We start from the raw sequence: 144,179 nt of genomic DNA, 5'->3' as shown, positions 1-144,179 counted from the left end.
CAGTATCTCATGGTCCCTAATGCAGAAATATGCAAGACAGAAAAGACAGACAAGTGGGGTGTGAAGAGTGACCTAAAAAACTGGGTCACATTTTTCATCCAAAATGTTTTTCATTGAAAAATGCAGATTCATGTCAACTGAAACATTGCATGAATTTGTGTAAAATTTGCTGAATTGTTCTAGTCACAAAACAAAACAAAAAACCTTCACAAATTTAAAAAAAAAATTTTTTTTTGAATTTTACCTCAACTTTGTTTTTTAAAAAGGTTAAAAACTCAAACAAACTAAACAAAACATTTCATTGCAGGTTGAACAAAATGTTTTGTTTGCCTCTCTCCACACCCCAACTATTTGTTTTCAGCAAAAACAATTCATTTTGAATCAACCCAAAATTAAATCTTTTGTTTTTCGGTTCATCCTGTGAGTTTTTGCATAGTTCTATGACTTACATTTTGCTAAGTGGACAACAGCTTGCACTGGCTTTGAAGTGCAATGTGCTCTAAGGAGCTGATCCAAAACCTGCTGAAGAGAGAGAGTCTTTTCATTGATCTCAGTGGGTTTTATATCAGGCCCTAGATGCTAAAATTCTATCCTGTTGTGTGAGAATACCCATGAGAGGCAAGCAGGAGCAAAGCAGGCAACAGGTCTAGTGTTCCCTTAAGTCTTAGTCAGGGATCGTATTGCTAATCCCCTGACAGCTCTCAGTAACCCCAAAGCAGCCAGTATGGGACCAATTCAGACCTTATACCCCAAGGGCTATAATCAGCTTTATATGCTGGCAGCAGGTCTGTCCTACTGCTTTTTTGGAGTAACAGTGAAAAGCACATTGCTTTCCCAGCTCCCTAAGCTGTCCTGACCTGCCCAGGCAGGATGTCTCATCACCTTCTGCCCATTCACTATTTTCCCCCATCACACCACATGCTCCTAGAGGCATGAGTTTGCCCTATGTATATTATTAATTGTCCCAAGCATAAGATGTTATCGCTGTGTAGCCAGGCCTGGTAGACTTGAAGAAGAAGCATCTTTAAATTAGTCTCAGCACTGAAAGGAAGTGAAAAGAAGTCCCAAGTCACTGTTACGTTCTTTGGTAATGACATGGGATTCATGTGAGGCCCTGGGCAGTAGCCTGGTCCCTTATCTGCTTCCAGGGGAGTTCTGTACTGCCACCTGGGTGTGGTCTTCCTATGCCAGCTGAGTGGCTGATGTATAGCACACCACTAGCTCACTCAGCTCTGCCCCCATGAGATAGTCAGCTTCATATAACTATACATTTATAGCTGCCTAAGTACCTGTGTAGGCAGTTCTAAATGGATACTGTTTGCCTGGTTAAATGCATATTTTGGTTCACATGAAGACTGAACACACAGTAATGTATAGCCATTTTAGACTTTATTCTGATGGACAGGGAGGGATTGGTTGTGAATCTGAAGGTGGAAGGCAATTTGAGTGTAAGTGACATGTAACGATAGATTTCATAGTTCTAAGAAAAAAGGAGTGAGAGCAGCAGAATGAAGACAATGGACTTCACAAAAAGCAGACCATAACAAACTCAGAGAAGTGGTAGGTAAAGTCCTATGGGAAGAAAATCTAAGGGAAAAGAGTACAGGAGAGCTGGCAATATTAAAGACACAACTGCAACTGTTCCCAGTCTGAAGGAAAGTAAGAAGAATAGTAAGAGGCCAATAGGACTCAAGAATAGGTCTTAAATGACATGAAAATCAAAAAGAAATCCTACAAAAAGTGGAAACATGGATGAATTGCAAAAGAATAGCACAAGAATATAGGGAAAAATCAGAAAGGCTAAGATACAAAATGAGTTACACTTAACAAAGGACATAGAAGGCAATAAAAAGAGGTTCTTTAAATATATTAGGAGCAAGAGAAAGATGAAGAAAAATATAGGCCCTCTACTTAGCAGGGCAGTAGAGCTAATAACTGTTGACATCAGAAAGCTGAGGTGTTCAATATCTGTTTGGCTTCAGTCTTCACTAAAAAAGCTTAATGGTGATCAGATACTTAACACAATTAATATTAACAAGGGTGAAGGTCCACGAGCCACAATAGGGAAAGAACAGGTTAATGAATATTTAGATAAGTTAGATTATTCAAGCCAGCAGGGCCCAATAAAATTCCTCATAGGGTATGTAAGGAACTCAGTGAAGCAATCTTGGAACCATTAGCAATTATCTTTAAGAAATCATGGAGCACATGTGAGGTTCCAGAGGACTGGAGAAGGGCAAACAAATACTAATCTTTAAAAAGGGAAACAAAGAGGATCTGGGACATTATAGTCCAGTCATCCTGACTTTTATACCTGGAAAATACTGGAACAAATAATTATCAATCTGTAAGCACCTAGAGGATAATAGGTAGAGCCCTGCAAATCTGCAGTTATCCACTTTATATCTGCAAACTCTGTTTGCAGGTCACAGATCGGATGCAGGTACAAATTTTGTATCCGTGCAGGGATCTAATAATAGGGTTATAAATAATAGCCAACATGGATTTGTCAAGAACAAATCATGCCAAACCAACATAATTTTCTTCTTTGATGGGTTACTTGTCTAATGGATAGAAGGGAAGGAGTAGATATGATATAGAGAGAGAGAGAGAGAGAGAGAGAGAGAGAGAGAGATTGATTTTAGTAAGACTCTTGACAGAGTCTCATCTGGTATTCTCATAAACAAACTAGGGAAATGTGGTTTAGATGAAATTATATAAAGTGGATTCACAACTGATTGGAAGATTGTACTCAGAGTAGTTATCAATGTCTTGCTGTCAAACTGGGATGGCATATCTACTGGAGTCCTGCAGGGGCCAGCGTAGGTCTGGCACTGTTCAATATTTTCATTAATGGTTTGGATAATAGAGGGGAAAGTATGCTTATTAGATTTGCAAAGGATGCCAAGCTAGGAGAGGTTGCAAACACTTTGGAGGACTGGATTAGAATTCAAAACAACCTTGACAAATTGGAGAATTGGTCTGAAATCAACAAGATGAAATTCAATAAGACAAGTGCAAAGTACTTCACTTAGGAAAGAAAAATCAAACGCACAACTACAAAATGGGGAATAACTGGCTAGGTGGCACTGCTGCTGAAAAGGATCTGGGGGTTATGAATATGAGTCAACAATGCGATGCAATTGTGAAAAAGACTTATGTCATTCTGGGGTGTATTAACTGGAGTATCATATGTAAATCTATGTCTGCACTACTATAGTAAGTTGACCAGCGCTACACAACTCCAGCTAAGTGAATAATGTAGCTGGAGTCGATGTATCTTAGGTTGAGTTACCATGGGGTCTACCCCGCGAGGGGTCAACGGCAGAAACTCTCCCATCAACTTATTCTTCTTGTCGGTGGGTAGGGTACAGGGGTCGACTAGAGAGTGATCTGCTGTCCATTTGGCAGGTCTTCGCTAGACCCGCTAAATCAACCACCGGTGGATCAATCTCAGAGCATCGATCCCAGTTGTAGTGTAAACATAGCCTTAGACACAGGAGGTAATTGTCCCACTGTACTTGGCACTGGTGAGGTCTCAGCTGGCATATTGTGTCTAGATCTGCACGCCACTCTTTAGGAAAGATGTGGACAAATTGGAAAGAGTCCGGAGGAGAGCAACAAAAATGATAAAAGGGTTAGAAAAGCTGATCTATGAGGAAAGGTTAAAAAAAAATCGGGCATGATTATATATGAGAAAAGGAGACTGATGGGAGACCTGATAATGATCTTTAAATATGTTAAGGGCTGTTACATAAGAACAGCTATACTGGGTCAGACCAAAGGTCCATCTAACCTGGTATCCTGTCGGCCAACAGTGGCCAATGCCAGATGCCTAAGAGGGAGTGAAATTTTGTCTCTGCATTTTCTTTCACATACAGTTCCCTGCCCCTCTCTGCATGACCTGTTCTGTCCTTCTGATATATTTTGATTGTCCTCAGTCCACCAGGTTTCTGTGATGCCTATTATATCAATATCCTCCTTTGTCATGAGGCACTCTAGTTCACCCATCTTATTATTTAGACATCTAACATTTGTATACAAGCACTTTAAAAACTTGTCACTGTTTATTTGTCTGCCCTTTTCTGATGTGTCCGATTCTTTATGTGAATGTTTCTCATCTGATCTGGCCCTTACATTATCCTCTTCCATCCTCTGCTCCTGACTATAACCTAGAGAATCTCTATCAATAGACTCTCCTCTAAAAGAAGTCTCTGTCTGATCCACGTGCTCCTCTGCGGCAATTTGCTTTCCCCTATCTCCTAGTTTAAAAACTGCTCTGCAATCTTTTTAATGTTAAGTGCCAGCAGTCTGGTACCACTTTGGTTTAGTTGGAGCCCATCTCTCCTGTATAGGCTCCTCCCATCCCAAGTTTCCCCAGTTCCTAATGAATCTAAACCCCTTCTCTCCACACCATCGTCTCATCCACGCATTGAGACTCTGAAGTTCTGCCTGCCTACCTGGCCTTGCACATGGATCTGGGAGCATTTCTGAGAATGCCACCATAGAGGTCCTGGATTTCAGTCTCTTCCCTAGGATCCTAAATTTGGCCTCCAGGACGTCTCTCCTACCCTTCCCTATGTCATTGGTACCTACATGTACCAGAACCACCGGCTTCTCCCTAGCACTACACTTAAGTCTATCCAGATGCCTCGAGAGATCTGCAACCTTCGCACCAGGCCGGCAAGTCACCATATGGTTCTCCCAGTCATCACAAACCCAGCTATCTATGTTTCTAATGATCGAATCTCCCATTACTAACACCTGCCTTTTCCTAGTAACTGGAGTTCCCTCCCCGGGAGAGGTAACCTCAGTGCGAGAGGATACCCTAACGCCATCTGGAAGGAGAGTCCCAACTATGGGAAGGTTTCCCTCTGCTCCTGTTGACTGCTGTGCTTCCCTGGGCCTTTCATCCTCCTCAACAGTGCAGGGGCGGTCTGAGCGGAGGTGGGACAATTATACAGTGTCCCAGAAAGCCTCATCAACATACCTCTCTGCATCTCTTAGCTCCTCTAGTTCCGCCACCCTGGCCTCCAAAGCCCGTACGCGGTCTCTGAGCGCCAGGAGCTCCTTGCACTGAATGCACACATACACCACCTGCCCATAGGGCAGGTAATTGTGCATGCTACACTCAGTGCAATAAACTGGATAGCCCTCACTCTGCTGTTAGGCTTCTGTCTGCGTAGTCTCCTGCAGCTACCTACTTAATGAAAGGATTTGGTTTAAATCAAGAAGTTTTGAATGTAGTTTAGTTTACAGATTTTAAAGAACAGCACATGAACCTTTCCCCCTTCCCATTCCCCTTCCAAACTCCCTTGCGAAACACCCTGTTAGCAGCCCCTGGTTGCTGACTCACTGCTTTAGAAGGCCCTGGCCTTCTTGATAGCTCTGCCTACTGACTAAGACTCAGCCAATTAACAGAGGTTTCTAGATTTCAAACCTTACTTTGAAGCTCACAGCTTCCAACTGCTGGCCACAGCACATGGTCCTTCAGACAACCAAACAGACAGACAAACACAAGCTCAGCACATAGCAAGTAACCCCCAAACACAAACACACACTACAATCAGCCACTTACACCAAGGGTGCTGTATTTGCCCCTCCTTCACCTGGAGAACTCCCTTGCTAAACTCCCTATTAACAGCCCCTGTTATAAGAGTACTGTGATCAGTTGTTCTCCATGTCCATTGAAGATACGACAAGAAACAATGGGCTTAATCTGCTGCAAGGGAGATTTAGGTTAGATGTTAAGAAAAACTTTCTAACTATCTGGGTAGTTAAGCTCTGGAATAGGCTTCCGAGGGAGGTTGTGGAATTCCCATCACTGGAAGTTTTTGAGACCAGAGTGGACAAACACCTGTCAGGATTGGCCTAGGTTGATTTGATCCTGCCTTAGCACAGGGGGATGAACCTGATGACTTCTTGACTATACCAGCTCTATGGGGATTGTGATAATTTACTGACAGACATGTCAGTAGGCACCTCATTAATTATTTATTTCCATTCACCATTGGCACAAGAATCTCCTTAGAGTTCTATGTTATTCAAGAGCCACATCTTGTCCAAGTGAGAGATTTCTGGACTAAATGTTTAGTGAATTTTTGCAGCATGGTTACAACTCCACAGACGCAGAGTGTTCTGTACTGGTTAGTTCCAGCAACACCCGATTTCCACAGTTGTACAACCATGGAATGGCTCCTCAGGTATAGTATGTACTTTCCCTGTCCCATGTGTCCAGATGTGAGACACCATGCCAAGGGCCTACCAGAAAAGGGAAATGCCACAAAAGATCAGGCGGTTTTATCCAGTTGCACAAGGCTGTGGTTTCTCCACGGAAGTGGTTACAAAGCCTGCCAGTTCTGCACAAAATAGAGTCAGCACTTTAACCCAGGGACACTTTGATTTTTTTCCTCGGTGCCTATTTAGGACCGCACGAGGGATGTAAAAGGTTAAACGGGCGGGCCGGACACCAGACCTGGCGGATCCTTAGACATGCAGCCCAGGCGAGACCCTAGCCCTGGCCAGGCTGGTGGGACCCTAATCAGTTAAATGATATAATTTTAATAGTTTAACTGATTAACTTTTTTTAACCAATATTTACATCCCTAGCCTGCCCTTAGCCAAAATGTAACAAATTATTTCACCAAGCTCATTAAATATGGTTACGCTGCAACTTGGAGCCAAACAAAACAAAGAGATAATAATTGCTTTCCAAGGGAGCCTGAAGTGAAACATGTATAGAGAAAAGATTCTTCAAATAATGTTACTAAGAGCTTGTCTACATGGGGATGCTATTGTGAAATAAACTAGGGTGTGAATTTAAAGCGCAGTAGCTATTCCACACTTACTCCCTGCTGAATGCTCTTATTTCGCACTGAATGTGCTTTTTAGCAGTTTATCTTCATTCACCACTACACTAGGGCACTCCACATGTAGAATATGAAAGTCCACATGGGATGCTATTACATAATAGCTATTGCAGGCTATTTCCCTGCATAGACAAGCCCTGAGACGAAGCAAAGCCTCTTTAAACCACTAAGCTAGCAGGAAAGTCCGATGGTGGTTCTGCATGGCAGAGCTGTTCCTAATAATTGGTATCTGACTGATCTTTAAAAATTCTTTGAAAATGGAAGAACATTCACTTCCAATTGCATTAGAGATGAGTGGATAGCCCTCTTCCACCAAATTGAAATTGCCTGCATTTTTGGTAAAGACTTGAAAGGGCTACATAGCTCTGCCCCTGAATCTCTGCATTTTGTGGCACTAACATCGTGGAGTTTTCTTGGGGGGGCGCAGTTGATACCAAGAGCCATGCTGGATGATGGAAATGGGGCGATTTCAACCCTGAGCACATTTGCAAACACTCAGGACCACGTCTTGAAATATCAGTTTTACCATGTGAAATTGCTTAGTTCCTGATTCCGGGATTCCCTGTGGCTGATGTACAGAGGCAATAAAGCCAGCAGCTCGCCCCACAGGGGAATATTCCCCGTATAAGCGGAATTCTCCCTGCAGGGTTAAGCTGGTAGAACAGCGTTATGGTGCCTATCATCTCCCAGTGTAGGGGCATGACAAATCTATGGCTTAGGGAGGGAGCTGGGGAGGGATGTGGCTGGACCACAGTACACTTTTAACTCTTCTAAATTGGCTGTGGCAGGGAGCTATAAATCACAGCAACCCTTAGGGCTAATCTAATTTATGCCAGGGACCAGAACAATCCAGCAACTGGGAGGACACAAAGATGTCATGATAAAACTACATGGCCCCCCCTTACTCCTCACATACATACATACTCCTGAGCTACACTGAGCTCAGCATCATGGCCAATATCGTGGGATTATTGTCAGACTTGGAATGGCAACACTGGAAGATGTGCTATGGACTGGAGGGACTGAAAAGAAGAGGCTGCATCTATGGGGGGATTACATTCTATGGCAGTGGTCCCAAAACTTTTGAGGGTTGTGACCCGTCTTAGCCCTGCCCACACACACCCTTCCCCCGACCCGTGAGCCAGGGCCAGGCCATGGCTTGGGTTGGAGGGGATGAGGATGGGGTAAGAGGGCTGAGGATGTGCTGCAGCTTGGGGTGGGTCTGGGGCAGGAAGCAATGCTGTGGCCAGGGGTTGAGGCTGGGGGCAGGGCTGCAACTGGACTCCTGACCAGATGTGAAGCTGCGCTGAGGCTGGTGAAGGGATTAGCTGTGGGGCTGGGGCTGGGTGGTGCTCCCTCCCTGCCCTCTGTGGGGGCTGATCCAGGCCCACTGTGCCCACGGAATGTTCCTCCATGGCCCCTTAGAGGGGTGTGCCCACAGTTTGGGGACCTTTCTATGGATATGCCTACACTGCAATCATGGAGTATGACTACGGCTTGAATAACCATACTTGAGCTAGCTCGGGTACTGGTATGAGTAAAGCTGCAGTAGCACATGTGAGTGGAGAATTCTGAGCATGCTGTTGTGTTACAGTGACTATGCATAGATGTAAATGACTATCTGAGGTCAAGGCAGAACCAGCCCCCAGTATCCATAAAGAGATGGTGAAGGGACACCTGGTAAAATCAGTAGGGCTGGAGGAGATGAACCCAAGAGTCTCTAAAGAACTGAGACAAAAACTGAAGAAAAGCTCACAGTCTTGCTGAATATAACTTGGAAACAGCCAAGGCACCCAATGAAACTACATTAGCATTTCTTCTTGCAATTATTTATTTTTTTTAAAAGATGATCCACTGACCAGCTACTCTGTTTTAATAGCAGGTAAAATCTTTAAACCAAGGGAAAAGGAATGTGCATGTATATATGAAAGCATTTAGGAGAATATCCTGCTGAGGGATAAATATCATGGATCCATAAAATATAGACCCTGTCAGTGACTTCTATGTAACTGTGAGCTTGTAGATGTGATTCAGCTTGTTTTCGGTAAAGCTTTTATATGTTGCCACATTAAAAACTGAAGTTGGCAAAATAAATATCCTGTGGGTAAAAAAATAGCTGACAAGTTGTGAATAATTATTAATGATGTAACCTCGAACAGGGTGGAGCTGTCTCGTGGTCTCCTACAGGGAGTGGGCTTCAATTCTTCAATAGATACATTGCAGGAGGTCAGACTAAGTGATCAGAATGGTCCCTTCAGTCCTTAAAATCAATGAATATTAGTAATCTGGAGGACACCCTAAAATCACACCAGCTGCATTCAGAGGGTGTGGCTATACACAATCTTTTGCCCTCTGTAAATGGGCTAGTAACTTCCCAAGACAGCTGCAACAGCCCTGCTTTCATTTCCCTACATCTCAGGGCTTTCCTCAACAAAACTACCAAGCAGCTCTTCTCTGGTTCATCAGTGCCCCTCTTTGGGGCTGGTTTTATTCATATAACCAAATCGTTCCCAAAATAACGTTCTCAAATGTCCATTAAGTCTATCCACCCCATTTTTCCTGCTGTGGGTCTCCCAGGCCTTCCTCTTCCTGGAGTGTTTTCCTTCAAGACTCAGCATTCTCTGCTGGAGCCTATTTGCTCCCAGTAACCATTTCCTGCCTTGGCAAGCCTCTGATAAAATCTCTCAATCCAGCTTCACCCTCGTTGTCTCTGGGTACATCTAGACTGCAATGAAAAATCCCTACCACCAAGTCTCAGAGCCTGAGTCAGCTGATTTAGCTCACAGGCTATAAAAATGCACTGCAGACATTCAGGTTCAGGCTGGAGCCTGGGCTCTGAGACCCTCCTACTTCATGAGGTCTTGAAGCACAAGCTCTAGCCTGAACTAAAACATCTACACTGTAATTGTATTGCCCTACAGCCCCATTCAACTAATCTGGGCAGACTAGCAACCTTTTATTACTATACCCTTTCTCCTTACACATTCCCCTCAGTCTATAGCTTCCTGTAGCTCTTTATAGGGGAATCAGTTCCGCTGGACCCAGTTGGTTCGATTAAGTAAACCCCACACCCTACTCCAGGAGTGATGGGCAGAGCTAATTGGATGGGACTGCTGGGCTTCAGGCCTCTGGCCCTTAAAGGGCAGGCCACCGCATTATATAGCCCTGCCTTTAGTTAAACTGGTGCAAACCCTTGTGGGGGACATACATATCAGTTTAAAACTAGTTTTATCACTTTAGCTTGACTATGTACATTCATAGGTTTAAATTGATTTAAGAGTATCCACATTGCTCTGATTTAACTAATCTGGTTCAATATTATGCTTTCACTTAAACCAGTGCAACTTTGTGTGTATAGGAGGACCTCAGAAAATACCACTCTGGGATTGATGATAAACTCCAGAGAAGACTGCTCAGAGCTACAGAATGACTCACCAATAATCTAGAAGTGGGGGGATATAAATGAGGGGAGACTTAGTATAAACAAATATGACATCATAAACTTTGGGAGATTTAACCAGCAGAAATACTAAGAGCAGGCTTTCAATATTACTCAAGCTAGTACCACATTACTGCTGAGGTCTGTCATGGAGTCCCCAGGCAATGCTCTGGAACTGCTCCTTATGAAGCCAGTCAGGACTCTGGTGAAGTCTCCTCTCTATGAGCAGACTGTCTTCACGGCAAAAGGGGATCTGACCTTGGAGCATTCAGCATCCTCTGCCCCTCTGTGCACTTCCCACAGCGAGCCCGCACAGGCGGGGTCTTGGGGAAGTCAGAGGGTCCTGCATCCCCACTTCGCAGTCAGACGTGACTCTTAGCCAGCCAGTAAAACAGAGATTTATTAGATGACAGGAACACAGTGTAAAACAGAGCTTGTAGGTACAGAGAACGGGACCCCTTAGCCGGGACCCTTTTAGGGGGCAGCGAGTCAGACAACCATGTATGCCGTTCACTCCTCGTCCCCAGCCAGCTCCAAACTGTCTCAACCTCCACCCTTCCTCTTCTGGGCTTTGTCCCTTTCCAGGGCCAGGAGGTCACCTGATTCCTTTGTTCTCCAACATCTTTAGCTATCACCTTGCAGGGGGGAAGGGTCCAGGCCATTAGTTGTCAGGACACAGAGTGTCAGCCATTTATGTACACTGGCCCTTTGCTCTGCAACAATCACACCCCCTTATCCCACCACCTAGAGACTTAAGAAATGCATAGAGGAAACTGAGGCACCCCTACAGTATTCAGAGGAAACATTAAGGACAGTCCCACTTTGTCACAAGGTCACAGGGGGCACCAGCTCATAATGTTATACTGCTGCTAAACAGGCAAATGCTTTCCTTGGGGATGTGGAATCCCTCATATGGCAAAGCTACTTTATTCAGTCATGCCAGAATTGCATTTGACTGTCTGCAATTTTAAAAAGCACCAATATTTGGAGACCTTAAAAAGGAAAAATAAAATAACGGGGGAGCTAGGAGCTCTAACTCATTAGAAGGAAATCATAGAACTTGGGCTATGTCTATACTGCAATAAAACACCAGCCACTGGCCAGGTGAGCTATCTCAGGCTGCGGAGCTATAAAATTGCAGTGTAGATGTTTGGGCTCAGGCTGAAGCCTGGGCTCTGGGACCCTCTCCCCTTGATGAGTTCTTATCATAACCTAGTCCCAGATTTGGACCTTAGCGTCCAAAATATGGGGGTTAGCATGAAAACCTCCAAGCTTAGTTACCAGCTTGGACCTGGTAAAGCTGCCACCACCCAAAAAATTAGAGTGTTTTGGGGCACTCTGGTCCCCCCGAACCTTCCCTGGGGACCCCCAAGACCCAAATCCCTTGAGTCTCACAACAAAGGGAAATAAACCTTTTCCCTACCCCCCTCCAGGTGTTCCTGGAGAGATACACAGACACAAGCTCCGTGAATCTAAACAGAGGGATATCACCCTCCCCATTTCCAGCCTTGGAAAACAGAAGTACCGAGAGTGAATCTCTCTTTCCCGCTCACGCAAAGGGAATGCAAAGTCAGGCTAGTAATCTAACACACACAGATTTCCCCCTGACTTCTTCCTCCCACCAATTCCCTGGTGAGTACAGACTCAATTCCCTGGAGTTCCCCACTAAAGAAAAACTCCAACAGGTCTTAAAAAGAAAGCTTTATATAAAAAGAAAGAAAAATACATAAAAATGGTCTCTCTGTATTAAAGTGACAAATACAGGGTCATTTGCTTAAAAGAATATTGAATAAACAGCCTTATTCAAAAAGAATACAATTCAAAGCACTCCAGCAACTATAGACATGTAAATACAAAAAAAACCATATAAATCACTATCTGATCTTTTGTACTTACAACTGGGAAACAGAAGATTAGAAAGCAGGAAACAGAAATAATCACTTCTCATAGCCGAGAGAGTACAGGCAGAAGACCAAAGAACAAAGGACTCACACACAAACTTCCCTCCACCCAGATTTGAAAAAGTCTGGTTTCTTGATTGGTCCTCTGGTCAGGTGTTTCAGATTACTTCTTTCCAGGTGAAAGAGACGTTAACCCTTAGCTATCTGTTTATGACAGTTCTGAAGTAAGATATCTGCCAATCTGGCATCCTATATTGGCTTCACCAACTTCTGTGTGTGTGTTGGCAGAGTAAGGGCTGTAGGAACAAGTAATCTAAAGGGGATTCGTTTAGAGGAGGGTCTCACTTGAGTTAACCTGAGACGTCCTCTTTGATCCCTTCATCTCTGATTCTGGGATTAATTCACCCATTAACTGTATGAATCTTTTTGTTTCTTCTTTTCCTTCTCCCTTGGCTCCCATATTAGTTTCTTCTCCTTTATTCCTTTACATTTATTACATGTCCTTCTTATTTATCAAAGACAAGAAAATGAAATAAAAGCGCACTGCCACGATGAGGTCACTCTGTACGTTATTAGAGCACTCTGCTTTAGACGCAAATTGTGAACAACAATAAGATTTTCTTCCACGACTGCATCTCTTATCAATGTAGTAAATGAAATAAGAGGAAAATGATGCTCTTTCCCTGCCAGATGGTCAGTGGGTTGTCATATACTTTGGAATCGCTTTGACAGTCCTGTTTGTGAGTGTTACAGAGTGACTTTTCATAGTCAAAGGCTTTGTCTAGATGAGGATAAAAAGGGGTGATAGAATGTGCTAACTAGCATGTTACAACTAATGTGTGAAAAGTCTAGTTTAGAATATAGCACATGATAAGACAGGAGCCTAGGTACATGCTACTGTACAACATGTCTTGTCTTGACTAGAGTTTTAGGACTGTAAGGTCCGGCTAGCTAACATGTCCTAACATCATGCCTGCAGATCCTATTCTAGGCCAGGCCTTCAGGGCAAAACCAAAAACAGGTGCAGGGAAGGCCTTGAACACAGCAGCAAAGCTATGCAATTGTAGCTGGGGCTGGGGTAGGATGCAGGGACTGCATGTCCTGCTCCGTGAAGAATTGTGCCTGCGCTAGCCTGTCTCCCTGCCCCTCAGCCACTGTTACTGCCACCAGTGCAGCTCCACTAGAGATAGCAACACAGCAGCCACGGGCAAAAGATCGAAATGACTTGGCGGTTAAAGGCCCCTAGCACCCTGTCTACACAAACACTCCTACTGTTTCTACCCACGGTGGGAAATGTTCGTGGAAAAAAGCTTTCAATAGGCAAAGGTTAATGGGTCCCTATTTAAGCCACCATGGAGGATGGGGCTGGATTGATGGCTCCCTGGCTACGGATGAGAGGTGGTTAGGAATTTTTGATCAGAATGATTTTCTGACAGAAAATGCAGTTTCTGCCAAACCAAACTTTTCCACCAGGAAAAATAAAAGTTAAATATTTCAGCTTTTTACCCTGATTTGGGATTAAAATAAATGTTGCAATATTAGAATTTTCCATAGCTCTTCTATAGATTTTTCTATGGCACTTGTCACAGGTAGTGTCTGAGCACCTCCTCTACACTAATGAAATTATTCTTGCAATACCCCTCCAACTCCTTTAGCAGTGGGCGGACTTGTGCCCGCCCACTTCCTGGAACCCAATAGGACCCCTCCAATGCAGATCACTACTATTATTCCCATTTTACAGATAGGAACTGAGATACAAGGAGATTTTGTGGCACACTCAAGGTCACACAGGAAATGCAGGGTAAAGCTAGGAACTGAACTCATGGTTAAGTCAATGGGACTCATGAGACAAAACCTTGCTGTCTTCACTAGCTAAACCCCACCCTCTCAACAAGTGGGAGTTACAAAATGTCAAAGGTAGCTCTCTCTCTGAACACACATAGCAGCAAGTATCTGGGGAGGTGGATCCCATTCCTCCCTGATCAAGCTTGTTTATTCAGGTTCTGTACAGGGACCAGGATTTGGGCCTTCACCGAGTTACTGGACAACCACAGGAAAAAATGACATTGATTCTGTTTCATTTATATCGCTGTAATGCCATAAAAGAGTCTGTGTTGCGGCTCACAGCGAGCTCTCCCCACCCCTTTCTGCTTATTCTATTGCCATGGTCCAGAGTGGTGGCTACTGCCTATGGCTGGCAATGCCGTCACTGCACTTTCTGGGTCTCATCCAGCAATTCTCCACTGCTGGTGTCACTTACAGGCTTTCCCTTTCTCAGACGACCCTTTATTCTAAATATCAATCTTCCCACTGAGAACACTTGTGACTTAGTATTTGCAATTGTAATACCTGATATGATCAGCAATGCTCTGAATGCAACAGCCAGATGTTTTCTAGAGAGGAAGCAAAGCCCTCTAGTGTCTGTTAGCTTCATACACACTTATCCTTTTGAACTTTGTACCATTACATGGCGTACAGCACTTGTTTACCTTATCTAGAAATGTCAAAGTACATAGTTTAATGATGGATTTCAGAGCTCATCAAAAATCAGATATAAACTACTGGGATCTACATTCTGCCTGTCAAAGGGCAAAAAATGTAGCAGCAAATTGGAATTTATGACACTGCTTCATCAAAATATATCAGTGCAAACTCCTTTGCAAACAAAGATTTTTCTCTCTCTTGTATTCTGGTAATTCAGATGCAGTTTATTTATCACTAAAACCAACAATTGTTTAATTTGAGGATGGAGGTTACAGACCAGGTGCTGGACCTGATCCTGTATTTGTTAATTTAAGTGGGAATCTGATTTAGCTGTGAACTGCAGAACCTGAGCCTGAGCCATTAAATGTAACTAATTTAAATGACTAATGCACTAGCGTCTAATCCACTGGATTGGCCATTATCCAAAAATTCATCAGGCTAATCTACTGGCATGTAGATACCTAACCCAAATTACAGAGAACAGTTATCACAGCTTGAGATGATAGGATTATTTTCGAGTCTAACCAATTTAAAATCCACATTTATGGTAACAATTGCTAAAAATCTCTTTTTCTGTAATCCATTCAAAAGCAATTTTTTACATATGCCAATTATACTGTGCCATCTCGTGCAGTGAAGTATATTTCATTAAATGTTATTTAATGTTTATAAGTAAAACAATTGCTTTAAAATAACTATTAGGAGTTACCAGTGAGCTGCAGAAATCATCTGAGCTTCATTTCAGGGATTTAGATAAAAGCTGGTATCTGAGAGAGTGCAAGGAACAAGCATGTGACACAGGCACATGGGAACTGCCATACAGTATGGCCCATACTGGACTAGACCTATGGTCCGTCTAGTCTAATATCCTGTTTCTGACAGTGGCCAGCACCAGATCGCTATGTTGCCATGTTATCATGACCATGATCATCCTTTTCTGCTATGGCTGCTTTCCTTCATTTGGCCATTTCATTTTATTCCTCTGTCAAAAGGCCTGTTAATCCTGGACCTCCCTGCAGATCAGTGCCGACTGATCAGACTGAGACCCGGCAACACTAAATGGAGCAAACTGAAAGGCATTTCAGACAAACCTGGTGGAGCAAAGAGATGCATGCTCATTTTCACTACTCACTCTCACTGCTTTTCATCAAACCTTCTTCCCCATCCCTTTTTCGTACTCTATCTACTTAGTTCTTGTCTACATTGGGGATTTCTCCTCATTTCAGCCCTCAGTGGTCTCCACCAACGTAGTTGCACAGATTCAAACCCTTAGGGTGAAATCCTGTCCCCACTGAAGTCAATGGCAAAACTCCCGTAGGCTTCAGTGGGGCCAGGATTCACCCCTACTGTAGACAGACCCAGCTCTGTTTGTATCTTAGCCCTGCTTGAAATCAGGGGAAACTTCACCTTGGGGATTTCACATGTGCAGATTCATTGGTGGTGACCACTGATGACTGAAATGAGAACAAATCCCACTGTCCATAAGGTCTTTTGGACCAGGACCTTGTTCAACAGGGATATATGTCCATAAGCACCTAATACACTTCTGACATTATACAAATAAATTTTAAAAACTGTGATTGACCAAATGTGTTAACATTAAATAGCAGAACATTACTGAGAGCATGGGAACACTTTGGGCCAGATCTTGTCCCTGGCACTCAGATACACTGGCAGGAGTGAGGGAGGGGCTCAGATGCTCCCTGCTTTGTGGGCCAGTGAGGGAGCAGATACTATGCCCCCTGCCTGGGATTCTGGACAGACCCTGTGCAGGGATGTAAAAGGGGAGGGGAGAGGCTCCTCTTGCCCTGCTCTACCATACAAATGCACAGAGGCTGGCAGAAACTAGCCCTTCATCTGAAAAGCCAAATATCACCCAGATAGTAAGAATACCTGCACTGAGTATAGTCGAAGGGGCAATGAATATCTTTGATGTATTATGGAGAAAAAAAATAAAGCCATCTCCAGATGATTCAGTGTCATCTCGCTTGGTTTGAACAGAAACTCACTCTTTGTCTGTTGATCTGTTGGTTAAAAGGGGAAATAGACACACGCTGCATTCTCAAACCACTTCGACTGCATCTCCTATGATGTCTGGCTGCTGTAAAATGTAGTTTCAGTTTCTTGCCAGCATTCCTTAGCTTTATTACTGCACTGGGCCTTGGACAAGACAGTCTCACTCAGGGCAAGTTACAAGTTTTCCAAACATCCTGATGTATTATCTCCTTTGTGTCTTATTCCTTTAATTTATATTAGTAGTTCAGTATTTCCTGAGTGTCTTCCTCATACTGTGGACATAGCATACCCTGCCTGGTAACCCGGTCTAAGATATTTTAAATGCACAATCACAACTGAACTTCTAGGATAGTTTTGAACCTAGTGTATTTGAAAACTGATTCCAAGTATGATGATAGGGCAAACACCTATAATTTCCTTAGATGTTTCATGTTTAATTCCCTCAATAATCTATATGGTTTTATGCAGCATGCACAGGTAGCCACTGCGTTAGGTAAGAATATATTTGCTTTCAGTAACTAAACAGAAGATCCATTTTTCCGAAGTATGGATTTATACTGAAAAATTCCTAAGGTACATTCCGCTTCTTAAAAATGGATCCTCAGCAACGGTTAGTGCCTAGTTACTAGTGTTATGGGCACACTATAAATAGCTAAGGGTCTGCTCCTGCTTGAAAGACTGTGAAACATACTATGTATTGAGTGTACATTACAATATTTGTATTATGAAAGGTGGCATTTAAGAATTCAACAGAGCATTTGCTAGTGCTTGGTTTTTTACCTGTTTTTTGGAGAGTGTTTATGACCATTTCATGTGTGTACTGTGCCCAAAGATGTGTTAAGCATTAATGTATTCCTCTTGCAGCTTCAGCAGATCAGAAGTTTTCAATTTACAGAAAAATCCCATAAGATGGAGATGGAGTTTGTAGGCTGCAGCTGTTCAAATGTCAATACACAAACCTGTTTGGCAGGACTGAGTGGCATATGTTTAAAGATATTTAAGTGCCTAAAGGTGGAGATAGGGGCCTAGTGGGATTTTCAGAAGTGCCTAGGCATCTAACTCCCATTGATTTTAATAGGAGCTGGGGCTTAGGCACTGTTGAAAATCCCAGTTGCATCTTTAAGCACCTAATGACCTTTAAACATCAGGCCCAGAGCGCTTAGCATTCTTCCTTAGCAGAATTCAGGCTCCCAAATTACTGAAATGGCATGTTTAAAAAAAAATAAAAATAAAAGCTCAATGCTCTTTCACTCGGAGAAGATGATTATGCAAAATTGAAAGGAATGAAAAGGGGAAATAAAAGGAATAGACCCAGTCAGAAGAGAAGAAACAGCTAAACTATGCTCCTTCTTGCACTCCCACTCAGCCCCTCTGTACTGCTGCCAGCTCAGAGCAGTTCTAAAGCATTTCCCCACTTTGAGCAAAGGCGCAGATATGGTATCAAAACCAGTTTATCTTTAATCACTAGCATGCATAATACCAGAAATAAGCTGTCGCTGTTCCATGTATTGCAGGCTTCAATGCATGCTGCCCTTCAGTGGTGGATCTTGGATTAGCTGCTAGGCAAACTATAGTACAGACCACATTTGTCTTTAAAAAACATATGTTGATTTGTAACCTTTATACACACACACAATGCTCAAAGGTCAGGAAATGAAGATGTTAAGGGTCTCATCCATAGCAACATTAACTTGGTGATGCTGCAAATTCTGTGTATTTTATTGTCTGCCTTAGCAATAAGTTCCCTCCAGGTTGTGCAGGAGGGAAAGTACCTGCAACCCATTTCTCCTTTGCCTCCCAGTACAGGACTAGCTATAATCAGTCTTTATTCTCACTGAGCACAAGGACTGCTCCAGGCTCTGTCTCTCCAGGCTCTAGCCTCTCCAAAGGAGGAGGGGTGAGTGAAGTGAAGGCCCCCTCTCTTCCTCTGCCCCTCCAATGTGCCCAATTACTTAGGGACAATTTGGATCTAGTAGATCATTACACAAATTAGCAACAACATAGAAATACAGCATAAGAACAGCATGGCTGAGTTACTGAGAGTCTTAACTCCCTCCTCCCCCAGTATCTACACTGAGTGGCAACTGGAACTCTCCCCAGGGTAATATAAAGTGGTGTAACAGCAAGGCATGCAGCTTGTCCTTTCTAAACTGGCAGTGCTCCATACATCGTAGTAAACAGCAACCAGCATCATAGTCCTCTTCTTACTTTTACTGTTGTCAATAGATTACCATATCAACTACCTGAGCCACTTTTTAATTCTGGAGAAAGATGTGTAATCGAAGGCCTTTATGAAATGGGGGAAGAGAAAAGAATGAAATACTTGGCTAATGACTGATGCATGAATACTCCAGAGGCCTGAATTATGCATTTGGGAATATTGTACTTGTGATGGAAAACTACATGAAAGGCGTATCCCTGCAGGCATAATTGCCTCCTTTGGTTAACCCCATTTTTTGTATACATGATTCCATTCTATGGGTGTATCGTACATTTTTCTCCGCAAATCTTCCCAGAGTCAAAATCGTAATAGACAGAGGATTCAGAGAGAAGAATGATTACTTCATTTCCCTCAATTTGTAGATTTTTATTTTTTTTAATATCATCTGATTTTAATTCCTAGGCTCCCCAGGTCTTAATCTAGATCTCAGAAAGGGGGATCTATTCCCTCATAGCCAGCCCCACTGTTCAGTCAAATTTAAATCCAGAATACCATAGGGCAGAGTGAGGTTCATTTAAAAGGTATTTAATTTTACCAGCATCTCATCTTTCCTCATTGCCTTCTGGTTCTTTCTTGTCACAACAGAAATGCGCTCGTCCTGGAAATAGCAGCAACTGCATTCTGAGATGCAACATTGATAGAACACAGGGTACTTTGATGCTTCTGATTAACCTTAAAGCAGTGTCTAAAACGATAACCTCAGAGCGTGTCACTGCAAAGAAAAATCTGTACAGCTGCCTCAGAAAAATAGACCAAGAACACACAATAGGGCAAGCAGGAAGTTCCAGCATTATGTCCCAGCAGTTTTCTCTCAGGTAAACACTCTAAAAGCTGTAAAATGATTCTCAGTAATCCAAGATGTGCTGGGAGAAAAATACATCAGCACAACAGATTTGCAGAATCCCTGTGGCAGAGATTAAAAAAAGCATCTTGCTATGTTATTGTCATTCCATAAATCTGTAGTATGTGAGTCTATACAGAATACTTTAATACCTGATTTAAGAAATGGGTAAATTCATGACTTCTGGGAATACCAATATTTTAATGTCAGAACTGTTATCCTTTTAGATGCTGCTTTAAGGTTAATCAGAAGCATCAGAGCCAAATTTGCAAATGACCCTGCAAGTTTTGTATAGGCACTGTGAAGGGTATACCTGCCCGCATTGGACAGGAAGGGGTTTAACCCTATACTGCAGACTGAGGAAGTCACACCCCCTCACCCCTACTGGGCATGCTTCAGCTGGGATCACAGTATAAAAGGGAGCAGCCCAGCTAAGTCTGGGCTGATTGCAGAGGAGAGAGGACATGTGTTGTGGGCTCCTACCTGGGGTTATCAGAGCCTGAGACCATGGACACCAGGTGTGCCGAGAGCGAGGTGAATACCCGGCTGCTCGTAGAAGCCCACAAGGGAAAGGAGTTGTCGGGAACTTCGCCAGCCAATGACTCCAAGGATCCAGAGGACCTGTGGACTACAGCACAGGATGAATGGGTAGGAAGTAGCCCGGGGAACTAGACATTGATCCAGTTGTGGAACTGGGAATAGAGTCTGGGTTTCGGAAGGATCCGTGCTGACCCAGTGACAACTCACTGCTTATAGAGCCCTGGGCTGGGACCCGGTACAGTAGGGAGGACCTGGGTCCCCCTACTCCAGCCACCAACCCATCCCTGGGTGATGCCCCCTGCCTGGTCACTAGGCCATACTGCCCAGCTTAGAAGGGAAGTCCTATTGACTTCAGCCCCTAGGCCATACCACCCTGCCCTGTGTCAAAGTGAAGACCCATTGGCTCTGGCCATGGGGCTATGCTGCCCTGTGCTGAAGGGTGGCCCAACATCCAAGGACAGTCCCCCTGATGGGATATACCTGCCCTGCAACAGCACCTACTGCATACCCTGCACTTGTGTGCATGAACTATGGAGTTGAGCATGGAAATACATGACAACAGTTACTCTGTTTATGTACCCTGTTTATATAAATGAGTGCAAGATTAATGGGCACAAAATATTCAGGTACAATTTTTATTTTATAAATGAGTTTTATTCAGCAAATAAATGCAGCTGAAATAAACATGCAGAGGATAATAACATTCCTAGCAGTCAGCGTCAATGTTCTTTATGTGCACAGGTTTGGGCCTGATCCTGCCAACAGTTACTGTTGGATATAGTGCTTCCTACCATGAGTAATTCTCATGGAAATTTTGTTCTGGGACTGGGATTAAAGGATAGTATTTTCTGAAGCTGGCTTTTCCCTCTTTCAAACTTCCCCAAGCCCTGACACATGGATTTCTGCTCCCCCTTACTCACTGGCGTAGAGGGCACGGGCAATACAGGGCCAAGGCCCAGACCTTAAAAGATATTTAGGTGCCTAACTCCCATTCAAATCAGTGTGAGTTAAATGTCTAAATATCTTTGTGGAACTGAGCCCAAAATCCTACTGCCAAAATAAAACAAACCAAAGCTTGTTGTCGTTCTCTTGTCCGAAAGGCTTGTTATTTCTAGTGCTGTTTGTTGTCCTGTTGGGGAAACTTTAACGAATAAAGAAATCTCTTCTATGCATGAAATGAAACCTACTTTAAAAACAAATCTAAAAATGTGGTAGATTCCCAGCTGGGCTCTGGGAACAGGGCTCTGGGGCATGGGAGAGAGCTAGCTGCCATAGCTCTGGGGAGCTCACTTTTGGCCTGTGAAGTGCTGATCCCCTGCTTTGGGAAGTGGAGGGTGCTCAGCAAGCTGCAGGAGGTGATCAGCACCTTGCGTGATTAGGCAGTGGGATGGAGAAAGCAGATCTTAGTTTGTCTTTGGAAGGTTTTTTATGGACCACTGCCAAGATATAAAACAGAGAAAAAGTTGTAGGGCCAGATCCTCATCTGGTGATGTCAATAGAGCTATATCAATTTATAACAGCCCAGTATCTGACCCAAGAAGCTTTTGTGCAGTTAGAAAGAAGATGCATATCAGAAACATGATGCCCTCAGGTACCAGCAGGGCTCACCTCAGAGCAGCACAGAACATTGGTATGTATTGTATGGCATGCACTGCTCTCTCTGATTCATTAATTTAAATTGGCATTGTGGAAGAAGCACATTTTAAGGAAGGATTTGAATGAAGGGAGGGTAGCTGTTTAATGCACAAGAAGAGGAATGTAATTACAAGAGAAATGGTGGAGATACAGGGCTGAGGGGATAAAGACCGTAGTAGGAGAAGAATACATAAGGGGAATTTAGAATGAGTGTGGGCAGGAATGTAAGATTTGCTGGAGTGGATTAGACCATCTAGTTCAGTGTCTTGGCTCTGACAGTGACCCAGCATCAGATGTTCCAGAGAAAGGTGTAAAAGCCCTCACTGGGCAGATGTGGAGTAATCTTCCCCCTATATGAGATGAGAAGAAGGGACCGAGAGCTGAGGTGCAAGTGAGGTACAGTTGTTCAGAGCTTTGCAGCTGAGGATTGGAAACGCTGGGGAAGAAATCAAGAAAAAATGTAGCTCTGAGTCTCCCCTGTATTGTGCCTACACAAAAAAGACATTTGGTAGGTGGGCTAATGTCAAAAGTTACTGAATAATGAGGAATAAGAGGAGATGGTCTGATCCAGGAGGCTAATTTCAAACATGTATGGGATACTGCTCTACTGCAGGGAGTGTGGGGAGTGGGAGGGGGAAATTTGAACTCCAAATATATGGTGGTGGGATGACCTGATGGGCAAAAATTTCACAAATGAACATTGCAGTTAGATTTAGGACAGAACAGCACAGTCCTACACTTGCAATGGGCTCACAAGATATTATTACAAGATAATCTAGTGAAATTTTACTCTTGCTGATTCAAGAAAGTACATGAAAATCACTCAGATCTGTATAAAAAAGGGTTCCTTTAAACACATCTAGAGCTGGCACCCACTTACAACAACTTTGAGGTGATCCAATCAAAATAAAGGCTATTGCAGGGAGAAGTTATTACCAGTGGAAGGGATTTTTCGGGCAACATATGCTAAATTAGTAGTTGTAAAATGTGAGATAGCAACTCACAGGAGAAAGAGATATGCAAAGAGTACTTGATAGCACAATAGGCCGTAATACCTTTTCATTGTAGAGAAACTGATGTATGCAAGAAACCAAAACCAGTGAAACTACTGCAAAACTCACTCATTAAGTAAAATAACAGATTTTATAATGATTCCATCTAACACTTTGATTTTCAGATGATGGTTCTTAAGATGCAATCTGAAACCTGAAATCACTGAAAGTACCCTTGAATTGGTAGAGTCCACACCCTATTCTCATTACAACATGGCTGTGTGCATGTATGCACGCACGCATGCACGCACATGCGTGTGCAGAACTCACACAGAGACCCCCTTTCAGGGGTTCCTGTTGTAATCTAAGATTTTAGTAGTGTGGATGGGGAGGAGTGGCCAGACCATGGAGATGTGCTGGAGGAAGAAATGACAAGTTTTGGCCATTGACTGGATGTCTGTTGTAGATGGCCCAGGAGGGAAAGGGGAAAGAGGAGATTAGTGTCAAGGTGAGTTGTTGGATTTTCTTAGGGTGGAGAGAGACTACAGTGTGATAGACTGTTAAGGGAAGAAACCTGGTGAGAGTGAGAGGTTAAGAAGTGTGGTGATGGAGGGAGTGGGACTGGGAACAAGGGAACTCATGAGGCAGGAGGAGTTGGAGTTACTGGGCCAGCTGGAAAGGTAAGAGGAGAAAAGCAGGTGAGAAATGTTCTCAGCAAAGAAGGAGTAGGGAAGAGCGCAGGGGAAGGCAAGCTCATGTCTGGTCTTCTCAGTCTCCGTGAAGAATCTGGCAATATTTTGCATGGAGATGGAGTTAGAGGGGGTGTAAGGTGTGGGGAAGGAGAATGAGAGAAATGGGAAGGGATGACTGGAAGTGAGGATGGAGAGGGAAGGAACACAGATGATGATAGGGAAGGATGCAGCAGGTGGAAATGTTGGGGTTGGGGATGGAGAGTTGATGATGGAGGAAATTGTTCCAGTGGCTAATTGCTTTCACAGTTTAAAAATTAAATGTTATTTCCAGTCTAAATTTGTGTAGCTTTAGCTTTCAGCCATTGGATCATGTTTATATCCTTCTCTGCTAGATTGAAGATCCCATTATTCAATATTTATTCCCATGTAGATATTTATAGTAACTCCATTCTCTTCATGTGCCAGTATATGTATGTCTGTATCTGTAATTTTCACTCCATGCATCTGAAGAAGTGGGTTTTTTACCCAGGAAAGCTTATGCACAAATAAATCTGTTAGTCTTTAAGGTGCCACCAGATGCTTCGTTGTACTTATAGACTGTAATCAAGTCATCCTTTAACCTTTTCTTTGTTAAGCTAAATAGCTCTTTGAGTGTATCAAGATCCGGCATGTCTTCTAATCTTTTAATTATTCTCATGGCTCTTCTCTGAACCCCTTCCAATTATCAACATTCTTCTTGAACAGCATTGGACACAGTTTTCCAGCAGTGGTCGCACCAGTGCCAACTACAGAGGTAAAGTAGCCTCCCTGCTCCTACTCAAGATTCCCTTGGTTATGCATCTCAGGATCACATAGCTCTTTTGGCCACGGCATCACACTGGGAGTGCATGTTCAGCTGATAATGGGAGAGAGAGAGAAAGAGGTAGAGTTGGCAGGAGCAGAAGTTGTAGGAAGATAGAAGGGGTTGGAGATGGAAATCTTGCCAGGAAAGGAGGTAGAGAGAAAGGAAATGGAGTCGGTTGGGCATGGTGAAGAAGGAAGGCTGAGGTCTGGTCTACATTGGGGGAGGGGGGAAAGATCTAAGTTGTGCAACTTCAGCTACGTGAATAACGTTGCTGAAGTCAAGTATCAGAGGGGTAGCCATGTTAGTCTGGATCTGTAAAAGCAGCAAAGAATCCTGTGGGACCTTATAGACTAAAACAGACGTTTTGGAGCATGAGCTTTCATGGGTGAATACCCACTTCGTCAGATGCATGTAGTGGAAATGTCCAGGGGCAGGTGTATATATGCAAGCAAGCTAGAGATAATGAGGTTAGTTCAATCAGGGAGGATGAGGCCCTCTTCTAGCAGTTGAGGTGTGAAAACCAAGGGAGGAGAAACTGGTTCTGTAGTTGGCAAGCCATTCACAGTCTTTGTTTAATCCTGAGCTGATGGTGTCAAATTTGCAGATGAACTGAAGCTCAGCAGTTTCTCTTTGAAGTCTGGTCCCGAAGTTTTTTTTGCTGCAGGATGACCACCTTAAGGTCTGCTATAGTGTGGCCAGGGAGGTTGAAGTGTTCTCCTACAAGTTTTTGTATATTGCCATTCCTAATATCTGATTTGTGTCTGTTTATCCTTTTCCGTAGAGATTGTCCAGTCTGGCCGATGTACATAGCAGAGGGGAATTGCTGGCATATGATGGCATATATTACATTGGTGGACGTGCAGGTGAATGAACCAGTGATGGTGTGGCTGATCTGGTTAGGTCCTGTGATGGTGTCACTGGTGTAGATATTTGGGCAGAGTTGGCATCGAGGTTTGTTGCATGGATTGGTTCCTGAGTTACAGTTACTATAGTGCGGTGTGCAGTTACGGGTGAGGATATGTTTCAGGTTGGCAGGTTGTCTGTGGGCAAGGACTGGTCTGCCACCCAAGGCCTGTGAAAGTGTGGGATCATTGTCCAGGATGGGTTGTAGATCCCTGATGATGCATTGGCGGGGTTTTAGCTGGGGACTGTATGTGATGGCCGGTGGAGTCCTGTTGTTTTCTTTCTTGGGTTTGTCTTGCAGTAGGAGGCTTTTGGGTACACGTCTGGCTCCGTTGATCTGTTTCCTTATTTCCTCGTGCGGGTATTGTAGTTTTGAGAATGCTTAGTGGAGATTTTGTAGGTGTTGGTCTCTGTCTGAGGGGTTAGAGCAGAAGCGGTTGTACCTCAGTGCTTGGCTGTAGACAATGGATCATGTGGTGTGCCCGGATGGAAGGTGGAGGCATGAAGGTAGGCATAGTGGTCGGTAGGTTTTCGGTATAGGGTGGTGTTAATGTGACCATCACTTATTTGCACTGTGGTGTCTAGGAAGTGGACCTCCTGTGTAGATTGGTCCAGGCTGAGGTTGATGGTGAGGTGGAAGCTGTTGAAATAGTGGTGCAATTTTTCCAGAGTCTCCTTCTCATGGGTCCAGATGATGAAGATGTCATCAATGTAGCGTAAGTAGAGAAGGGGCGTGAGTGGACGAGAGCTGAGGAAGCGTTGTTCCAGGTCAGCCATAAAAATATTGGCATATTGTGGGGCCATGCGGGTGCCCATAGCGGTGCCACTGATCTGGAGATATATATTGTCATCAAATTTGAAATAGTTGTGTGTGAGGATCAAGGCACAGAGCTCAGCAGCCAGTTGTGCTGTGGCATCATCAGGGATACTGTTCCTGACAGCTTGTATTCCATCTGTGTGTGGGATGTTTGTGTAAAGAGCCTCTATATCCATGGTGGCTAGGATGGTGTTTTCTGGAAGGTCACCAATGCATTGTAGTTTCCTCAGGAAATCAGTGGTGTCATGGAGATAGCTGGGAGTGCTGGTGGCATAGGGTCTGAGTAGAGAGTCCAGATATCCAGACAGTCCTTCAGTGAGAGTGCCAATGCCCGAGATGATGGGGCGTCCAGGATTTCCGGGTTTGTGGATCTTGCTGAAGTCAACGTAATTAGATCTTACCGCGGTGTCTTACTGCAGTAAGTCAATGGCTGACGCTCTCCTGTCGACTCCACCTGCGCCTCTCGCCCTGGTGGAGTGCTGGAGTCGACAGGAGAGCGCTCGGCGGTTGATTTATCACATCTAGACCAGATGTGATAAATCAACTCCCACTGGATCAATCGCTGCCCATCGATCCAGCGGGTAATGAAGACAAGCCCTGAGTGTGTGGTGCACTACCTGAGAAATTAATTAGCAAATAATCACTCATGCAATAAATGAAAAGCTAAAATAATAATTAGCCAATAGGGAGTTAGTGAGCAAGTCATAGGTTGTTGAGACAGACTTGGTTTGGTCAGGCAGAGTCAGCAAGAGCCCCAAGGGAGCAGGTGGGCCTCGAAGCCAACTTGGCGGGAGCATCAGAGTTGCATGGGAGCAGGTGAAAAGCAGATGTTGAGGCTGTGGTTACTATGGCAATGACAGGAGAGCCAATCAACAAGTGTCTGAATGTGGCAATGGTATCCAAAGCGGGGATATTCTTGAAGGTTTTCATCACCATGATATCGGAGCAGCCATGTGATTCCTGAACTACCCTGCTATAGTCTAATCCTGCTCATTAAAACTAATACAAGTTGCTTTTGTGGCTAGAGGAAATTTAGCGTAAAGAGTTTGATTTAAAAAAAAAATCTTCTGCAGTGTTTTATAGAATAAAATCCCAGTACAATGAAATACAGTGAGGCCATCAACAGAAGTAAGGCCTTTGGGTGCTGCTCAGTGTATAGACAGATTTGTAATTTATCACGTCTGGATGCAATGGCTTAATGGTCTAATCTTCAGGTTTGAAATACTTATGCTCCCTGGAACTGTAGTTTAAATCTCAGCAGCTTTGACTCAGCCTTTCATCCTTCAGAGACCAACACACTGAGTTTTGGACAGTTTACACTGTGTTGGTGTCTTGAAATGAGGCTGTATGAATATTGGTCCTGTTTGGTCAGCATGGACAGAGAATCCATGATCCTGTTCATGGGATTGGGATTTGCCACCCTCCATATGCACCCCAGTGTGCTAGTCCAAAATTACCTTCCCTTTCTCTTAATGATTTCTGAGCGAATTAATCAGGGCTTTGAATATGTAAGTACTATGTAACATTGTTTTAATAGCCTACTATTAAAAGCAGAAGACAGAGATGAATACCCAGTTCTTTTCTCCAAAGAAGTGGAAATAAAGCTGCATTGCACTAAGTGCTGCCTTTTCCAGGGTAATTCTTAACCAATTAGAAGGATAGGGAGTTTTAAGGCCTCATTTGCAAGGTGCTGAGCACTCCTTGTGAGGTGCCAAGTGCCCTCTGCTCTTGTTGACTTCAAACACCTCACAGGTGTTTAAACAGCTAATGTATCTGTGCTACTTGATACTAACGTGACTACTGGACCAGTATGTGCTTGTGACAATATTTTTCACCATAGTGTTATTTCCATGCATGATGTAGCACCCCTCAAATGAAATGTTTTTGCTATTTGAAGATTAGCAGCGTCCAGCAGCAGAGGGAGCTCTATGAGAGGAAGAAGGAAAGAAAAGCTGACAGTCTGGCAAAGGTTTATTGAAGACCAGGCCTGGCAGATGAAGAGAGAGCCCAGGGAAGTGGGTTAGTGCGGGTGAGTATGAAAAGCAGTGAAGATGCAGCTAAATGAGTTTTTAAAACCTTGAACAGACAAAAGAGAGAGAGGTTAGGGAGAGGACAGGGAAATGAAAGAGAAGCAGCCAAAATATAACCTAGATGCCAAAGAGGTACTTTATAAAGACAAGAAAGAGGCTGAGAAGAAAAGTGCTGGGACATTATCAGTCTAATGTGGTAGAAGAGATGTCTGATAGTAACTAGTTCAGAGAGAGACATTTTCGGGTTCAGAGAAGCTGTTCCATCGCTTTTTGTTCATTTTAATGAGAGAAAATATTGTTATATTGTTACAAACTCACTTCTTGTCAGCATCACTAAGAAGCAGGGGTGGCTCCAGGCTCCGGCACACCAATCGTGTGCTTGGGGCGGCAAGCCACGGGGAGCGCTCTGCCGGTCGCCGTGAGGGCGGCAGGCAGGCAGGCTGCCTTCGGCGGCTTGCCAGCGGAGGGTATCATAACCTTATTCCCAGATCTGGACCTTAGCGTCCAAAATATGGGGGTTAGCATGAAAACCTCCAAGCTTAGTTACCAGCTTGGACCTGGTACCGGCTGCCACCACCCAAAAAATTAGAGTGTTTTGGGGCACTCTGGTCCCCCTGAAAAACCTTCCCTGGGGACCCCAAGACCCAAATCCCTTGAGTCTCACAACAAAGGTAAATAATCCTGATTCCCTTCCCCCCTCCAGGTGCTCCTGGAGAGATACACAGACACAAGCTCTGTGAAACTACACAGAGAGATTCCCCCTCTCCGTTCCCAATCCGGGAACAAAAGCACTTTCCTCTTCACCCAGAGGAAATGCAAAATCAGGCTAGCAATCCAACACACAGCTCTCCCCTTGATTTCTTCCTCCCACCAATTCCCTGGTGAGTACAGACTCAATTTCCCTGAAGTAAAGAAACTCCAACAGGTCTTAAAAGAAAGCTTTATATAAAAAAGAAAGAAAAAATACAAATGTTCTCTCTGTATTAAGATGATACAACACAGGGTCAATTGCTTAAAAGAATATTGAATAAACAGCCTTATTCAAAAAGAATACAAATCAAAGCACTTCAGCACTTATATTCATGCAAATACCAAAGAAAACAAACCATAGAACTTACTATCTGATCTCTTTGTCCTTACTCTTAGAAACAGAAGACTAGAAAATAGAACTACTTCTCCAAAGCTCAGAGACAGCAGGCAGACAGACAAAAGACTCAGACACACACTTCCCTCCCCCCAAAGTTGAAAAAATCCGGTTTCCTGATTGGTTTTCTGGTCAGGTGTTTCAGGTGAAAGAGACATTAACCCTTAGCTATCTGTTTATGACACGCCCCCCAAATTGCAGACAGTGGGGAAGCTCACTGGCGGCAATTTCCTTCTAGAACTTGAAAATAAACAGATTAATACAACACATGCACCTTTACATATACTACTAAGTATATAACTAACAGACTTTTACATTTTAAGAACACTTTTTAACTACTGGATTCTGGGAAACTCTCACGGGAGAGTGCATCAGCAACTTTGTTAGAAGCTCCTGTGATGTGTTGAATTTCAAAATCAAAATCTTGGAGAGCTAAACTCCAACGAAGAAGTTTCTTGTTGTTCCCCTTGGCAGTATGAAGCCACTTTAGTGCAGCATGGTCAGTTTGTAGTTGGAACCGCCGTCCCCAAACATATGGGCGTAGCTTTTCCAGGGCGTACACAATGGCATAGCATTCCTTTTCACTGACTGACCAGTGACTTTCCCTTTCAGACAGTTTTTTGCTGAGAAACACGACAGGATGGAAGTTGTGATCTGTTGCTTCCTGCATGAGCACTGCTCCTATACCACGCTCAGATGCATCTGTGGTTACTAGGAATGGTTTGTCAAAATCCGGGGCCCTGAGTACAGGGTCAGACATGAGCGTTGCCTTAAGCTGGGTAAAGGCTTTTTGACACTCATTAGTCCACTTAACGGCATTTGGCTGGGTCTTTTTGGTTAGGTCAGTCAATGGGGCAGCGATTTGGCTGTAGTGTGGTACAAATCGCCTGTAGTATCCGGCCAAGCCTAAGAAGGATTGGACCTGTTTCTTTGACCTTGGGACAGGCCACTTTTGGATAGCATCCACCTTGGCCTGTAGGGGGTTTATGGTTCCTCGACCCACCTGGTGCCCCAGGTAAGTCACTCTGTTTTGGCCTATTTGACACTTTTTGGCCTTAACAGTTAGTCCTGCCTGCCTGATGCGCTCAAAGACCTTTTCCAGGTGGAGTAGGTGTTCGGGCCAGGAGTCTGAAAAAATGGCCACATCATCGAGGTAGGCAACTGCAAATTCTCCCAGTCCAGCTAGTAGACCGTCTACCAGCCTCTGGAAGGTGGCGGGTGCATTTCGAAGGCCGAAAGGAAGGACATTGAATTCATACACCCCCGCATGGGTGACGAATGCTGACCTCTCCTTGGCAGGTTCATCTAGTGGTACTTGCCAGTACCCCTTGGTTAAGTCTATTGTAGAGATGAACTGGGCACGTCCCAACTTTTCCAATAGCTCATCGGTACGTGGCATTGGATAGTTGTCCGGACGAGTTACAGCATTTAGCTTACGATAGTCCACGCAGAAGCGTATTTCCCCATCTGGTTTGGGTACCAGAACCACTGGAGATGCCCATGCACTGGTAGATGGGCGGATTATACCCATCTGTAGCATGTTCTGGATCTCCCGTTCTATAGCAGCTTGGGCATGAGGAGACACCCGGTAGGGTGGGGTTCTGATTGGGTGAGCATTACCTGTATCAATGGAGTGGTATGCCCGTTCAGTCCGTCCTGGGGTGGCTGAGAACAATGGGGCGAAGCTAGTGCACAGCTCCTTGATTTGTTGCCGCTGCAGACGTTCCAGGGTGGTTGAGAGGTTCACCTCTTCCACGCCACCGTCTTTTTTCCCGTCGTAGTAGACACCGTCAGGCCACTCAGCATCATCTCCCTGGACTGTAAACTGACAAACCTGTAAGTCTCTGGAATAGAAAGGCTTGAGAGAATTAACATGGTACACTTTAGGCTTTAGTGAGGAATTGGGAAATGCTATGAGGTAGTTTACAGCTCCCAGGCGCTCTTGGACCGTGAATGGCCCTTCCCATGATGCTTCCATCTTATGGGCCTGTTGCGCCTTCAAGACCATAACCTGGTCTCCTACCTTGAAGGAACGTTCTCTGGCATGTCTGTCATACCAGGCCTTTTGCTCTTCTTGAGCATCCTTTAGGTTCTCTCTAGCAAGGGCTAAAGAGTGTCGGAGGGTGCTTTGTAGGTTGCTTACAAAGTCCAGAATGTTAGTTCCTGGAGAAGGCGTAAACCCCTCCCATTGCTGCTTCACCAACTGTAATGGCCCCTTAACCTCGTGACCATACACAAGTTCAAATGGTGAAAACCCTAAACTGGGATGTGGTACAGCCCTGTAGGCAAACAGCAACTGCTGCAACACTAGGTCCCAATTATTGGAGAATTCGTTGATGAATTTTCTTATCATGGCCCCCAAAGTTCCACTGAACCTTTCCACCAGGCCATTGGTTTGATGGTGGTACGGGGTGGCAACCAAGTGATTCACCCCATGAGTTTCCCACAGTTTTTCCATGGTCCCTGCCAGGAAATTAGACCCTGAATCTGTAAGGATGTCAGAGGGCCAACCTACCCTGGCAAAGATGTCTGTTAGGGCCAGGCACACAGTGTTAGCCCTGGTGTTGCCTAGAGCTACTGCTTCTGGCCATCGGGTAGCAAAGTCCACTAAAGTCAGTACGTACTGCTTTCCTCTGGGCGTCTTTTTTGGGAAAGGGCCCAGAATATCCACAGCTACTCGCTGAAATGGGACCTCAATTATGGGGAGTGGCTGGAGAGGGGCCTTGACCTGGTCTTGAGGCTTACCCACTCTTTGGCATACCTCACAAGACCGGACATACTTGGCAACATCCTTGCCCATCCCCTCCCAGTGGAAGGACTTCCCCAACCGGTCCTTGGTTCTGTTCACCCCAGCATGGCCACTGGGATGATCATGGGCTAAGCTTAAGAGCTTCCCCCGGTACTTAGTTGGAACCACCAACTGTTTTTGCGGCTGCCATTCTTCCCGGTGTCCACCAGAAAGAATTTCCTTGTATAAAAGTCCTTGGTCTATAACAAACCGGGATCGATTAGAAGAGCTGAGAGGCGGTGGGGTGCTCCGTGCCGCCGCCCACGCTTTCTGAAGGCTGTCATCTGCTTCCTGCTCAGCCTGGAACTGTTCCCTTGAGGCTGGGGTCACCAGTTCTTCCTCAGACTGTGGACTTGGGCTTGGTCCCTCTGGAAGCGATGTAGGTGATGGGGTTGTTTCCGTTGCTGGTGAACCGCTCTCCGCTGGTGCACCTGAGGGTATTTCAGGCTCTGGCTGAGCCTTTTGGGTATGGCTGTCGTGTGCTTCTGCCAGTTCTGGCTCGCTGGCGCCCTCTGGCGTTGAGTTTGAAGATGTGGTTGCACTTGCTGGTGCTGGTTGCTGTTCCAGTTCCGGGCCTGGGACTGGAGATGCTGTGGCTGTTTCAGTGGTAGGCATGGAATCCGGGTCCACTACCTCTGTCTGGGTCTCTGGTAACACAGACGGGGCCTCTGTGGACGGCTCAGGAACAGGAATGGGTCTGGAAGCTTGCCTGGTTTGGCTACGGGTAACCATTCCCACTCTCTTGGCCCGCCTCACCTGGTTGGCCAAGTCTTCCCCCAGTAGCATGGGGATAGGATAATTGTCATAGACTGCAAAAGTCCACATTCCTGACCAGCCTTTGTACTGGACAGGCAGTTGAGCTGTAGGCAAGTCTACAGCTTGTGACATGAAGGGGTAAATGGTAACTTTGGCCTTTGGGTTGATGAATTTGGGGTCAACGAAGGATTGGTGGATAGCTGACACTTGTGCCCCCGTGTCTCTCCACGCAGTAACCTTCTTTCCGCCCACTCTCAAATTTTCCCTTCGCTCCAAGGGTATTTGAGAGGCATCTGGGCCTGGGGATCTTTGGGGTGATGGTGGTGTAATGAATTGCACTCGCATGGTGTTCTTGGGACAGTTGGCCTTGATATGTCCCAGTTCATTACACTTAAAGCATCTTCCATCTGATGGGTCACTGGGCCGAGGTGAGTTACTGGAGACTGGCGAGGTTGAAGAGTAGGGTATCTGTGGCTTTACTTGGGTGGTATGTAGGGTCTTTGGCTGTCCTCGGTTGTAGGGTTTATGGTCTGTGTGCCCCCTGGGGTAATCGTTCCCCTTGACAGTAGCTTTTTTGCTTTCTGCCAGTTCCATCCATTTGGCTCCAATCTCCCCCGCCTCAGCGATAGTTTTGGGATTTCTATCTTGTATGTACCGTGTGATGTCTTCAGGAACACCATCCAAGAACTGCTCCATTTGTATGAGGAGGTTCACTTCTTCCAAGGTTTGAATGTTGTTTCCTGTTAACCAGGCCTCATAGTTTTTTGCAATGTAGTAGGCGTGTTTGGGAAATGACACCTCTGGTTTCCACTTTTGGGTTCTGAAGCGCCGACGGGCATGATCTGGGGTTATCCCCATTCTGTATCTGGCCTTGGTTTGAAAAAGTTTATAGTCATTCATTTGCCGCTTAGGCATTTCAGCTGCCACCTCTGCTAAAGGACCACTGAGGTGTGGCCTTAATTCTACCATGTACTGGTCTTCGGGGATGCTGTACCCAAGACAGGCTCTTTCAAAATTTTCCAAGAAGGCCTCGGTGTCATCACCTGCCTTGTAGGTGGGAAATTTCCTGTGCTGTGGAGCAATAATGGGCGCCGGGTTGTTAGGGTTGGCTGGCACATGCAGCCCAGCTTTTGCCAAGTCCAGTTCATGTTTTCTCTGTTTTTCCTTTTCTTCATTCTCTTTTTGTTGTTTTTCCATTTCTCGGCGGTGGGCCAACTCTTCTTCTTCTTGCTTCCTTCTGTGGGCCAACTCATCTTCTGCTTGTTTCCTTCGGTAGGCTACCTCTTCTTCTTCTAGTTTTCTTTTGTGTGCTGCCTCTTGGGCTGCCTGTTTGATGCTTTCTTCCTTTTCTTTCATCTCCATCTGTCGCCTGTGTTCAGCTTCTTTGATTTGTTCTTCGGCGTCAATCTTTGCCTTAGAAGTCATGGTTCCTGTTTTCTTGTGTTGGGGTGCCCTCCGGTGTTTATCTTCTGAACTGCAGGCTCTCTGTTGCCTCCTGAAGTCTGCCTAGCAACAGTGCTTTTTTCCTTTTCTCTCTCTAGCTAATGTTCAATGAAGGGAAACCAGAAAAACCACTTTATTTGCATGCATATAAGTGCTGGTACTTGCCCCCTAATGGGAGGGCTATTGCATGACAAAAGACCCTCAACAGTCTTCTCCCTTAACATGCAAACCACAAACTGCTAGAGAGAGCAGAAAAAAAAATTCTCTCTGGTTCCCTTTTAAAACCAAACTGTTTCTCTCTGCTAAAAAGCCCTTAGCAGAGAAAAGAAAAATATAATATTCCTACTGGCTTCTGGATTCTGTCTAGATCCCACCACTGCCACCATATCATAACCTTATTCCCAGATCTGGACCTTAGCGTCCAAAATATGGGGGTTAGCATGAAAACCTCCAAGCTTAGTTACCAGCTTGGACCTGGTACCGGCTGCCACCACCCAAAAAATTAGAGTGTTTTGGGGCACTCTGGTCCCCCTGAAAAACCTTCCCTGGGGACCCCAAGACCCAAATCCCTTGAGTCTCACAACAAAGGTAAATAATCCTGATTCCCTTCCCCCCTCCAGGTGCTCCTGGAGAGATACACAGACACAAGCTCTGTGAAACTACACAGAGAGATTCCCCCTCTCCGTTCCCAATCCGGGAACAAAAGCACTTTCCTCTTCACCCAGAGGAAATGCAAAATCAGGCTAGCAATCCAACACACAGCTCTCCCCTTGATTTCTTCCTCCCACCAATTCCCTGGTGAGTACAGACTCAATTTCCCTGAAGTAAAGAAACTCCAACAGGTCTTAAAAGAAAGCTTTATATAAAAAAGAAAGAAAAAATACAAATGTTCTCTCTGTATTAAGATGATACAACACAGGGTCAATTGCTTAAAAGAATATTGAATAAACAGCCTTATTCAAAAAGAATACAAATCAAAGCACTTCAGCACTTATATTCATGCAAATACCAAAGAAAACAAACCATAGAACTTACTATCTGATCTCTTTGTCCTTACACTTAGAAACAGAAGACTAGAAAATAGAACTACTTCTCCAAAGCTCAGAGACAGCAGGCAGACAGACAAAAGACTCAGACACACACTTCCCTCCCCCCAAAGTTGAAAAAATCCGGTTTCCTGATTGGTTTTCTGGTCAGGTGTTTCAGGTGAAAGAGACATTAACCCTTAGCTATCTGTTTATGACAGAGGGTCCGCTGGTACCCTGGCTTCGGCGGACCTCCCGCAGGCGGCCGCCGAATCCGCGGGACCGGGGACCTCCTGCAGGCAAGCCGCCGAAGGCAGCCTGCCTGCCATGCTTGGGGCAGCAAAATGCCTAGAGCCACCCCTGCTAAGAAGGTAGCTTGTTAGTGTTTTGAATGGAGAGACTATGGTGGCTTGGCAAACTAGGAAAGGGAATCAGGAATTACCTGGGGTCTTTACAGTATGTAGCATTAGGGAAGACCGAGTTATGAACGCTAATTTATCAGGGGGTGTCTAGTCAGAGTGGCTTGAAGAATTTGAGTACTTTGATTTGTTGACATGGTTTTTCAACAAGTACCAGGAAGATGATTTCACTAGAGTAATTATTTCGTCTTGTGGATTCATTTTGCCTTGAGTAGAGACTCTAGAGTCAAGTCGGTGATTCTGTTTGATATATATTCTGTGTACCCATAAATAGCAGAATGAAATGAAAGTGAAATATTAGTCTAGCAGGTCCAGATGAAATTGACTCATCTCTGCACCACAGATTTTTAGGTCAGAAATGGCAGGATTCGGAATCTGCAGACTCACAAGTATAGAGTCAATGGCAGGAGTGATGGGGGTGTAGCAGCATCCCCAGGCTTGAAGTGGTTTCCGTCATATAGCGTTTACAGTTTTGTTCAGTGGCTCTCAGCCCTATTATAAAATTGTTCCAATGCCACTGATCAATGGGCCCAGTATCAATTATCAAGGTAAGGAGGATGCTGTAATTGTAGTTCCCCAAACTCCCTAGCTAACCCTCTGTGTTTTAATGAGATTTCTTTGCTCTCTGTTCACAGAATAACTTGTGGTCCTTTTGGTCTCGCCTACGCTGTTTATACAAGGCCAAATAGCAAGAGAGTCAGGTGCATATAAAAACTAAATGAAACCCTTTTTCTGATGCTCTGCCTACTCCCAACCCTTGCAGGACCTTGCCTTGCAAGCCTAACCTGACAAGGCATTGTGTGTCTTCATTCACTTTAGTGGGAGATGCACTCAGCATCTTGCAGGCTCAGGGTTGTGGTATTTTTCATCCACATCTATCCTTTTTGGCTCTCCCTCCTACCCCACCTTTTCTCCTCTTGCTCTGAACGTGCTGCCCAGTTGTGCCTCTCCTTATGTACATGTGACTTGGCTATTTTTAAACTTTCTTCCTCTTTAAAAATATTAACTCAAGAGACTTTAATGATTATAATTTAGCTCCTTAAAGCAGGAGTTGTGGGGGGCAGTAAAGGTTCAAAGCTAGCACAACACTAGTTAAGTGCTTTGGAAAGCTACAGCTGACTGGCCATTTTTTTAAAAACCACTGTCTCCCCCTTAATGATGCAATGCAATTTATTTTTGTGTCATGCACATCCTGCACAGTGCCACAGATCCTTTGCAGAGAAACTCCGTCACAGACTGAAGGGGAATGAGGGTATCAGGCAAGAACTGAAGTAGGAAACAACTGACTCAAATGTCCCAGAGGCCGAGGAGGCAGGAAGACAGCTCCAGCTAGTTGGGCAGCCTGTGTTCTGACAGCCGAAAGCCTCTTGAGGTCACCACTTATTGTGGTCAGACAGTCTTTAACTTTCATTTTCTATTCAGTCATTTTAACGCATGTAGCAGGTGAGCGAGGAGGAAGGATATAGGCCTTTCTAAGTTCAATGCAATGCAAAGTTTATGAGTGTGTGAAAGCTATGACTGAAACAGGGCCTAATTCAGACCTGTTCCTGTGAGGTGCTCAGCACTCTCATCTCCCTTTGACTTCAGGGAGTTGAGGGTACTCAGCACACCACTAGATCAGGCACATGGGAAACAGAGTGAGTATGCTTGGGGGACGTGGACATATACCAGATCCTACACAATAGGAGCAGCTGCCATTTTAGATGTCAAAAAACAACCCAAAACTTTAGCCCTCCTTCTGAGTAGGAGTCATGCCCCGCTGAGTTCACAGTGCTGCAAATAACAGGCTCAGCAGTGGGGGATGGGATATATAGACAGGAAACTACATTTTCACAAGCATAACTCTTGCTCCCCTGCCGCACCAACCTCTCATTGTGGATTTTGTGGGGTTTAAAACCCTTTAATCAATGAGTACTAGCTATAGATGGTAAGCAAGCTGGGGCAGCCTGTTTGCTAGGTGTGTGCAGCGCCTTGCACAGCAGGCTTCTGATCCCTTCCGGAGGCCTTTAGTACAAATAATCACCATCATCACCTTCAATGTACAGCAAGATGGCTGTGCCAGGCACTCATGAAAGTCATATCTGGGGTAGGTTACTGGTGTAAAATTCATTACATGCGAGAGGAATGTTTTATAACCCTACCTATTGCCTGCCTGCGCTCATCCCACACTCAGACTCTCAGGAGTAACTGGCGATTTGTTACATCTTAGAAGTAAGGTAGAACTTATACTGTCAGCAGGATTTTCCTTTTTACAGCAGTAATCCCTGACTACTTTTCCGAGTTCAGGATGAGGGCCTACATATCCCTTTGACCTTCTGTCAGTATAAATTGTGTTCTGGATTTGGTTGGGTTTTTTAACATCATGTTTGTGTTCTTTTACTTTCATTTTGCATTTTCTCTGCACCCAATAGTATAGTACAGTACAGTAAGATGGCCATACACAAAGCTCTTGCTGTCTTATTAAGCAGTCAGTTAATCGCTAATCCATTGTAATTTATTCTTTAGTGTTCTGCTGCTTAAATGTGCTGTGTAAGGTATAAATTTGGAACTTTGGAGCTGTTATTTCATAGCTTGTAATTGCTTGCTAACATTACCTAGCTTTCAAATGTACTCAGTTCACATTTCTTAAAGGAGATTGACCAACTGGTTATATCTTCCATAGAAATTCATTTAAAAAAAGTGAAAATATCAGAAAAAAAACTAAGTATTCAATGTAACCAAGAACAGCAGACACAAACTACTTCTGGCATCTTTACCTTCACTTGAAGAAATTTACTGAACTGCTATTTGCTAATCCACCCAAGTTATTAACAGATAAAATATTACAGTTTCTTCTTATTTCAGCAAAGATTTAAAAGCTGAATTTTCATAGCAGTGATGTCTCATTGCGCAAACTTCATTACTTTCACAAAATACTGTATAGCAGGCTGAGTAGATTCTTTAAGTATATCAGAAGTAGTAAGAATTGGTGGGTGCAACGAAGAGATAAAGGAGAAATTAAGGAGGGTAAAGATATTACAGATTGTAATTGATTTCTCTGAAAGTCTTTGCACCATTTCAAGTACAAAGAAGATATATTGTCAGGTTGATTTCCCTCCCCCTCTCCCCCAAGAAGAGGCACTGGAATGAATAAATCAAGAGCCACAGGTCACAAGGATTGTGCAGTAATATCTCCAAGTGTTCTGAAGGAACTTTGGTGTGCCTGACCATCTAACAAATATATGCAATCTGTCATTGAAATTGGCTGCTATACCCTATATTTACAAAAGGTGCTAGTGTGAGCCTGGACATTTCAGAACAGTGAGTCCTACTTCAGTGTAAAAAAAATTGTTTGAAACAAAGATTAAAAAGAGTATTATAAAACACCAGCATGAACATGATAGGATAAACCAGCAATGGTTCCACAGAGCAAAACTGTGCTTCTCTAATATACTAGAATTCTTTGAGCATGGTTTAGAGCTGGCTGACATAATTTATTTGGACTTTCAAAAAGCTTTGCCAGTGTTCTGGTTACAGGGCCAGCTGCACTTTAGACTCCCGTCAGTCCCTCTTGAGTGCACCTTCACCTCAGGTGACAGATTGGCCTCCTGCCCTTCTCTCAAAGAATGGAATCCTTTAGTCCAAGCAGTCTTTCTCTGGGCTGCAACCTCCCTGTTGTCCAACTGTGTCTGGCATGGGCAACGGGTATCAAAAGCTGGGGGAGACTGAACCTCCCCGAACAGCCCTGCATAGCCCCACCCACACTCCACCCCCAGACCTCCTTACTTCCTGGGCATTTTGTGGCCAGGGCAGTGGGCTGGGGGTTGTGGGGGCAGGGTTGTGGCTAGGGACTCCAGGTGGCTGGAGCAGGTGCTTGTTCTGCCCACCCACTCAGCGCTCTGGGGCAGTTGTTGTTGTTGGGGCTCCAGTGTGAAAGGGTGCAGGAAGGGGCCGGGATCTGGCCTCCCCAGGCCTGCCGTTCACCCACCAGGCACCACACATGGTGTCTGGCAACTGTTAAGTCCTTTTCCTCCAGGGGCTTTTGACCAACAAGCTGATTAAAGTAAAAAGGGCTGCTTCAAAACAAAGCATTGTTTAGTCCCCCAAAGGTACATAGCACACAAAGCAAAGGGTCTATATGCATCTTTCCCCCTACCTAAACCTTAATCTTTCCCTGCAAGCATTGGTAAATTCCATTCAGCCCAGTTATTTCCATCTCTAGGCTGAGAGAAGCAGACTGACCTGCATTCTCTCCCTCCTTTGGTGTGTTTCTGCCAGCATTTCCCTCCTGGGCAGCTGCTGACAGCCCATTCACCACCCCCTGCTTCCCTCAGCCAGTATCTTCAAGGTTTTTAAATCCCCTTTGATCCTAGGTTCTGCCTGGGAAGAATAAATTTAGCAAGCCAGGGATATTCCCCAATCATTAGCTTTCCTATTCTTTCTTTAAAGACCATTGGTATTCTCTGGGACTCTATCTTATCTTTACCATTGTTTGTTTCTTGTTGGTTTCCCCCTTGCAGCCTCCTTTGATTTAACTCTACGCAGCCAGGCAGGACAATATCACACAGGCAAACTGAGATACATATGATATTTAAAAACAAATAAAATAGCTATTTTACTCATTCTCCACACAGTGTCTCTCACAAGAGGAAATATATTGTCTTTGGGAGAGAGGTAGAATGCTGTTCTCTATTAGAAATTATCTAGGAATAAATGGGCAATTTCTCAACCTGGCAAAATGCAGAGAAGGTACTCCAGAGTTCCCTGGTATGGCTGATATTCTCTAATGTATTTATTAATGATTTGAGAAAGCAGGGACTGGTGAGGTGGCAAAGTTTGCGAGTGGCACAAAACGATTTAAGTTAATTAGGAATAGAAAATTAGCCTAATTAAAACTAAACTGCAGTTGTAAAATTAAATGAATAAATTACATTCTGTGATGTACTATCACTGTATTTTTGCTTGCTAATGTAGTCACTAATTCACAAAATTCAGCAATCTCTAAAACCTACCACAGCTACTAGTGCAAATTAGCAAGGCTCACTCATTTTAATCATAAAGGGTCAGATTCATTCCTACCCAGGGACTGAGCTGCAGTTTGTGCCTCCTGTTCATGGGCTTTTCAGGTTCAGGGAACCCCCTTCTGTTTCTCCTATATCTTTTTTTAGATAGCATAACTTGAGGGCGACTTTACTCCTGTAGCAATGGCCAGCTGTGGACCGCTGCAGGAAAGCAGAGAAGCTGGGGGACAGGTTTGCCCTGGTCAGGCCGTTTCCTTGAGCCAGAACCACCACCTCCTTCCTCCATCACACCTCGGAATGCCTCACATCTTGTGGAGAGGACACACAGCCATCCATGTGCCAGGCATATGGGCCCCTATCTGGTAAAAGGGGCCACAGGGCAATAAGGAATTGGGCCTAAGGGAGACCATTCTGAAGAAGGCAAACATCACAGTCAAATCCGGGGAAATGTTAAGAGTTTGTGTGACAGGAAAGTTTTAAAATAAGGGAGGCATAGAGCTTAAAAAGAGTTATAGTTACCTCTGAGACATGTAACTAAAAGAGATAACATGTTCTGTAGGAGGTGAGCCTTTTACACGCTATTACAAAATCTACCACGTTTGTATCAGAACTGGGCTCTAATGGTATCTAGAGCTCTCTGGTTCTAGGTTACTGCTCCTGGATAAAAGAATTTCTTGCTAGTATGTCTGGATTTAGCAAGATTCCTTTAATTTGACACTAAACTTATGTGGATCCAGCTAGTTTTGGCAAGTTCTGAGTTGGTAAAAATCTTTTTATGCTTGACTGTAGACAGCTGGCAGAAAATTCAGGATTTCCCAATCACTGACTCTTTTTATTATCTGTCTTCACCTCTCTTGATGATTACCACCATGGACTGCTTTTATCTCTGTTCATCCTTCACTGCATGGAGCCCCAGTAGCAGAGACCCCCACATAAGCATGGCCTTTATGTCAGTTTAAAACCAAACATATTACCCTACCAAGGTTAAACTTGTGAGACTTTTCAAAGCTGGCCAAAAATAATATAAGTGATGATCTAAGAGAGAAAAATCACCAAAAGCCAGACTGAGCTTCCTAAAAAACAGCTTAAAATAAATTACAACTAATTATTCTAAACAGGAGCTGAGCTAAAGACAGAACTGAAGTAAATTAAAATAAATTGATGAAAACAGTGCTAAAAGATGAAAGCTGTATAGAGATGACCTAATTTTCCTTTGGTCTCTGAAGCTGATGCTGCTGAAGAGGTCCTTCTTCTATAACTTTAAAGAGCTTTAAATGGAGAAGAGCAGGTTACAAATAATCAGATTTTTAAAAAGCAAAGGGTTAACTGGGCCATAAAGTGTCCCCAACCAGGCAGCTGAAGATCCCTAACTGGATAGCACCCCATTCCAACTTCCCAAGTGAAGGGGTATTGCTGGAGAGCAGTGTACATGTTTGGGAACCCCTGTGAGCGTAACAGCTTCTAAAAGGCTGTCACAAATGAATGTAGATTATTGCAGACCCTGGAGTCCCATGGAAGGAGGGAGGGCAAAGCTGATACAAACCTACCTTTTGATCCCTCTCCCCACTTTCCAGGACCTGTAATAAGCACCACATGGATGAACCAAAAGGGAGTTACCAAAAGATCCTGTTTGCAAATAATTATTTAGATTATAAAAACTGAACGGATTTTAAAATTCAAATGTACTTTATGCCATTTGTGGTGTTAGTTTCTTATTGCATTTCACTTATCCTGGACAATGAAACAAACTGTTTGGTTTTATTTTGTTTATAGGTGTTTTGCTGTTGTTTCTGGTACTCAAGCACTAGCACAGTACGACAATGTTTGGGTTGCAAACACTGCAAGAAACATTTAACTCCAAACCAACATTATGTTTCCACTGAAATTATTTGTTTTTAAAGGTTATAGTCTATTAAAGCTTTCAGAGTAGCAGCCGTGTTAGTCTGTATCCACAAAAAGAACAGGAGCCCTTGTGGCACATTAGAGACTAACAAATTTATTTCAGCATGAGCTTTCGTGGGCTACAGCCCACAAAGCTTTCTTTCCAAATCCTAAACATGCAGTGATGTTATAGCTGTCTGTCCAAGGATATTAGAGGGACAATGTGGGTGAGGTAATATCTTCTACTGGACTAACTTCTGTGTTTTTGTCTTTTATCATTATCCTGTGTGAGCTCATTCCAGACCTGAGTGAGTCTCATTTCAGCCACATTTAGTGCACTGGCTAATGTACACTACATCCCTGATGGGGGAACACTTTTCACAAGCAATCACTCTCTCTCTGATCTATAAATCCTCATCCTTAAAGGAAACCCACACCCCACCTTCAAAAATGAGCCTGGGATCTTAAATTCATAACCTTGCTAGACACTAAAAATCATGGTCCTAATAAAGACACTAGATTTATGGCTTAGTACAACAATCTGTAACTCATTAACCCCTCTTTATGTCCTATGACTACAGGGGAGTTAATAGGCCACTTCACCGTGAATAATCCCTTAGATATGTGCTTATGCTAAATTCTGTTTGACCTTGTATTTAGCTGTGACCCTCTGAAGGGCTTGTCTACACTGCAAAGTTGTCAACAAAACTTTTGTCTTCCATGGGTATTTAAAAAAGACAAAAGTTTTGCCCGAAACAAGTGGCAGTGTGAACAAGGCTCCTGCCCACAAAGCTAACACTGCTTGCCGGGCTGGAAGTATTTTGTCGGTGCTGACAAAGTATGGAAAAAGAGTGTTTACAGACACTAATTTTTAGTGACGAGAAGCCCTGAGTATCTTTCCCAGACCTGAGGAAGAGCTCCATTAAGTTCAAACACTTGCCTCCCATAATGGACACTGATCCTCTAGCCGATATTACCTAAAGCACCTTGTCTCTCCACAATCTGAATAGTAAGTTTAAATTGCCTTCAGCTATCTCTTTATAACGAAAGAACCTTAAAGTTCTAAATGTGTTAAAGGTAAAGATATGATTGACTTATAGAAAGAACATTAAAAGAGCTAATAAGAATTATAGGCCTCCATCCTGCAAACATTTATGAACATATTTAATTTTAGGCATATGAGTCAATGATATTGTTTTCAATGGGACTAGTCATGTGCCCAGAGTTAATAACCTTCAGGACTTGGGACATAGTTCTCAGAGCACTGAGATTCTTGCCATGTTCTTATAATAAAACTAAAATGAATTTTGTGTGTGTGGGGGTGTGTGTGTACACATATTCCACTGCCTGTGTAGAGTCCAGAGTGGTTGGCTGTGTGTCCTATGCCCCATACAGCCAAAAAACATTCTCCTGTAGGGAAAGCTGTGCCTGTGGTTTTGGAACAGAGGATCTGAAATCCATTCTCGGTATTGCCAGGCAGCCCCACATGGCCAAGATGTTTAACACAATGACATTTACGAAGTCCTAAGTGGCCGTGGAGTTGCTGACCACTAAGACTTTGCCCTTCCCTTTGGGGTGCTCGAGGGTCCCTGTGTCGCTCTTCCCGTGTCAGAGACAGCCAACTAGACACAGCGGTATTAGGTAACTTGCCCAAAGTCCCAGTGCCCCGCACCCTGGGGAAGCTGGGCTCGGAAGGGGGCCCTGGAACGTGGGCCGGGCCGTCGGGGCGCGGTGAGGTGGGCGCGGCAGCAGCTGTGGCGATCCTGCAAGCAGCGGACCTAGAAGCAGGGGAAAACACCCCGGGGGGGGGAACCTATTGCACTCTTCCCTCCACCCCCATGCGGGGCGCCCCGGGTCCTGCAGCGAGGGAGGGTCGCAGGCACCTGTAGCGAGCGGCCCTGGAGCACCTGAGCCCTGGCAGCGCAGAGGTGCCGCGCAGCGCAGCGGGGAGGGAAGGGGAGGGGACTGGCGATCACATGGGCGCTGCCGCGGGAGCCATTGGCTGGTGCCCCAGCGGCCGGGCCGGAGCTGCTCCGAGCAGAGCCATGTGCTGCAGCGTGGCGTGTGGCTGCGCGGCGCGGGCTGCAGGGTGCTGCTAGCCGCCGGGAGCCCCCGCCCCGCCCCTATGGCCGCCCCGCCGGAGTGATTCGCCGTGCGGCTGCGCCCAGCTACCTGCCGCGCCCTCCGCCAAGGTTTGTTACTGCAGCCCGGGGGGCCCCGGGCAGGGAGGCTGCTGCAGCCTGGTACGGGGGGGATCGGTGCCAGCAGGGATCCCCCCCACCCTAGAGCTTTTCGGGGTTAGGGGGAGAATCCGGCTGCTTGGGGGAGCGTCACAGTTCCCGGACAGCGGCGCTGCCCCTCGCCTTCCTCCTTCGCCCCTCCCGCTGCGTCTGCAAGTGCATCGGTCTTACCCGGCGGCTGTAGCTCCGCTAAGGTGAAACGCAGCTCAGCGGCTCTTCCTTATGCAACAGACCGCCGGTTACAGGAAATGCTAAGAATAAAAATGATGTAGCTGTCTCCCAGTGAGGGATCATGTCTGCTCTGACTGACCGGGCAGCCCCAGAGCCTGGCCCGGGCGTGTTAAATACAGAGCCCATGTCCGGTTGCCAGATCAATACCGCTGCAGGAAAACTGAGCGTACCTTGCCACCCTGGTGTTTTCAGATAATTGCAAAAGTCCATATTTATGTTGGCTAGGAGACCCTTTTAGATAAGGAGAGCTTAGAATTAGTCCAGTACTAGCAAAGTGAACTGAAGCAGGCAGGAATAGTGTCCCCAGATTAATAGTTATAAATATCCACCCTCATAAAAGTAGCTCTGCCTTCCCCTGGCAACAGAGGTATCCATAAACACTTGGAATACCGGCTAGTGGAAACTGAAAGGGTAACTAGCTTTGCAGTGACAGGAAGAATATTATAATTCATCCAGAGATATTTTCCTTTTTAAAATCTGTTTAATATTTTTACTCTGTTTATGTGCGTGTGTGCGTGCACACATGCATGAAGCATTGCATGCCAGAGTATGATACTGAAGCAAGCCTTGGGTATGGAAGTTTACTCCAGCTAAAAAATCCGTCTCTTTCTGCACCCTCTCTTTTGCCATATTGCATTATGAAATCAGCGTTGCAACCACTGATTATTTGTGTTTTTTCTGTGGTGTCAAATATTTTCTTGATGTTGCACTAGGCACAGATAAAGGGCCTTAACCTATGCAATGGTTGTTACGTAAATTTATTACAACATTTCCTACATCAGCACAGACAGACTTTTGGTCAATGAACCATCTTTATTCCACTGCTTTTTTAGGTATCCTTGCTGGTAAATGGCAGTACAATAACACTTCTATAGTGTCTGTTGTATGGGAATCTCAGAGCATTTTCTATTAATCCTTGAAACCCCTCTCCAAGTTAAAGAAGTTTTATTATCCCTGGTCTACAAATATGTGAACTGAAGTCCAAGGTCACACAGTAAGCCTATGACAGCCAGTAATTGACTCTTCAGTCTGGTCCTCTCTAGGTGATTGACCTATCCCTTGATAAACCAAGTCTCAGAAATGCTTTTTATAATGACGTTGAAAATGTTTTTTCCTGTCTCTAGCATCAGCTAAATTATCTTCAGCACTGGTTTGTGGTACATGTTGCTACTCGTTGTTAATGGTGGTGGTCTCTCTCTCGCTCTTAAAATATATTTAGGGAAGGCTTAATTTCTGTGCCATACAAACAGGGTTATGACCATCAGCTCTGGTAGCATTAAAGATAGAAAAGAAATTATCTATGAAGCTGAACGATAAGCAACTGCTAAGTGGACAGGGGATGTTGTGCTTCTAAAAAGTAAAATCTGATGGGTTGCTACCAACATCCTGGTCCCCCAGTGTAACCTATGAAATACATTTTAGCCCTCTTTACTTCACAAGCTAAAGGTGCCGTAGTTTCAAATCTGTTAACTGTGTTTCTGCTTTTCCAGTGGGTCTACATTCATTTTCTTCATGACTAAATTAAGGGCTTCAGCAGTGAACAGCAATTCATGTTATATTGTTTATTCACCACTGATCTTGGATCAGTATACCAGGCTTCACTCTGAGGCCAGCAGTGAGGTGCTGTGAATTAGATCTATTCTCAGGGATTTATAACTTGGCTGTAAACCTTGTATTGTCTGATTAAACTTGACTTACAAGGTCTTGTCCTGAGAGTAAGTTATTTTGATGCTATTTTATGTGCCTTTATGATGTCTGCCAATTCTCAGCAGAGTCCACTGTCCAGAAAATTAAAGTGTTAATATTAAAATAATACAGTATTTGTTCTAGAACTTGGCATGTAACAAACAAGGAATGTCTGAACAGATACTCTTCTCTGCTGTCAAAATTGCTTTGATAAGGAGACAAAAATTACATTGACTATACAAGGTGGGATGGAGGATGGCACAGTATAAAACAGATTCATAATCTCCAGAACATGATGCTGTGTATATGATGGAAGTTCTAAAATCCATTTGGAAGTGGGACAACTGTCTGTGTAATGTTTACAGACCCAGAGGAGGTGTAGTAAAGCAACAACACTAATAATAACATAAACATTGTATGCTACTACCACATGAAGGTAATATTGATGGGAACAAGCCTGTTCCTGTAATGACCACGTTAAGAGCTGGGTAAGTTAAAGCAGTCAGACACGCATATAAAAAAATTAAATATCAAACATAGGACTACTGTAACTCATTGGAACCTGCAAAATCTGGTTCCTCCATGGTATTGCATTGTTTAGCCTTGCTAAACATTTTACTTCTGTGTGACACATGCCACTTTGGTGGAGGCACCAGCTTTACTGAGAGCACGTCCAGCTCACTTTCCTCTGACTTCAGAAAAGTGTTTTTCTTTCCACTAGAAGTGGGTAACAACCTGGAGATATGCCAATTATACATCTTCTTTCTGGGCATCTTTCCTAATTCCATTTCTGGTGAGTCACAAAAAACTAATGGTATTGTGGGAAGTGCTTCCAAATGCAGGAGATTAAGAAATGGAATGCATGGCAGCAGTCAGAGAAAACGAGCCAGAGCTCGCGCTCGGCATAAGTAGGCTAAGCAATTGCTTAGGACCCCAAGCAGCTCAAGTTCCCCACCCCCATGTTATTATTATTTGTTGTGTGTGTGCGTGGGGGAAGATTCCTGTTTAGGCTCCCTCTGGGCCAGCACTGGCTCTGAAACTAGACATAGGTTCTAGGAGCACTTGTAACCATGAACAAATATGATAGATGTTGCATGCTTTAATCCAATAGTGTGATTGTCCTGAAAATTCTCAGCTGAAGATTGTTCTCTCTCTAGCCCCATTCCTCGAAGCCTTTTCATTGGTTCCCTGCTCTGTATTATGGTGCTGATTCAAAGCCTACTCTGAATGTAGTGGTAGGTGACTTCAGAGGGCTTTGGATCAGGCTCTGTGTCACTAGCTGGTTCTTCCCCCTCTCCTGATCCCATCTGTTGCTGTGTCATTTCCTCCTCTTGCAGTCTGGCAGTGGGTGGGGGGTGACCAAGAATCCTGAGTCAGTGCCTCATCCCAAGTGGCTGCAAATGGTCCCTCTTCCTGTTGTACCTCTCTCAACCACAGTGGAATTGGCTGGTCTTAATCCAAGGGACCCTGGCTAATCTCTAAGGATTAAAAGTTCTTAATTAGAGCCTAGTGCTGGAGACAGACATCTTGCTGAAATGTGGCATGCTTTGTCATGCAAGCAGTGTGGGAGCTCAGAGAAATAAACTATAAACCAGTTCCCAAGATACATACTAACAAAAGGGAACACCTGATTATTTAATCAAAATGTTTCTTTTGTAAAATACAAAGAATATAAGGTTTTCTTCTGCCTGTTAAAGGGATAATTCACAATTACAAATGTTCTGTAAGTTCCTTGTTTTCTTGCAGTTTCTTCTTGTTTTCACATAGTTTTACAAACAATTTGTAGCATTACTAATAATGCACTTGAGTAGTAATATTTTTTTAAATGATCTTTTCGCAATTTAGGCTGTTTGTTTTTTGTATTTCTTTCAACTGTGAAACTAGACTATTCAGTTATGTTTTTGTTTCTGTTCAGTTCCGTTTCCCTGATTCTGCTATATTACCACAATGCCAAACATTGCAGGGGGAGGCTTGCATCAAAACAATTCCCCCCCCCAGTGAAGTGTTTAGAAAATACAAAAACTAACCAAACACAAACCCTCCACCCCTACAAAGTCTTGGTTTCTGTTAAGACTTGTAGACTCTTTTTTATAAATTTTAAACTATGTGAAAGTGTTTCTTTGACAAAGCAGACTAAAAACTATGTTACACGCTTTGAACCAAATCCTGCAAAAACATTTGGAGTTCTGTAATTTTTCACACATGTAGTCTCATGGGTCTGCTTCCCTGTAAAAGTCTTTGGCATCATAGTCTTAGGAATGGATCTGCAAAAATTTACTATTGGCCATACTGGTTGGCATCCGCAGGCTCATGTTTTTAGTGAGTGTTTGCAGGAGTGGGCCTTTAAATCATGTTTGAACACTGGACTGACATTTTTTAGCATCTAGCGGCCTCCAGCACTAGGCTCAGAAAAGCCAATTGTAATTAGTTGTTTTAAATAAATATATCACAGTTTATTCACGGTGACAAGTGCTTCTTACCTCACTCACCTGTCTCTCTCAAGGTAACACCTACTATTGTACCAGCTTCTACCTTGAGAACATTTTAGGCCCCGTTTTTCAATGGTGCAACTCCTTTGACTCTATCAGAATTACACCAGGGATAGAGTTGGCTCAAAATCTCTTGGGCTGAGTAAAATGGGTGCAGTTTTCTCTTCTCCACTTAGCAAGAATAGGCACTGATTGCCAAACAAAACTTTTTCAGAGACTCCAGACAAATTTACTAAAGAACAAAGCCAGCATTCTCCACTTTCAACTAGCTGAGAATCATCTTGTTGTTTTTTGACCTGTTCAAGAGCAAAGTGCGTCACAAGTCAGATTGGCACTTTTGTAACACAGTCAACAAGTAACACTCATTTCCACGTCGGTAATTTTAACAGCCTATTGCTGAAACTTTCTTTCATGAAAGGAATCAAAGCTCTTTTGCAATTTCTTTGTATTCTTCCAGTCTTGCAGATTGGTTTCCCATCTCTTTCCTGAAACAAAAAAGACTATTTTATAGGACCCTGATTTAGCACCTCCAGAAATGCCCTGGGGCCTAAAAATATATTCCTTCTGTGGGAGTAGATTTATCTTTTGGAATCTAACAAGCAAAGTATCTATTTCACTCATCTTTAAGGAAGAAAAGCAGTGGTATCACTGCATCAAGCACCTGCTTGTTGCCACTGTACAAAGAGAAATAGTTTCATTTCTGTCCTTTTCATTTTATCTGTGTGAATGAAGCTATGAAAATATTGTGCTGATACATTCTTTAATGCTGTTACTGTCTACAACTTTCTGCTCGTGCTCCCCTCTTAGCCACCAAAGTGATGTTCCATATAAGGGGACAATTTGTGCTACTCCACTTTTAAGGGACAACTGTGGTACAAAGCACTACTATATTAGAGGAGGATGGTGAACATTTGCCATCCTCGTCTTGAACAAAATGCCCTTTTTGGAAACAATATTCGAGAGGGGAATGAGGAAATTAGCAGGCTGAATGCGGTAGGACAACTAGCAGTAGGAAAGATGAGCAGAGCAGACACGTGGTTCTGCGTAGTCCAGCATTTTGTATTACAGGTGAGACAGTAGAGCCTGTGACCTCTTTTACTGCTTGAAAAGTGTAAGGCTGGTTCCCCCCCCCCATCTTAGAAGTATCAGGCCTGGTCATTCCTTGTTTTGTTGGGGGACTCTTTGGAGGACCAGAGAAGTGAAGTGGGAGTTTTCTCAGCCCTCAGCTGAGGAGGAGGAGATGTTTCACACTTTAACAAAGAGTTTCTCTTCCAACTGTCTTTTTTTCTGACATTTGAATTAAAAAGGGTAAAAACAACCCCAATAAACAAGAGTTTGAAACAATCTGAATAAAAATCTGTTTCCATCTCAATTGCTCAGGTTTTGCTGTCTTCATGTTATCTTCCTACTGGTTCTCAAGACTAGTGAGACCTAGACTTCCGATGTAAAGAAAGAAGTAAAGTTAAAATCTTAGGCCTTCTTTAGGTACCATAAAGAAACAAACAAAAAGAACACAAAGTCTGATTTTCGTTTTTTTCAGATTGCCTTTAAAGGTATACCTTCACTGCACAGTTACCTGGATGCTTGGCACCCAAGTTAGCTTAGCCCAGGTAGGAGCATTTTCACAGCAAAGCCCTACCCATGTTACTGGATCCTTGTTTTCTGCATATCCATGGGGTGTATCCTGTTGTTCTTTGTGCTGGGGCTTCCACAACTAGGGGTATAGCTACACTTGCAGCTGTACAGGGCTGCCGCGGGAGCGCTCCCGTGGCAGCGCTTTGAAGTGCGAGTGTGGTCGCGCCGCCAGCGCTGGGAGAGAGTTCTCCCAGCGCTGCAGGTACTCCACCTCCCTGTGGGGCTTAGCTTACAGCGCTGGGCTGGGGCACTGTTTACACTGGTGCTTTACAGCTCTGTAACTTGCTGCGCTCAGGGATGTTTTTTCACACCCCTCAGCGAGAAAGTGGCAGTGCTGTAAAGCGCCAGTGTAGCCAAGGTCCAATTGTGGGAAGACACTGGAAGACTTTCAGCATTTGAGTGGCTTTTGCCTGTGTCTGCACTTCAACGAGGGCATGTTGCAGTCCTAGGGCTTGGCTACACTGGAGAGTTGCAGCGCTGGTGGTGGGTTTACAGCACTGCCCCTTCCTCACTGTCCACACTTGCAAGGCACATACTGCACTGCATCTCCCTGGCTGCAGCGTTGGCTGTACTCCTGCTCTGCCTGGGGTATAATGATTGCAGTGCTGGTGATGCAGCGCTGCTCCGCCAGTGTGACCACCAAAAGCGCTGTAATTGGCCTCCAGTGGTATTCGGAGGTATCCCAGAATGCCTGTTCAGCCACTCCCAACAGTGCTGCAAATGCTGCAAATGTGGCCACACTGCAGCGCTGATAGCTGTCAGTGTGGCCACACTGCAGCGCTTTCCCTACAGTGCTGTACGAAGACAGCTGTAACTCCCAGTGCTGTACAGCTGCAAGTGTAGCCATACCCCTAGTTAAAATGGAATTTGAGCTCTGACCCACCCCGATAGTCATGTAAATTAGCCAAGGCTTAAAGAACCTCCAAATGCAGCTTGAGGTTTTTGTGTGTGGCAGGAAGGGGGAGAGTTTGGGCTAAAACTCAGGCAAGAGCCTGGGTTAACGCTGAAGTAAAGACGTACTTTCAGTGGGTTTCTCCATTAAAAGGTGGCTTTTGTTTTCTACAGGAACCTTGGCTTAGAACTTCCTCTAGTGTTGTAAAACCCGAATGGTGCTAGGCCAGATTTCACATTTATTAAAAGCAGTGCTGAGTCAGTGTTGTTTTAAGAACTTAGTGTTCTGCAAGATGATCTCTGCAGTCATAGGAAAGTTATACAGTATTGTGACATTTTGGGGTTCACTGCAGACCAGCAAGGAGTTGTCATTGCCTGTTCTGTAACTCTGGGTGCCTTCAGTGCTATACTGCTGTGGCTAAAAGCCCTGATGCCAACTGCCAATAATATTACAAGTATGCAGGTCCCACCCTGGCTTCACCACCTAGTTACGTTTTGCAGAGTGACCCCAACATCCCCCTAGTCCTGAATTTCCCCCAAATTGTCTACCTCTCTAGTGTCCAGCTCTCTCCTGGACTGCTCACAGAAGTTTAGTCAATATGCTGCAGCTTATTAATTTAACTGGTGTTTGACAAGCACTCTTATTTCAATCACACAACTGAATTGGTTTACAGTAAAAGTGAAACAAGTTTATTAAACAAAAAGTCATAGATTTAAGTGATACCAAATATAATGAATAAGGAAAGAGTTATAAGCAAACAAAAGTAAAAATATGCTTTTAAGACTAAAACTTAATTTCAGCAAGTTACAGTCTTTGCCTAAGTAGGTTTCTTATATAAACTTAGTTCCCAGAAACATCAACCCCCTTGGTTGAAGGACCCAGTGTCCTTTGATTTCAAGAGTTCAAGCCCCTTGAATCCCTCAAGTGGTAACTCAGACATCTTTTTGCCCCCCCCCCCTTGTATCACCCAAAATTCATTGTCTGTTTCAAAAGCCTGGAAGGCTTCCTGCTGTTCTTCCCTTCTTGTGGACTTCCCCTCCCTCTGCTGATCTGTATGTAAATAGGGCTTCCGTTGGTTTTATTCCACATTGCTTAACTTACAGTAGAGAAATGTAGATAGTTACCTTCCCTCCTGTCTGGGAGAAAATCATTTTCTCCCTGTGTTTAGTCACAGATTTTAAAGCATAACATCATGGAGTATCATAATTCTTCACATTGTGTAAATACATACATTTCACAATGACATTGATCACAAGTGTGTCTCAGGCTGGTCAGAAGAGACCTTACTCGATATGCTTTTATAATACAGTACTGTTGTATACAATCAGTGAATTCAATTGCTTATCATTTAAGGTACAGATCCCCTCTTTATAGACCAGTAAACCTTTGAAATGCATATTCAGAATAAGTTCCTTTTCTCCTGCTGGGAAGAAACACCATGTGGTCTGGAGAAGACTTAATGCTGGTTCCTTCCCATGTTAGGTTGATGGCTTTGTTTACCATTTATGTAAATGCATATCCAAGGACTCTCAATTACCCTGAAGACACATGCAAGCAGGCAGAACCACATTCTGGCTGGGTGTGTTTTAAAAACATAGGGTCAGCATGTTTTCCCATGTTACCTATTCGTACACCACATAATATTATTACTGGTCAGTAAGTTGTGTGTTTTTCAATGGTACATTACATGCCACCTTTTGATGACAACTGTGTTAGATATATTGAGTATGTCAGGCCTGACAAGTTGCTGACACAGAGTAGTGAACCACTAGTGGGCCTCTGGGCAACAAGTATAAAGCCATGGTTATAAGTAGAAAGTAATCCACTACACCACACTCTTTCTTTTTTTTTTATGCTTGTTCTTTAAGGCCGGCTGTAGACACAGACCTCAAGATGGGGAAGAAGGGAAACTTTTCAACTAGTAGCAATTGGTAAGAGGTAGACCCCAGGGTAAAGCACCTGAATAATTGGATGATCTCTTGTGCAGAATTACTGAAGTGAGGTGTGAGAGAGAGAATGCAATGCTTTAAAGTTAGAAGAGGGCTGATAACTTAATGGAGATCTTTAATGTAACGTTTGTGTGTATATTTCAAGTTGTATTTCTTAAATGTTTGTTATGCTAATAAACTGTCCATAGCCTGATTGTTTCTGTCTACATCCAGTATGCTGATCAGCAAATAATGCATAAACGGATTGTAAATTAAGCTTTCAGATCAAAGGTTTCATCTGTGGGTATCAGTATTATATGTGCAAAAATATTGTTTATACAATACTTATCTGATTCTCATTACAGTGCCTTGCATTGATGCAACTTTTGACACTTATTATTCATTAATAAATCTCTCTGTACTGTACTAATGCAAACCTCCACAAAGAATTCAAACATGTCCACCAACTTACACATTATAGCTAGTGCTTTTTGCACAAATTGCCAAAAGGAAGTCAACAATCCTTTTAGTCTGACAGTTTGTATATTAAAAGTTGACTTGTTGGTCCAGACCAGTGAAAAGTATTACATTCTCTCGCCTGTCTACTTCCCCTCCCGCCCCCACAAGCACCAATATGGCTACATTTTCCACATAAATTAGCAATTGCCTTAATCAAAGATGCAGAGAAGAACCAGACGTCACTCTTAATCTTAACTGAGGTTTAAAAATAAAAAGCAGAAGCCTATACACAGAGTTCCTCACAATGACTGCTATCCAGAAACTTGTATATGCATGCTCCTTTTCCTTTTTTAAAATAAAGCCCAAGCCTTCTCAAACTGGAAAACCGATAAAGAAAGAAACATGAAACCTTTGAGGCATTTTTTTCTCTTTAAAAGTTTCATTTTAGGTACTTGTTCTATAATCTATACCAGGCCTATTCAATATTTTATCTTGCCTGCATATATGATAGTGGAAGATAGAGAATAGGTTTGATAATGCTGGTCCTTCAAAAATACCCAAATCTCTTGTAGTACAAACACATCTTCGTGTCTCATACTTATTTCTCTGCTTCAAAAGATGTGATTCTAGTCATTTACTCTGTCTGAACTACAAAGTGAAAACGGAGTAAGGATGAGTTGTACAATACAAGAACAGAAAAAAGTAACACCTGAAATGGGGGAATGGATGTAAAAAGCATTAGAAGTCTGTTGGACTAGCACATCTTTGGGAGAGTGGGTCATGGAGTCAGGGAGATCTGAAACTGGCCTTCTCTAACAAGAGTTTTAAATCTTTATTATTTAAAATTTTGTGGACACATGTAAATTGTTTTTGTTAATTTGGTAAGGGATTAATTGTTGCTGACTTGAGATAGATCAGTCCAAGGCACTCAAAGCAATTTAAGATTGTCCACAACAGAGATTTACACCACTGTAATAAAATCTATTTTAAAATAAGACTTGAAATCAGTACAAATTCTATTTGTAGACTAGTCTTGAGTTACAGGAAAATAAGGATTGTTAGTAAATGAAGACAAAAAAGATTGGAAACAGTATGAAGTATGGCAGGTAGAGGAGATAACAGGCACCAATCTGACGAGAAACACGAGTAAATCTAAAAGGCTAGATCATACCATTCTGCAAGTGAAAGGTGTGGGGATTCTGTTTTTTAGACTGAACATAATCTCATAATTGGAAATAAGGTCTTTGTGCCTAAGGCACTATCCAAATACACAAGTTGCACCAGTTTAACTAAAATCCATTTAAAAACTGATGTAATTAAGCTGGTGCAAATGAATGGTGTAGATGCAAACGCATCAGTTTCAGACTTATTATATTGATATAGAATGTGCCTGTAAATTTCCTGATGCAAGCTAAATCAATATAAACCAGGTTTAAATCAAATGTAGTGTCCCCACAGAGCTTTGCACCATTTAATTACATCAATTTAAAATTGCTTGTTCAGTTAAACTGGCACTATGGGTACAGAGACCAGGCCAGAGTTGAAATGCCATTGGGGCAGTATTCAGGGCTGATATCTCTCTGTATTTTTTCTGTGGATAAAGAGAGGATTGCAGGTTTCACAGCTTACATTTACCACCTCTCCCAAGCATTCCATTCATTTCCCTCCCACCCTCATTTTAAGGGCTTCTTTAAAGGCAATTATATTTATCTGAAAATATTTTTACCTGCCACTTGACCAAGTCTGCATAGCCTTGCACTGAACTTTTCAGTTTGGGGTGTAATGTGATGATAAACCAAAAGGGGGTGGGGACATAGAACCATTGGCATCTGGTTAGCAGCTTCCGTAATTGCCTATAGTTTAAAGAACTGGCTGATGGCAGCCGCTAAAGCCTTCCAAACAATCCTCCCAATGCAGTTTAAAATAGTAGGTGACACTCTGAATGACTTATCTCCCAGGGAGAGAAAGAATAAATAAGAATGATGGATGACAGGGACCCTGTATGGGGAATAGATGAATCCACAAAATGCCTGGCAGAGGAAGACTAGGGAACCCCGGCCTGGGCAGAAGGAGACATAAGCACCCAGAGTCCTTGGCGTCAGAGGAAAGAGGTGGAATGCAGAACTCCTGGCATGGGGTCAGGTTTATAGGGAGTCTTTTGAAATAGAGTGGGATGGGCAGGTGGCAACAGAGAGAGCTTGAAGGGGAATGAAAAATTACAAGGAACCCATGTTGTGTGCCAACAGAAGAAACAAACTGTGACCCTCTAGTGTTACAAGTAACACCTAAGATTCTTTCAACTCAGCATATGTCTACACTGCCATTAAACACTCATTGTAGACCCCAGTCAGCTGACTCAGGCTGAGGCTGTAAAATTGTGGTGTAGACATTTGGGCTTGGTCTGGAAAATGTCTACACCCCAATTCTATAACCCCACGAGCCTGAGTCAGCTGACGGGGGTCAGTCGTGGGCATTTAATTGCAGTGTAGACATACCTTGTGAGACTAGAGAGGGACAAAAGTCCTTTCCAGTTTGGTTACTTTGTGTATTTGACAACACTGTGTATATAGTCACTTTCATTGTTTCCTCCTGTATATCCAGTGAGTTTTCCCTGTCTGTGTGGATCTCTCCAGTTTCTGTATGAAAGGAAACCAGCATTTTTTGAAGTGATTGAAAAATAACAAGCATTGGTGGGTGACTCAGACAGATGGAAGACCTATTGAAATTTGCTTTCAAATTGTTACCTTTAATTTTTAAAGTGTTTTTGGAAGCTTCACACCTTCCCTACAAAAATGAACTGTTCTCTCCCTGCTCTCTCCTAAAATGGCCTCATCGGTGTTTGAAAAATCAGTTAATACACCTGGTACAGGGATTGTTAGTAATGATTATTTACATAGCAAACATAACAAATACAAGGATTTGATGACTAATGAAAGAATGAGAACAGGTGTATGTATTCCATATATAGGCAGTGTTATATAGGAAATGGCCATTTGGAGGTCATATGACATGCCAGAAGCACTGAAGGCCTGGCTATGCTGTAGAGATGTAAGTACACCAGTGTACATTTTTAAAAACTTTCCCAGTGTTGAGGGGGCCTGAGAGAACAGAGAAGGAATGACAGGGAGAGAAATGGATATCATACAAACTTAAAACATACACTTATTTTATAGTGGCCTGCATACTGACCATCCACAATACTAGTGTGTTTTGTTTCCTATATTACAGCAGATGGTTATATAACTAAGACATGGCTTTGCTGGACTACATTTAAGACAGTGGTCCATAAGACTCAGCCCGTGTCTGTGCTATGCACGCTACAGCAGCACAGCTAGAGCGCTGTAGCTATGCCACTGGTGCTGTAGATGCTTCCTACAGCAACAGAAGAGATCTCTCCCCCTTCTCCGTAGATAATCCACCTCCAGTGGCAGCACCTAGAGTGATAGAAGTATTACACCGGAGGTTAAATTGTCAGAGCATGGCACTAAGGCATGTGAATTTTTCACATTGCTGAGCAACATAGTTATGTCAATTTAAATTTGAAGTTTAGACAGGTGCAAGGGGAAGAACAAAAAGGGTATAAACAGAGGAGAAAAGTCTTCAAATAGGGTTTGAAATAAAATGGAGAGGCTGAGGTTTACAGGTTCAGGAAGGTACTTCTTAGGGGTGTCTGTACTACAAGCACTACAGCAGCACAGCTGCAACTGATGCTGCTGCAGTGTGGACACTTCCTACAGCAATGAACAGGATTTGTATCTTTGCTGTAAATCTATCCGAGTGGTGGAAGCTAGATTGATGGAAAAATTCTTCCATTGACTTTGCTGCATGTAGATTGGGGTTAGTTTGACCTAACTGTGTCACAGGGCATGAAATTTTTCACAGCCCTGAGCGAAGTAGCTAGGTCAATGTAAGTTTTAGGTACAGATCAGATCTTAATCTACAGTACGGGGTTGTGCCGGTGTAGCTACATCAGCATACCTAGCCAGTGTAGATGTACCTTTAGTGGCAGGAACTTCAGAGAAGGCTGTTGCATCTATCTTGACAATATGGGAAAAGGAATTTGATATTTTTTATCACCAGATTTTTAGTATTTTTTCTAAAGTCTCAGGTCCTGCTTACATGAGACTTTCACCTTTCATTTTAAAATAAAAATATGTTTCTAGCTATCATGGTTGCACCCTAAAGCCTCAAACATGTGATGACAAATAACCCAAAATGTGTTTATATTTAAAAAAAACCCTCATATTTTGGGGGCCTGCCTTTGTGGTTTTTGAATGCTTGGGATTGACAATACTGGGGGAGGTTCTAGAGAAGGCTGGGATTAAGACTAGAGCCAATTCATCACTTTTTAAAAAATAAGGCACTTTTGAACTGGCACCCAAGATTCATGGGATTATTTGCAGATGGCGATGTTGTGATCAGGCTTCTTGCTGTACTCTTGAAGCAGCAAGGGTGAGGATGCTTCCATACTTGGAAAGGTATCAAAGTAGCTATTCCAGAATGTATATTTAATGGCCCTGTATGGAGACTTATTCTGGAATAGCTATTTTTGGGATATTTCCAACTGCATTGTAGTTTCCTCAGGAAATCAATGGTGTCATGGAGATAGTTGGGAGTGCTTGTGGCATAGGGTCTGAGTAGAGAGTCCAGATATCCAGACAGTCCTTCAGTGAGAGTGCCAATGCCCGAGATGATGGGGCGTACAGGATTTCCGGGTTTGTGGATCTTGGGTAGTAGACAGAATAACCCTGGTTGGTGCTCTAAGGGTATGCTGATTTGTTCCGGAGTTAGTGTAGGGAGTGTCTTGAGTAGATGGTGCAGTTTCTTAGTGTATTCCTCAATGGGATCTGAGGGAAGTGGCCTGTAGAATTTTTGGTATTGGAGAGTAGTCTGGCGGCCTCCTTTTGGTAGTCAGACCTGTTCATGATGACAGCAGCACCTCCTTTATCAGCCTCTTTGATGATAATGTCAGGGTGGTTTCTGAGGCTGTGGATGACATTGCGTTCTGCACGACTTAGGTTATGAGGCAAGCGATGTTGTTTTTCCACAATTTCTGCCTGTGCATGTCGGCGGAAACATTCAATGTATAGGTCCAGACTGCCATTTCGACCCTCAGGAGGAGTCCATGTGGACCACTGATTTCCTGAGGAAACTACAATGCATTGGTGACCTTCCAGAAAACACCATCCTAGCCACCATGGATGTAGAGGCTCTCTACACAAACATCCCACACGCAGATGGAATACAAGCTGTCAGGAACAGTATCACTGATGATGCCACAGCACAACTGGCTGCTGAGCTCTTTGCCTTTATCCTCACACACAACTATTTCAAATTTGATGACAATATATATCTCCAGATCAATGGCACCACTATGGGCACCCGCATGGCCCCACAATATGCCAATATTTTTATGGCCGACCTGGAACAACGCTTCCTCAGCTCTCGTCCACTCACGCCCCTTCTCTGCTTATGCTACATTGATGACATCTTCATCATCTGGACCCATGGGAAGGAGACTCTGGAAAAGTTGCACCACGATTTCAACAGCTTCCACACCACCATCAACCTCAGCCTGGACCAATCTACACGGGAGGTCCACTTCCTAGATACCACGGTGCAAATAAGTGATGGTCACAGTGACACCACCCTATACTGAAAACCTGCTGACCGCTATGCCTACCTTCATGCCTCCAGCTTCCATCCCAGGCACATCACACAATCCATTGTCTACAGGCAAATACTGAGGTACAACCACATCTGCTCTAACCCCTCAGACAGAGACCAACACGTACAAAATCTCCACCAAGCATTCTCAAAACTACAATACCCGCACAAGGAAATAAGGAAACAGATCAACAGAGCCAGACGTGTACCCAGAAGCCTACTACTGCAAGACAAACCCAAGAAAGAAACCAACAGGACTCCACTGGCCATCACATACAGTCCCCAGCTAAAACCCCTCCAACGCATCATCAGGGATCTACAACCCATCCTGGACAATGATCCCACACTTTCACAGGCCTTGGGTAGCAGGCCAGTCCTTGCCCACAGACAACCTGGCAGCCTGAAACATATTCTTACCCGTAACTGCACACGGCACCATAGTAACTGTAGCTCAGGAACCAATCCATGCAACAAACCTCGATGTCAACTCTGCCCAAATATCTACACCAGCGACACCATCACAGGACCTAACCAGATCAGCCACACCACCACTGGTTCATTCACCTGCACGTCCACCAATATAATATATGCCATCATATGCCAGCAATGCCCCTCTGCTATGTACATCAGACAAACTGGACAGTCTCTACGGAAAAGGATAAATGGACACAAATCAGATATTAGGAATGGCAATATACAAAAACTTGTAGGAGAACACTTCAACCTCCCTGGCCACACTATAGCAGACCTTAAGGTGGCCACCCTGCAGCAAAAAAACTTCAGGACCAGACTTTAAAGAGAAACTGCTGAGCTTCAGTTCATCTGCAAATTTGACACCATCAGCTCAGGATTAAACAAAGACTGTGAATGGCTTGCCAATTACAAAACCAGTTTCTCCTCCTTTGGTTCTCACACCTCGACGGCTAGAAGAGGGCCTCATCCTCCCTGATTGAACTAACCTCATTATCTCTAGCTTGCCTGCATATATACCTGCCCCTGGAAATTTCCACTACATGCATCTGACAAAGTGGGTATTCACCCACGAAAGCTCATGCTTCAAAACGTCTGTTAGTCTATAAGGTGCCACAGGACTCTTTGCTGCTTTTCCAAATGTTGACAAATGTTTGGGGTGTGGGGGAAATGCTGCTTATGAAAGCACAAAGGTGGATTTATGCAGAAGGAGAAGAGAGGCACTAAGGTACATGCACTTAGGTTGCATTTTCATCACAGCTGCACTCTCACGGGGGTGGGAGAACACAGGATACCTTATCTACCTCTGAACTGAGACTGCTTCCTGCATTGAGCAGTCAATGCAGCATAATAGGATATAAAGGTTAATTATCAGAAAAGACTATTAGCCTTGTCACAGCATTCCCAAAGGATCTGGGCAGGCCATAAACATACATCTGCTTGAATCATCAGGGAGTCTTGGTTACTGATTTTTTTCATTCTTCAGATTTCGCTGATTTCAGAAAGGAGTTAACCTAAGGGTCAGACTAGCCTGGCTATCCCTCTGGACCTGCTGGACCCCGGCATTAAGTACACACGCTTTAATCTTGCCATACGCTAGCGAAGGCTCTATTAGGAGCTGCAATATGCCCCACTCCACGCACGGCGCATGCTTGGGCTAGCCCCGTAATGGTTTTTTAAGAGCTGTGGCGATGGGTATGGGCTTGTTATGTGTGAGTGAGCATGACTGATGGGAAGGGGAATCAGTGAGCAGGAGCCGTTATCAGCCAGCATGCAGTAAATATGCATGGTTGGCTAGTGCATCCTTCGGGCAGCAGCGAAAGTTCGCATTTTATAGCCTACCTTTGTTTCAGCAAAGCAATTAACTGTAGCCATCCCCATCCCCTATCAGCGCCCAGAGGCCGCGACACCAGCAGCCAGAGGCCACTGGGAGCGGTACGCTTTGAGCTCCCCCTGCGCGGCGATCAGCCTGTCTCTGCAGCCAGCCGGCGCGGTGCAGACGTAAACAATTCCTACCCCCCTCCCGCTCCGTCTGGGCAGCTTTGCAGCCGAAGCGGCTGCAAACTTTATGGGCAGCGCGCGAGGCGCAGCCAGCGGAGCGGGGCTGGTTCCCCGGGGGAGTGGGGTGCGGGATCCCGGCCGCTGGCGGAACGAGCACGCGCGGCGCAGCCGGCTGCGGGCGGAGGTTGGCGGGTTCCGCGCGAGCTCCCGCGGGGCGCGGGCGGGCTGCCCGCGGCTGGGGCGGGTCTGCGGGCAGCGGCTGACAATGGCAGGGGCGCTCGTGCCGCCGGCGGAACCTCCTGGCCGCACGCCGCCAGCCGCGGGCTTTCTCTCGCTCTCTTGTCGCGCAGGAAGTGCCCGGTGGTGTGCAAGGCTGGCCGACATGAGGGCGTGACTCGCCGCTGCTGGATTCCCGGCCCCCCGCGCCCGGAGCCCCCGCAGCCCGAGCTGGGTCCAGCTGAAGCAGGACAGGCGAAGGAAGGAGGAGCGCAGCCGGTCAGGTACAAAGACGGGGCTGGAGGGAGGGAGAAGCAGCCGCTGCTGGTCCCCCCACACCCCAGGCAGCCCCCTTTGCTGCCATTCATGTATTGCTCGGCAGCGGGGGTGGGGGGGTCCGTAACCTAGACCATAGCGTCTGCCCTGTACAACTCCTCCGGCGCGCGGTGGAAATGGGCATCTTGTTCTCCCGGCTCAGGACTTCGCACTGAGCATGCTTCTTCCTGCCTGTGATCGCCGCCTGCTGCTGCAGCTTCCAGCCCTTTGTCCCTGCAGCCTCCTCAATGATCTTATCACGGCCAGGGAAGCGGCTAGGGAGCCTTCGAGACAATGGGGGTGTCGGCGAGTTCCCCGAGCGTGAGAGAGTCGCTCTGCTCCGGAGGGAAGAGATACTTAAATGTTACTTTGTTCAGTTTTCAGATGAATAAGCACGGAGTGAGCACGGGGCTGTCGTTTTTCTCAGGCAGCGATCTGAGATAGGGCCGAGCTAGCTGACCTCAGCTGCTGGTGTGGAAGCAGTAAGTTACCTTTAGTCTTACCTAGGCAGACCTGAGTGTATTTGCTTTTATCGGCTGACAATTGGAATTACTGTACCTGAGAGTCAAAGGTGCTGATCCAGACTTCTCTGGATTAAGCCCTTGGGTGATTGATGCTCCTTGAACATGCCCTATTGTGAGCTGTTCTTGTGACGGGCAAGATGCATAGGAAGCAGCACAGGCCTTTAGGCTTTGCTGTCATCTCCCTTACACCTGCAGACTCCCAAACAGACCTGAGATTCTTTCAGCTGCAAGAGATGGGGCCCTGCTTCTCCATCTACATTTTGCCAAAGACAAAAGTGAGCACCTTCTCTCAAGAAATAAATTGGAAACAATGGTACTTGACAAGTTTGTTGTGCAGACCTTTGCTCTCCATTTTGAGGTTTAAAATTCAGCATCAGAATAATGGTGATAATGAGTGTGAATTTCTTTCTTCCTTGTTTTGGAACGGAGTTATTCTGAGTGGTGGGAATACATCAGTAGAATTGTACTTAATCTCTCTATATAACAAGCACTGCTTAGAGTATAAACAAGACTGTTATTGCACAGAATAACCAATAAAAGGGCATGTCAAATGTATGGAATCACTCTTTCTTCTTTATGAAAAGCGCTATTTAGCATTTGATTGTTATACAGCAATGTAAATACACATGGCAGCATGCCATGTGCTTGTTGGAGGCTATTGCAGTAAATAAAGATGCTTGATTTATAATTGAATACATTTAATACATTTAGTAGAGCAAACAAATATAAGTACAAGGAAAGTCACATAACTGTGTGTATGTATTCTTTTTGCTGACCCATCACTCTTCCATAATACTGCTTGCTCTGTTTCCTAAATGATACTGAAGGAAATGTAACTAGCCAGGGGCATGGCCAGTGGCAATGCTAGGAAGTAGCTTTGATGGACATAGGCTTGGTGTACGCTACCGATTTATGCTGGTATAATTACATTGCTCGGGAGTGTGGAAAATCCACACCTGAGCGATGTAGTTATACCAACCTTACTCCTGGTATAGGCAGCACTATGGCAATGGGAGGGCTTCTCCCATCTACAAAGTTTACTGCCTCTTGGGGAGGTAGAATATCTATGCTGTAGTATCTTCACTAAGCACTACAGCATCCCTGTAAGTGTAGACAAGCCCGTAGTACCTTTTTGTCTTTTGTCATACCTTTTGTTTGATAGGAGTTGTAAACTTTTCACTAAACTGACTCCTTGACTCCTGGGTGTCCACGCACTAAATGTTCTATCAGGGCACCTCATGATCATGTCAGCCATATAAAGTGTACAATGATTTAGATATGATCTTAATACTCGTGGGGCGTGTAAGGGAGATGAGAATTTGATTGGCATGAAGATGCAATTTGTTGCTGGTGTAACCATGCTCTACAGCTGAGATACAAGTGGAATGCTATAGTGCAGGAAAAGAAGGGCACTTTTGGGGTAGGTGTGGATGAATGAGTTGGCATATAAAAGAAGACAGGGAGTAGGTAGGGGACGTGTATTAAAGATTACATCGCAGGCTTTTGGTACTGATGTAAGGGCAATTCAGTAATATTGTAGGATCTTAAATGTTTGAATATAGGAGGAGCCTAGAGTATTAAAGAGCATTATTAAAATAAATAGAGGTATGTCCTCCCTTCCTTGCCCCCACCTTAATTCTGCCATCAAGTTGCTTTCTGGATAATATGCACTGTTTGCAGCATCTTAGACATCCAGGCTTGCAGCACAGCTTAGACACCCAGGTGTACCTGAGATTATGTTGGAACACTTGTCTCGGTAGCTTTTAAAACCAAAGAACATGATACCGGCCTGACTTTCAGAACTACTGAAAACCTTCAATTCCTGTTGACTTTAGGTGGAGTTGTAAGTGCTCAGCAGTCTTGAAAATGAGTTGCATAGTATCTGATTTTTCTTTTTTCTTTTTTTTTTTTTAAGCAAGATAACTACATGCTTGAGATACCTACAGCAGACATAACTATGACTCCCTGGGTGTGCTAGCTGTTCATGGTAGTGACTAGTGACATGGTCATGTATCCTTTAGTTGCAGAAAGTCCTTTTTCCTGCTGTCATTGGTGTGTGTGATGTCAAAAGGGCCCTTCCCCCAACTCACAGCATACACAAGTTCTGTATCTAGTGTATGTCTAGACTACCTGCCGTATTGGCGGGTAGCTATCGATTTCTCGGGGATCAATATATGGCGTCTCATCTAGATGTGATATATCGATTCCCGAACGCTCTCCCGTCGACGCCGGAACTCCACCAGCACGAACGGCGGTAGCGGAGTCGACAGGGGGAGCTGCGGACATCAATCCCGCGCCATGAGGATGAGAGGTAAATCAATCTAAGATACTTCGACTTCAGCTACGCTATTCATGTAGCTGAAGTTGCGTATCTTAGATCGACCTTCCCTGCTCCCTTGTGTCGACCAGCCTCTAGACTTAAACATCAGGGAATGGGACTTATACTTGACACGTTCATGCATGTCTAATTGACACATGGATAATGGTAGTGCAGTTCAGTGGCAGTTTGGATGCCAAAATCTGAATCAAGGCTCTATTGTCAAATTTATAAGTACAAGTTATAACTCTTAGTACACTTTCATTTGAAAGCTGTTTAAATATTGAAGAGTGACTTTATATTTATTCTTTGTGCTAACAGGGAAAATTTACAGCACAACCTTCCAGGAACATAATGTTACTGGGAGGCTAAGGAAAATTGAATGTATTAGCTGCGTGGTGCCTGGCAGTTACAGATTTTCTAATTTTAATGAAAACGGTTTAGAACAGGAATTAATTTGCTGTGACTGTTTTTGTAAACTAAGAATTTTTACTTGCAAACAAAAGTTTTACATTGCCAGAAAACATTGTTAGATTTATCTACGTAGTTGTGCAATAATGACAAACTGGCAGGATGATCCAACTTCTGAAGGAAAAAAAAAATTACAAAATAGCTGGATGTTCTCAATTATTTTTGACAGTTGTTGTCTCTCTAATTTAAAAAATCAGTTAGAAAGCTGGCGGGCTGTGGTGCTTTGATTTAGTAGGGACTAGTAGGCTTAGGTCCCAATCCTGCAAAGGCTGAGCCATGTACTTGATTTTATGCCCATGAAGAGACCCATGGACATCAATGGGGCTACTACCATATTTAAAGTTAAATATGTGCATAAGTCTTGGCAGATCACGGCCTTAGTTTACAGCTAGGATTGGTACTTTCCTGTAGATTTTTAAGGCAAAATGTTTACTGTGTATATACTGTGGGGCCTGTTCTCAATCACATTTTCTGGCCAGATGTCCTGCAGCACTTTATCTGTTTACCTGATTTGAATTTATTTCAGACTAATTTGGATCCTACTTTATTTCAAAATTAAAATGACTTAATAATATTTGTTACCAGGCTAGTCTACAATAGAAGCGCTATAACAGGGCAGCTGCACCACTGTGGCATGTCTGGTGAAGGTGCTGTATGCTGATGGGAAAGAGCTCTGCCACCTCCACAAGAGGTGGTAGCTATGTTGGCGGGAGATGCTTTCCTGATGACATAGCGCTGTCCACGCCGGCGCTTAGGTCAGTGTATCTTATGTTACTCAGGAGGTGGCTTATTCACACCCCTGAGCGACACAAGTTTAACCAACATAAGTGGTAGTGTGTACAAGCCTGTAGCCTTTGCATTTTCAATGAAATTTACAATTAAGGCCATGTCTACACTACCCCTTATGTTAGCAAAACTTATGTTGCTCAGGGGTGGGAATAAGCCACACTCCTAATGGACATAAGTTTTCCTGGCACAAGTAGTAGTGTGCCCAGTTGGTGGGAGAGCTCTCTCCTGTCGGCATAGAACAGCTACACAAGAGATCTTACGGTGCCACAGTATGGTTAAGGAAAGGCAAGCTCCTGACTGGTATGCACTGAGAAGGCTTGATAGTTGAAGGAAATAGAGAATGCTCTGTTAGTGTAATTGGGGGAATGTAAACCAGTATTCTCTGATTCAGTGACTGGCTTCCTAGCCCACAGGGAAGAGGTGGTGGCTTATTCACTTGGAAACATCTCTCCCAATGAAGTGATAAACTAGAATGTCTTTGTCACAGAGTTTGAGGGAAGCTAGAAGCTACAAGTAAAATAGCTTCATAATAGGATGGGGGGATTATTGAATCGTTACTAGAAACTATACGTCTATATGCAAGGCCTCACGTATTCCACATGCAAGCTGACCTAAATCCTGTAACTAGGCCCTCTAGTTTCTGCATCAGTTTGATGTGGCAGACTGGAAATTCTGAAGCAGATCTGGATAAATATTGGAGGTTTTTATTTAAATAAGAAAATAATGCAGCTAATGTGTTATACCTTTAATGAGTTTGTATTTTAATGTGAAAGTTCATGTTGTTCTGCCCTTACACAATCTATATTGAAAATTGACAAGTCAATTCTGTGTTATAGAAGTTGTCACTGGGGAAGTGGGAGATTTTTGCTGCTGGGTAGAACACGTTTTGATCATCTTGCACCGGATAAGGCTGAGAGGTGGTTTGAGGGATAACTACATAAGCACATTATGTTTGCTAAAAATGATTGACCGTGAAATAATCACTGATGTTTAAATCATCACTGTTGGGTTTTAGGATTAACACCCCATTGAGATATATGAAGCAGTCATACTTATGAGGGTTTTTCAGGCCATCTGGAGGCGTGGGAAGACTACACATGGCTGGTCTACACTGGGGGTTAAGTCGACATAGGAATGTTTCTCAGGATTGCGAAAAACCCACCCTCCTGAGAAATGTAGCTATGCCGACTTAACCCCCAGTGTAGACAGTGCTAGGTTGATGGAAGAATTCTTCCATCAGCCTAGCTATCACCTCTTAGTGAAGTGGATTACCTACACTGACAGGAGAATCCCTCCTGATGGTGTAAGTGGTGTCTACACTGAAGCACAACAAAGGCACAACTTAGCGCTGCAGCAGCACTGCTTTAGCATTTTAAATGTAGATAGCCTAAGGCCTTGGCTACACTGGCACTTTACAGCGCTGCAACTTTCGCTCTCAGGGGTGTGAAAAAACACCCCTCCCGAGCGCTGCAAGATACAGCGCTGTAAAGCCTCAGTGTAATCAGTGCCGCAGCGCTGGGAGTGCGGCTCCCAGCGCTGCAAGCTACACCCGTAGAGGATATGGTTTACGTGCAGTGCTAAAGAGCTCTCTCCCAGCGCTGGCGCTCCGACCACACTCACACTTCAGCGCTTTGAAATTTCAAGTGTAGCCATACCCTGAGTGTGGCCATAGCCACAGTGCTGAACGTGATAGAAGAATCCAAATAGAAACCAAAAAAGCAGTGTCAGTTTATACTCTGCTCACTACTGGGTCTGGTCTGTATACCAATTTTGTACCAGTATTACTATATCAGTTAGGGGTGACTCTTATACAGCCCTAGTGTAGATGCTGTTATACCAATATACCATATTTCCCTTCCTGTATCAAAATAAGCTATACCAATATAAACACTGCTGTACTGGTACAAATGCGTCCACAATAGGAGGTTACTGGTTATGATTATACTGGTATATTTAAAGCAGTAGAACTTTTTTTTTATGTAGATGAGGCTTTGGACTGCTTTCTTTGCAACTAATATTATAGCTAGAAATGTATATTTTAAAAATTATAAAAATAGAAAGCTTCCGTGACTGCAGAATTGTGGAATATGTAGGCACTGGCAATTATCTTCAAACTTAAATAAAAAAAATTAGTTACCACATTTTACTGACCAACTCTTTTTTTTGTAATGTAATCTGTGATACAGGGGGCGGGGGGTGAGAAATCAAATCCATCTAAGGCAGAGGGAGGCAACCTATGGCACGCGTGCTGAAAGTGGCACGGAAGCTGATTTTCAGTGGCACACTCGCTACGTGGGTCCTGGCCACCAGTCTGGGGGGCTCTGCATTTTAATTTAATTTTAAAATGAAGCTTTTTAAACATTTTAAAAACCTGATTTACTTTACATACAACAATAGTTTAGTTATATATTATAGACTTATAGAAAGAGACCTTCTAAAAACGTTAAAATGTTTTACTGGCACGCGAAACCTTAAATTAGAGTAAATAAATGAAGACTCGGCACACCACTTCTGAAAGGTTACCGACCCCTGATCTAAGGTGTTATTTATATCTATTTCCTACCTTCTTCAATGTTCCTATTACAACTTCATGGGTCAGCTGCAGGTTTTTCTTTGCTGTATAGACATACCCTATCTGTACAAGGTGCTGAAAACTTGGTGGAGGTGTGTTGAGGAAGGCAAAAACTAACCAATAAAAAGACTTGTGGATAAAAAGTAACTTGTTTGAGGATTTTGTGTCTCTCTCCTGTCACCATGCCTGATGCAAGTTTTCAGTACCTTGTGTAGCTGGAACTTCATGTTACAGAATATCAGTATTCCAGCAAGAGAGAAAAATAAATCTAATGGATTGGTTGGTCAGTGCATCAGTGACTTCCACAGTTATGAAAGCTTATCAATAACAAACTCAGTCACTGTGGTGGCCTGAGTCAGCCTATTGTAATTTGTTTATGTAACACCAATTTTAGTCTGTACTGATGGGCTATTTCATTTCATGTGTCTAAGCCATGTGAGTCTTTGGCTGCAGGGGAGAGTGAGAATGGAAGGAGACTGTAGTCTGCTAAAAAAACAGCTATAGTCATTAGCGCTGTTAACACCAACTGCCAGGGGAAGGGAAAGTGGTGGAAGTGGTAAAGATGTATGTATTTAATAGGGCTGTCAAACAATTAAAAAAATAATTGTGATTAATTGCAAAATAAAGAAAATAGTCTCAATTAATTGCAGTTTTAATCACACTGTTAAGCAATGATAGAATACACTTTCATTATATTTGGGTGCTTTTTACATTTTCAAATATATTGATTTCAATTACAACACAATACAAAGTGTACAGTGCTCACTTTATATTTTTTATTACAAATATTTGCACTGTAAAAATAAACAAGGCATACTATTTTTCAGTTGACCTCATACAAGTACAGTAGTGCAGTATCTTTATTGTGAAAGTGCAATTTTCAAATGTAGAATTATTATTTTTTACATAACTTTACTCACAAACAAAACAATGTAAAACTTAGAGCTTACAAGTCCACTCAGACATACTTCTTGTTCAGCCAGTCGCTAAGACACACAAGTTTATTTACATTTATAGGAGCTAATGCTGACCGCTTCTTATTTACAATATCACATGGGGCTGCATCTTGCCAGAACCCTCAGCCATCCCTCAGGTCTCTGGCCACTCCTGGTTCACCAGGGTCACCATATTAGATTTTGGTTTGTGTGTGTGTATGTACTGGGGAAGAAGTGTGTGTGTGTGTGTGCGTGTGTGCGCATGCATGCACGCGTGTGAGCACATGTATGCATGTTGGGGGAGCGCTGTCTCTTTAAGCAAAGCACTCATGAGCCTGAACACTTTTTCAGCCAGTAGCAGGTGTTATCAGCAGCACGCACTCCCGAGCCACCATCATCATCAGCAGACAGGCTTCTCCTGTTCAGTGGTGACCATGTACACAGACAAGGGAAAGGGGATACCCTGATATCAGACACTCTGGCAGGCTCCTAGTCCAGAGCAGCTTGGGCAGGGTCAGCTCCATGGTGGGGGTTGGGGAGTGGTGGAAGTAGCAGTGGAGCATGGTGGTGGAAGAAGGGGCACCCCTGCTTTGTAGGCAGGCAGCAGCGTCCTCCTCAGCATGGCACCCTGGGTGGTGGCCTTCCTTGCTCATCCCTAAGGCTGTCGTATCCAGTGGAGTGGTGATAGTGCAGACTGCAGGGAGCTGGGCTCCTCCCCCCGTGAAAAGTGTTTAACCATCTCTCCCAAATCGCTTCAGCCAGAGCCTCCCTCTTCTCCCAGCTGCTGCCAAGTCTGGTCTTCAGAGGTGGGTGATTAACGCTTGTTTAAAAAAAAAAAAAAAGTGTTAATTTTTTGAGTTATTCACATGCATTAACTGCTATTAATTGACAGCCTTAGTAGAAAGTACATGTTGCTTTAAACAACACCTGGCTTTGTTTTAATTGCCAAAAAGGGGCATATTTATATTGAGATAGCTGCCTCCATATAAAATCTTAGTGGAGACAAGGCAGGCAGATTTAACCTCATTGTAGCTAGTAAAGGTCAACCCTGTACCCCTTACCTGGAGTTTACTTCACAAAGCCGTGTCAAGGTAAAAACTACCTGTGCCTTGTCTTCTCTCGGATTTTACATCAGGGTAGCTATCAGTATAAAAACACTCCATTTTTGCAGTGTAATCATAGCCACTTTGTAGGTAATAGTAAGAGATTTCATTGATCTGTGCTAGTTTTGTGTAATGAAGATGGATAATGGCCTTATTTGCCTACTGTTCACTGTTTTTGTTTTGATTGTTCCCTGCATAGCCAAGAGTTCATCAGTTGTTAATAACAAAGATAGCCACACTCCTTCCTAGAGGAGCTAGATGTAACTGCCACCACTTCCTCTGGTGATTTACCCATGCTAGCAGCAGAACCAGTTTTGTCTGGGTTAGTCTTCAGCCAGCCAGTGGGCTCTTCAAGTCAAGTTTTGGGTCAGTCACTGGGAAGTATTTGGTATAACATCTGGATGAGATCGATGAGGCTGGTGCAAAACTAAGTATCACTAGCAAACTGGTGATATCATGTCAAAATGTGCCTTGCATCAAAATGTGGCAGTTCACCATCTTAATTACTAACAGTGTAATGTATGGCTGCATATTTTGATGTGCCTGGGGAGCCCATCAAAACTGGGCTACACCTCCTCAGTTTTCACCCTTGGCCCTGAGGGGATACATTTTTATGGGTGTGAGGTGACTGTCGAAGTAGGGTCTTCCACCAGTTTTTACCCTGGTCCTAAAAAGGGCACACTTTATCAAGTATGGGCTACCCATCAAAAAGTGCCCTGCCAGAAATGAAAGCTGGAGGGTGGGGCATTTATTGATGGGCTACCACAGTTGTTTGTATGTCTTCCTTAGGGTCAGATTCAGTGTACTTGGGAAAGTGAAACCCTGCTGAAACTGAGGGCAAAATAAGGACAGGGGCCTCACCAGGGCTTCCATTCTCTTATTTATTTATGTGCATCCCCTATATGTTCTCTCTAGGAATGTTAAGTTTGCACATGCTCCTACCAAAAAGGTTACATATTGACACTACAATAATACTGCACCCCAAACAATGAAGGGGTATGTCAAGGTTTTTCCCCCACTTTGAACTTTAGCATCCGAAAAGTGGGGACCTGCATGATCACTTTTAAGCTTAATTACCAGCTTAAATTTGGTATGCTGCCACCAGCCAAAAATATAGTGTTTGGCACACTTCCTGTTCCCCTAAAACCTTCCCTGGGGAACCCAAGACCCAAACCCCTTGGATCTGAACACAAGGAGAAATAAGCCTCCCTCCTCTTTTCCCCCCCCAGACTTTCCCCTCCCTGGGTTACCCTGAGAGACTACACTGATCCAAACTCCTTGGATCTTAAAACAAAGAGGAATTAACCTTCCCCCCTCTTTTCCCCCCACCAATCCCCGGTGAGTTCAGATCCAATCCCCTTGAGTCTTAAAACAAGGAAAAAATCAATCAGGTTCTTAAAAAAGAAATCTTTTAATTAAAGAAAGAAAAAGTAAAAATTATCTATGTAAAATCAGGATGGAATATCTTTTACAGGATATTCAGATTCATATAGACTAGAAGGACATTCCCACCCCCCCACCTTAGATTCAAAGTTACAGCAAACAGAGGTAAAAATCCTTCCAGCAAAAGGAAAAGCATTCACAAGTTGAAAGAAAACAAACATAAGACTAATCCGCCTTGCCTGGCTACTTACAAGTTTGAAACATGAAAGACTGGTTCAGAAAGATTTGGAGAGTCTGGTTGTACGTCTGGTCCCTCTTTTTCCCAAGAGTGAACAACGAACAAAACAAACACGAAGACTTCCCTCCACCAAGATTTGAAAGTATCTTGTCCCCCAATTGGTCCTCTGGTCAGGTGTCAGCCAGGTTCACTGAGCTTCGTAACCCCTTACAAGTAAGAGAGACATTAACCCTTACCTATCTGTTTATGACAGGGTAGAAAAGAAATTTTGGCAGGTGGCAGGCTGGCAGAGTTCTTTTTGAAGGACCATTTTAATGCTGCTAGGGTATTGTTTCAATATTAATTATCTGTTAAGTCACCTGAGCCTAGATTTTAAAGGTAGTTAGGCATTACTGCACTCAGCATTGGAACACCTAATTGATTTAGGAGCCTAACTCTCATTTTGCAGAAGGAGTTTAGGTTTTTAAGTGCCTATATATGAAGATAGATAAATTGGCCCTTTAGGCAGAATATATATTAAATCAGTAGGCCACTGTGTGAAATGTAGTAAAAGTAAATTGGCTGTTTAGGTAGCAAAGTGGTTATCTCTATGATTGCACTTAAATACTATCAAATAGTCAACAAACAACAATGCATATGTTTGAACACAGTGAGCTTAAAACTAGCTCAGTTGCATATATGCACAGGTCATCTAGTCAGACGCCTTTTCATCAGCGAACAAGACAAGAGGCTGTTTTTTTTTTTCTTCATCACATGATCAGTAAATTTATTTAAAGGGCATGTGTGATTCCTGAGGGTATGTCTGCACTGGAACTGCTGCAGCTGCACTGCTGTAATGTAGGTGCTTACTACAGTGGCGGAAGGGTTTCTTCCTTTGCTGTAGTAAATCCACCACTCTGAGAGATGTTAGGTAGGGGCTTGTCTTCACTTAAAAAACTACTGTGACATAGTTGTGCTGCTGTCATTCTTCAGTGTAGATACTATGTATGCTGGCTAGAAGGCACTTCTCCTGTTGGCATAGGTAATCCACCTCCCCAAGAGATCATGGCTAGCTCAATGGAAGAATTCTGCTGTTGACCTAGCAGTGTCTACACTGGGCATTTGGTGACTTAACTACATCTCACGGGATGTGAAATTTTTCACAGTTAAGCTGACCTAACTCTGTAGCATAGACCAGCCCTGATCTGCAATGAAGGATTAATTCTGTTTGTTTAACGTGAATTAGGCAACCTCTAAAGTGTTGGCTGAAATCTTGGCTCCATTGAAGTCAATGGCAAAACTCTAATAGACCTCACTGGGAGTTTTGTAGTTGACTTCAGTGGGGCCAGGATTTTGCCTTCAGATTTTGTGCAGAATCTGCATTATGCAGAGAATAGGGCAGTGATGGAAAGAATAACTAGAGTCAGTGTCCTCTTCAGCAATTGGAGGTAAATGCTGAAATGGATTTCCAGTGCCCTTGCCTAATGGTAATAATACGATACATTTTATTTTAAAACAGAAATACTAGTTTAGTGGAGAAAACTCAGAACTTTTGTTGCCCTTCTTTCAGGGGCAGGGTCATAATATTTTGTTTCATATGTGTACTGCAATGTAAATGACAGCTATAATGATAAGGAGGATCAGACCCTTGGTGCTTTGTGTATGCTGTAGGAATAAAGAGGGAAGAGAAGATTTTTTTAAATTAAATGTAATACTAAACATTAATTGGATTTTTTTTTTATAAAAGCATATAAATACTATTTTAAAGCATTGCAACGTAAGGCTAACACTCTTCAGCAATTTCTAGACAACTTGTTTCCTGCACCCACATAGAGGTCTGTGGGGCTCTGTATGGGCACTGGGATCTGCCCACATGGAGGTCATTGCAGAACTGTGGGGTCAGTACCTCTTTACTGACTCTTCCCCCAACCCCCATGATGTTGAGAATTTTATAACACAAGTTTGCTTTCTGAAACACTTTGCTAATGTGAGGGTTTTTAGATTCCTAGAAATCATTTACCTGTTTAAAGGGAGAGAATCCACTAGAGCTTTAGAATGTTTGATTGTGCCTCTCTCAATGATAATTGAAATGCTTAGATGAGCACTGCCTCTTTTGATGGGCATCCTTCATTATTTATGTAGCATTCTGTCCTCTGTGCAGTCATTGCCTTTCACATTATTTCTTTCTGTGTGCTTCCTGCCTACAGCTCTGGTGAGTACTTTGTTTCAGTTGGTGTCCTGTAGCTCAAACTGAAGGAACTTTGTTAAAACAGGCATAATACTTAGAGGTGGAAAGGCAGGGAAAAGAGAGCTCTTATTATTAAACATTCAAAGCTGTCTTCAGCTGCTATTTCTGCTGTTTTCTATCAAAGGGACACTGTCATCTTTAAAAAAAATCATACTCCTGCCTGAATTTTTTTACCCAATCTTGTTACAAGTAACACCTAAATCTTATACAACTGAAAGAGATGGGAGAAAGAATACTCCTGTTTCCCTGATGCATTTGGCATTTGACATTTGTGTATGGTTGAATTATCCCTGGATGGTTGTTCAGTTTCTTTTGTTGTGTAGCTCTTCCACTCAGCAGCATGGGTAGGAGGAGAAAGAACCCATTCAAATAGGGAAATATGATGAGGCATGTGTCAAGGTATGATTCCCCCACTCTGAACCTTAGCGTCCATGAACCCCTCTAAGCTTAATTACTAGCTTAGAAATGATAGAGCTGCCACCACCCAAAAATATAGTGTTTTGGGACACTTTCTGGCCCCCAGACCCTTCCCTGGGGACCCCAAGACCCAAACCCCTTGGATCTCAAAACAAAGGGAAATAAACAGTTCCCCCCTCCTTTTTTCCTCCCAGATTCTCCCCTCCCTGGGTTACACTGGGAGATCCCTGTGATTCAAACTCTTTGAATCTTAAAACAGAGAAGAAATTCACCTTTCTCCCCTTCTCTCCCCCTCTCAGACTCTCCCTGAGAGAGAGACAGTGATCCTGACACAGAGAGAAATCAGGCTTTTCCTCCCCGCCCTCTTCTCTCCTTTCTTCCACCAATTCCCTGGTGAGGCTAGACCCCGTCCCCTGGGGTCTCACACAAGAATAAAAAAACAATCAGGTTCTTAAAAAGGAAAAGCTTTTAATTAAAGAAAGGGGAAAAAAAAAGTAAAAATTATCTCTGTAAAATCACAATGGAAAATGTTATAGGGTCTTACAGCTTATAGACACTAGAGAGAAGCCTCCCCCCAGCACAAATACAAGTTGCAGCAAACAGAGATACAATCCTTCCAGCAAAATACACATTTGCAAATAAAGAAAACAAACATAAATCTAATCCACTTTCTACCTATTACTTACTATTTGAATAGAAGAGACTTTCTCAAAAGATGGGAGAGTCTGTATACATGTCTGGTCCCTCTCAGACCCCAGAGAGAACAAAGAAAAACCCAGAAAGCACAAACAAAGGCTTCCCTCCACCAAGATTTGAAAGTATCTTGTCTCCTGATTGGTCCTCTGGTCAAGTGTTCCAGGTTTACTGAGCTAGTTAACTCTTTACAGGTAAAAGAGACATTAACCCTTAACCATCTGTTTATGACAGCATGAACTGTCATTTATTCTGTGTCTGGCACAATGGAGCTCTGACCTAGTTGAAGCCTCTAGGTACTCCTGCAATGTGAATGTTTAATAATAATAAACCACTATAACTGGCTGAGGGACTCAATGGGCAAGTGTGCAGCTTGAGCAACTTCATTCTCTTTTGAAGTTGGCTAGATTTCAGGGCGATGGAGTCCCTTTGAGTTTGAGACCAGAGGTTCCCTATTCAAAATGTGCTTGTCAGCAAAATACTATTTTATGGTAATATATGTGTTGCTAAAGACCCAACAGCTGCTCTTAATTATTTAGAGGAAAGAAGAGAGGCATATTAGGGTTGGTTTGTCTCATCTGACCTACTTTATTCTCTATAGTAACAATATTGTAGTAATTGTTTTGTCTGTTTTTCTTATATGATGTCAATGTTATATTACAAAAATCAGCCACACTGCTTTTAGCAAACTTACAGCAGTGTTGGAAAACCAAACCACAACCCCCCAGACTGTAATGTGGTCAAGGAGAGAGAGCTGCTAGTAACCAAGGACTTGTTATAAATGGCCTAAGGGAAGAAAGGTTATGAAAACTCACTTGACAGTAACTTTAATCTTTAGATTGATATTATAAATGTGGATGGTGCTGTGTAACAAAACATCTCCCATCTTTCCTTTTAATAGTAATCTTATTTATTTTTACTCAAAACTTTTGAATAGTTGATTTTAACACGATTCTTCACAGGAAGATGCCTTGGGGCTTATTCTTTGCTTTTTGAGTATTCTAATATGTTAATAGAACTGAGGTGGGGTATGGGGTCATGGCATTTTAAAAAAGGAACCTATTAGATATAATCTAGATAACCCTCTTCAGTTGGAAGTGTCCTTCAGATAAGCCATTTTGAGTGATCTGCTGCCAAGGGGACCAGTTATTAGATGGGAGGAATGTAGCTGGATTGATGTACCTTGGGTTAAAATATTGTGTGTGTGCGTATATTCTCCTTGAAAATGTTGCTCAGAATTGGAATGACTTAATAACATTTGTTGCCAGTGTTTGTGTCTCTTTTGATCTGTTTATCTACTATATCAGAACATATTCAGAGGGTCTTACTTCATTTTTTAGCATTGTGTAAGGCACATAAGAAGTGCACATCTTGTTTTCAGAGCAGTCAAGCAGTCTGCAGTATCTGACTCACTGCTGTTTTATAAGATTTGCCTTCTCTTCTGTTTTTGCTTTCTTTGGCCATGTTAACTTACATTTTCTTTGTGTTGTGTAGTGCTTTGGTGTCAAAACAGACTTGTTTGGGTAGTATCTAATCTTTTGTGTATATTTTATACTCAGATTCATTTGATGTATCCTCAAACATGTTAATTTTTGGTTGCTTTGTTCCTTTCTAATTGAGCCCCTATTTATAACATGAACCAGGGTGCATGGACACTTTTTTGTACAGCTATTTATTCTGAAAAGTGTATCATGTTGGGGTTTTATTTTGTTGGTATTGATGGTTTTCATATTTATTTTTTGAAAGTTTGACTCTTCTGGGCTTGTTTTCAGCCTCTTCTGGGTTTTGTCTTGCACAAATTGCAAAATATTTGATAATCACTTGAGTCACCGGTTAATTGACCTAATCAAGTTGCATCTGTATGTCCTGAGCTGCAGTGATTTAGGGGAGGCTGCCGGGTGGTGTTGAAGCTTGGACTGTTGGGAGAGAGCTTCAGGAGGAGGTCTGGGAAAGAAAAATAAGAACAGGGCTGTGACTTTCTATGGCTATGATCCTTTTTTACTCCCCTTGTGCCTATGTGCCCATTCTTAATATAGCACACCTTAAATTATGTAACTAGTATTCCAATTCTGGGTTTTAAAATCACTTAAATGTACTTTCACAGTTTGATAACACCTGATCCCCTGAGTGAAATGTGGATACAGGTGATTGGCAGTAACCTTTTGATACCAAAACTATAATTTTAGTTTTTAAACTTCAATTCAGAGCTTGAAACTCCATTTCCTGTCTCTCTTTCTTGAGCCAAATGGGAAGTTTGTCATGGCGAGTGAGGCGGGGAGGACCTACGCAGTCACTTTTCGCTGAAGTTAAGCTTTTATTTAAATAAAAATCCTTGCATGTTTGGTTGTGAAAATAACTTTTCAAATTTCTGCCGAAGTGAAAGATAATGCAATGATGGCTCCCAGATGAGTCTTCAGACAGTTCCAGTATTTCTGCTGCTTCTCATAGCTTTGCCAGGCAACAGCAGAAAAAGAAATAGTAAGACTGATTAGTTTCACTGGTGTTTTTGAGAATCTTGTGCTCAGTTGCGAAACTGACAAGAATTGAGTGAATTTCCCAGTGTGGCTACTACCTATAAAGCAGAGGCAGGCACTAGAGTTGTTCACAGGACACCCATAAACCAGGCCCTGGCAGAGAAGTAGCGTAGCAGGGACCTTTTTTCATCCTTCTACACTCTGTTCACTGCAACCAGGAGTTGAGGGTGAGGCGTGTGACACTGGCAAACCAGGTGTCATCTCATCCTTAAGTCCCAGGCATCACTGAACACTGACAAATGCAAGCTGGAAACCAGTCTGGCTTACCTGTGGGTTAGTATAGTTAAATATTGGTGGTATAAGAATGTGTTTAGACTTCATGGAATGTTTGTAGGATGCTGCATGTATTAATCCTACTTATATCTGTATCCCATATTATAAGGCAGTGGTTGTCAACCTTTTTATCATTGTGGGCCACAGGTTGAGAACCACGGTATGCGCCCGCTCCGAATCCCCCACCCAGGCCCCTTATGTGCAGCACCTCCCTCCCAGAGACCCCTCCACAGAGTGGGGCGAGGAGCAGAGCCCTAGGGTGCGGGGATGGATGGCAGAGACCCTTGTGTGTGGGGCTGGGTGGCATCCCTGACCCTGGACCTGGCTGTATGGGGCCAGCTGGTGACCCCTCACCCTGCCGCGCTGGGCAGCTGGGAACCAGACCTCACTGCACGGGCCCGGCAGCCTTTAGCGCACACCTGGGCCACAACTGTTTGCTAAATGGGCCATGGTTGAGAACCACTGCTATTAGGTAATACTTAAGTGTTTGCTCTGTAACTGTACAGTGTTTGTTCTGAAACTCTTAACTCACCAAACAGGAAAAAAAAACTTCACCTAATGCAAAATGCTGGATTCCTGCAAAATGTGTTATTTCCTGCCCATCAATATAGACTGTTGAATCCAAATGAGCCATTGGAACAAAGATTTTATCAATAGCTCCCCCTACTCACCCATGAAGAGATTATGTGCCAGAGCGCTTGTCCCATCAATTTGAACTCTAGGAATAGGGTGATTAAAAAAAAATACTCTGACCAGAGAAATTAGGTTCTCTTTTTGCAGTCTGGACTCTGAGGGGAAAAGATGTCTGTCTATAAGAAAGAGATCCCCATGCTGCTTATTATAGGTGCTTATATTGCCTTTTTACATTTAAGATTGTAACTCATTTGTGTGTGTATGTTTCCTGTTTTAACCTTGTAAATAATTCTCATTTCTTTTCTTAGTTAATAAATCTGTAGTTAGTTTATTACAGGATTGGCTACAGGCATTGTCTTTGGTTTGAGATCTGCATATAAATGTCTTGGGGTAAATGACTGGTCCTTTGGGACTGGGAATAACCTGAATATTATTATGATTTTTGGTGTAAAATTACCATCCGTCACATAGTCCATCTTGCCTAGGTGGCAAGATAGACTGGAATGCCGAAAGGGGCTGACTCTGACTCCTTGGTAAGACAGTTATAGTGCTTTAGGAGTTCACAGTTGTTACTGGGTTGGAGAAATCTAATTATACAATGTACAATTAGTTTGGGATGCTTGCCTGGCTTTTTGACAGTTTGCCATGAGGTTGCTGCTCACGGTTGTGAGCCACGCCAAACAGCATGACAGCAGAAGAAACGGAGAGAATAGTGGCGATCATCCTCTTTGTGGGAGAGGGTATAAATAGGGTGGAGTAACATTATCTCTTCTCTTCCTTGCCACAGAGCAGCAGGAGGCTGGAGGAAGAGAGAGAAGTCAAGAGTTTCCCTTCTTGGAGCAGACACGAGACTATAGAGAGGGGAGATAGCTCTTCATTTTCAGGGTGCAGTTTCATATTTATGACATTTAAAAGCTGGCAGCTAGGAAAGATGACTCTGTCCTGGTAGAAATTGCAGCTCCTTCCTAGCAGCTGTTGGCAGCGGTAGGTGGACTTCAATCTGGGTGTTTCCCGTGGAGCTTGTTGGTGAAGCCCTCCATCCTTCTCTTTTGTGTCTACCTCTGGCTTGTAGGTGTCTCATATGGTTTTCTGTCACTGTTGTCAAAATAAGAAAAGAGTGTGGGTGGGAGATATGCAAATATGTTCCATCATTCTGAAATAATTTTAGTGCAGGAAAGGAGCAAACTGCTTTTGTAGGAATCCAAAATTAGGCTCCAATTCTGCAGCTTAATTCATGCAAATAGTTCTTTAGACTCTGAAAGCCCTGGTCATGTAAGTATGGGCTGCAGGATCAGACTGTTAGTTTTTCAAACTCTATAAACCAACACCTACAAGGAGTGCGTGCTTAAAGTTAAATCTTTTGAAGTTCATAGGAATTGTCTGTGTGAGGATAACAGAAGCAGGCCTTTTAATTGCATGTAAACTGAGGCTGTAATTAAGAAGATCTGGTGATGTGAACAAAAAATATTCTTTGCTCGAGGCCCGTAGCATCATCAGAACCATCTACCTTATGGGTGGTTTTATTATAAATGACAGTTAGAGATGGAAGTTTTATCTCCTCTTGCTGCTATTAAAAATATATGATTCCAAGTGTTGCTTTGAGATACAGCTAATTATAATTTCTCTTACTGTTCACTGGTAAGACAGAATTTTATTAAGAAAAACATTTAAGCTGCCTTTGTCATACCTTGGGTTAAATATTACAGATTACATGGCAGTATGATAGTTGAACTATAGCCCTTTTATAAAATGTTAACTTTAGCAATGAGAGTGAGTGACTCATCACAGGAGGTAGGGTGGATGAAAAGATTCATTAATAATTAATGTGTAAAACAAACAATCCTTCCCCATGATGTGTTCCAAATTTAAGCATTCAAATTATCCTCAGATCCTCACATATAGTTTACTCTTTGAGTGACAGTGACAAGTTTATTTTGATGTCGCTCCCTAAATTTCAAATGTTGCTTCCTCTCTGCATTTGTTTAGGTGTTATTTATAGCGACTGTGACAGACCCAAACCAATGGGGTTCGGAGTCTGGTAGAGGGCAAATATACTGGTCACTGGATGAGTAGTTTTCTGTTCCCTGAGTGACCAGATCAGGAGCTGCAATAGAGTAATCAGGAACCTGCTAGAACCAGTTAAGGCAGACAGGCTGATTAGAACACCTGCAGCCAATCAAGGCAGGCTAATCAGGGCACCTGGGTTTAAAAAGGAGCTCACTCCAGTCAGGGAGGGGGGAGCCAGAGGAGAGGAAGTGCATGAGAGCAGCTGGGAGCAAGAGGCACAAGGAGCTCAGAGTGAGAGGCTGTGCTGTTGAAGGACTAAGGAGTACAAGCATTATCAGACACCAGGAGGAAGTTCCTGTGGTGAGGATAAAGAAGGTGTTTGGAGGAGGCCATGGGGAAGTAGCCCAGGAAGTTGTAGCTGTCATGCAGCTGTTACAGGAGGCACTATAGACAGCTGCAATCCACAGGGCCCTGGGCTGGAACCCGGAGTAGAGGGCGGGCCCAGGTTCCCCCCAAACCTCCCAACTCCAATCAGACACAGGAGGAGTTGACCCAGAGTGTGGGGAAGATCACTGAGGTGAGCAAATCTGCCAATAAGCGCAGGACCCACCAAGGTAGAGGAGGAACTTTGTCACAGGACATAAATGTTGGGTATAATGTTTACAGTGCTTTGAAGACATACAGCACTCTTAAGTAGCTGAGTTTTGCCATTATTTTCATTTTATTTTAGGCTTGAAATTAGATGAAGATTTCTAACCATCAGAGGAGTGGAGTTCTGGAACAGCCTTCCAAGGGGATCAGTGGGGGCAAAAAATCTAACTGGTTTCAAAACTGAGCGTGATAAGTTTACAGAGGAGATGGTATGATGAGATTGCCTGCAAGGACACGTGACTGGTAGTAGCAAATATCTCCAGTCTGGCCAAAGATGGGACAATAGATAGGGAGGGCTCTGAGTTACTACAGTGAATTCTTTCCCAGGTGTCTGCCTGATGTGTCTTGCTGACATGCTTAGGGTCTAACTAATTGTCATATTTGGGGTTGGGAAGGAATTTCCCCCCAGGTCAGATTGGCAGGGTTTTTCACCAGCTTGGGGCATGGGTCGCCTGCTGGTTAGAGTAAACGGTGGATTCTCTGTAACTTGATGTTTTTAAACTGTGATTTGAGGACTTCAATAACTCAACCTAAGGTTAGGGGACTATTATAGGAGTGGGTGGGTGAGGTTCTGTGGCCTGCAATGTGCAGGAGGTCAGACTAGATGATCACGATGGTCCCTTCTGGCCTTAAAGTCTGAGACTGTTGTTTTAATGTAATCTAGATGGTTCATTATATTTCAGTCTTTAACCCTTCAATACTTTCTGGCAGTAGCTGAAATGTGGACAAGCTTTTTAAACAATTGAGAGAGAGTGTGTGAGGGGGCGGTTAGTGTACATCACACACATACACTCAAGCACTTTTTCTCTTAAACATTCATTTGTCTGACAATCTGGAAAATGCCAGTGTTTTTTGCATTTCTTGTGCTTTTAAGCCTGGAGGTAAAAGGTGAGTGAGTAACTGTTTTAATATGGGGTTGCTGTCATCCTGACATTGTAAAGGGAAATTCTGTAATTAAAGTTCACATTTTTTTACTTCAATTGCCCCAGAGACACTAACTCACAAATTAAATTATGGCCGGGTTAGTTTCATGATAAAAGAAGGTGGCTCTCAAATATTTGGCACTCTGATGTAGTTACAACCTTGCGGTGTTTGTATTTATGGCATCCCATTTTGCTGTTGGTGCAGAGTTGCATCACCAGAGCCTTGTACTCCTTGAGGCCAAAACTTGTAAGGAGTTATCTAAATCTTCTGGTTCTGAGACGGAGGTGCATTTCGGCTGACTTTAACCTTTAATTTACCTTAGATCACAATTTTAGATGTAGCTGCAGTGCAGCATGAATTCTTTAGCTGTAGTGCTGAACTGCAGTTATGGATGATGATAACAGAAAGGGGGAGAACATGCCGGATCATTGTAAACTTAAAGCAACAATCAAAATCAGGATGGCTGTGTAAAAGCCATAATATTTCTTCTTTAATAAAATATAAAATTAATGATCCTTCTTAATTTTGTGCCCTTTTTGGAGGGGGTGGGAGGGCACATGTATTAGATGAAACGGAGGACAGCAAATGTCTTCCCCACTTTCTGTACAAACAAATTTTAGCTGTAGGGAAACGGAAGTCTCCTAGTTGAACCCAGCACTTATGGATCATGCATTTTAGCTTCGCTCTGTCACAGTTCCATCAGGTAAACAGCATGTGCTGGGTGCTCAATAAGCAGAGTTTGCAGGAAAAGGAATGACAGCTCTCTCAAAGCCCCTTTTGGGAGATGGAGAAAGAAGGAAACTCATTTGGTAGAAGAGATGGCCAACCTGCCACCCCAAGAAACCAAACTTTCCTTGGTGGAAGATCAGACCATGAGATGTTCACCCGTGGAAGTCAGCTTGGGAGAGGCAGGTTGATGACTGGCAGAGTGATTTTCCTTGGTGGAAAAAGGGAATTAGATCTGCAGTGGGAGACTGGTGAATCAGAATACATAACATAAGCCAAAACAGGGTGCTGGGGTGAATCAGGTTGATGTGTAATGTCTATTCCCTCCCGCCTCCACTTGATCTGTGCCAGTGTGGGCAGAAGAAAGGGGCTGCATTGCACTAGTGGTGCCAGAACGAGGGGGCCAGGGCCTTCCCACTTCTTGAAAGCGAATGGGCTTGGCCCGTCCACCTTTTGCCAGGGTAGACCCTGCCCTCTTCCCCTCCTCTTCCCCATGAAGTTCCATCCTCTGGCCATGCCATCGGGGAGCCTGGGCCGTTGTGGGAGCCATGCAGACCCTCTGCCTTCCCGCTGTGCTGGGGAGTTGAGAGCATCCCCTCGCCTCTGTCCCCATCCCCTGGGCTCCCTCCCTGTCAGTCTGTTTGAAGGACCGTGTGCTGTAGCTGGCAGTTGGAGGCGGAGCTACCAAGGAAGGTTTGAAAGCTAGAAGCCTCTGGTAATTGGCTGAGCCTTAACCAGTGGGCGGGGCATTCACTCAGGCCAGGGCTTCATAAAGCTGTGCACAAGCGACCAGAGAGCTTAGCAAACAGGAGCTGCTAACAGGGAGTTTCGCAAGGGAGTTCTTCAGGTGAAGGAGGAGCACAGACAGCATCTGTGGGGTAAGTGAGTGTCTGCAGTGTGTGTGTTTGTGTTTGGGGGTTACTTGCTGTGTGCTGAGCTTGTGTTTGTCAGTCTGTTTGGTTGTTGTGGTGGTTTGTTTGTTTGTTTGAAGGACCTTGTGCTGTAGCTGGCAGTTGGAGGTGGAGCTACCAAGGAAGGTTTAAAAGCTAGAAGCCTCTGGTAATTGGCTGAGCCTTAACCAGTGGGCGGGGCATTCACTCAGGCCAGGGCTTCATACGGCTGTGCACAAGCGACCAGGGAGCTTAGCAAATAGGAGCTGCTAACAGGGAGTTTTGCAATGGAGTTTGGAAGGGGAGTAGGAAGGGAGTGGGGGTCCCTTGTCGGTCTCATCTGTGACCCATTGGTCCCCTGAACCTATAAACCAAGACACATCCAAAACCTGTCTATTTAGAGCAGAGTGGACAGGGAGCTGCAGACAGGAATTTGAGAGAGTTTGACAGAGGGAAGGTTACGATGGTTAGGAGGACCCGCAACACCTGTGGCAGCACTGCTTCTGTCTCCTCCAACTGCGCCTGTAGCCAGACAGAGCATCAAAGCATGGTTGCTTTTACCCAGATTCTGGTGTGGGCTTGCAAAGACTGTAACTTGCAATTTCCACTTACTGATATCCAGGCTGGGGGTGGCATCCAATGTGAAAGGTGCCTACTGGTGGAATCTCTCAGGCAGCAGGTAGGAGAGCTAGAGGAGGAGGTGGCTAGGCTGAGGAACATCCGTATCCATGAGCAATTCCTGGACAGTATCCATGTAGAGACAGCTGACGTAGCTGTCCCAGTTCACAGGACTACTGACACACCAGTGGAGGAGGAGATGGCTCAGGGTGTGTCTGACACACCAGTGGAGGAGGAGATGGCTCAGGGTGGACACTTGCAGCTGGTTACTTCTGGCAGCAGGCAGTGCTCCACCCCTGCTGCAAACCCTCCTGCTGTGGTAATAGATAATCGTTATGCTCTTCTTGATACAGGAGAGAAGGAATCACCCCCAACAGTTAAGGGGAAGCCTCGTACCCCTAAGGCTGGGAAGTCTGCTGCCACCACTGATAATAAGAAACGTAGGGTAGTGGTGGTTGGAGACTCTCTGCTGAGGGGGACGGAGACACCCATCTGTCGCCCTGACCGTTCATCCCGGGAGGTATGCTGCCTGCCAGGGGCCCGTATCCGAGATGTTACAGAGGCATTGTCGAGGATTATCCGGCCTTCTGACTACTACCCCATGCTACTCATCCATGTGGGCACAAATGAAACTGTGAGGTGTGACACTGAGCAGATCAAGGGTGACTACAGGGGGGAGTACGGGTTAAGGAGTTTGGAGCGCAGGTGGTATTCTCTTCGATTCTTCCTGTCGAAGGTAGGGGCCCGGGCAGAGACAGATGCATTGTGGAGGTGAATGCCTGGCTGCGAAGATGGTGTCGCCATGAGGGCTTTGGCTTCCTCGACCACAGTATGCTATTCGAGGAAGGACTGCTAGGCACAGATGACGTTCACCTTTCGAGAAGGGGAAAGGCCTTATTTGCGCACAGACTGGCTAACCTAGTAAGGAGGGCTTTAAACTAGGTTCGACGGGGACAGGTGAGCAAACCCTACAGGTAAGTGAGGAACAAGACCTGGGAGATGGGTTGGAAACAGGAGGGAGCACGGGCTATAATGGCAGAGAGAAAGGAGGGTCAGGGCAAAGCTGGGAGGCAAGATCAAACCAGTATCTTTAGATGCCTATATACAAATGCAAGAAGTATGGGTAATAAGCAGGAAGAACTGGAAGTGCTAATAAATAAATACAACTATGACATTGTTGGCATTACTGAAACTTGGTGGGATAATACACACGACTGGAATGTTGGTGTGGATGGGTATAGTTTGCTCAGGAAGGATAGACAGGGGAAAAAGGGAGGAGGTGTTGCCTTATATATTAAAAATGTACACACTTGGACTGAGGTGGAGATGGAAGTGTTGAGAGTCTCTGGGTTAGGCTAAAAGGGGTAAAAAACACGGGTGATGTCCTGCTGGGAGTCTACTACAGGCCACCTAATCAGGTGGAAGAGGTGGATGAGGTTTTTTTCAAACAACTAACAAAATCATCCAAAGCCCAAGATTTGGTGGTGATGGGGGACTTCAACTATCCAGATATATGTTGGGAAAAGAACACCGCGGGGCACAGACTGTCCAATAAGTTCCTGGAGTGCTTTGCAGACAACTTTTTATTTCAGAAAGTTGAAAAAGCTACTAGGGGGGAAGTTGTTCTAGACTTGATTTAACAAATAGGGAGGAACTTGTTGAGAATTTCAAAGTAGAAGGAAGCTTGGGTGAAAGTGATCATGAAATCATAGAGTTTGCAATTCTAAGGAAGGGTAGAAGGGAGTACAGCAAAATAGAAACAATGGATTTCAGGAAGGCGGATTTTGGTAAGCGCAGAGAGCTGATAGGTAAGGTCCCATGGGAATCAAGACTGAGGTGAAAAACAACTGAGGAGAGTTGGCAGTTTTTCAAAGGGACGCTATTAAGGACCCAAAAGCAAGCTATTCCGATGGTTAGGAAAGATAGAAAATGTGGCAAAAGACCACCTTGACTTAACCACGAGATCTTGCGTGACCTACAAAATAAAAAGGCATCATATAAAAAATGGAAACTAGGTCAGATCACAAAGGACGAATATAGGCAAATAACACAGGAATGCAGAGGCAAGATTAGAAAGGCAAAGGCACAAAATGAGCTCAAACTAGCTATGGGAATAAAGGGAAACAAGAAGACTTTTTATCAATACATTGGAAGCAAGAGGAAGACCAAGGACAGGGTAGGCCCACTGCTCAGTGAGGAGGGAGAAACAGTAACAGGAGACTTGGAAATGGCAGAGATGCTTAATGACTTCTTTGTTTCGGTCTTCACTGAGAAGTCTGAAGGAATGTCTAGTATAGTGAATGCTTACGGGAAGAGGGTAGGATTAGAAGATAAAATAAAAAAAGAGCAAGTAAAAAATCACTTAGAAAAGTTAGATGCCTGCAAGTCACCAGGGCCTGATGAAATGCATCCTAGAATACTCAAGGAGTTAATAGAGGAGGTATCTGAGCCTCTCGCTATTATCTTTGGGAAATCATGGGAAACGGGGGAGATTCCAGAAGACTGGAAGGGGGCAAATATAGTGCCCATCTATAAAAAGGGAAATAAAAACAACCCAGGAAACTACAGACCAATTAGTTTAACTTCTGTGCCAGGGAAGATAATGGAGCAGGTAATTAAAGAAATCATCTGCAAACACTTGGAAGGTGGTAAGGTGATAGGGAATAGCCAGCATGGATTTGTAAAGAACAAATCGTGTCAAACTAATCTGATAACATTTTTTGATAGGATAACGAGCCTTGGGGATAAGGGAGAAGCGGTGAATGTGATATACCTAGACTTTAGTAAGACATTTGATACGGTCTCGCATGATATTCTTATAGATAAACTAGGAAAGTACAATTTAGATGGGGCTACTATAAGGTGGGTGCATAACTGGCTGGATAACCGTACTCAGAGAGTAGTTATTAATGGCTCCCAATCCTGCTGGAAAGGTATAACAAGTGGGGTTCCGCAGGGGTCTATTTTGGGACCGGCTCTGTTCAATATCTTCATCAACGATTTAGATGTTGGCATAGAAAGTACGCTTATTAAGTTTGCGTACAATAGCAAACTGGGAGGGATTGCAACTGCTTTGGAGGACAGGGTCAAAATTCAAAATGATCTGGACAAATTGGAGAAATGGTCTGAGGTAAACAGGATGAAGTTCAATAAAGATAAATGCAAAGCGCTCCACTTAGGAAGGAACAATCAGTTTCACACATACAGAATGGAAAGAGACTGTCTAGGAAGGAGTATGGCAGAAAGAGATCTAGGGGTCATAGTAGACCACAAGCTTAATATGAGTCAACAGTGTGATACTGTTGCAAAAAAAGCAAACGTGATTCTGGGATGCATTAACAGGTGTGTTGTAAACAAGACACGAGAAGTCATTCTTCCGCTTTACTCTGCGCTGGTTAGGCCTCAACTGGAGTATTGTGTCCAGTTCTGGGTACGGCATTTCAAGAAAGATGTGGAAAAATTGGAGAGGGTCCAGAGAAGAGCAACAAGAATGATTAAAGGTCTTGAGAACATGACCTGTGAAGGAAGACTGAAGGAATTGGGTTTGTTTAGTTTGGAAAAGAGAAGACTGAGAGGGGACATGATAGCAGTTTTCAGGTATCTAAAAGGGTGTCATCAGGAGGAGGGAGAGAACTTGTTCACCTTAGCCTCCAATGATAGAACAAGAAGCAATGGACTTAAACTGCAGCAAGGGAGATTCAGGTTGGACATTAGGAAAAAGTTCCTAACTGTCAGGGTAGTTAAACACTGGAATAGATTGCCTAGGGAAGTTGTGGAATCTCCATCTCTGGAGATATTTGAGTAGGTTAGATAAATATCTATTAGGGATGGTCTAGACAGTATTTGGTCCTGCCATGAGGGCAGGGGACTGGACTCGATGACCTCTCGAGGTCCCTTCCAGTCCTAGAGTCTATGAGGGTCCATGACTCTGTGACAGCTCCCCACAGCTGCCGATGTGACTCTCCTCAACCTGGCTCCAGCCGGGGGGGGCCTTGGAGCTACAGCCTGGCCATGGTAAGAGTCATGCGTGAGCAGCTGTGGGTAGCCACAGATCCTCCACCTGCCCTGGGTCTGGGGTTCAGGGGGTGGGGACACAGGCCAGTGACTACTCTCGGCGCCCCCCCTCCCCCCGCCACCATGAGCAAGTGGAAGGTCCACCAAGTCCCTTATCATGGCCAGGCTGTGGCTCTGAGGTCCAATCTCCTGGCCAGAGCTGCATGGGTAGCTGTGGGGAGCCTGGGTCCCTCCACCTGCCCTGGGTGGTGAGCTCGGGGGTGGGAACACAGGCAAGAGGGCCAACCCCCACTCTGAGTGGGGGAACAGAGCACTCCCGCCCTCGTCTGGCTTCCAACGTGGCCGGGGCGGGCTGTTGGGGGGGGGGAAGGAGGGGCCTCAGGAGTGGGGGCTTCTGGCCTCGGTCTCCCACTTTTGGGAGGCTCCAAGGCCCTTGCATTGCACCCCAGTTGTGAAAATCTGTGTGGGTATGCTGTGCAGGTGGAAATGCCACCAGGAAGCCCTGTGCCTTGCTAGCTCTTGGCTGCTCATGCCTGAGTGTGCCGTGACTGTAGTCACTATTTCAGGGTTTCCCTTTTGCCTCCTTGTGCCCTTGGAACTGCCCTAAAAAGGGCTCCATTGTGCAGAAGGCTCTGAGCAAAAGTAAGTGCATCTCAAGACTATATTTATCTTTTGCCCTATGGGATCATCGTGGGATTCCTGGTGGGTGCAGAGAGGGATGATTTGTCATCTCCTGTCCCCTGCCTATCCACCAGCCCTTTATTCTCCCGATGCATAGATTCCTGGTCCTGTGGAGAGCTCTTTCTGTATCCCACAATGGTGCTGTGGAGGTGTGTACTCTTTCCATGATAAATTGAGTAGATCTGCCTGTAGAACAGACTGTATATGCTATGTGCCGTTCAATACCAAACTACTAGCATCCCCCTATACTCTGCATGCTACCCGCGATGATCAATAACTGACTTTTCAAACTCTCTGTATCATTTATTTTTAAACATTTTCTAATAAACTTTTATATCCCTTCTGTGAACAGATCTCAGTGGGATAATTTACTTGGCCCCTGGTGTGCTTGGTAGGAAGTAAAGGGGAAGTGAGTGTGTTTATATATAAGCTTTGTGGGGAGTCTGGGCCACCATTCACATCTCTGAATAGGTGACAACTACTTAAAAATGTAATTGGAACTGAAAACTCTTCACATGGGTTTCCTGATGTTGGCAAGAGCATGTTCCTACCACAGTGGTGTTCCATGAACCAATAAGTGCCGAGATTCCATTGAGCCTGACCTAATTTTCAAATACCTACTTCCCTCCCACTCCTGTAAAAACTAACGCAGTTGCATAGTGTTTCCATTATCATGGTGGTAAAGCCAAATGGAAAATTAGTTCAGAATATTATTTTTATAGCTGTTTCTCTTCAACATTTCTGAGTTCACTTTTTGTAAAACTGCTTGCTTCTCTGTTAATATCAGTTGACTTGCAGTTGATTAGTTAATATCCCTCTCAGGGGAATGATTAAGATAACTGGTGTATTAGTTTCTATAGTTCCCTTTATGATGCAGCTTTCACTGATTAGCCTGGACTTGATTTGTGTGTACACTGTAGTTGTTTACATGTTCAGAATATGCTTGAGGCAAGGGGAAGTGAAAGAGCATCTTCAATTTGAGGCAGCTAGTTGCTGTAGTGAAGAAGGCCTCAAACTTCTTCATAATACAGACCACATTTTAATTGTCTCATGGAATTCTTCCCCCCACCCCCATTCTCTGTCAATCTGTGTTCCTGTGGATGCTACGGCAGTTGCATACATGGAAAAGTAAGAGGAAAGTCATGCATTTCCCAACTGTCTTTAAAGTCAGAAGTCTGTGTTTCTCTCTGGAAAAACATTAATCACAGTGTCTCTTGTTGCATGGCCATGGTCTGTAGCAGAGGCAGAGACACAGGCTGCTCCTTGGTTCCAGTTGCTTTTACATGCCTCAAGGCTTTTCTTTGCAGTGAAACAACAAGGAGGAGCCTGCACGGTGTAAGTAGCCTGCTCACTTCTGCCCTCAGGGATGTGTTCTGTGGATCACTACTTTTAATTTCAAGGAGACATTAAATATTTAATTAAATCCAATTGCTTTGTGGAATCCAATATAAAATTCTTGTTTCCATCTCCTCTTTTGAATCATTTCTGGTGTTGCTAAAAATCTCAACTGTTCAAACATTTTTTTTGCTGCAGCTATAAACTGGGATTAGTATACAGTGTGAACTTATGGTCACGTAAATTGCCATCTAATTGTACATTATTAAGTTGTCCAATTACTCACCAGAATTTAGGCTTTCACTTAGGGTATTTTTTTGAATTTCTAACCTTTTATGGTTGTGAAGAAAACCCTATGCTGATGAACCAATGTGTTGATATCTGCTTACAGCATCAGACTGCCTTGAAACGATAGCTCTGAGAAGGGTGTGAACTGATCTATTTGTCCCAGTGAGTTGACTCTGAACTATAAATGTAAAACTAGGCAAGGAGCACTGCATATCTTGGACTAGATGTAGGCAAACAGATTAATAATTCTGGATCCCTGCCTTATAATTTAGGTGTAATGCACTGTATAAAACAGGGACATGACTGTAAATTTGCTCTTAATCTATTAAAAAAGAACTACCCTGTCCTCCCGGCTCCCTGTCCCCAACAAATGTTTTTAAAAGTGAGAACTGAATGGCTAAAATATTGTATATTGATTTTCTTTGTTCATCTAAAATTGTGCTCCCCTCCCCAATCCTTCCAAAAATAGTTGCAGAGTTCCTGATGAACAGCAAGTGCCAGACTGTGTTGACTTGAGCCAACACATTTTTTTTTTTTTTAGTTCATTGACGTTCAACAAAAAAGACTAACTTCTACAACATACTTCTGGCCCTGATCCTGCAACTGGGTTCCTTCTGAGGTGCCATTGACTTGAGGCTGTGCATAGGTGGAAGTGGAAGGGTCCACCTGTGTAGATTCAGTAGTGCTGCGTGTGTGTGTGTTTACACGTTTGTATCTCTGAGTTCATATGGAACACTGTTAATAGCTATTACATATTAATAGCTACCTTGTTTGCTTACACTTGACATTAAATTACTAAGAGGGCCCCTCACTTTTGTGAGGCTTACATTTTTCTGAACTGCTGTGTAGAATTATGTTTAATTAGTTTCTTACTCATTGAAAGAGACACTCATAGACCCTGAAGGCTGCTAACTCCATTTTTATGTACAGAACAGTCACAGCACAGGTACAATACATCTCATCTGATGAATTTTAAAGACTGGGATGGTTTAGTGTAAACCAGGACAGCTAAGACTGGATATGATAGAGGCATGTGTGACAGACTAAAAATATCCTGAACAAACCTCATGGAATTAAGATAAACTTTATTGAACTAAGTTAAAACCTTATTGAATTAGGGTTAATATATTTGCGGTTCACTGTATTAAAAATGCAATTGTATATGTGTTGCTTTGGCACTCTATGTACTTTCTTTAGTTGGGCAGGGAGGAAATGCAAATGTATTTCTTCTGTTACCAACCCTTTGAAGCCACCCCACTGGACAGATACACATATACTAGAAAAATAAAGGGTTTTAGGTTTTAAACTGGCTCAGGGCCTTTCCTGATTCAGCAAACAGACCAAACCCCTGATCCATGGAGGGCCCCAGTCCTTAGGGTAGGGATCAAAGGACTGTGAGTGTTCTGAGCTGAAGCTGTGATGAAGTGGTAACCACAAGAATCCCCTTGGGTGGGGGTTTAAAGGACAGCTCCTGCCAGAATCCATTTTAGGGTTGGGATTAATTTTGGAAAGTTTATATGTGTGTGTGTGTGTGTGTGTGTGTGTGTGTGTAGGTTGTTCTATTGCTTTGAGTAAATTTTCTCTGTAATGCTTTTGTACCTTTAAGAATAAAGCAGGCTTGCCTAGGAAGTGCTGTGTGGTACCTCATAATTGTAGCAATAGCACTTGTTAACTCTCTCTGAAGAGAAAGCAAGGAGGTGTCCTGGGGCAACCTGTCAGTGCTGGGAAATACACAGTGAAGGCAGGGTGCTGTGCAGCCTGGAAATACCCTGGTCAGAAGGGGGAGAGATGCGGCCCGCAGAGAGGTGACAGCTGGGGAGCTGGAAGCCCTGCTCTGAACTGTAGTAAAGAGATGGTAAATCGGGTATTCCCATTTACCACTTTTAAAAAAAACAGGAATAAAGAATTGTTGATGAAACTGAGCATATGTCTACACTGCATAGTAAACCCAGGTCCATGTGAACTGCACTTTCGGATCTGTTCTTTTGAAGCTCATGCTTGAGCATCCACACTGCATTGCTATTCGAGTCTCACACCTGTGCCAGCACATCCACTCTATGCGCATATGAGTCAGGCGTTGTTGTTTCTGGAGCATGTCCCAGGATTCTTAATATCCTTGGTACTGTGGCCACTCTAGGGCTTGATTCATTGTGTATTGTGGGGAACTTGTCTGTCCATCCATCCCGTGGGACTTGACCAGAAGTGGTTTGAGCCCACGAGCACATCCAGCTGAGCCATTTTTGAGTCTGCATGTCCCTAGCACTGGAGCTATCAATATGGATCCCAACCCAGTGGAAGAACTTCTCCAGCTCACGCTTTTGCTCCTATTTTGGGAATCAGGCAGAGCATCTGTGGGAGCTTGGTGGACATTCCGGTGGTGGTATTTGTCCTACCGAAGGCACCTCTTGGAGGGTGCTACGGACGTAGTAGCTGCAACCCAGCTAATGTGGCTTATGGCTGTTGCCAAAATCGCACATTCCCGATATGTACAGCAGCACTTCTGCAGCAGGGCCACAATCACAGACTAGTGGGACCACATCTTCATGTGGACCTTGGGATGACCAGCAGTAGCTCCAGAACTTTTGCAAGAAGAAGCAGATTTTCCCAGACACTTGTGATCAGCTTGTTCTGGTGCTCCAGCATCAGGACACACGCCTGAGGGTAGTTGTGCTGGCCCAGAAACTGGTTGCTTTTAACCAGCTGGAAGCTGCCCTGGATTGCTACATGTCCACAGCCAGCCAGTTTGGAGTTGGCAAGTCTGGGGCTGGATCCACACGTGCAATGGAAAACAGAGATGCTTTGTTTGCCCATATAATAGGTTTGCACTGTCCTAGGCATGGAGGGAATGAAATAGTATTTGTAGTTGTGCCATTTCCAGCTATGAAGCAGCTCTGGGAGATCATTTTTTATGAATTTGTATTTTGAATTTTGTGAACAATGCTAATGTTTCTCCATGCTCACTATGCATGTATGGAACTTTTTATGCATTTTATAAAAACTAACCATGTACTTCAACCCACAGCGAATGGATTATTATGATGAAATGTGTTGAAATTTTTTATTACTTTGAGACTGGCCATGTATTTCAACCCAAAGTTTACAGATTGCGGTGATGAAGTTCCAACTTCATTAAATGTAATAACATTTGCTAATGATGCCTCTTGTGCAAATTCAGCATTTTTATTTTAAATATTTATTTAAGTACAAAGTGGCAATGTAAAAACCAGAAAGGCAGACCAGCTGCCATCCACATGTACAACACAATTATCAAAATCAGTGCAAAACCAGTGAACAGTGCGTGTTAAAGCATGAAACGGACAACAATGCAAATTGCTCCAGCTATGTGTATTGCCACTGAAGCAGTTTTTGTCTTTCTGTAAAAGCAGCAAAGAATCCTGTGGCACCTTATAGACTAACAGACGTTTTGGAGCATGAGCTTTCGTGGGTGAATACCCACTTTGTCAGATGCATGTAGTGGAAATTTCCAGGGGCAGAGAGAGAGAGAGATATGCAGGCAAGCTAGAGATAATGAGGTAGTTCAATCAGAGAGGATGAGGCCCTCTTTTAGCAGTTGAGGTGTGAAAACCAAGGGAGGAGAAACTGGTTTTGTAATTGGCAATTCTAATATCTGATTTGTGTCCATTTATCCTTTTCCGTAGCGACTGTCCAGTTTGGCCGATGTACATAGTAGTACATCGGCAGCCCAGTCCATAACTGGACAGTCGCTACGAAAAAGGATAAATGGACACAAATCAGATATTAGGAATGGCAATATACAAAAACCTGTAGGAGAACACTGCAACCTCCCTGGCCACGCTATAGCAGACCTTAAGGTGGCCATCCTGCAGCAAAAAAACTTCAGGACCAGACTTCAAAGAGAAACTGCTGAGCTTCAGTTCATCTGCAAATTTGACACCAACAGCTCAGGATTAAACAAAGACTGTGAATGGCTTGCCAATTACAAAACCAGTTTCTCCTCCCTTGGTTTTTCACACCTGAACTGCTAGAAGAGGGCCTCATCCTCTCTGATTGAACTACCTCATTATCTCTAGCTTGCCTGCATATATATACACCTACCCCTGGAAATTTCCACTACATGCATCTGACAAAGTGGGTATTCACCCACGAAAGCTCATGCTCCAAAATGTCTGTTAGTCTATAAGGTGCCACAGGATTCTTTGCTGCTTTTACAGATCCAGACTAACACGGCTACCCCTCTGATACTATCTCTTTCTGGGTGTTGAGTTTCTCATTGTTTGTAATGGCCTATCTGGTGCATTTTGCAGCTGGACTAGAGTGAAGAAATGCACAAGGTACATTTGACCATTCCATGTACTAGTGTTCATTGCCTGTGACATGATCCAGCTTACCCCTGAATTGTCCAAAGGCTGTGTAGTATGCAGTACATGATAGGGTGGTGGGTGGGAGGCCTTAGGGCATGGGGATGGAGCAGGAGTTGAAGGGGTCTGTGGAAGTGGTGCTAGAGCCTGCAGTCTGGTGACCATAAGCAAAAGCAACCGCTCAAACAGTTGTTTCTGTAGCAGTCTGTCTTTCTCCCTCAACCTGCAGTCATGCTCTGCAACAACTGGGCTGCCAATCTCTGTGCACTTGTTCTCTTTCCACCTTTCTTGCATCCTGATCACTGGTACTTTATCTGCTCATTGGTTTTTCTCCCATTGATTTATCTCTTGACTCCACCCCACCCCCCCTTGCCTGTAGTGGGAGAGAGACTCTCCCCCAGGCTCCTGGACCCTTGTGTGTGCCATGCAGAGATGGAAAAGCCTGGAAAGGAACATGAAAGAGCATGTTATTATCTGGCTATGATAAACAAAATACATTTCTACTCTTTCAAAGGGCCTGCATCAATTCAAGGTCAAAAGATGATGCTTCTAATCACTAGGTCTTATTATATTCATACAAAAACTACTGGCCAGTTCAGACATCCTTTGGAATAGTACTGAGAGCCATCACGCATCATGGGAAGATACATAAACACATTCAATTAAAATTATTTATAGATCCCCACCATTTTTCCCAGAGTGGAGAGGGAAGGGGGGGTTCATATGAGGGGGTCTGTTACTAGCTATGGTTTTACAGTCCTTTCAGGAAGGGTAAACTCTGAAGGACATTTTTTATTCTGTAGTTCCCTGAATGGAGCATGAACTTCTGTTCCAGGCCAGCAGATACACCCATCTGAGTATGCAGAAGAGATTTTTAGGCTTCTAGGGACCATCCAGCACATCTACAAATGGACGAGGCTCATGAGCTACAGAGGCAGTTCTGTCACAGAATGTAAACGACTATCTGGAGTTCCTACTCTGTGAGGTCACTTTCATCATCAGCCAGGAATGGGTTGAAAGTTGTGGCACAGTCAACAAGAGGCTGAGTTACCATGGAGATGTACTACAGCCTCCTTACAAGCACCTTGTGTTCGTGCACAAGCCCAACTGCCAGCCATTGGAACCCTTAACACACACAGACAGCCACCCTCTGCTGTAATTTGGGCTCATATTATTGTGCTTTGGACCAAATACACCAACACTGAGACAGAGCAGTGTGTCTGACTTATCAGGTGCACTGTATTAGCAAGGTTGGGTATGTGCGGCTCATAATTTTAGTGCCCCAACCTACCTTTCTAACAATCAGTGAGTATGTAGTAAAAATTCCATAACTGCTTGTTTAACTTTTTTCCCTCAGTTCCCAATGTTCATTTTGTATCCCACGTGGTGTCGGGGGAAGGGAGGGGAGGTGCTAGGGAACTGGCATGGGTTCTGCCCTAAATGGAAGTACACTACAGCTCCTGCCTTATATTAATCATTTCTGAGGGGCAGAAGCTAGAAACCCTTCCCATTCATATATTAATAACAAACATGGTGGCAGAAACATACCTGGCTCTGGTTCCAGCTTTCTTCTGCTCTAGATTGTGCTGTGGGCTGCTCCTCGGGACTAGTCCCAAACATGTCCTCCTCCGAATATGGACCCGGGATGTGTGTTAGCTGCTCTGGCAGGGTAGCCTGTTCAGGGACTGGCATTAGCACCAGAGTCACATCATTAACTTCATTCAGCAATTGCTGGCTCTTCTCCAGTGGTGCCTGTGACTGTGGGGTTATCAGGGTACCATCCCTGCTCTGCAGATTGTCCTGTGCCATGGTGGGCTCAAGTGCTTACTGAAGTCCTTAGCACCATTGAATTCCTTGCAAAAGAGATGGATGGGGAGCTCTCAGAGGTGCTGTTAGCATCGTTGACTTTGTTGTAGTCAGTCTTGAGCCGTTTGATTCACTCTTTGCATTGATTTCTAGTGTGGTTGATTCTTGCTGCCACCACCTGCTCCATATAGATTTGTAGAAGTGATCATTTCTTGTGCTCTTGCTGAAGTCAAATGGCTTGCTTGGCACGCACCAGAGATTAACCAGAATCTGTTCCTGTGGCCAGCCAGTAGCACTTTTGATGTAGGATTTCTTATTAGTGCTGGCCATAGCTAACACACATGAGGATTAACTGTGTTGATCAGTCTGTGGAAATGAAGGGCTAAATGCTGAGCAGCTGTGTTTGAAACAGGAAGTTGCTTCAGGTTGCTGGGAATTGAGTGGGAAGCTTTGGAATGAATGGGCTGGGAAACACAGGCTCAAAGGATTGTTGGTTTGTAATAGTGGACTGTTTGGACATGAGTCTGGTGACCCAGGCTTGAGCTCCACCCGTACTGCAAATGCCTCGGCTTGAACCTGCAGCATAGCAGGACTTGGGCTTGGACCTATACTCCTGGGTGGGTCTGTGGGCCCAAATCAGATTTGTGTGTGGAGGTAGGGGTACTTCGGTTAAACCTGACTCTGAGCCTTGGTTTGCTATGCAGTATAGATATACCCCCAAAAACAACCAACGTAAAATTGAAAGAAAAATTTTTTTTTTTTACATAATGGAAAATTAACCTCTGGAATTCACTGCCACGAGATAACATTGAGGTCAAGAGCTTAGTAGGATTCAGCAAAGGACATTTGAATGGATGAGAAATTCTACAGTTCTGTTAGCATAAAAAGGGATATGAAACCTTTGTGCTTCAGGGCTTAAAATCACTTGTAGGGTTAGGAAGAAACTGACCCTGTTTGGAAGATTTTTCCATAATTGTCTACTACAGAGCTTCTTGCACATTCCTCTGAAACATCTGGTACAAGCTAATGTTAGAGATGATATAGGAACAGATGGTTTACTGGTCTACGCCAGTATAAAAATAACTTTAGAAATCTAATATTGAGGAAGCTTTGTTCCTGGTATTTACTTGTCATAATAAAACCACTCAAGTTTCTCTTTGTAATTTTTATCTTAATTTGAACACATTCCCGCTATGGGTTTGGCTACACTTGCAGTTGTACAGCGCTGGGAGTTAAAGCTGTCTTTGTACAGCTGTGTAGGGAAAGCACTGCAGTGTGGCCGTACTGACAGCTACCAGCGCTGCAGCGTGGCCACATTTGCAGCGGTGCTGGGAGCGGTGCATTATGGGCTGCTATCCCAGCGTTCAAGTGGCTGCAACATGCTTTTCAAAAGACGGGGGTGGGGTGGCGTGTGACAGGGAATGTGGGGGAGACAGAGAGAGTGGATTTTTGGAGCTGACACTGTGTCAGCTCCCTGCCTTGTAAGTTCCGACTCCTTCCCCCACCCCTCTCTCATTCACTACGTGCAAATAGCCCTCTTTGTTTTTTTCCTCACAGACCAGATAAGCAGCTGCTCCGAAATGGACCCCCCCCACCTCCTGCCCCCGGTGCTGCTTCTCTCCTCAAGCAAACACTAGCTGTGGACATTCCAAAGGGATCCCCCTGCCTCTGCTCATTCACTGCAAACAGGAGCTGTGTGTGTTTTTTAGATAAGCAGCTCCGGGAGCCCCGAGTTCACAACAAAACAAAGAGAGGCATCACAACAAACCAAAGAGTGTTATCTTTACTTAAAAGCATTATGGGAAGGCTCTGGAAGTCAGTTACAGCGTAGTAAGATTAATCATTGTTTACACTTGCGCCCCAGCGCTGCTGTTCTCCTTATTCCTCTCGTGGAGGTAGAGTACATAAAATGCTGTAGCCAGGGAGATACAGCGCTATATGTGCCTTGCCAGTGTGGACGGGGAGTAAGTTACACTGCTGTAAAGCCACCACCAGCGCTGTAACTCTCAACTGTAGCCAAGCCCTATGATAAAACAAACAAGATCTTCAATATAATGTGGCTGTGTAGTTGCAGCTCCAGCGCTGGGGGAGAGCTCTCCCAGTGTTGTAATAAAGCCACCTCCATGAGAGGAATAGCCACCAACGCTATAGCACTATCTACTCGGCCATTTTACAGAGCTGACACATCGGATTGCATTGTGTTTTTTCACATCCCTTACCGAAAAAAGTTTCAGCACTGTAAGTGGCAGTGTAGACAAGGCCGTATTCTCCAGTGAGATAAGGAATCAAGTTGAATAGACGTGGTTTACTAGACAAGAGAATTGTTAAGGACCATATCTTTTTGGTGGTGGTTTTGTTGAAGCAACAAACGTGGTTTGGAAAACAAAGTTTAGTTCTAGTTTTGTGGCAGTAACTGAAGAATATATGTTGCTTTGCATATATCAGCCTTCTGTTGCAGGGAGAGTGTATACTTTTATATAGTGTAAATTAACTTTTAGTATCTCTTTAGTAATGTCACAGAGAATATATACTACTTTTTGTTTTTGCTTGTGTAAATCATAGTAACCTTTTGCATCATTTTAATAATACAAAAATGAATAATAAAAACTTGGTGATAGCTTAAGATTATTTGTCCTCTCCCTCCATTTGCAAGATCGTTTACTCCAGATGACAGTATGATGTGTTTGGTGTAGGACAACAGTTTGAAAGGTCCTGAATAAAAGTAATAGGGCAAGTTTTACACCAAGAATAACTTGTTGTGGCACTCTGTGCCTCAGAACAGCATCCTGGAACCCCCGTATTCACCCCATCATATAATTAGGATATATTTCATACAAAGCATGCCATGTAAGATATCTTATGAAAGGTCATGATCTGTTGAAACCCATTGTTCTGTCAGAATATGTATATAATTAGTGTGCATCAAATTATGAGATTTTGCTGTATGGTTGTTACTTAAATATGTTGTAAGTTTGCGAGTAATGACAGAGGAAGTGATCCACACCCACGAGAGTGTTAAATGACCATTGATCAGTAAGGGAGTTGTAAATAGGGGATTTACAATGCTAGGAGAGCAGGGCAAGCATCACATATCTGGGATTGCTCAACTGTGTGACTCAGCAAAGCCCACCAGGATGTGTCTGGGCTAATGTCTTGTGGGGTGAGAAAAACTGCTTGATCCAAATACTGCGTAGTCTAATATGGCTTCAGATTTAGCTTGTGCGCTTACCTTTTATTTTTTTAGGCATAAAAGGTCAGAGATAGATTTTGAGTGATTGGTAACTATCTTTTTTAGTTAATAAATCTGCTTTATATTTTACCTAAAACAGTGCGTTTTGCTTGAAGTCCTTGGGAAATCTCAGCTCACTTTACAAAGGCTAGTGTGGATCCTCTCCACATTGAGGGAGGAGCGAACTGGATAATAAGCTTGCACTAGTCAGGCTTCTGATCAGGGCAAGAGGCAAAGTTCTGGGGTCAAGGCTGGGGGTTTGGAAATTTGCTGGTGCCTTTCTCTATGTGATTTGTGAGTGGCTCTGGGAGCATTTAGGCAACCTAACTGGGTGTGGGGCTGCACATGCTGTTGTACTAAGTGATAACAGCACCTGGAGGGGTTTGTTGCTTGTCACTAGTAAAGCATTGTGAGAGACATCCCAGGCTGGAGAGTTAAGGGGGCACAATGGTACTCTCAGTTCCAGGTTGTACCCCAGGAACCCCATCACACTTACAGGTTTTTCCCTTTGAGGTTTTATTTGGTGGCTTCTTGATATATAAAAAAGGCTCTTTGGGTGGGAGGGATGGCAGGAGGAGGAAGATGTGATGGGGGGAAAGGTTCTTCTTGTTTTGTCTAATGTAGATGTTCTTATCTTCCTTCTTGCTGTAGGAATCCTTAGAGGACTGGAGAACTAGTGAGCTTATACCATTACTACTTGGTCAGTACTAGAGATGATATACCAGTTAAAGTCCCCTGTAGATTTATAGAACACTTTACATCAGCACATGCACAAACACTTCAAACAGCTTATGCAGTGTTTTAATAATCAGAACAGCTGTCTTCTCAGCGAGTGTAATAACTGGTTAAACTTGACTGGTTCAGTCTGAGTTGGCTTAGGACCAGTGTGGCTGCAAGCAAACTGAAATGGTTCAACTAATCGTCTCATGCCCACCTATTTTATTTAACTTTTCAGAAATGTTTGGGAGAAAAAGTCCCTTTGGTAAGATTAAACTACACCTTCCCTTAAACTGAGGACTGAGGAAATGTCACACTTGACCTCTCCATTCATCCAAGGACAATTTACTTGTCATATGCCTCTATTCCATGTTGAACGTATGGTCTTCACCACTGCCTTCCATCTTTGGTGGTCTCTTGCTGAGTTTCCAAGTTGTCCTTGGTCTACCCCCTTGCCTCTTGCCCAGGGGATTCCAGTCCAACACCTGTCTTATGTTGTTTTGTTTGTTCCATAATGTCCTGTCCTGTCAGTTTCTGTTTTATCCTCTTCCAGAGTTCTTCATCTCTGGATTTTTTTTCTGTCCATCTGTGTCATAAACAGATAGTTAAGGGTTAATGTCTCTTTTACCTGTAAAGGGTTAAGAAGCTAAGTAAACCTGGCTGACACCTGACCAGAGGACCAGTAGGGGGACAAGATACTTTCAAATCTTGGTGGAGGGAAGTCTTTGTTTGTGCTTTTTGTTTTGGGGGTTGTTCGCTCTTGGGACTAAGAGGGACCAGACGTACATCCAGGCTCTCCAAATCTTTCTGAATCAGTCTTTCATGTTTCAAAATTGTAAGTAATAGCCAGGCAAGGCGGATTAGTCTTATGTTTGTTTTCTCAACTTGTGAATGTTTCTTTTTGCTGGAAGGATTTTTACCTCTGTTTGCTGTAACTTTGAATCTAAGGCTAGTGCGGGGAGTCCATCTGGTCTATATGAATCTGAGTACCCTGTAAAGCATTTTTCATCGTGATTTTACAGAGATAATTTGTACCTTTTCTTTCTTTAATTAAAAGCTTTCTTTTTAAGAATCTGATTGATTTTCCTTGTTTTAAGATCCAAGGGGATTGGGTCTGAACTCACCAGGGATTGGTGGGGGGAAAGAAGGGGGGATGGTTAATTCCTCCTTGTTTTAAGATCCAGGGAGTTTAAATCTGTGTTCACTAGGGAATTGGTGAAGTCCCTCAAGACAGCCCAGGGAGGGGAAAGTTTTTGGGGGGGGGGGCAGGTAGTGCCCCAGACACTGAAATTTCTGGATGGTGGCAGTGTTACCAGATCTAAGCTAGTAATTAAGCTTAGAAGTGTTCATGCAGGTCCCCACTTTTGTACTCTAAAGTTCAAAGTGGGGGAAAAACCTTGACAATCTGACATTGAGGATTTGTCTAAGGCAGCTGTTTATAAAAACTTGGAGCTTAAATGGTAAGGTCTTGATAAGTCTCCATGTTTCTGTGCCATATAATAAGGCAGACTTTATAAGGGCATTAAATATTTGAAATTTAGTTCAGAGGGAAGGTTTCTGTTTCTCCATATCGGTGTTAGGATTGCAAAGGCAAAGGCATGTCTGGTTTTTTTTGTTCTGGCTTTAATGCCTTTATCTGTTCCATCTGTTTTGCTCATGACGCTGCAAAGATGTGAAGTGTTGGACCTCTTCAATGTCATTCCCAGGAAGTGTTATTGGGGTTTCTTGTTGTGTGGGTTTAGTTTTCTTGGTGTTGACTTTCAGCCCTACTAACTGTGCATAGATCTGGAGATGATTTGTTTTAGCTTGCGTATCATTATGGGTATTGGACAACAGGTTGGTGCCATCTGCAAAGTTGAGATCTTGTAGCTTCTGTGTAAATGTTATTCCTAAGGCTATGTTTTCATCATGGGTATTTTTAGTGAAAGTCATCGATAGGTCATGGGTGCTGGGGGAGGTGGCTCAGAACCCCACTGGTGCTGTGGGGAGGAAGGAGAGGGCAGGTGGGCCATGGTATGTGGCCCGGGACCCCTGCTGGGGCAGGGGGAGGCTGACTGAGGCTCCCTACCTGGCTCATTGTGTCCCTGCAGCTCCTAGGTGGAGGGGTCAGGGGCTATGTGCACTGCTCCCACCACAATCTATGGCTGTGCAGCTCTCATTGGCCAGAAACTGCAACCAATGGGAGCTTCAGGGGCGGGGCCTGCGGGCAGTGTGCAGAACCCCCCAGCCCCTCCTCCATCTAGGATGTGCAGGACCATGCCAGTGGGAGCTGAGGAGCGCCCCACTCCAAGGTAAATGCCCCCCTGCAATCCCCTGCCCTGAGCCCCCTTCCACAAACCCAAACTGCTGTTGTTGGCCCAGGGACCACCAGCCACTGCAAAGTAGTCGTGGAATTCGTGACCTCCATGACACACTTGCAGCCTTTGTTATATGCCTTTATTGTTCTGTGGTCTTTCTAATTATTCCGCCCATAGGAAGGTCATGGGCAGTATAAGACATCCTTGTCTGATGAAGGTAGTTATGTCAAATGGCTTGATCAATTAGTTGCTATGTATTAATTGACATGTCATATTGTCATAGAAGTTCTGGATAATATTCACAAATTTCTGCAGCATTTCATAATGGCATAGCAAATTCCATAAGACTATTCTATCGGCTGTATCAAAGGCATATGGAAGTCTATGAAATTCATGTATATCAGGGACTGCCATGGGATTGACAGTACTATGATGATACATAGGGTTATAATTTGATCTGTCTAGTGTTGTTTTACAGGGTCATTTTCATATCATTTTGTGCTGTGGTGACCTGTGCATCTGTTGCCATTTTGTCTATAAAATTTGTTTCTATTTCCTGGCACTCTTTTTGATCTCTTTGTTCTTTGTGGCATATTCCTCATGATCACTGTTTGTGTTCTTGTTCTTGCTTGAATTAATTTCAGTTTAATTTTACATCTATCTTCTGCCATGTGTCCTCAGACAACCATTCACTGTGGTGTTTCTTCATGAAGCATCACACTTCTTTGCAGGGTTCGATGAAAGATTCCTTTACATGTTTCCATTTGCCTTGTGCTGTTCTATTGTCTTTATTTCAAGTGTTTTCTTTTTCTTTTGGCTACCTTGATTTATTAGAGCATAACTTTAAATAATAGACACCTTCTGGAACTTTGATGTAAACTGTGCTGTTATAATCCTTTCTGAAACTAGTGCTCATTCTCTCAGGCTTTTGTCCGCCCTCCTTGATAGTATCAGAGACACACCATGTTACTGGCATTTGGTAGCCCAGAATACAGTAGGATGTGTCCAGCTGGCAAAGTTATTTGTCTTGATGTTACCCATCTCACTTCACTTAGGCCTAGTATGCTTGTTTTATAACTGTCTATTTCTTTTGTTACTTGGGCCATTTTATGAGACTCATATAGTGCCCACGTGTTCCATGTACCAATTTCAGTTGTATTTTTAGGAGAGAGCAGTAAATCAGTGGAGTACTTTCCTTCCTGGTTTGGCCACTTTGCATCATCATCTCTTTTCTTGGTCTAACTGAGTTGAGTTTGTTGAGCAGAGCAGTAGCATAGGTTTCTATAACAGCTTTTGTTTTTTACAGGAGCAGCTCGTTAATCCACTTCCAACCCCCTATGAGGAGGATTGGTTGACTGCCTTTGATCTGGCTCCTGTCCTTTGACCTGTCTGGCATGGATGGCCCTACCATTTTTACACCCACCCCCCCCACCCCCTCAGGGTCATGGGAGCACACAAGCCTTCCTGCCACATCACGGCTCAATTCATGGGAAGGAGTCTTCCAAGGAGAGAACAGTATTTCTAGCGTAACTGAAGGGCCTGTGTTTAGCAGTTTGTTTGGTTTTTAAATTCTTTGACAATTTCACATTTTATATTTTACTTTGCCAACCCTCTTGACTGGAAGAGCAGAGACTAGAACTCATGCTTTCTTGGCTCCCAGGCCACTGCTCTAAATTTTAGCCCAGAGGGTATTGGGATAATAAGAGCCATTTTGGTTTTGTCTCCTGTGGAGTCCAAGCACTGTGTGGTAGCATGGACACCATGCAGGAGATTCAGCAGGTGCTGGGTGCATATGTAGTGTATTGGAGCAAGAGTCTGAACCTTGATAGAGTGATTCATTACCACACAGACTCTACAGAGCATGCGCAGATGGTGTGTTTCAGTGGTTTACAACTGGCCAAACCACGGGAAAAGTGAAAAGCCCTTTTGTGACTTCAGGACAACACACTCCACTGGGGTAAAATTTTTGCTTTTTTTTCAACTCTTGAGCTGTTCTTAAAAAGAATTACACAAAATATGGAACGCTAACAAGACTGGCTTTGTTTTCCTTTTCTGACTCAGTTTAGCAATTTTGGAGAACTATATTTGATCAAACTTTCAAAAAAATCAACCTGAGGCAAGACCAAGCATGGAAAATTTCAGACCCCAAAGTTACTGTTTGACATTAGAACCTACTAAAAACAGAAGGTTGCTATGGAAGTTGTTAGGTAACCTTATTAATAGACATTGCTATGTGTGCTTCCTATCATTAAGTAACCCAGCTTACACATGGGTGTTTGTTTGTGTGTGTGTCTTTTCTACTCCACAACAGATAGATGTGGAGTGGGAGTATGAAAAATGCAATGTTGTTGTTACTATTGACAAATACGTGACGTTTTTGTTTGCCCAACAAAGATTCACCTGCAAAACACAAAGGACAAAAATTGGAGGTTAGCTAGCAGGCAGGCATGCACATGCACTTAGACCAGGGGTCGGCAGCCTTTCAGAAGTGGTGTGCCAAGTCTTCATTTATTCATTCTAATAAAGATTTTGCGCTCCAGTAATACATTTTAACATTTTTAGACGGTCTCTTTCCATAAGTCTATAAAATATAACTAAACTATTGTTGTATGTAAAGTATATGAGGTTTTTTAAATGTTTAAGAAACTTCATTTAAAATTAAATTAAAATGCAGAGCCCCCCGGATCGGTGGCCAGGACCCGGGCAGTGTGAGTGCCACTGAAAATCAGCTCCTGTGCCGCCTTCGGCACGCATGCTATAGGGTGCCTATCCTTGACATAGACACTTCCCTCCCTTTCCCCAGATGGACTTCCTTCACTGAGGATTGGCCACTCTGCTGTGTTGCCTCAGCAGCAACCCTCATGTTCCTGAGATGTAAAAAACAGCATAGAAAAGAGTCCTTAGTTAAAGGTTGCAGAGCGAGAGTCCCTGCCTGCCTCTCCTCTGATGTCTAAGTTAAATCCACTCGGCTCATCTGTGCTACTGAAGCTCTCTCTCTTGTTACTTCCCCCTTTCCCTACCACAGATATATATCCAGGGCTCCTAGAGCATTAAGTTGAAGAGGATTGAAGGGAAGCTCATTGGATCATGTTAGTCCAGATACAGAACAGAGAAAAAATTTACCCAAACAAGAACATAAAATAATGCAACAAAACTAAATACATAAGTATTGAATTAATGAACACTAAGCATAAACTCAAGCTTCTTAGTTTCTAAGGGCCACCACGCATAGGTGTCAGGGTTATCAGGGTCTGTTACTCCAGGCCCGCAATTGATCGGGCAGAGGTTGAGGAGAGACTGGTGGCTCTCTGTCCTGACATCTGTAAGTCTGAGAGTGTAGTTGTAGCAGGGCATAGTACCTACCCTTCATGACTCAGGTACCTATCTAAATGCCTCACAGAACCAGCCAAAGAATCCAATAAGCAATGCCAAAAACTGTGAACAAGTGCAAATGTTTCATTAAAACCATAGACCCTATGCATCTGCTCCAAGGAGCTGTGCTGTGGATTGTGGGAGAGGTGCAGCAACACACTGGCCAGAATTATTGTGTGTGGAGACAGGGCACCTGGAATAGGCTTGCTAGTGTGTGTATGCAGAGTGTTCAGTCCCATGGTGCAAGTCACAGTTCTGAAAATGGAGGAGTAGACCAGGCTGCAAACGGAGGTGTGTTGATTTTGAGACATGAAGAATATATGAGGCAAAAAGGCTCCTACAACACTTGGTACAAGAGAAATTTTATTTGTTAAATGAATTTCTCAGTTCATCGATACATTCTAACATACAGCTGCTTTCATGATGGTTTGCAATGCATCTGACCTGGACTGTGAGGGTGCATGTGTACTTAAATAATGCATTTAAGCTGTTCTTAAAAAGGCTACAAAAAATATGGAACACTAACAAGACTGGCTTTGTTTTCCTTTTCTGACTCAGTTTAGCAATTTTGGAGAACTATCTTTGATCAAACTTGCATCTGACATGCATCTGACGAAGTGGGTATTCACCCACGAAAGCTCATGCTCCAAAACCTCTGTTAGTCTATAACATGCCACAGGATTCTTTGCTGCTTAAATAATTAGTTCACTTGTTAAACTATGGTGATACATTTTGTTCAGTTGAGGCTTTTAAAAAAATAATTAAAGAGTAAGTCACAAGTTAAGGGCATTTAGTTAATTGACCAATCCCAAATATAAACTGCATTCATAGGTCTTGGCATTCTTGTCTACCCACAGGAGTCCCAAGAACTGAAAGAGATCATAGAACAATACAGGAAAAAGTTTTGCTGCTTTCAATCTTCATTTGGGGAAAATACAGTGAACTAATTAATGACATGCATTCATTAGAAGACAGCAGGGCTGCTGAGATGTAGAAGTGGTCTGTGTGCTTCTACCAAGGAACACACTGGTGGGATTTTGATTTCGTGCTTTAAAGCAATCCATGCAATAAAAACTAACCACAAAAGAGAGAAACAACATAGACTCATTGCAGTTTTTTTGTGTACAAATTTTTAAAGTCAGTTACCTTAAATTGGTATTATAGGGTTGTGATAGTGTAATAATTTCATAATTTTCTATTTTATAATTTGTTCCGTATAATCTTAATATACTGAAATCCTATGTTGATTTCACTTGTAGCATATTGTGAGCCATAGTTACAGATTATGGAAATGTTAGCCCCCAGTTAGTTCTTGCTTGAGCTTTGTGTCTCAGTTAAGTTGAATGTTTCACTGATATATTTTTTTAACAATGTTGATAGTCACTGTTCTATTGTGTCAGGATTTGGAAATGCTGAGTGCCTTGTTCCAAAGGGTTATTTCCTGTCCTAATTCCTGTGGAATGGCAAAGCAAAGTGTATGTAAAGCCCTGTTTTACTGCTCTTGGAAAAGGAATTTGAACTGTGGGACTAATATCAATAGTGTCTGGGCACTAGTGATGTTAATATGGGGCCCTACAGACTGTTGTAATAATCGTGGTACAAAATATATCTTCTGGGGTGGCATTTGAAAACTAAATAATAGCTCACGGTTCATTAATATTCTTATGTGATGTATGTATGTGGTGAGTATTTATTAATGGAGCCCTGTGTGGATACATTTGTATCCTCTTCTGATCTGTGATCAGCAAACGTGGTCCACAGATACAAAGGGGATATCCACAGATTTCCCGGGCTCTAGATATAAAATTTGGATCCCCATCCATCTGTAGTCCTCAGACATGGTGCATGGATATCCGTATCCGTGGATATAAAGTGGGGATATCCTCAGATTTGCAGGACTCTAGGTATTAAAGAATTATGGATATATGCTAGAATTATGACTAAAGTATGTTTAAACCAGGCATGTCAGAGGAAGTTAGTAAACACAACTGCCTTAGATGAAGGAATGTGGATTTGATTCTAAAAGTCAATGAAGGTCCATACAGGGGTGATGGAACAATTTGTATAGTGGAGGTGCTGAGAACCATTGAACCAAACTGTATATGATGGAGACCACTTCAACCCAGGAGGTGCGGCAGCACCCCCAGCACCGTTAGTTCTGGCACCTATGGGTCCATATTTATATATAAAGAGCAACAGCAAGACCATCAAGACAGCAGTGGGAGGAGAGAGCAGGAAACAACAATTTGTACGTAAGCTAACATGAGGGAAGAGAGAGCATGGAGCTTCCTTCACCACCAGGTTCTGTGGCCTTCCTTCACAGCTTGAATAAACTTCACTTTGAGGGGCAACCCTCAGAAAAACCCATATCAAGGGTTTACTGGTCTGTAAAGACAAAGGACTGAACATCAAGTGATACGCAACTGAATCAACTGATTGAATACAATAGTACTGTATTATAAAAGTGCATATAATGACTGACTTGCATCTTGTACCCTGGTTGTGAGCATCCCAGGTTCAGAAGTACAGCAGCAAAACATCGTGAGGGACCCAGGGCGACAGGGCAAATGGTGACTCAACCCCTCACTCGTGTGGATTGCACCCCAACCTCCATCACAGCGGTCTATGTCAGAGTAAAAGGGTGTTCAGGTTCTTAAGACTGAACTTTTTCTGAAAGGGGATCAGATGCTGAGACCTTACATAGGGTGTCAGATTTTTGCTTTGTTTTTTCCTGCTGATTCATTCTGGAAGCCAGTCCAGCTTGAACCTAGGAGTACAAAAGTTTTTAAATGTCTCTGAAGTTGGACGAGACTCCCACCAGCTCACAGACACAAACTGCATACTAGTTGTAGAGTCCAAAAGTCACCCTTCTTGTGGCCTGATTTTATTAACAAAGAGGTAATTCTAAAGGTAATATTAGATAACTGCAACCTAAAGCCTTTCCCCCAGGCTTAGCTGCTTCTAGGGTTCCTACACTGAGGACCAGCTTGTCCCAAAATCTAGTTCCCTTTCTGAAGGGTATTCCCACCTCTTTTCTATGCAGAGTGGAGTTTAAGGAGCCATACCTGTCCCAGGGAATAAGCAGTAATTAATCTGCAGCATTCCAACACTTGCTAGTAGGGATGGGGCAGTAAGAGAATCCTGTCTCCTGTGAAGAAGAGAAATAGGGTCAGGAACAGAGGGGCACTGTAGGAACAACCTTAAGCACTGCCAAGTGTGAGAGAAGGCTTAGGCTTGTGTTTATGTCCTGTTGTGTAGGTTAACAGTAAACTCAAACCAAAGAACAGGAGTAAGTTTGAAAGGTATCCAGAGTGTTTGGAGCAGGGTGGGAACTCAACATAGCTGTTGCTGAACTGGATCAGACCAGTGAGGAGTCACTGTGGCCATTGTCCTATTTCAGAGGAAGGTTAAAGAAACACTGCAGTGGACATTTACTGAATAACCTGGCCAGAAGGGGAAATTCCTAATTCACCACTGTCAGTTAGAGGTTGATTTATGTCCTGAAGCATGTGGGAAGGAGAGGTTATATCCCTTCCTAGAATTTAAAAAAAAAACAAAAACATTTTTCTTAATCTGATTGTTACAGTTGAAGCTTCTTCCATTATCCATATCACTTTGTTTACACTGTCCCAAATAAGCTTTTGGAACACTACATTGCTTTAATTTTGATTTCTAATAAATTATATTGAAAAAATATTTATCCTGGTTCTGTTTTCAAATCACAACCATGTGTAAACAGCTAATCGTTAGGAAGACGTAGTTTTATGTGACTGGAAACTAGCTTTCATCATGAGAGCCCGGTCATCAAGTGAGTTAGTTTATTCACTGGAGGCAGTAAAGAGTTTTTAATACACCTGTACCTTGAGATAACACGACCTGATATAACACGAATTCGGATATAACACGGTAAAGCGGAGCTCCGGTGGGGCAGGGCTGCATGCTCCGCCACATCAAAGCAAGTTTGATATAATGCGGTTTCACTTATAATGCAGTAAGATATTTTGGCTCCCAAGGACGGCGTTATATCAGGGTAGAGGTGTAGTTAAACCACAATTGCCTTATTTGCTTTTATTTGTATGAATGTGATTCTACTGTCTAATCCTCCTGGACTTTACCTTCATTAAAGTGTTGCGATTTTTTTAAAGCCACTTTATTACTCATATTTGCTCTTTGTATGTGAACATTTCCCATCTTCTCACTTTAGTGATCAAAATTAGTCTTTACTGTTGCTTCTGCAGAGCCAACACAGTTAAGAGACAATGAACTGGATTCTGTTAGTTTTCTTGCATTGTCAGCAAACCTGTTTTTAAGTTTCAATCCGTTACATTTGTGCAAATCCCCAGCAAGATGTGATTGCACAGATGTCAGTTGAAGGTCTGATTTAGCCAATGAACCTTTACCACTGGTGTAGATGCATAAGGAAAGCACCCAGCTTGACTTTCAGATCCCAGGGAGAGTTTAAAGGACTGGCAGTTAGTAAACTGTGCATGTATGGAAATAATAAAACACAATAAAATGGGAAATTCCACTGTGTTACTTTTAACAAGTTATTTGTGAAGTAGAACTGCACAGTAAGAAACGCCACTTAAATCATTACCCAGTTAAAGACTTGGATAAATAATCTCACCAGATCTTGATCATACAAAACAGTTTGGTGACTTCATCTTAGATTAAATAAAATAGTGGTGATGTAACTAGCCATTGAGTAGTGTAGAATTAGATCGGTGTTGCTGTCTTGCTCTCCTGAGTCTAGAGATTATACCAGTTATTGCTTTCTGGGGTTTGAGAAATCTGCTCCTATGAAAATTTATTTGAGTCATAATTTGGTGTGCAAGTTCTCAGCCACAGAGAAAGGAGATGTTGCAAAATTATAGTTAATCAGAGTATTTTGTCATTGTTTTGGTTTGTCTTGCTAGACAAGACAAATTTTTACAATGAATGTCTATAGGAATTTAATCATGTATAAAAGTTTTGTGTACCCACATTTGCAAGTACTAGTTCATATTGTGCATCTGTAATAACAGTAAAATAAGGAAGTAATTGATGCATTGGCTAGCTGTCTTAATATGAATTCTAGATTAGATCCATACTAAAATAGTGACAGTCTATAATTTATAAGTAAATCAGTGTATCCTAGTTTAAAATAGGATGTTATATTTTCACATAGGTTGATACTTTGTATCCATCCTCCCTTTATTTTGGGGGAGGGCAGGAGGAGGTGTCAAAAGCTTGGCATAACTTTCAAATTAATTTAGCAATAGCCTCCAGGGTTGCTACTCTTAGAATCACAGTGTGCCTTTGATATTCCATCTTGTTCAAAGAGAGGTGAGAGTGGGAAGGGAGGAGGAGTATCCCGTGTCAGGACTATACTTGGTATAGCTACACTGGCTGGTGCATTGGGGGATTGGAATAAGGCTCTTCACACACTTGTAGAGAGGGAAAACATAGCAGCCCAGAAGAGGTTTCTCTCCTCCCTACACTGTTACCTAGGATGTAGGTAGCTGGTGCAAGTGAGTTAAGGGGTCAGAGAAGAGCCACAAGAATTATTTAGGATTTGGGAAAACATGTCCTGGCCACTGGTCCGGGGTACTCTGCATTTTAATTTAATTTTAAATGAAATTTCTTAAACATTTTAAAAACCTTATTCACTTTACATACAACAATATTTTTGTTATATATTATAGACTTATAGAAAGAGACCTTCTAAAAACATTAAAATGTATTACTGGCACGCGAAACCTTAAATTAGAGTGAATAAATGAAGATTCAGCACTCCACTTCTGAAAGGTTGCCAACCCCTGCCTTATAGTGATAATCTCCAGGAGCAGAATCTGTTTAGTTTAATAAAGAAAAAGTAAAGGGATGACTTGATCACAGTCTGTAATGATACCTACATGGGGAAACAAGAGTTTGATAATAGAGGACTCTTCAGTCTTACAGACAAAGGTATAAAAAGATCCAATGGCAGGAAATTGAAGCTAGACTAATTCTGACAAGAAATAAGGTGCAAGTCTTTAACAGTGAGGGTAATTAATAATTGGAACAATTTACCAAGGGTTGTAGTGGATTCTCCATCACTAGAAATTTTAAAATAAAGATGGGATGTTTTTCTAAAAGAGATGCTCCTATTCAAACAAGAACTAATTCAATGAAGTCCTATGTCATGTGTTATGCACAAGGTCAGCCTAGATGATCTGGCCTTATAATCTATTAACTTTATGGCCCTTATTCGCCTGCATTCATGTCTGAGACAGGCAACAATTTGGCCCAAGATAAACTGAGATACAGAAACATAATTAAAATAACATTAAAGAAAAAATGGAAAATTCAGATGAAGGCTAAGTCTCAGATTTTAACATTGTCCTGTTGTGTTAGTACACAAATACATTTGAGCATAAGATCTCACCTCTTTCTGAAGCCTTTCTCAATGCCTATAGTTGAGGGCAGACTAAAATGAAATTTGTGGCATTTTATCAATGTACTTTAAGTCAAGACTTCTACATTTATGTATCTTATTTCCCTTTAAAAATTTGAGCATGTTGGCAAAATGATGCTTCGTGGGAGACAAAGCTGGAAAATAGGTTCTTGTCCTAGTTATTCAGGTATGATGCTACTGCTGCATTGTTATCTCGTGTCTATTATTTTTTTAACTTGGAGATTATAAAGAAAGTAGTCTTACTTTGGCTTGTTTGTATATATGAAGATTGTATTTCTTTTGATTACACGTTGAAATAAAAAACTGATTTAATTTGTTTTCCTCTGAAGAGAGGGACAGATCTTCTTTATGTTGCTTGAGAACTTGGGAAACTATTATTCTACTGTCTTAAATAGTGTGGAAAGAACTTGCAGGAACAAATTCAAATGAAAAACATATTACTGGAGGAGTGAGGCCTGGGGAAAAAAGTAAATGTTCTATCTCTGAGTTGATTCTTTGCCTGGCTGGCTAAATAGACTCCATATTGGTTGTAAAAGCCAGACAGTGAAATAGAGCAATAGTGGGTACCTCTGACAATGCCTGTTGGAAAGGTTTGGGTTTTTTTTAGTGCATCAAGTTACGGCTTTGATAATCATGACTCTAGCGATAGGAATCTGGAACAAGTCTAGCAGTACCCATGGGGAAATTCTGCAGGCGTCTGTTTCCTGCTTTTCAGTCACAGCTGGGTAGTACATCAAACTGGATTTAATGCTAGGGGGAATGAGAGTCTGTCTGGAAGTGAGGTTAAATAAGATTTCTTCTCCCTGCATCCATATGGCTTATTTTTTCATGATCTGAACTAAAACAAATATTTAGAATGCTTCATTAACTGTTAGAACAAACCTGACTAGAAAAGGTAGTTTTAAAGAATGTAGAGTTTGTTCGTTTCTGTGTGACTTATTTTGGAGATAAGGATCATCCTAAAAGCAGTGGACAGAGTGTGGCTGTACGGGGATTTACAAAGACACTTTGCTAATCCTCTTCAAGGATGACTGCCTAGAAGAAGGTTGAATTAGAGTGATTAAGCATATAATATGTTATCCTACAGCTTTTTTCTATTGTAGTCTGTGATAAATCCTGTCTGTCTTTTTGTCTTGTACAGCAGCAAGCAGCAGCAATGCCTAACAGATGATCATTTTTAGATTGTAAACTCTCTAGAGCAAGGATTGTCTGGTTTGTGCGCACCCAGCATAATAAAGCCATAATCCCATTTAGGGCCTTTGGGCAAAACCAGAATATAAAGGTTTACTGCTGCCTCTACTAACTTCAACTTTCCAATTCAGTGGGATCTCAAGTTAAACATAAGATGGCCATACTGGGTCAGGCCAAAGGTCCATCCAGCCCAGTATCCTACCTGCCAACAGTGGCCAATGCCAGATGCCCCAGAGGGAGTGAACCTAACAGGTAATGATCAAGTGATCTCTCTCCTGCCATCCATCTCCACCCTCTGACAAACACAGGCTAGGGACACCAGTCCTTCCCCATCCTGGCTAATAGCCATTAATGGACTTAACTTCCATGAATTTGTCTAGTTCTCTTTTAAACTGTTATAGTCCTAGCCTTCACAAACTCCTCAGGCAAGAGTTCCACAGATTGTGCGCAGTGTGAAGAAGAATTTTCTTTTATTTGTTTTAAACCTGCTGCCCATTAATTTCATTTGGTGGCTCCTAGTTCTTATATAATGGGAACAAGTAAATAACTTTTCCTTATTCACTTTCTCCACACCACTCATGATTTTATATACCTCTATCGTATTCCCCCTTAGACTCCTCTTTTCCAAGCTGAAACGTTCTAGCCTCTTTAATCTCTCCTCATATGGGACCCGTTCCAAATCCCTACTCATTTTAGTTGCCCTTCTCTGAATCTTTTCTAATGCTAGTATATCTTTTTTGAGATGAGGAGACCACATCTGTACACAGTATTCAAGATGTGGGCACACCATGGATTTATATAACGGCAAAAAGATATTCTCCGTCTTATTTTCTATCCCCCTTTTTTAATGATTCCTCACATCCTGTTTGCTTTTTTGACTGCCGCTGCACACTGAGTGGATGTCTTCAGAGACCTATCCATGATGACTCCAAGATCTCTTTCCTGATTAGTTGTAGCTAAAGTAGCCCCTATCATATTGTATGTATAGTTGGGGTTATTTTTTCCAATGTGCATTACTTTACATTTATCCACATTAAATTTCATTTGCCATTTTGTTGCCCAATCACTTAGTTTTGTGAGATCTTTTTTAAGTTCTTCACAGTCTGCTTTGATCTTAACTATCTTGAGCAGTTTAGTATCGTCTGCAAACTTTGCCACTTCACTGTTTACCCCTTTGTCCAGATCATTTATGAATAAGTTGAATAGGATTGGTCCTAGGACTGACCCTTGGGAAACACTACTAGTTACCATTCTCCATTCTGAAAATTTACCATTTATTCCTACCCTTTGTTCCCTGTCTTTTAACCAGTTCTCAGTCCATGAAAGGATCTTCTCTCTTATCCCATGACAACTTAATTTACTTAAGAGCCTTTGGTGAGGGACTTTGTCAAAGACTTTCTGGAAATCTAAGTACACTATGTCCACTGGATCCCACTTGTCCACGTGTTTGACCCCTTCAAAGAACTCTAATAGATTAGTAAGGCATCCGTCCTCTCCTCCTGACTAAAACCTAGAGAATCTCTATCAATTGATTCTCCTCTAAGAGAAGTCTCTGTCCGATCCACATGCTCCTCTGCAGCAACTGGCTTTCCCCCATCTCTTAGTTTAAAAACTGCTCTGCAACCTTTTTAGTGTTAAGTGCCATCAGTCTGGATCCACTCTGGTTTAGGTGGAGCCCATCTTTCCTGTATAGGCTCCCCCATCCCAAAAGCTTCCCTCATTCCTAATAAATCTAAACTTCTCCTCCCTAAACCATCGTCTCATCCATGCATTGAGACTCTGAAGTTCTGCCTGCCTACCTGGCCCTCCGTGTGGAACTGGAGGCATTTCTGAGAATGCCACCATAGAGGTCCTGGATTTCAGTCTCTGTCCTAGCAGCCTAAATTTGGCCTCTAGGACATCTCTCCTACCCTTCCCTATGTCATTGGTACCTACATGTACCATGACCACCAGTTCCTCCCCAGCACTACACGTAAGTCTGTCTAGATGCCTCCAGAGATCCTCAACCTTTGCACCAGGCAGGCAAGTTACCATACGGTTCTCCTGGTGATCGCAAACCCAGCTATCTGTTTCTAATGATCAAATGTCCCATTACTAACACTTGACTTTTCCTAATGACTGGAGTTCCCTCTCCTGGAGAGGATGCCCAACATCATCGGGAAGGAGGGTCCCAACTATGGGAAGGTTTCCCTCTGCTCTCATTAACTGCTCTGCTTCCCTGGGCCTTTCATTCTCCTCAACAGCACAGAGGCTATCTGACCGGAGGTGGGACAAATCTACAGTGTCCCGGAAAGCCTCATCAACTTGCCTCTCTTAGCTCCTCCAGTTCCGCCACTCTGGACTCCAAAGCCCATACGCGGTCTCTGAGGGCCAGGAGCGACTTGGACCAAAAACACACATATGCCACTCACCCAAAGGACAGGTAATCATACATGCTACATTGAGCACAATAAACAGGATAGCACCCACTCTGCTGCTGAGCTTCTGCCTGCATTCTCTCCTACAGCTAGTTAGGTTAATGAGAGGGGGTTTTGTTTAAATCAAGAAGTTTTGATAATAGTTTAGTTTAAAGGTTTTTAAGAATGGCAAGTGTACCTTGCCCCCTTCCCACTCCCTTTCAAAACTCCCTGTTAGCGGCCCCTATTCGCAAAGCTCCCTGGTCGCTGACTCACTGCTTTATAAAGCCCTGGCCTTCCTGATAGCCCTGCCCCCTGACTAAACCTCAGCCAATGAACAGAGGCTTCTAGATTTCAAACCTTGTTTAGAAGCTCACAGCTTCCAAGTGCTGGCCACAGCACAGGGTCCTTCAAACAGACAGACAGACAAACACAGCAAGTAACCCCCAAACATAAACACACAAAGTTTGAAAATTGCTGAGGAAAATACTCTGAATGCTAATGTTACTTCTGTAGTATAAGATCACCATTACCTGTGTTCTGAATGGCTCATTTGCCAGCACCAATTGTGTGATGGGCCATTGTGAAACATATTGGCAGGGATAAGGGAGTTGGCAGGGATAAGGGAGATAAGGGAGTTGTTTTTTAAAGCAGGGTTTAGTGAGCAAGGAGGCTGCAGACCTAGAAGAGAGCAAGTCTGTCAGAGCAGTTTTCTTCTTCTTGTTTTACTTCACCATTTTGTGCAAGTTTTTGAGGAAGTAGATCATAAAACAGTTAGTGGTCTGTGCATGTCAGCAGAATTGCAAGATAAAAATACAGTCTCTAGGCATATGTATAGTGAAAGTGTATTTTATTTATTCATGAGTACTGGGAATAAAGCACACCTAGTGCACCCAACAGTTATTGTGCTTGGTCAATGTAGGTACAACACATTCTCTGCTAGAAAGAACATGTTGTTATATTTGTAAGAGAAAAAATCTAGTAAGTTTAAAAACAAAAACAGATTCCCTTCCACCCCCTCTCCACCTCCCAACAAAACAGTCCAGATTCAGAGGGTCTTCTGGCAATAAAACCAATGGTGTTCAGCAGTATGTGGGGGGGAGGGGCAACAGGGATCTGCACCCTCTATTTGACATAGGCCATGTTCTGGATGGCTTCCTTGTATGATAAGGGCAGGCAGGGATGAGGTCAGAGGTATCTGCTACTGACTGGATCCTCCAGTCTCTGCGTATGTACACACACACATTTTGAATAGAGGAGAGAGGTCAAAAAGACTTTTCCGGCTATTGGGCTGTCATGACCACATGGGCTGAAAATAAAAGTAGATTCAGCAAACACATCAGGGATTAGGGTCCTAAAGATCCTTGTGTGTCCTTCTTTCCTAGGTGGTGTGGCTCATACTTATTTAAAGCATGTATAGCATCAAAGAATCCTGTGGCACCTTATAGACTAACAGAGGTTTTGGAGCATGAGCTTTCGTAGGTTAATACCTACTTCATCAGATGCATGTAAAGCATGTAAACACTGACTCTAAGCTCCTATTTAGATTGTAAGCTTTTTGGGGCAAGGGCCAGCTTTTGTTCTGTGCTTGTACAGCACAATAGAGGCCTGTGACTGGAGCTGCTAGGTGCTATCATAATTAATAGCATTTAGCAAAGCCATGAGAGTCTGCAGTAAAGACAGTGTTAATGCTGTGGGTATATACCTCATGAGTTATAACACTGCAACAGGAAATGCTTTCCGCTCCCTCCCCTCTCTACTCTTTATTATCCTCTCTTGATTAGCTGTTGTGTTTGTGCTTGAATGGAAACAGTGAACACTGACTAGTATGAAACTACTGTTGAGAGTCATGTTAATGAACCTCAATCTCTACTTTTTTCTTTGTTCTTCATGACCTCATTTATTGGCTTCCTGCAGCTGTACCCTTGTGACCTCTGCTTAGGCTTTCAGCTCATTTATGCTCCTGTTATTCAAAGCTTCTGCTTTCTTCCTACTCAGATTCGTATTCTCCACCTCCTACTGCCTTGGCACCTTTTATGACCCAACTGGGGATGAGAGAGGGCCAAAGATACAGAGGCATGCGTGCACATGGCAATTGCAATTAGAATACTATTTGAAACCCTGCCTCATTTACCTCTGGTTGTACAGCTCTCCCCATGTGAAGGGGTCACTCTTTTAGATGTATGCTGCCTATCTGGTCTGACATTCCCTTGATTTGTTGCTGCGACTGGGGAGATGGCAGAGAGAGTGACAGTTAGACCAGCATAAAGGGACCTCAGTGTAACTGAGAATCAGGCTCATAGTCTCTCTCTGAAATGTTGTTCATAAATCAAAAGAACATTGTCACATAGTTTAACCCTAACGGACCAAAACCTGGGAGGTGCTGAGCACCTGCAGCTCCCACTGAAGCCTGTTTTGGACTAGGATGAACAGAAATGTTAGGAAACTTCTTTTGGTGGGTGGAGGAGGAAGGGGGCCTGTAACATTCCTCTCTGGCGTGAGAAATAATTTTGCTGTTCTAAGCATCAGCAGCACTGATTAGACACACATCTGTGTCATGGTTGATTTATGTATCAATACTTTCAAGCAATTATTAATTAAGTGAGTGGTATGCAGGGTGGATAAAAATCAATGATTTAAAAAAAATCAGATTTTTTTTATTTAAATCGGACTTTTTTATAAAATGCTTTTTAAGGAAAAAACCTATCTAAAGGTAGGGAATAGGGATTATAAATTCTAATTTTATAGTACGAGACACAATATTCACATAATGTTTAAGAAAAGTTTTGTAAATGAGTTCCAGTAGTTCATGGATTAGGGACCCAATTTTATGGGGTTCCACAGGCTTCTGTATAGATTATTTAGGTTAATCTTTCTATCTACCTACTGGGACTCAGCGCTCAGTCTAGAAGAGTGCTTCTCGAAGCCGGTCCGCTGCTTGTTCAGGGAAAGCACCTGGCGGGCAGGGCCCGTTTGTTTACCTGCCGCGTCTGCAGGTTCAATGAATAGAAGATTGTTGGGGGCGGAATAGCTCTGGACAAGGAGAAGAAGTCTGGAGATAAATGTGAGAAGTGAGGGACATATGCTTATTTTGTTAAATCAGTCACACAAGAAGTATCAAAAAGCAGAACTGAGAAACATTTAAAATAGTTATTTAAAATCTGTCTATCTATATATATATTTCTGTGTTGAGTTCTCCCCAAGACCTGATGAGTAGGAGCACTCAGCATAGAAATCTGCACTTTGCTGAATTATCAGTTTTGATTTGTATGTCACTGACAAAGATAATTGTTGTCAGAACTTTGAATTGTACCTGGAATGGAATAGGTAGCAAAACACAATTGTCATGTGCTTATAACTATTTATCCATCCTATTTCTCTTGAAATGAGAGGCAATACTGGTAGGTTTCCACTTCTTCTGAGAGTAACTAGAAGCAGTGAGTGATCCAATGGGACAGAAGACTTTAAACCATGCTAGGAAAGGGTGATGCTACACACCCAAGTAAAGTTTGAGGCACAGTCTCCTCTGAAATGAATCTGTCTTCTAGCATTGATTATGCTTTGTCTAGGTGAAACTTCAGGAAGTTTTCTCCCATCCAGATTTGAACTTCCACTAGGTTCAGTAACCCTATAATCCAGGTTTGGTGAAAATGAGGCATAGAGGTAAATGTCATCTGTGTGATGGTGCCACTGGGTCCCATAATGCGTCATAATCTCTCCCAGGTCCTCTGGCCCCTTGCATTAGGTTTCTAGGGAAGAAGAGAAGATCTTCTCAATACCGTTCTCTGAGATCTCTCTTAGGAAGCGTGGAACAACTGTAATCCCTTATACACTAGCAAGACACTGCAAGTATCAAGCTCATCATCCACTATATTAAGGTCACTTCTAGTCACCCCATCTTCTATAGGGTATAACACAAACAGAAAACCCTAGAGAACATCAGTGCAATGATCAGAGAGGCATGGAAAGACTTCCATATGAGCTAAGAATAAATATATTGGGACTATCTTACCTTTCTGAAAGTGATGGTTAATCGCTAGCGCTGGTCCAAAAAAAAGAGGAGGGAGAGAGGGGAATAATGTGTGTGTGAATGAGTGAGTGAGAGAGAGTGTGTGAGAGCTGAGTGAACTTTCTGTGTGGGGGAAAAAATTCATCTAGTTCAAACAGGCATTTTTTTTGTTGGAAAAATTTTGGCAGAAATATTAGATCAACTCCAGTGAATGACGTTGATGAAGTCATCTTTCCATTTTCAGAGGGGTACAAAGACAAGTGGGCTCATCTTAGTTGTTGGGAACCTGAAAATAAAATGGGTGGGGTTGTTTTTGTTTGTTTATCTCTTCCCCCCGCCCTCGACTCTCTGTGAAATTAATGAAAACATGAAATGGTTTATCAAATAGGGCCTGTAACTCTCAGATACTCCTGTTTTTACAGAGACAGCCAGATGAATTTTGAACAGTGAGTACAGGAAGCAGTGTGATGTAAATAAACATAAAGAATGCAAATCAAGATGCTGCTTCCTATTCCAATGATTCCTTTAGATTTTACACTGATCTTATTTACAAATAGAATAGTTTAATTTGTGACCCAGTAAGAAATATCCCAACATGTCCACTCGCTGTTTGTTTGAGTAGTTGCTTTCTGAGGTCTGCCAATGAAACTCCTGAGCTGTTAATCACGTCTCCCAGGGGCTGTGCTAATACTTACTTTTCAAAAACTAATTAAAGGGGATTTAATTGGGCAGGCAACACAATTTATGTAATAATGGTTACAGTTGTTGAATTATTTGAAGCCTGTAATTTAGATCAGTAGTATTATCCCTCTGTCTGTGCAGATGTAATTGCCAGCGGTTCTCATTCTGCGCTGATTGTTTTAACTGCAAGTAATTTATGGTTTTTTACAATCGCATCTAAGAGAAACTGAGACTTTATGGAGAATATTTCCTTTTTCAATAAAAGTACAGATACATTATACTCAGATTAGGTTGGAGCTTTTAAGAATCATTAAACTTCCCTGATATCTACCTATATAATAGAATAAATTTAAAATATTTTTAATTTTAGACCTCCCAAGTCACCTTCACAATGAAAGGGGAGTTGGTGCACTCATGTTGCCAGGACTTTGAAGGTTCTTTCTAAGATTTTAGGAGGAGGTGAGAGTAAAACTGAGGTTCCTAACCAAGCTAACCATAATTTATCTGAAGAAGAGAGAATTCTCACAGAAAATTGCGTTCTGATTTGGGACATGGCATTGCTAATAAATAATGATCCAAAGAGAGACTAAGATAAAATTCTATCATCTTGACTACTTAGATTGGCTAAATCAATGATTTTTGTTGGAAGGTTTAAATAAGGAGAGGAGGTTATTCATCAAAATACAAGGATTTCCTGTAGATAGCTTTCTTGTGTATTCCTGTTATTTATGTAGTGTTAAGCTGTCATGTTGTAATAGCGATAATTGAAATGACTAGTTTTACATCAAAACTGAACTGAACCACACTGTCTTAAACTAAGTGTCTGCCCTCTAAACTCTGTGTTAGGGAATGGAAATCACTGAAAAGCATCTTCAGGGACCAGGACTTTCTAGTTTCAGTCCTGGACTAGGGTGTGAAAAAAGCAGTGCTTCGACTGGGAGACTGGAGGCCTATTTACCATTCAGTGCCTGATGAACCACAAGGGCTAGAAGGAGATGGGTTTTTTTACCACAGGAAATCAGTTGCTTGGCTTTCCAATGGAATAGTATGTGTTCTCCAAGGTTCTAAGATGCCAACCTACAGAATAGGCTGCCCTGGATCTTTGCACAGAACTCCCGTTGACTTCAACAGGGAGCCTGCTATAGTCAAAGTGTTGTTTATGGCCCTGGTTTTCTAACTCCAGGCCACAGATCCAAATTTAAACCATAGTTTGTCCCCCAATGCAGAATGAGTCTGATATTCCTACATTAGACTTACAGGAGTAATTCAGTTTCTGCCTTCCCATCAATCCTAATCCCTGTCCCCAAAATAAAGATGAAAAATGGTTGTGAAAGAAATTGGTTTCCAGTTTATGAAAGTGTATTGCAAACTATGGAACAAAAAACATGTTAAAACTGTGTAAATACTTAGAGCTGTCCTTTTTAGTAAAATAATCATAAAAACTGTGGCAAACTTGTTGTCCTGTCTTCAATTTAAGTCTCAGGTCCTCCAAATCCGAAATAGATGGAATGTGAAAAATTAACATTGAAGCATGAATTCAATTTTTATGGCTATTAGTTCAGTGAAATTGAGAAGATTAAGGACTTGTTGTGGATGGAGTATATCAAATTCACTTGCAGCTTGTCAGAATGTGACTTATGAACTGTGTGGACCTTTTTGTTTTTTTTGTTTTTAACTCAGAATGCCTAAAAGGGAAAGGAGAGCTGGTTTTCAGTTCATAGACCCAACGATACTAGCTAGAAACAGTCTACCTCTCTTTTTATGCCATGCTGAATTTTAGATTGTAAAACAACATCATTTTCCATGTTTCATAACTGCTGATCTCTGTTGAAAGAACAGTTCTTCTGTGAGCTTCAGTCACTTGAAAGAAAAGACCTGTTCAGAGAGCTGAATGCTGTTCTTGTGTAAAGCTCTTGTTACATCACACTGGCTGCAGCCTACAGTAAGAGGATTACAGCAACTATCAAGTTTACTGAAACTTTTGAATAATTTTGTGTGTAGGACAAAGTCTGCAATAGATTATTAAATAAAAAAAATCAACAACCACTTGAACTCTTGTGCTCTTTCTCTATTTTGCACATTTCTTTCCCAGCCCACTGGATGACTTTTAACTTGCTGATGGTGGCCAGTTTTCAGTGTTATACAAATGTTCTCATGGCATTCTTTCTACACTGTGAAATTAAGCCCTTGGTGGCAGTGGTTTTAGGAATAGGTTCCCCTGAACTGAAAATGGCTTCTGCTAGTGTAGACTGAATGAAACCACTTTCTGCACAGTTACCCTGTGTCTACATAAGGAAGTTTTTGAGAAAGATGCTGCTATTGTACTACCACCAGTAGCAGTAGTATAGTGGTGGGAACGGTAGAACAGACTTGCAGCTAGTTCTCTGGCTACTGCGTCGGCTGACCATGCTCAGCATAGATCTAGCTGACAATGGGCAAAATGCCAGTAGCTGTTGGTGACCTGTCTTTGCTAGCTGTCTCACCACTGCAACTGTTCATTGGTGGAGAAATTTTATTAAAATTCTGGTGTAGACCAGACCTTGCAGAAAGTATCTGAGACCATCAGAAGCCTCATTTCAAAGCCCCTTTGAAAGATCTGTACAGGAAAAAATATTATTAATATTATTTTCCTTTCCCACGCTGGGTGGGATAGCCATTTTGCCACCTATGACCTCAGTCCTGAGGGGTGGGGGAGGATCATTATATGTTTATCTGTCTGCATACATTACAAATGACTAACATATGATGTCTGGTTCTAGTCCCATTGAAGTCAATAGGAGTTTTGTCATTGACTCCAGCTGAAGCGGTAGTGGGCCTTTCCAGCCTGGGGACGTATTGTCTTTACTGTGGAGGCTGTTCGCTTTGGGATTCCCCCAGAGTAATCGTGGGCGCAGGAATCCCTGGTAAAATGGCTCCAGTGGAGCCACATTGAGTGGATGGCGTCAATGAAGGCCAGCATCAGTCTGGAGGTACTGGGTCTCTAAGCAAATGACCATATCCACCAGGTTTGTGAGTGGCCCCTACACCTTGTTTTGACGGAGGGAGGGAGAAAGGAACATGCTGTCCTCATCCGCTCGTACAGATCCTCATGGAAGACTGCCTCCCTCAAAGCTGCTTCCTGCGAGTTTCGTCACAGGAGGTGATGATGTGGGCCATGGCTTTTGTGTTGTAGCTACAGTGTAGGTAGTTGTAGCAGCATGATGGCTCTGATTCTTCTGTTCTGGGCTCCTATTTTCAGGTGCCTATAACTTTCTGACTAAAATTTGGCTTTGGCTGAAATGTCTCATGCTCATTCTCAGCCTAAAGGTGAACTCTATTTATATAAGAAGTTGGCCAAATGGAATGTGGCCAGTTCTTGAGTTCTGCACTCAAGAAGATATGCACAGATATGAGCAAGAGGCAACTATTAATTGCACTATTTGGCCTGTAAATATTCAGTGTCTGCTATAGACTCTGTCCAAGCTTACTTGACAAGTATGAAGAAATATGGATTAGAAATAACCAAGTGATCCCATGCTGTGCACGTGCACTTGTGACTGTACTTCCTAAGTAACAAACAGCAAACTGTGGTGTACTTCTGCGTAGATCTGAACTGCCACACAGTTGAAATAATTAACCCAGCTGATCCATCCTAGGCCTGTCTGCTTTGGATTCTCCTAGTATCCTGATGGGCCATTCTCACCATTAGCTACTCCTATGCATTCGAAGAAGTGAGCTGTAGCCCACAAAAGCTTATACTGAAATAAGTTTGTTAGTCTGTAAGGTGCCACAAGTACTCCTGTTAGTTTTTACTCCTACTATGTTAAACTGACTGTATGTGATACAGATTTCCCTTCCCCTCCTCTCCCCCCCCACCCCCCCGCCGCTTGTGTGGGTATATGTGATGCACGGGACACATGCACTACATAATTACAGATGAAATTACAAATTTTAATCATGAATATAACAGTTAAACTGGTGTTTTTACCACATCCTGGTTGTAAGGGAAGTTTATTCTTTAATCAGATGGGTTCAGCCCTCCAGACTTCATAATAATAAAAGGAAACATCTATTGAATGGGCAGTAAACTATGCTGCAACAGAGATTGGGTGGGAATTCAAATCAGATTTACAGTTCAAGGTAGCAATGGATAAAATTTAATTGGAAGACTAGTTTGCTATTGTCAAGGTTTTTTCCTTACTTTGAACTTTAGAGTGCAAATGTGGGGGACCTGCATGAACACTTCTAAGCTTAATTACTAGCTTAGATCTGGTACCCTGCCACCAGCCAGAAATTCAGTGTCTGGCACACTTCCTGTTCCCCCAAAACTTTCCCTGGGAAACACAGATCCAAACCCCTTGAATCTTAAAACAAGGAGAAATTAACCATCCCCCCTCCGTTCTCCCCAGACTTTCCCCTCCCTGGGTTGCCTTGAGAGGCTTCACACAGATCCAAACTCCTTGGATCTTAAAACAAGGAGGAATTAACCGTCCCCCTCCTTTCCCCCCACCAATCCCTGGTGAGTTCAGACCCAACCCCATGGATCTTAAAACAAGGAAAAATCAATCAGATTCTTAAAAAGAAAGCTTTTAATTAAAGAAAGAAAAGGTAAAAAATTATCTCGTAAAATCAGGATGGAAAATGCTTTACAGGGTACTCAGATTCATATAGAGCAGAGGGACACCCCGCACTAGCCTTAGATTCAAAGTTACAGTAAACAGAGGTAAAAATCCTTCCAGCAAAAAGAAACATTCACAAGTTGAGAAAACAAACATAAGACTAATCCACCTTGCCTGGCTATTACTTACAATTTTGAAACATGAAAGACTGATTCAGAAAGATGTGGAGAGCCTGGATGTACGTCTGGTCCCTCTTAGTCCCAAGAGCGAACAACCCCCAAAACAAAAAGCACAAACAAAGACTTCCCTCCGCCAAGATTTGAAAGTATCTTGTCCCCCTATTGGTCCTCTAGTCAGGTGTCAGCCAGGTTTACTGAGCTTCTTAACCCTTTACAGGTAAAAGAGACGTTAACCCTTAACTATCTGTTTATGACAGCTATATAAACTGAGTTCCAGATAATTGTCTTTTATTTTCATTAACTGAGAAACGAAAGATTCTATCCATTTTCCAGACTGTTTTAAATAGTTTGAATATCTTACTATAAAATAAAAATATTGAAAGCAGCTCTTTTAGTATAGAATTTGTATATAATAGCTGAAACATTAACATTGCTAAGATGTGAGTTGATGGTACCTTAGGAAAAGGATCTGATAACAAAGGAGAGAAATGTATTGTGGGTTTTTTTTTAAGCTTATTTGAATGCATTGGAAATGAGAGGCTTTGTCATATTGTTATAAGAGAGTGCAGAATGTTTTGCAAAATGTTGTATATTCTTTCTGTTTTAAAATATATTTTTAATTAACACTAATGGAGTGCTTTACATATTCAAAGTGCATAGTGCTATCACTTTTACAGAAACTGGTTTTCACAAGGTGTATTCTATTTGCTATTCACATTTTTAAAATATATCAACTACAGCTCTTAACAGTCCAGATATTTATATCGTACAGTGCAAACCTGTTAAGTGATGGCTCTCTCTAAATATAATTTGACAGTAAGTAAAGAGAGAGAAGTTGTTGTTTTTGTTGTTCTAGAGACACCGTACACCCTTGAAAGGATCCTGTCTGGCTAGCTTCCATTTTATGGGGTGGTGGACAAGAGCATACAATTCAACAAAATACAAAGAGCAGTGGAAAACTTTTTCAGATTCTATATGTCTTGTGATGTTACGCTGTTCAATAGAAAAAAAAATTGCCAGTCTGTCAACAACAGATGATAGTAACTTATGTTTTGTTTTGTTTCAGGAATGTTTACCCTGGCAGAAGTTGCATCACTTAATGACATTCAGCCAACTTATCGCATCCTGAAGCCATGGTGGGATGTATTTATGGATTATCTTGCTGTTGTTATGCTAATGGTTGCCATCTTTGCTGGAACCATGCAGCTGACCAAAGATCAGGTGGTCTGCTTGCCAGTATTGCAGTCTGCTGTAAATTCAAAAGCACAACCCAGCATACCAGGGAATGCTGATGTTACACCAGGATTTGAAGCAACCACTGATCAGGATAAAGAAATGGCAATGAGAACAGTTTCCTTTGAAAGTGCACCTACAATAACACCAGACATACCACTGAGCAGAACTACCTATTCTCAGTTGCAATCTACTGTATCAAATCAGGAGCCGAAGAATGAGAAACAGGATTCTTCAGGCCGAAAAACCAATTTGGATTATCAGCAATATGTATTTATTAACCAGATGTGCTATCATTTGGCTCTTCCTTGGTATTCAAAGTATTTTCCCTATCTTGCTCTCATACATACTATTATTTTAATGGTCAGTAGCAATTTTTGGTTTAAATATCCCAAAACTTGCTCAAAAATTGAACATTTTGTGTCTATATTAGGAAAGTGTTTTGAATCCCCGTGGACTACAAAAGCATTATCTGAAACAGCATGTGAGGACTCTGAGGAGAACAAACAGAGACTAACAGGTGCCCAATCCCTGCCAAAGCACGTTTCCACTAGCAGTGATGAAGGAAGCCCAAGTGCTAGTACTCCCATGATAACCAAGACTGGCTTCAAGTTTTCAGCTGAAAAGCCAGTGATTGAGGTTCCCAGCATGACTATTTTAGATAAAAAAGATGGAGAACAAGCCAAAGCCCTGTTTGAAAAAGTTCGAAAATTCCGAGCCCATGTGGAGGACAGTGACTTGATTTATAAACTCTATGTTGTCCAGACAGTCATCAAGACCGTAAAATTCATATTTATTCTTTGCTATACAGCTAACTTTGTAAATGAGATTAGTTTTGAGCACAACTGCAAGCCAAAAGTGGAGCATTTGACTGGCTATAAGGAATTTGAGTGCACACACAATATGGCTTATATGTTGAAAAAACTGCTTATCAGCTACATTTCTCTCATTTGTGTGTATGGTTTTGTTTGTCTGTACACACTCTTCTGGTTGTTTAGAATACCCTTAAAAGAATATTCCTTTGAGAAGGTCAGAGAAGAGAGCAGCTTCAGTGATATTCCTGATGTTAAAAACGATTTTGCATTTCTTTTGCACATGGTAGATCAATACGACCAGTTGTACTCAAAGAGATTTGGTGTCTTCTTGTCAGAGGTAAGTGAAAACAAGCTGCGTGAAATTAGTTTAAACCACGAGTGGACATTTGAAAAGCTTCGGCAGCACGTCTCCCGCAATGCACAGGATAAACAAGAGCTGCATCTCTTCATGCTATCAGGGGTCCCTGATGCAGTGTTTGATCTGACAGACCTGGATGTGCTGAAACTTGAGCTGATTCCTGAAGCAAAAATCCCAGCTAAAATCTCCCAGATGACTAACCTTCAAGAGCTTCATCTCTGTCATTGCCCTGCAAAGGTTGAGCAGACTGCTTTCAGCTTCCTCCGTGACAATTTGAGATGCCTTCACGTAAAATTCACAGATGTTGCAGAAATTCCTGCTTGGGTGTATTTGCTCAAAAATCTCCGTGAGTTATACTTGATAGGCAACTTGAATTCTGAAAATAATAAGATGATAGGGCTTGAATCTCTCAGAGAGTTAAGACACCTTAAAATTCTCCATGTGAAGAGCAATTTGACCAAAGTCCCCACCAATATCACAGATGTGGCACCGCACCTAACAAAACTAATAATTCACAATGATGGCACCAAGCTTGTGGTACTGAATAGCCTTAAGAAAATGATGAATGTAGCTGAGTTGGAACTACAGAACTGTGAACTGGAGAGAATTCCACATGCCATTTTCAGTCTGTCTAATTTACAGGATCTGGATTTAAAATCAAATAGCATACGCACAATTGAAGAAGTCATCAGCTTCCAGCATTTAAAAAGACTTACTTGCTTAAAGTTGTGGCACAATAAAATAGTCAACATTCCTTCCTCCATTACTCATGTAAAGAACTTGGAGTCACTTTATCTCTCCAATAACAAACTCGAATCTTTGCCAGTCGCAGTGTTCAGTTTACAGAAACTCAGATGCTTAGATGTAAGCTATAACTCAATTGCAGAAATTCCAGTGGAAATTGGATTGCTTCAAAATCTGCAGCATTTGCATATCACAGGAAACAAAGTGGATATTTTGCCAAAACAGTTGTTTAAATGTGTGAAATTAAGGACTTTGAGTCTGGGGCAAAACTGTATTACCTCAATCCCAGATAAAATTGGTCAGCTCGTGCAGCTAACTCACCTGGAACTGAAGGGAAACTGCTTAGATCGGCTACCAGCTATGCTAGGACAATGTCGGCTTCTCAGGAAAAGCGGGCTTGTTGTGGAAGATCACCTCTTTGACACTTTGCCTTCAGAAGTTAAAGAAGTATTGAATCAAGACACAAGCATTACCTTTGCTAATGGGATTTAAATACAGGTGTAACTCCCAAGCAACTGACTTCCAAGCAGCAAATGCTAATGTGCAAGTTATTACAAGATCATGAATTTTAGAAATACTGGAATCTTTGTAAGAAAGAACCATTAGCAGGATGATAGGTAATGTAACTGAGTGTTCAGTGTTTGTAGCATTTTAAATGATCATTTCCAATTTTTTTGAAAGAAAAAATCCTTAATCTCAATTTTTTCTTTTAAATTGTAATTTGGATGCTGCCGCTTTTGAATGTTTACAAATTGCTTGCCTGCTTAAAGTAAGTGATTGATTAAATTGAGGACCTTTTTCTTACTATATAAGTTATTCTTTAATGTCTGGACTTTATTTCCCCCCCCAAAAAATGCGCAAAAGTAAGTTACTACAGTATTATCCTAAAAGCACTTAATCCTCATACATTGCTGCCTCACTTACTGAGGATGTATGTCTCCCTTTGATGTTGTGAACTGCAGCAAAACTTCCAATTGTTTTACAAAGGGGTGTACAATTTGCTTGTGGGAGCAGGGCTCTCCACATCCCTCTCCAACAAAGCCTGATTTTTTGGATGAGATTCCCATCATAATCCACCAGTACTAGAGCACCAGTCCTTTGTACACAGTGCTACTTCTGCTAAGCAGTAAAGGCCTTTCCCCATTTCAGAATGCATGTGTGTTGCCCACTGTGCTCCCAGATACTGCTAACTGAAGTGGTGATAGATGGTCAAATGTAGATCCTTGCCACTAAGCTGTTGGATTGGCCCTAGGACAAGTACTGAACTTCGTCATTTTGAATTGTTTTGCACGATGATGGTGGAAGGTTTTTAGATAAAGATACAGTGGTTTCACTACTGCTGCTTTATTCCTCTCCAGAGCCTTCCATCCAGAAATCTCACAGTGCTCTATAAGTACTGATGAATGTTTTGTCTTACAACACCTGATGGTTAAGTCCATAAATGGGTATTAGCCAGGATGGGTGAGGAATGGTGTCCCTAGCCTCTGTTTGTCAGAGGATGGGGCTGGATGGCAGGAGAGAGATCACTTGATCATTGCCTGTTAGGTCCACTCCCTCTGGCACCTGGCATTGGCCACTGTCGGTAGACAGATACTGGGCTAGATGGACCTCTGGTCTGACCCGATATGGCCGTACTTATGTTCACCTGCGTGAAGGAGGCGGGAATCAGCCCTATTTCACAGATGCGGAATGTGAGGCTATGACTTGCCCAGTTTCACACAGGAGGCCTGACAGTCTGTGCTTTTAACCACAAGATAATCCTTCTTCCAAACAAATCCAATTTTGGGGTCATTCAAGCACTGACAATGTTAGCACAGGAATCTATAAACACTTGCCAGATGAGGCATGAAATAAATTGAGAAAAAGCAGCCAGCACAGTGTATTATTTTTCAATTGGCTTAGTATTGCCTGAATCACTACAGAAGTATAAACTGTTAATCTGCAAAATCACCTTCTGGGAGATCTGATTACAAGTTAGACTCCTGTAATGGTTAAAACAGTTCTCTACTGGAGAGTGGTTAAATACTGAACTGTGCTACAGCTCTGCTTAAAATCCAAGGGTCTGATTTTCCTCATTCACCAGTGCTACGGTGGTGGAACTCCACTAACTTCAGTAGAGTGACTCCCGATTCATGTCACTGTAAGTAAGGGTATGTCTGCATTTGCAACTTACTGCCAGTTTTGCGAATCTGTGTTAAGTGATCTGCAACAAGTGTTGCATGAGCGGTTCAGACGCATGACATTATTACCTTGTGATTAAGGTAGGTTTTGCCTTATATCATTGCTGCCACACAGCACAGCAATATTTTGAAACAGGCATTCAGCATGCTGGTCAGGCATCCCATAGTGCATTGCTCTGCTCCTGTGCTCAGTACTTTTCTGGGAGTCTTTCCATTGTGGGATTGTGACATTTTGAGGATCTCTCAAACCAGTAAGGTGCTCTGTCAGTGCCTGTCTTGGAACTTTGGGCGCTGTAATGCTGTGCAGCTATGACACCAGTAGCCAGCTGCCAGGCATAAAGGTCTCAAACTGGCTTGTACCAGCCTGGTTGTTACTTGTGGGGTGACCCTCTCGGCTCTTCCAGTCCTAAGAGTTCCCAAATCCATCTACCCCGAGTTCTTGTCTACCAGACACTCAGACTTTCCCCCTGTGGTTCATCACACCAAAGGTATGAAACCTGCCCCCCGCTTATTTTGGTGCACACACTCCACACAGTTTTCACACCAGAGACTGCCTTGGGATAAAAATAAACAAGTTTATTTAATAGAAAAATCACCGATTCAGAAATGAAATAATAAGGAAAAGCAAACACCAGTTACAGAGAAAATAAACATAGAGACACAACTTCAAGCTCTGCACTTCTATATTTATATACATTTCCTTTTCTAACACAAGTTACCCAGTGCCTTTGGACAGTTTCCCAGTGTGCCCTACTCCATAGAGGGGATCCAGCATTGACAGGCAGCCACTCCCTCCTCCCCACCTTCAAGACTGTTCCTCCAGTTCTGGATCAAGAGCTCAGTTTCAAGCCTCCTTTTCAAAAAGGCGATTATCCTTTTTTTCCTCCTGCCATGGTGACCATGGTTACGTGGGTGGGGAAATTCTAGCTGGGGTATCTGTGTTTTCCCATTAACTTTACTGGCCCATCATTTGTCTTTTTCTGGGTTGTACAATGCTAAGTGTTTGGGGCTAGTCTCATTAGGTTGGGGAGGCATCCCCTTCTTGCCTGGCCAACCACTGCCCTGCTGTGAGATGGAGGTAAAGTTTTAAACACCCAGTTCTCTATATACATAAATTCATAACCACTATCTCTATACATATCTTGTGATGGCCATCAAGCTCAAAACATTACAAGCTTCCATAAAGACCTTACTCAACATATTTTTATACAATAACATTATATACAACCAGTTGATTCAATTGTTTATTCTTTGGGGTCCTATCCCTGAGGGTTTCTGGGCCCTAATCATCATGGGAATGCCTAGCAAAAGGCACTAGAATTCTGAGGCTTGGTTCAAACTATATAATTGCCATGATTCCCCTTTCACCTCATCCTACATTGAGCACTGCAAGCCAGTGCCTTTTTTAAAGCTCTGTCAGGCATCATGAAGCACTGGTGAGCTCTGCAACCCTCATGGTGACGACTATAAACAGGCCACTACAGGTCTGTGTACAGTTGTGCAGTGACCTCACAACCAGGCAGCAGTCTGCAGCCCTAGTAAGGCACCTAGGGATGACGCTGACGTTGAGCAGACACTTCTAGACCTTTACGTGGAATACTTCATTCAGTGGACAGCTGCTTTTTTGGACTTGGCCAACATGCACAGACCAATGGGATAGTGCTACAGACTTGGGATGACCAGTAGTGGCAGCAGAACTTCAGGAGGACAAATGCCACTTTCCTAAAAACCTGAGCAGAGCTCACTCTGGAGCAGCAGACCCCATACATGAGAGCTTCCCTCAGCATAGCAAAGCACGTGGCCATCAGTCACCTTCTGGAAGTTCACCACTGCCAGTTGCAAGCAGTCCACATTCCCACTAGTCCAGTTCACAGTTAAAAACCCACATAACTTGGCTTTATAGAACTAGACCATTGTCTTGACTTGAGGGCTAATTCTTTCAGCCAACTGAGTCTTGGCATTCAGCTTCTTCTGAAATACTCAGATTTTTTCTTTAGGGGGGAGGTGATTTCAATCCTGAACTTTACTTAGCATAGCAGCAGTTCTTAATTTAAGGAGAACCTTTTCAGAGTGGGAGGAAAAGGCAGCCTTCCTCATCATACATGAAGTGGTTAGTTTTCCACATTATTTTCCCATTTCTAATCTGATTTTGTCCTGCTGAAAACCTTGAAGTTCCGCCCTCTTCCAAAATAAGACTTCGAAAGGCACATACTTTTTTTTTTTTAGAAGAAAATATTACAAAACCTCTCCCTGTCTGTTCTATTATGCATGAAGACGTGTTCATGCAGTCAAATCCCTTGTTTCAGGTATTCCAACCCTAGAGAATGTTTTGGTGTTTCTAAATATAAACAGGTGTGGAGAGTTCTTTACTAGGGTAGACTTTAATATGGCCTCTTGCTATACAATAGTAACTGAGGCTGTATATTCCTCAAAGGATTTGGAAAAATAGTGTATACAGGAATACTATTTTGATGGTAACTTTGCCATTGCCATGCACAAATTTAAGTGGGAGCCCCTTTCATTTGTCTAGAGAAATTTTCTTCCTCAAATCCTGTGCATTCCAAAGGGAGATTCTCTGGAACAAGTTTCCCTTTTATAGAGTTTGGCAGTCAATTCACCAGGTCTTCTAAAATGAGCATCTTAATGCTATAACATTAAGACTGGGCTTCGCTACACTCGAAACTCCAACGCGCTGCCGCGGGAGTGCTCGCGCAGCAGTGCTTTTAAGTGCGAGTGTGGTCACGGCGCCAGCGCTGGGAAAGAGCTCTCCCAGCTCTGCAGGTACTCCAGCTCCCCGAGGGGATTAGCTTACATTGGGGCACTGCTTACACTGGCGCTTTACAGCGCTGTAACTTGCTGTGCTCAGGGGGGTGGTTTTTCACACCCTTGAGCGAGAAAGTTGCAGAGCTGTAAAGCGCCAGTGTAATCAAGGCAGAGTGCTCATCACCTAAAGGACTTACAAAATTATTTAAAGATCTATAAATGTAACTTCTCTGGAATTTTTACCGTTTCCAAGTTCTTTGCTGGACATTCAAATGTCCCATTGCAAATGTAACAGGTTGCCTAGAGAGAGGTCGGTTCAAGCAGAGGTCATGCTTTTTACAAACTAGTTGATTATTTCCCTTGCAGTAAAGTCAGAGGTTCAAGATGTAGACTTCCAAACCTCTGTTCCACCTAACTTTCCCCCTGCCCAAATTGCTCTGCCACTCCATTGGAGGGGTGGGCTCTTCAGGGGGAGAAGGGACAATATCCAGAGCTAGTGTAGGTCTTTGCGAGGGGATTCAGGAGAAGGCCAGATAGACATTTGTTGTTGGGGAAGGAAGGAAATATGAGGAAGTGGGGAACTGTAATGTACCCCAGCCAGTGTCCAGCGCCATGAAAAAACAGGAAACCATCTTGATGATCAAATTACCATCACAGGGTAATCAGCACAAAAGCAGGTCATATTCTACATAACGTGGCACCACATATTTCACTAATGTTTCAACCTGCCCTTGGTTATGGTGCCCCCAACTGATCCAATACCCCCCAGGTCTGCAGGTTCTGGCCCTGGTCTAGAAAGGATATGCAGTATTTTGTTAAAGGTACATGACTGTGTCAGACAAGGAAATCAGATCATATTCTACTTCTTGAATTATCATCATCAGTCATGTGTATCTTTGTTTGAAGGGGAAAATATTAACTACTGTGTTCACTATGTCACTATAATATGTTCATGTTAAAACTATTTTTCAAGTGGAATACCCTGCCAGAAATACATCACAAGATTTAATCTAATTAACCTTTTCCTCTTTTCGTTTAGTGAGCATTTCAAAATTTAAAATAGTATCCCAGTAATCTTGAAAATTGTGTTTGGCTGATGTATTAATCATAACCAGCTGGTTTTCCACTCTCATGCGATCTGCTCCTGTGTTGAGAGGGGAGGCTCTGATCCATGCAACAATGTACAGTGGTTTATTTTTTTTGTTCAGTTGGTCACAAAAACCTCAGGGAACCTTAAGAGCCCTAGACTGGGCTACACCTAGCAATGGTCAGTCACTGTCTAGATAGGTTTTTGTAGGGCCTCCATCACTGGTAGCTGAGCACCTTCCAAAATTATGTATTGTACATATACAGAGAGCAGCTGGGCTTTGTTTACTTGGTGTTGGGTTTTTTTTAGGGTGTGTGTGTGTTATTTTCTCATTTTCAGGTTTTTATTTTTAATGTGGTATTACTGTCAGAATAGTGGGTCAAAGCAATGGCATTTGTATTTGCTTCTGAAAACTTTGTGGTTAGTAGTCATCCAAATCTCTTGTAGGAGTGAATTCCAGTTTTCAATCCTCAATCACCAGGAAAACAGCACTCATGTGCCAGAGTTTAATAGTTGAGGATAGCTATTCTATGGGTCCGGTGGAATGTAGGTGGTGTGGAAAGTCAGGATTGTGCGGACTGCAACTGTCCCTCAGGTCACTTGGGACAATCTCATGGAGGGTTTTGAAGATGAGGCCTGAACTCTTGAATTTGTCATGGTAATCCAGTGCAAAATATAGAGCACTAGGGTGATGTAGCACCCTATGGCACCCCTCTGTTGCTGAACTTATGGGCTGCTGTTCTGAACCAACTGTATCTTTAGAAGGTTGCCTAGGTACAAAGAAATACAATAATTAACCTGGGGCAGACGGTCATGCATGTGTGGATCATTATGGTGAAGTCTAGAACCAGGTAAGAAGGATTGGCTAGTGGATAGAGCACTGGATTTGACACTTAAGAGACCTGGGTTCATTTCCTGGTTTAGCCACAGACTTTGTCTGACCTTGAGAAAATCACGTATGTTTTCCTCTGCCTGAGTTCCCCATCTATAAAATGGAGATGGTACTTCCCTAACACACCAGTCTGCCATAAAGATAAACTCTGTTAATGAATGTGACATGTTCAGATACTATGGCAGTGAGGCCATATAAGTACCTGTATAAATAGAAATCCAAGAGTTTTCTTGCTAGCTGCAGATAGACAACAGAGTCCATTGACATGGTTGTATTTGCAGTGGAGGCGAGGCCAAGTCCTATTCTTGTGCGTAAGTTAAGAAACTATTTGATCTAGATAATAAAGTAGCATAGTCATAGCTCATAACAGATTGCTGGCTTCCTAACATTTGGCTTGGGCCATCCCATTCCAAGCAATTAGAATCTTGGTGCAATAGAAGAACAGAAGAGTTCCCAGTTGACAGTGCATGAAAGCAGTTACACAGTTCTGAGTACTTCAGTCCAAGGGAACAGAATGTTTACAGATCTTGCTCAAACAGTGCACAAATTAATACAGCCTACAGGCAGGTTTAGACTGCAGAACTGGCACTTGCCCAACAGAAAGTCAGTCTAGGTCCTTTTATTTAAATAGATGCTGTCTAATTAAAAATGTACAAACTTTTGTTACAAGTAATCCTTAAGATTACCAGAATTGAAAGATTAGGGGCAGGGGGCACAAACTCTGTGTTTTCCTAGGTTGTTTTTTTTAGTCCACAATGGTAGCCAATGTAAACTGCACATTTAACATTCAGCTTAGGAAATTCTTTGTAACCCATTAGGTATTTTAATGCTACAGAAGAATGACCAGTTGATACTGGATAAATGTGGTTATACAAATCTCTCGAGTTCTTAAACCAAGGGAACAAAACATTTCTGAATTCTGCTGAAACTGAGTGTGTACGTTAATGTGACATATGAGCAGGCTGGAATTGCAAACTGGCATTCACACAGCTAGTCAGCCTCCCTTTAACCATGCTGAGGGATGCCTATGGTTTAACGACATTCCCTCTAATGGCTGTATTTGCAGCATAGGTGGGGCTTTAGTACTAAACTCACAAATAGATTTGCAAAAAGACCATTTACAGCCATGTATATATTCCAGGATAAAAGGTGGGTATACAACACATCTGAAGGAATACCCCTTGCCTTCTTGCTAATGAAATGCAGCCAACTCTGGGATGTAATTTTGGAAATTGACCATGTACAGTGCACCATCACTACACAATTCTTTAGGACAGGAGTTGAAGAGCCAATACCTGTTTAAAACCACAGGTGGAATTTTAGGCAGTAAGAATATAATTAAGCAACCTGGAATTCTGGCAGGTTCCATCCAGTGCCCCCACCTTAGGGCTGAAGATCTTTAATAACTACAAGGGGTCAGGACCCCAGTTTTCTGTCTTATCTAAAGTGGATATCTACAACATCACATTGCCCCTTGATGCCTCAGGTAATGCTAAGTGATTGGTTTAGCAATGAGTGATTGGGAAGAATGCCAGCTGCTAAATCACCTCCACAATGTCCTGCAGTCCGTCTCATTCAAGCACAGATCAAGTCTGGTTCTGCTTAACTTGAAATTGATGAGACAAGTTGCGCACGCATGTGCGTGCACACCCACACCCACACGCTTTTGTTGAGATTTTTTTCTACCTGAATCACCATTTGTATTACAAATAAATGTGCATAGGTGAGTCATCTGTCAAAAACCAATTCTGTGTGTGTGTATGTTTATCTTCTCATGCTAAACTATCTGTTCCATCTTATATTTAGCTGTGACACTCTGTTTCCTAGACTTGAAGAAGAGCTCTGTGTAAGCTCAAAAGCTTGTCTCTCTCACCAACAGAAGTTGGTCCAATAAAAGATATTACCTAACCCAGGGGTTGGCAACCTTTCAGAAGTGGTATGCTGAGTCTTCATATATTCACTCTAATTTAAGGTTTCGTGTGCCAGTAATATATTAACATTTTTAGAAGGTCTCTTTCTAGAAGTCTATAATATATAACTAAACTATTGTTGTATGTAAAGTAAATATGGTTTAAAAATGTTTAGAAGTTTCATTTAAAATTAAATTAAAATGCAGTCTCCCAGCCCAGTGGCCATGACCCAGGCAGTGTGAGTGACATTGAAAATCAGCTCGCATGCCGCCTTCAGCACACGTGCCATAGGTTACCTACCTCTGACCTAACCTATCTTGTCTCTGCTTTTAAGGTTAATTAAAAATTGTACACTTTTCTACAAGCATCTCTCCCCACCACTTTAATGTAATGTCTGTTCAGTGAACATCTCTATGGTGCAACTTGAAATGATAAAAACACCCAGGACCCTTAGGGTAGTTTCCCCAGCAGATCTTAGAATGGCCGGGGGAAGAGTTTTGCTGTGCGTTAGCTCTTATTTCAATCACATTCTGCTGATCGCTCCTCTAGTAGTGGTTGACAGATTTGTCTAATGCCCTCAGTGTACTGTATCTGCAAGCTGTCCTGAGAAGCAGCACCCATACATATAATTTAAAGATAATTTCATTTATACTTGTTGCTACTCTAGTATATTTGCAAAGCAGAAATCACCATAAGGCACAGAAAATATACAATAGGAAAGGGATTAGACAGTTGCCACTTTACTGTTTCCTACCTCAAAGGATGTTCGTGCTGTTGGCAAGTTTTGAAGTTTCATGAAGAACATAAAGTTGCATGTAAATTATAAAACTCCATTTCTAGAAGCCTGAGCCTGACCTCAGTTCCAGGTGTATTGGATTCTGTGGAAACAACTTACTCCTCCAGTCTCATCTTTCTTTCTCTCAGTTGGAGATCTGAAAGTATCTATCTACCTAGGCATTTATATGGCTCCCTACCAGAATCCCATCTGAGCACCATATTCAGTAAAATTGTCTGTGTTTTTAAACGGTCACCCCAATAGGTCCAGTTAAAATAATTGACACCATGAGACTATACAATTAAACACGTGTATCATTACTACCCCTGCCATGTGCTTAGGCAACTTAAGTCAAGGGGAAACTTCCCACATTGGAGCCAAAAAGTCCAAGCTTGGGAGGCTCTGTTTCATAACGATTGTCACCCTTTGGCAGGCTACACACAAAGTGATGCACAACATTTTAATACCAGGATAAGTACATTCCTCTTAAAACCCAACTTCCTGTGTCAAAACCATTGTGGAAGGTGGCTGAGAGTCCTTGGCACTTAAGCCATGTGCCCCGGCAGAACACTATGTCTTTGTCCACCTCACCCCCAGTTAGTAGAATCCAAGATTTCTTTTATGATTATAGAGAGAATGAAAAGGGAATGGCAAAGGATGTTACCTACTATCGGGGCTTTATTTTAAGTAGGATGTTTACTCAGAAAAAAGTGACTATGCTACTAATGTATCCTTTGCCTTCCTGACTCACTCCTTGCCAACTCTCCTCTCCAGCTGCCTGGAGCCTTACCCGTCCTGATCTGTGAATCTCCAGGACAGGAGAGAGCAGCAGATTCATCACACTGCTCTGCTAGTCAAGTAATGTTCAGCTGATTCATCACAAACACATTCTTGACTTGTGTTGCATCTCCACCCAAGCCCAAAGGCTGAACTCAAAGTCCTCCCTATGTTTCTGCTCAGCCCTCACTCTGGCAAACTTGCTTAAAGGTGGATTGGAGTTTTCCAGGGTAAGGCATGAGTAAAAGCTGGGGAATCTGACTCCACACTGCCTTTCACCTTGTGTAGTAACTTACACCTGTAAATGTTGACCTGGTGACCAGATAGCAAATGTGAAAAATCAGGACACTTTTTTTCCCAAGGCGGGTGGGGTATAGTTGTGTATATAATATTGAGACATCTGGTCACCCTATGTAAAGTGGTGCTACTGGGTGTAAATACAAGCACCAGTGTGAAGGGGACTTCTGGTTTGGTGCTTATGTCTACTTTGTACTAGTGTAGATGACTACCCCAGGTGCAAGTCAGAAAGGAGCCAGGCTGAATATGGGGACCTCAGGATTTAACCAGAGCAGGATTTGGAATTATGGCATCAATAACATCCAGGCAGGGGCAAACTGTGTTGTAAATGAGTCCTTGAAACCAGAGACATTTATGATATAGATGAGACCTGTGAAAATATCAGTGTTAATGAAAACATTGGTATTTTCTTAGGCTTTGTCTATACTAGAAAAATGCACCAGTTTAGCTATATTAGTTAACAAAAATTAAACTGGTGCAAATCATTAATATAGTTACACTCAAAGCAGTTCAATACCAGATTATGTCAGTTTAGCTTAAATGAGGGTATGTCTACACTTTAAATGCTACAATAGCACAGCTGCAGCACCCCAGTGTAGACACCATCTGTGTCGGTGAGAGGGTTTCTCTTGTTGATGTAGGTAATACACCTCCCCGAGAGTTAGTAGCTAGGTTGATGGAAGAATTCATCCATTGATCTAGCACTGTCTATACCAGGGGTTAGGTGGGTATAGCTGCATCTGTTAGGAGTGTGGATTTTTCATACCAGAGGGACATAGCTGTACCAAAGTAAATTCCTAATGTAGACCAGGCCGGAGTAATTTACATCTTGCCTATATGACACAGTTTTATCAAACCAAACTGATTTAGTTAAATTGGTGCAATCTTTTTGTGTGGATACTCTTGATTCAGTTTCAAGGCTTGTCTACACTTAAAATGTTACCGCAACAGCTGCACCACTGCAGTTGTGCTGCTGTAGCTCTTAGTGTAGATTCTGCTGATGGGAAGGTTTTTCCTGTATTCACCTTCCTGAGAGGCCATAGCCAGGTTAATGGAAGAATTCTTCAGTTGACCTAGCACTGTCTAGGGCTTGTCTACGCCACACAGCTTTTAGCACCAAGGCTTTGTTGACACAGCCTTGGTGCTAAAAGTCAGCTTGTGTAATTGCTCTTTTTTGGCGCTTTGTCAGCACTTTTGCTGACACAATACTTCCAGCCCCGCGAGCAGCATTAGCTTTATTGGTAGTAGAGCGCTCCTGCCACCAGAGCCGCATTCACGCTGCCACTTGTGTTGGCAAAACTTGTCTTTCGCAGGGGGTGCTTTTTAAAGTACCCGTGAAAGACAAAAGCTTTATCAACAACTTTGCAATGTAGACAAACCCTATGTGGAGACTTAGGGCTTGGCTACACTGGCACTTTTTACCACAATAAAGCCTCCCAGAGCACTCTACCTTACTCCCCGTCCACATTGGCAAGGCACACAGAGCGCTCTGACCCCCTGGCTAGAGCGCTTCTGGTACTCCACCTCCACGAGATGGATAATGGCTGTTGCATATTGGCTGAGATGCCCCAGGGCCAGTGCAAAGGGAGAGTTAAGTTACAGCATTCTGACTGACCTCCGGAAACGTCCCATAATCTCCTTAAGTCAAGTGGCTTCTCCTTTTTGTTGCGAAATCAGCTGAGAAACACGGAAGTGCCTTTTCAGAGCTCCGTTTCAGACAGTGGCTGCTTATCTGCAATGAGGCAAGCAAACATTTACTGAGTGAGTGAGAGAGAGAGGCAGGGGTACTAGGGGGATCTGAACTTACAAAGCAGCGTGCTGACACACTCTCAGCACTCCAAAAACCTGCTCGCTCTCTTCCCTCACATACAAACAACACACTCCACCCCACCCCCCTCATTTGAAAAGCACGTTGCAGCCACTTGAACGCTGGGATAGCTGCCCATAATGCACCGCTCCCAATGCAGCAGCAAATACCGCAAATGTGGCCACACCAGTGCACTTGCAGCTGTCAGTGTAGACAGACTGCAGCGCTTTCCCTACTGTGCTCTCTGAAGGGCTGGTTTAACCCAAAGCGCTCTACGGCTGCAAGTGTAGCCATGGCCTTAGGTTGGCTTAACAATGCTGTTCAGGGGTATGGATTTTTCACACCCTGAGTGACAATTAAACTGACCCAATTTTCCCGTGTGGACCAGATATAAGTGCCCATGAAAGGGAATTGCACTGATATAATTAGATCGGTTTCTGAGGCCTGACCTACACAAGGAATTTACACTAGTATAGCTAGTTTGTCAGAGGTGTGAAATATCCACACCCCTCAAAGGAGTAGCTATACTGACCTAACCCCTAGTGTAGACAGCGCTAAGTTGAAGGAAAATTCTTCCATCAGCCTAGCTACCTACCACCTCTTAGGGAGATGAATTTACTATAACAATAGGAGAAGCCCTCCTGTAGGCATAGGTAGTGTCTGTACCAGGGGTAGGCAACCTATGGCATGTGTGCCGAAGGCGGCACGTGAGCTGATTTTCAGCGGCACTCACGCTGCCTGGGTCCTGGCCACCGGTCCGGGGGCCTCTGCATTTTAATTTAATTTTAAATGAAGCTTCTTAAACATTAAAAAAACCTTATTTACTTTACATACAACAATAGCTTAGTTATATATTTAGACTTATAGAAAGAGACCTTCTAAAAACGTTAAAATCTATTACTGGCACGCGAAACCTTAAATTAGAGTGAATAAATGAAGACTCGGCACACCACTTCTGCCGATCCCTGGTCTATACTGACGTGCTATAGTGGCGCTGCTGTAGTGTTTAAAGTGTAGACATACCTTAAACTGATTTAGTTAAATTGGTACCATTTTCTCATCTAGCCAGGACCACACCAATGCAATGCACTCTTCTAATAAGATATACAAGCAAGGCCTCAGTGTTGTGGTGGCTTTGTTTATCATCCTATTCATGTTGGCTTGCTTTTAGCTGTTTGTTTACCTCTGAATAATTGGTTTAATTGAATGTTTTAAACATCCACTGTCATTCCAAAGGGCTACTAATTGCTGATTTGTTCAGTGGGATACAAAAACAGGAGGTGTAAAGCATGGAACAATTGTGAATGTATTGGACAGTCCATGCTGGAGAAGCCATATGATTGAAAGCTAGGGAAAGGATAAAACAGCCTGCTATTATATTTTTTGTGAAATTCAGCATTAAGAGAATTAAGAGATTCAGAAATAATTGTAGTTTTCTCAGCTTGCAGAATAGTCATTCTAAGACCCTAAGATGCTGCTATCACATTGACAGTGTGATTAGCACTGTATGAGATTCAAGTCCCTGTTACAACTTAAAGTCTGAATACATAGAGAAGGATCAGACTCAAATGCATGGGAGAACCTGGAGCAGGTCTAGATGCCACTGCAGGTGGTGCTAATTTGTGGCCCAGTTCTCCA

The 144,179-nt window shown here is 43.1% G+C and overlaps 1 protein-coding gene across 7 annotated transcripts; it reads left to right on the top strand.

The window, feature by feature from the left end:
* Window positions 1-44,777: 44,777 nt before the first annotated feature.
* On the top strand, window positions 44,778-130,860 carry LRRC8D (leucine rich repeat containing 8 VRAC subunit D). 7 transcript variants are annotated; one of them, XM_030573068.1, is made up of 5 exons: window positions 44,785-44,872; window positions 61,364-61,446; window positions 62,229-62,378; window positions 62,787-62,891; window positions 127,970-130,860. In XM_030573068.1, exon 5 carries the CDS (start codon window positions 127,972-127,974, stop codon window positions 130,543-130,545), a length of 2,574 nt encoding a protein of 857 aa, XP_030428928.1. In that variant the 5' UTR covers window positions 44,785-44,872; window positions 61,364-61,446; window positions 62,229-62,378; window positions 62,787-62,891; window positions 127,970-127,971; the 3' UTR covers window positions 130,546-130,860. The 7 variants fall into 7 exon arrangements, with proteins under 7 accessions (XP_030428923.1, XP_030428929.1, XP_030428930.1 ...); XM_030573067.1 differs by lacking the exon at window positions 61,364-61,446 and adding an exon at window positions 53,722-53,784 and having other exon boundaries at window positions 44,794-44,872; XM_030573065.1 differs by lacking the exons at window positions 44,785-44,872; window positions 61,364-61,446 and adding exons at window positions 50,669-50,936; window positions 53,722-53,784.
* Window positions 130,861-144,179: the final 13,319 nt, after the last annotated feature.

Source organism: Gopherus evgoodei, chromosome 8 (genome assembly GCF_007399415.2).
Source record: "Gopherus evgoodei ecotype Sinaloan lineage chromosome 8, rGopEvg1_v1.p, whole genome shotgun sequence".
Classification (NCBI taxonomy): domain Eukaryota; kingdom Metazoa; phylum Chordata; order Testudines; family Testudinidae; genus Gopherus; species Gopherus evgoodei.
This window is presented reverse-complemented; position numbering and strand designations above follow the sequence as displayed.

What these genes read in the sequence shown, in the direction of transcription:
- LRRC8D (XM_030573069.1), top strand. Translation starts at nt 127,972, where the DNA reads ATGTTTACCCTGGCAGAAGTTGCATCACTTAATGACATTCAGCCAACT.